The sequence below is a fragment of the Bos indicus x Bos taurus genome, chromosome X, assembly GCF_003369695.1.
Source record: "Bos indicus x Bos taurus breed Angus x Brahman F1 hybrid chromosome X, Bos_hybrid_MaternalHap_v2.0, whole genome shotgun sequence".
Classification (NCBI taxonomy): domain Eukaryota; kingdom Metazoa; phylum Chordata; class Mammalia; order Artiodactyla; family Bovidae; genus Bos; species Bos indicus x Bos taurus.
Genome location: NC_040105.1, coordinates 29,848,983 through 29,993,161, shown reverse-complemented (window position 1 = coordinate 29,993,161; position 144,179 = coordinate 29,848,983). Strand labels below are relative to the sequence as shown.

The following is a 144,179-nucleotide window of genomic DNA, read 5'->3' as shown; positions in this document are numbered from 1 at the left end:
TCTACCCGGTTGTTTGTTCTGATTGGCTGACTCCTGGCCTGTCCTTTGCTCTGATTGGCTGACCCCTGGCCTTTTTCCTCCATGGTTGGCTGACTCCTTGCCTTTATTTTGTCCTGATTGGCTGATTTTAGCCTTGCATTTTTCTGATTGGCTGATTTCTAGCATGTACTTTGCTCTGATTGGCAAACTCCTATATGTTAATTTCCCCTGATTGGCTGACTCCTGAATTGTATTTGCTCTGATTAGCTAACTCCTAGCATGTATGTTGCTCTGATTGGCATATTCCAAGTCTGTACTTTGCACTGATTGGCTGACTTGAAACTGGTATTCTGCTCTGATTTTCTGACTCCATCCTTTGCTTTGGTCTATTTGCTGACTCCTAGACTGTACCTCGGAGAAGGCAATGACACCCCACTCCAGTACTCTTGCCTGGAAAATCCCATGGATGGAGGAGCCTGGTAGGCTGCAGTCCATGGGGTCGCTAAGATTCGGATTCGACTGAGCGTCTTCACTTTCACTTTTCACTTTCATTCATTGGAGAAGGAAATGGCAACCCACTCCAGTGTTCTTGCCTGGAGAATCCCAGGCACGGGGGAGCCTGGTGGGCTGCTCTCTATGGGGTCGCACAGAGTCAGACACGACTAAAGTGACTAAGCAGCAGTGGCAGACTGTACCTACCGTGATTGGTTTCCTTGAGCTGGTACTTTTCGTTGGTTGGCTGACTCCTATACCCTCTACTTACTCTTATTTGCTGACTCCTGGCCTGTAGTTTGCTCTGATTGGCTGTCTCCTAGCATGTATATTACTCTCACTGGCAGACTCCATGTCTCTATCTTCCACTGATTGGCTGACTTGAAGCCGGTATTCTGCTTTGAGTCTCTGACTCTAGCCTGTGCATTTTTCTGATTCGCTGGCTTCTAGACTGTACCTTTACTGTGACTGGCTGATTTGAACTTTTACTTTACCCTGATTGGCTGACTCCTATCCCCTACTTGCTCTGATTGACTGACTCCTGGCCTGTAATTGATCTGATTGGCTGACTGATAGCCCATAGTTTGCTCTGACTGGCTGACTCCTAGCACCTCATTGCACTGTTTGCCTGCTTCTTAGCCTGTTCTTTGCTCTGATTGGTTGACTCCTAACCTGTGCTTTAGTTACCAAAATATATGTGGCTTCCTGCTGCTTGCTTCTCAAAAGCCAAAAAACAAGCAAGGTTAGTGGGTAGGAAAGATTGCTCAATTTCAGATGCTGGCAGCCATGGTGGCAAGATGAATGTCTGGCCTAAGGCCAACTCCCCACCACTGGCAACTATTGTGGTAAGAGCTTTCATGGACAGCAGTAGGCTACGAGCAGAAACAGCATATTCAGCTCTGACATTCATCTTCTGATTGCTCATCGGTGATCTGATCAGAGTCATATTGGTTGTTTTAGGTACCCTTAATCTTAAGTTCTAAGGTCCGTTTGTTCCCATGTATTTGAGGTAAGTTCTTGCAATTGTGGCAGCATATGTCATTGGGTACAGCCTGGTCATCATGAAGCTAACTTTTTCACCCTAGTTTTTGATATCTGTACTCGTCACAGGATGTACCTCAGAATATTATCTGTAGGACTAAAGGTCCTTGACTATGCTTAATGAGTACATTATTATTATTTGGTTTCCTTTACTGTTTTCCTTTGTTTTCACATTTTCTGATGTTTCTGATTAAACTTATTCTTTGACTAAAGTTTTCCACACACAAAAGGCTGACTGAGGACATGGTGGGTGCTGGAAGGCAAGGATCATAGGGTTCTGCTCTGTTTCAAACCTCCCTTTTCTTGATTACTCTGCAATCATGAATAGGGACAGGTACAGAAGGAAAAAAGGAATATTACTTTGTCATAGTACCTGGACAAGCATTTGAAAATTAATAGACATTTCAATGAGAATAATAATCAAAATGGATCTTTGTTTTTTCCTTAATGGTTAAAGCAGATGTACAGTGTATGTTTAATAGACCACAAACAGGCTGTGCTTGTTAGCCTAAAATTCAAGATAAATCATGTGTAGGCCAGCATTATTTCCCCATACCTCAGTATGTGAAAATTTCTTCCATCATTTGCCTCTTTTAATTGTAACTCCTTTCAAAGAAAACATTAATCATCAATTATTTATCTGACGTTGGCAGAGTGGTTCTTTTCCCTGCTCTGGGTCCATCCGTTTCTCTGGGTGCTTGGCTTTGTTTTTGTTTATATATTTGCCTAGTTGTTCATGTTGGGGGAAAACTAATCAGATTATCATGAACAGGCTCAGAGATATGTTCACAGGGAAATGCTTTCTAGGCCATACATTTTATCATTTGTATCCAATTGTCATACAGATATTGTACATGTGCTTTAAGTCATAAACTTAAAGCCAGCAGTGCTACATATCACAAGTAGTTATACTCTGTGACCACGTTATTGGACAATATTTCCATCCTGAACACTGGGGTCAAAATATGATTAGAAACAAGACAATTACTTTCCTTTAGAAGTCTGTTACCAAATTCAGATCAATATTCCACTAGAACTTTGCTCTCTTCATAGATAGAAGGAAAAAAAAATTAGATTGAGAATCAGTTTACTATCAATAAAATTCATTGACCTAATTAAATTTAGTGTAATCTTAATCCTGCCAAGGTACAAAATTCGTTTTTCAAAGTTCCTTTTTCAGAAACCTTTTTTTTTTTTTATCATCTCCTAAATCCCCACAAATTTGTCCTGCATTTCCCTATACAGAAACAAAGACCTGTAGGACAGAAGTGTTATCATCATTCTTTCTCAACAAAAATATTTCCATTCTTTATACCTTCTCTTCGCTGACAACACATATCCTACTTGCTTTACACACTGCAATGGTTTCCTTATCACTTTTCACATCACAAGTTTTAACCCTGGAAAGCATAACAAATCCAAGATACAAGTGACTAAAATGTTATAGCAACATTTTCGGATTGGCAAATAAAAATATATTCCATAAACTTTAAAAACATTTATTTTATCACACCATAATTTTTCTTTAATAATACAACATGCATGTTTAAAAACCCAAACATCTTTAGTTTCCTTCTTATTCTTACAAGAAGACAAAAGTAGATATATTTAGATTTGTTTTATTTATAAGTGCTTATATTTTTTAAGGCCAATTCAATAGAACTCCTTTAAAAGTTAACCTCAACAATATTATCCAAAGTCAAAAGCCCATATTGAGACACGCAGACCTCCAGACAAATGGATATCTCATGGTTTCATTGTTTTACATTTCATCAATTAGACATTGCAGTTAAATGTATCCATTTATGAATAACAGAATAGTCAATTTTACACATGCAATTTTAAGCCTTCTCTTTTTCCCCTTGACTTGAAGTTTTACTTATTAATACAAAGATGAAGGCTCAGGCAAAGTAGACATGTTTGTAATTCAAGGACATGATGAGAGTCAACTTCCAACTTTCTTCTACACATATTTTTGTTTTAGCGTGGTCTGAAAAAATTGTTTTATCAAGCTGCTGCTACTGCTAAGTCACTTCAGTCGTGTCTGACTCTGTGCGACCCCATAGATGGCAGCCCACCAGGCTCCCCCGTGCCTGGGATTCTCCAGGCAAGAACACTGGAGGGGGTTGCCATTATCAAGCTAGCCTTCTCTAACTGCACATACAAAGAGAAACGGTTTTTAGAATTGCAAGAGTTTCATCTTAACCAATTTTCTTAGGAATCTAAAGAATACTTTGCTATATTTTGTCCAAAAAAAAGTTTCTTTTTTGTTAGTCATGATTCCATGGCTAAAATTTTTCTTAATGAATTGAACCTGAATTTCCCATTTTGCATAAGGCAACAAAATGCCACTGACACAAATGGAATACACACACACGCACCAAACAACAGGTCAGTCACAAACCCTCTCCGAGGGAGACTGGTACAGATTCCCAGACAAACACCTCCCCAACATGAAGCATTCCCAGTGGTAGCCAACGTCAGAACCAATTGGCAAAATGTCCAAATGACACTCACCAACGTGAGTGTCATGGTGGTCACCAACGGTCCTCAATGGTAGACAGATGTCAGAACCAATTATCAATGCACCAATAGCACTGTTCACAAACAATCAACATCAGACACACATTAGAACCAACTTGCAAAATGCTGAAATAGCACCTCAAGCCCCAAACAGTTCTCAACATCAGAACCAATTGGCACGAATGTCTAAACAGCACTGCTGCTGCTGCTGCTGCTGCTGCTAAGCTGCTTCAGTCGTGTCCGACTCTGTGTGACCCCAGAGACGGCAGCCCACCAGGCTCCCCCGTCCTCACAAATGAGAAGATCGCCCATGTGCACACTGGTGGACTAACCAAGATTTGGAGCTCGTCAGCTCATCTCAAGTCTAAGTTTCCATTCCACCAAGGAAAAGAATAAGTTGGCAGCCAGCGCCAAGCAAGGGAGAAACAGAGAGGATTCTCAAAACAGATGGTTTTGGCAGCTGTTAGGAACGTCCCTGAAATCCCCTACTCTGGGCTAGCTAGCCACAAGCAGCAGGCTCATACGTTGTCATGGCCACAGGTCTCCCCTGGAAAACCCAGGAGAACCAGGTGCCATGAAAGCTCAAGAGCCAGCAGTAGGCAGCCCCAAGATGGGCACCAAAATCTGTTACCAAAAGGTGTGTGGGGTCCGGCTGCTCTCCTCTCAAAAGCCAGTAAACTGGCCAGGTTGTTGTAAAGAAAAGTTTACTTTATTTCAGAGGTCTGCAACTGAGTGGTAGGAGGGCGGATGTCTGTCCAAAGATGGACCACCCCCACCACCCCCACCACTGGCAACCACTGAAGCAAGAACTTTTTTAGATAGAAGGAGGGGACTATATGCAGAAAAGGCACAGTCAACGTTGAATCATCTTGGTTGTCTTAAGTGCAGTTAATCTTCAGTTCCAGGGTCCATTTGTTCCCATTTCTTTGAAGCCAGTTCTCAGAATAGTGGCGGCTTATGTCATGAGAACAGTCTGGTCATCATGAAGTTAACTTCTTCACCCTAGTGTGTTAGTATCTATATGACAGCTTACAGGATGTGGCTCAGAATATTGTCTATAGCCCTCGAGAAAGATTTAAAGGTCCTTGACTATGCTTAATCAATACATTATTGTTATCTGGTCTCCTTTGACTGCTTTCCTTGGTTTTCACATGTTCTCATTTTTCTGATTAAGCTTATTCTTTGTCTAAAGTTTTCCACAGACCAAGGGCAGGCAGAGGACATGGTGTGTGGAGGTAAGGACCTCAGAGTTCCTCTCCATATCACTTTGCTCTGATTGACTGACTCTGATTGCCTGTACTATGTCCTGATGGTCTGACTCCTAGCCTATAAATTTCTCTAGTTGGCAGACCTCTAGTCTGTACATTGCTCTTATTGGCTGTCTCATAGCCTGTACCTAACGCGGATTGGCTAATTCTAGTCTGTACTTTGCCCTGATTGGCTGACTGCTAGCCTGCACATAGCTCTTTTTGACTGATGCCTAGCCTGTACTTTGCTCTCATTGGTTAACTGCTAGCCTGTATTTTGCTCTGATTGGCTGACTTCATACTTGTACTTTGCTCTAATTGGCTGACTGCTAGCCTGTGCATTGCTCTCACTGGCTGACTCTTTGCTTGTAATTTCCCCCGACTGAAAGTGAAAATATTAGTCACTCAGTCCTGTCCGACTCTTTGCCACCCCAGGGACTGTAGCCTGCCAGGCTCCTCCAACCATGGGATTATCCAGGCAAGAATACTGGAGTGGGTTTCCATTTCCATCTCCAGGGGACCTTCCTGACCCAGGAATCAAACCCAGGTCTCCCGCATTGCAGGCAGATGCTTTACCATCTGAGCCACCAGGAGGGATTAATTACAGAATCCCTGTCACAGATTTACTGTGGAAATTAAATGAGATCATATAGTTAGAACATTTAATGGTTGCTAGCACTAGAAAGAAATGGCACCCCACTCCAGTGTTCTTGCCTGGAGAATCCCAGAGATGGAGGAGCCTGGTAGGCTGCAATCCATGGGGTTGCTAGGAGTCAGACACGACTGAGCGACTTCACTTTCACTTTCCACTTTCATGCATTGGAGAAGGAAATGGCAACCGACTCCAGTGTTCTTGCCTGGAGAATCCCAGAGACAGGGGAGCCTGGTGGGCTGCCATCTCTGAGGTCGCACAGAGTCGGACATGACTGAAGTGACTTGGCAGCAGCAGCAGCAGCAGATGACCGATTGGCTGAACTCTATCCTATTCTTTGCTCTGATTGGCTGAGTCCGAGTCTTCACTTTGCACTGAGCCGCTGAGTCCTAGCCTGTACATTTCTCTGATTGGCTGAACTCTAGCATACATTTTCCCCTGATTGGCTGACTCCTATCTTGTATTTTTCTCTGATTGGCTAACTCCCATCAGGTAGTTTGATTGTCTGACTACTGGCCTGTACATTGCTCTGATTGGCTGACTTCTAACCAATACCTTGTTCTGATTGGCTAAACTCTAGGCTATACTTTGCTCTGACTGGCTGACTCCTAACCTGCTCTTTTCTCTTATTGGCTGAGTCCAAGCCTGTACTTTGCCCTAATTGGCTGAGTCATAGCCTGTACATTTATTTCTCTGATTGGCTACACTCTAACTTGTACTTTGCTGTGATTGGCTGACTCCTAGCCTGCTCCTTGCTCTGATTGGCTGAGTTCAAGCCTTTGCTTTGCCCTTAGTGGCTGAGTCCTATTCTGTATTTTTCTCTGATTGGCTAACTCCCATCAGGTAGTTTGCTCTGATTGGCTGTCTCCTAGCCACTTCCTTATACTGAATGGCTGAACTCTAGCCTATACATTTCTCTGATTGGCTGACTCCTAACTTGTCCTTAGCTCTGATTGGCTGAGTTCAAACCTGTACTTTGCCATGACTGGCTGAGTCCTAACCTGAACATTTCTCTAATTGGCTGAACTCTAGCCAGTCTTTTGTTCTGACTGCTGCTGCTGCTAAGTCTCTTCAGTTGTGTCCGACTCTGTTTGACCCTAGAGACGGCAGCCCACCAGGCTCTGTTATCCCTGGGATTCTCCAGGCAAGAATATGAGTGGGTTGCCATTTCCTTCTCCAGTGCATCAAAGTGAAAAGTGAAAGTGAAGTCGCTCAGACCTGTCCGACTCTTAGCGACCCCATGGACTGCAGCCTACCAGGCTCCATCCCTGGGATTTTCCAGGCAAGAGTACTGGAGTGGGGTGCCATTGCCTTCTCCGTTTGCTCTGACAGGCTCGGACTCAGCCAATTAGAGTAAAAAACAGGTTAGGAGTCAGCCATCAGAGCAAACTGCCAGTCAGAGCCAGTCAGTTTGCTCTGACTGGCTGACTCCTAACCTGTTCTTTACTCTTATTGGCTGAGTCCGAGCCTGTACTTTGCCCTGATTGGCTGAGTCCTAGCCTGTACATTTCTGATTGGCTAAACTCAAGCCTGTACTTTGTTCTGATTGGCTGACTCCTAGCCACTACATTGTTCTGAATGGCTGACGTCTAGCCAACACTTTGCATTGATTGGCTGAATCCTAACCGGTCCTTGGCTCTGATTGGCCTAGCCGGAGCCTGTACTTTGCCATGACTGGCTGAGTCCTAACCTGAACTCTAGCCTGTCTTTTGCCCTGACTGGCTGACTCCTAAACTGTTCTTTACTCTTATTGGCTGAGTCCGAGCCTGTACTTTGCCCTGATTGGCTGAGTACTAGCCTGTACATTTCTCTGATTGGCTAAACTCTAGCCTGTGCTTTGCTTTGATTGGGTAACTCCTAACCTGTGCTTGGGTCTGATTGGCCTAGCCGGAGTCTATACTTTGCCATGATTGGCTGAGTCTTAACCTGACTATTTCTCTGATTGGCTGAACTCTAGCCTGTCTTTTTCCCTGATTGGCTGGCTACTGGCATGTACATTGCTCTGATTGGCTAGCTCCTAGCCAGTACCTTGTTCTGATTGGCCGACTGTAGGCTCTAGTTTGCCCTTATTCAGATCAGATCAGTCACTCAGTCGTGTCCGACTCTCTGCGACCCCATGAATCGCAGCACGCCAGGCCTCCCTGTCCATCACCAACTCCCGGAATTCACTGAGACTCTGACTCCTAACTTGTATATTGCTCTGATTGGCTGATCCTTAGCCTGTGTATTGCTCTGATTTTCTGACTCCTATCCTGTACTTTGCGCTGAGTGGCTAAGTCCTATCTGGTAGTTTTCTCTGATTGGCTGAGTCCTGGCCTTGCCTTGCACTGATTGGCTGACTTGAAATTGCTCTCTGCTCTGAATGTCTGACTTCAGCCTCTACAGTGGTTAGAGTTACTGACTCCTAGTCCAAACCTGGAGAAGGCAATGGCACCCCACGCCAGTACTCTTGCCTGGAAAATCCCATGGATGAGGAGCCTGGTAGGCTGCAGTCCATGGGGTCGCTGAGGGTCGGACACGACTGAGTGACTTCACTTTCACTTTTCACTTTCATGCATTGGAGAAGGAAATGGCAACCCACTCCAGGGTTCTTGCCTGGAGAATTCTAGGGACAGGGGAGCCTAGTGGGCTGCCGTCTATGGGATCGCACAGAGTCGGACACGACTGAAGCGACTTAGCAGCAGCAGCAGCAGTCCAAACCTTGCTCTGATTGGCTGTCTCGAGCCTGTACTTTGCCCAGATTGGCTGACTCATAGCTCCTACTTTGCTCGATTGGCTAACTCCTTGCCTGTACATTGCTCTGGTTGGCTGGCTCCTAACCTGCACTTTGCAGTGATTGGCTGATTCAAAGCTTGCATGCTATCCTGATTGGTTAAGTCAGGCTTCATATTGGTCTGGTTTGCTGGCTTATAACCAGTACTTTTCTTTGACTGGCTGACTCCTACCTGGTTCTTTGTTCTCATTGGCTGACCTCCGGCCTGTCCCTTGGTCTGACTGGCTGACTCCTGGCCTTTTTCTTCCATGATTGGCTTACTTCTTGCCTTTATTTTGTCCTGATTGGCTAATTTTAGCCTGTGCATTTCTCTGATTGGCTGATTTCTAGCATGTACTTTGCTCTGATTGGCTAACTCTTATCTGTTAATTTTTTCTGACTGGCTGACTCCTGAATTGTATTTGCTCTGATTGGCTAACTCCTAGCATGTACATTGCTTTGATTGGCATACTCCAAGTCTGTACTTTGCACTGATTGGCTGACTTGAAACTGGTATTCTGCTCTGATTTTCTGACTCCATCCTTTGCTTTGGTCTATTTGCTGACTCCTAGACTGTACCTCGGAGAAGGCAATGATACCTCACTCCAGTACTCTTGTCTGGAAAATCCCCTGGATGGAGGAGCCTGGTAGGCTGCAGTCCATGGGGTCGCTAAGATTCGGATAAGAGTGAGTGTCTTCACTTTCACTTTTCACTTTCATTCATTGGAGAAGGAAATGGCAACCCACTCCAGTGTTCTTGCCTGGAGAATTCTAGGGACAGGGGAGCCTAGTGGGCTGCCGTCTATGGGATCGCACAGAGTCGGACACGACTGGAGCGACTTAGCAGCAGCAGCAGCAGCTGCCTGTATGCTGTTCTGATTGGCTGACTCCTAGACTGTACCTTACTCTGATTGGCTCATTCTAGCCTTTACTTTGTCTTGATTGGCTGACTCCTAGCCCAGTTTTCTCTGATTGGCTGACTCAAAGCTTGTTGGGGGGCTGAACTGATTAAGTCTAGCCTTTATATTGGTAGGATTTGCTGTTCCTGTACTTTACTGTGATGGTCTAACTCCTTTCCAGTAGTTTGCTCTGATTGGCTGGCTCCTGGCCTGTATTTTTCCCTGACTGACTGATTCCTAACACCTACTTTGCTCTGACTGGCTGGCTCTTGGCCTATACGTTGCTGTGATTGGCTGACTCCAGGCCTATACTTTGTTCTGATTGGCTAACTCCTAGCCTGTACATTGCTCTGATTGGCTAACTCCTTGCCTGCACTCTGCTCTGATTTTCTGACTCTAGCTTGTGCATTGGTCTGATTTGCTCACTCCTAGACTGTACCTTGGGAGAAGGCAAAGGCACCCCACTCCAGTACTCCTGCCTGGAAATTGCAGTCGATGGACGAGCCTGGTAGGCTGCAGTCCATGTGGTCGCTAAGAGTCAGACACGACAGAGTGACTTCACTTTCTCTTTTCACCTTCATGCACTGGAGAAAGAAATGGCAACCCACTCCAGTGTTCTTGCCTGGAGAATCCCAGGGATGGGGGAGCCTGGTGGGCTGCTGTCTATGTGGTCGCACAGAGTCGGACACAACTGAAGCAACTTAGCAGCAGCAGCAGACTGTACCTTAGGCAGTGGCACCCCACTCCAGTACTCTTGCCTGGAAAATCCCACAGACAGAGGAGCCTGATAGGCTGCAGTCCATGGGGTCGCTAAGAGTCGGGCACGACTGAGCGACTTCACTTTCTCTTTTCACCTTCATGCATTGGAGAAGGAAATGGCAACCCACTCCAGTGTTCTTGCCTGGAGAATCCCAGGGGCGGGGGAGCCTGGTGGGCTGCCATCTCTGGGGTTGCACAGAGTTGGACACAACTGAAGCGACTTAGCAGCAGCAGCGACAACAGACTGTACCTTACTGTAATTGGCTGATTCAAGCCTATACTATGCCCTGATTGGCTGACTCCAGCCCCCTACTTTCCCCTCATTGGCTGACTCCTAGATTGTTCTCTGCTTTCACTACTGATTCCTAGCATCTTCTTTGCTGTGATCGGCTGCTTCTTAGTCTGTACCTTGCTCTGGTTGGCTGACTCCTAGCCTGTGTTTTAGTTACCGAAATGTAAAAATCTCAACATTCAGAAAACTAAGATCATGGCATCTGGTCCCATCATTTCATGGCAGATAGATGGGGAAACAGTGGAAACAGTGAATGACTTTATTTTGGGGGGCTCCAAAATCACTGCAGATGGTGATTGCAGCCATCAAATTAAAAGACACTCATTGGAAGGAAAGTTATGACCAAACTAGATCAGATCAGATCAGTCGCTCAGTCATGTCCGACTCTTTGTGACCCCATGAATCGCAGCACACCAGGCCTCCCTGTCCATCACCAACTCCCAGAGTCCACTGAGACTCACATCCATCGAGTCAGTGATGCCAGTCCAGCCATCTCATCCTCTGTCGTCCCCTTCTCCTCCTGCCCCCAATCCCTCCCAGCATCAGGGTCTTTTCCAATGAGTCAACTCTTCACATGAGGTGGCCAAAGTACTGGAATTTCAGCTGTAGTATCATTCCTTCCAAAGAAATCCCAGGGCTAATCTCTTTCAGAATGGACTGGTTGGATCTCCTTGCAATCCAAGAGACTCTCAAGAGTCTTCTCCAACACCACAGTTCAAAAGCATCAATTCTTCGGCACTCAGCCTTCTTCACCATCCAACTCTCACATCCATACATGACCACAGGAAAAACCATAGCCTTGACTAGACGGACCTTTGTTGGCAAAGTACTGTCTCTGCTTTTCAATATGCTATCTAGGTTGGTCATAACTTTCCTTCCGAGGAGTAAGCGTCTTTTAATTTCATGGCTGCAGTCACCATCTGTAGTGATTTTGGAGCTCCCCAAAATAAAGTCTGACACTGTTTCCACTGTTTCCCCATCTATTTCCCATGAAGTGATGGGACTGGATGCCATGATCTTCGTTTTCTGAATGTTGAGCTTTAAGCCAACTTTTTCACTCTCCACTTTCACCTTCATCAAGAGGCTTTTTAGTTCCTCTTCACTTTCTGCCATAAGGGTAGTGTCATCTGCATATCTGAGGTTAGTGATATTTCTCCCAGCAATCTTGATTCCAGCTTGTGCTTCTTCCAGTCCAGCGTTTCTCATGATGTACTCTGCATATAAGTTAAATAAACAGGGTGACAATATACAGCCTTGACGGACTCTTTTTCCTATTTGGAACCAGTCTGTTGTTCCATGTCCATTTCTAACTGTTGCTTCCTGACCTGCATACAAATTTCTCAAGAGGCAGATCAGGTGGTCTGGTATTCCCATCTCTTGAAGAATTTTCCACAATTTATTGTGATCCACACAGTCAAAGGCTTTGGCATAGTCAATAAAGCAGAAATAGATGTTTTTCTGGAACTCTCTTGCTTTTTCCATGATCCAGCAGATGTTGGCAATTTGATCTCTGGTTCCTCTGCCTTTTCTAAAACCAGCTTGAACATCAGGAAGTTCACGGTTCACATATTGCTGAAGCCTGGCTTGGAGAATTTTGAGCATTTCTTTACTAGCGTGTGAGATGAGTGCAAGTGTGCGGTAGTTTGAGCATTCTTTGGCATTGCCTTTCTTTGGGATTGGAATGAAAACTGACCTTTTCCAGTCCTGTGGCCACTGCTGAGTTTTCCAAATTTGCTGGCATATTGAGTACAGCACTTTCACAGCATCATCTTTCAGGATTTGGAATAGATCAACTGGAATTCCATCACCTCCACTAGCTTTGTTCATAGTGATGCTTTCTAAGGCCCACTTGACTTCACATTCCAGGATGTCCTGCTCTAGGTGAGTGATCACACCATCATGATTATCTGGGTCGTGAAGATCTTTTTTGTATAGTTCTTCTGTGTATTCTTGCCATCTCTTCTTAATATCTTCTGCTTCTGTTAGGTCCATCCCATTTCTGTCCTTTATTGAGCCCATCTTTGCATGAAATGTTCCTTTGATATCTCTGATTTTCTTTAAGAGATCTCTAGTCTTTCCCATTGTGTTGTTTTCCTCTGTTTCTTTGCATTGATCGCTGAAGAAGGCTTTCTTATCTCTTCTTGCTATTCTTTGGAACTCTGCATTCAGATGTTTATATCTTTCCTTTTCTCCTTTGCTTTTTGCTTCTCTTCTTTTCAAAGCTATTTGTAAGGCCTCCCCAGACAGCCATTTTGCTTTTTTGCATTTCTTTTCCATGGGGATGGTCTTGATCCCTGTCTCCTGAACAATGTCACGAACCTCATTCCATAGTTCATCAGGCACTCTATCTATCAGATCTAGGCCCTTAAATCTATTTCTCACTTCCACTGTATAATCATAAGGGATTTACAAACTAGATAGCATATTAAAAAGCAGAGATATTACTTTGCCAACCAAGGTCCATGTAGTCAAGGCTATGATTTTTCCAGTGGTCATGTATGGATGTGAGAGTTGGACTGTGAAGAAAGCTGAGCGCTGAAGAATTGATGCTTTTGAACTGTGGTGCTGGAAAATACTCTTTAGAGTCCCTTGGACTGCAAGGAAATCCAACCAGTCCATTCTAAAGGAGATCAGTCCTGGTTGTTCATTGGAAGGACTGATGCTAAAGCTGAAACTCCAATACTTTGGTCATGTCATGCGAAGAGTTGACTCATTGGAAAAGACCCTGATGCTGGGAGGGATTGGGGGCAGGAGGAGAAGGGGACGACAGAGGATGAGATGGCTGGATGGCATCACTGACTTGATGGACATGAGTTTGAGTTAACTCTGGGAGTTGGTGATGGACAGGGAGGCCTGGTGTGCTGCGATTCATGGGGTTGCAAAGAGTCAGACACGACTGAGCGACTGAACTGAACTGAATTGAACTGGTGTAGGTTCCAACTGCTTGCTTCTCAAAAGCCAACAAACAGGCCAGAATGGTGGAAATGAAATATTACTTAATTTAGATGCTGGCAACTGGAGTGGCATGAGGAATGTCAGGCCCAAGGTCAACTCCCCACCACTGGCAACCTTTGAGGTAAGAAAGAGCTTTTATAGACAGAAGGAGGGGGCTATATGCAGAAATAGCATAGTCAGCTCTGATAATCATCTTAGAATGGTCATCAGTGGTTTGAGTCATCTTGGTTGTTTTAGGTACCCTTAATCTTCAGTTCCAGGGTCCATTTGTTCCCATTTCTTTGAGGCCAGTTCTCAGAATTGTGGCACCTTATGTCATGGGTATAGTATGGTCATCATGAAGTTAACTTCTTCACCCTAGTGTTTGGTATCTATATGACAGCTCAGAGTATTATCTCAAGTGTCTCAGAGTATTATCTCAAGGCTTTGAGAAAGATTTAAAGGTCACTGTCTATGCTTGATTGGTATATTATTCTTATTTGATCTTTTTTGAATGTTTTCCTTGTTTTCCACATGTTCTCATTCTTCTGATTAAACTTATTCTTTGACTAAAGTTTTCTACACACAAAAGTCTGGCTGAGGACATGTTGCAGGGTGCCGGAGGGCAAGGATCATAGGGTTCTGCTCTGTTTCAACCCTCCCTTTTCTTGGATATTTATCAGTCTTGTATAGGGACAGGTACAGAAGAAGAAAGGGAATATTACTTAGTCATAGTACCTGGACAAACACTTGAAAATTATTAGACATGACAATGAGGATAACAATCAAAATGCATCTTTGTATTATTTTCTGAATGTATTTTTTCTTAATGGTTAAAGCATATGTACAATATATGCTTAATAGGCCATAAACAGGCTGTATTGGTTAGCCTAAAGTTCAAGATAAATCACATGCAGGCCAGAATTATTTCCCCATACCTCAGTAGGTGAGAATTTCTTCCAGCATTTTTCGCTTTTAATTATAACTCCTTTCACAGAATGTGTCAATAATCAACATATTTTTCTCACATTGGCAGAGTGGAAATCTTTTCCCTGTTCTGGATCCATCCATGTCTCTCAGTTCTAGTCCTCACTTTGATCTGATTGGCTGACTCCCAGCCTGTGATTTTCCCTGATTGTCAGAGACCTAACGTACTTTGCTGTGATTGGCTGACTCCTAGTCTCTACCTTGCTCTATTTGGCTTAGGACTAGCTGGTACTTTACTCTGATTGTCTGTCTCCTAGCTGTACCTTACTCTGAATTGGCTCTCTCCTAGTCTTTGCTTGATTTGCTGACTTCTAGCTGGTATTCCTTAAATCCTAAGCATAGGAGAGATAAGAAGGCCTTCTTAAGTGAACAATGCCCCCTCCCCCCCAAAAAAAAAGAAGAAGAAAACCATACAATGGAAAAGGCTATAGATTTCTGCCAGGAAAGTGGAGATACAAATGGAACATTTCATGCAAAGGTGGGCACAATAAAGGACAGAAATGACAAGACTTAACAGAAGCAAAGAGAAAAAGAAGAGATGGCAAGAGTACACAGAACTATGCAAAAGGGTCTTCATGAACAAGATAACCACGATGGTATAGTCACTCACCTAGACCCAGACATCCTGGATTGAGAAGTCAAGTGGGCCCTAAGAATCGTTATTATGAAGAAAACTACTGGAGGTGATGGAATTCCAGCTGTACTGTTTCACATCCTAAAAGATGATGCTGTTAAAGTGCTACATTCAATGTACCCGCAAATTTGGAAAACTCACCAGTGGCCACAGGACTGGAAAAGGTCAGGTTTTATTCCAACCCCAAAGAAAGGCAATGCCAAAGAATGCTGAAACTACTGTATAATTGCACTCATTTCATGTTCTTCAAGGTAATGCCCAAAATCCTTTGAGCTACCTTTGACATTACATGAACTGAGAACTTCCAGATGTACAAGCTGGGTTTAGAAAAACCAGAGGAACCAGAGATCAAACTGCCAATGTTCACTGGATCATGAGAATTGCATGAGAATTGCATGAGAATTGCAAAACACATCTGCTTTACTGAGTAAACTAAAGCCTCTGATACTACACTTGATCTTAGCCAAAAGGCCGAGAAGCGATTCCAATCCCAAAGAAAGGCAATGCCAAAGAATGCTCAAACTACCGCACACTTGCACTCATCTCACACGCTAGTAAAGGAATGCTCAAAATTCTCCAAGCCAGGCTTCAGCAATATGTGAACCGTGAACTTCCAGTTGTTCAAGCTGGTTTTAGAAAAGGCAGAGGAACCAGAGATCAAATTGCCAATATCTGCTGGATCATCAAAAAAGCAAGAGTTCCTGAAAAACATCTATTTCTGCTGTATTGACTATACCAAAGCCTTTGACTGTGTGGACCACAATAAACTGTGGAAAATTCTTCAAGAGATGGGAATACCAGACCACCTGACCTGCTTCTTGAGAAATTTGTATGCAGGTCAGGAAGCAACAGTTAGAACTGGACATGGAACAACAGACTGGTTCCAAATAGGAAAAGGAGTGCATCAAGGTTGCATATTGTCACCCTGCTCATTTAATTTATATACAGAGTACATCATGAGAAACGCCGGGCTGGAAGAAGTACAAGCTGGAATCAAGATTGCCGGGAGAAATATCAATAACCTCAGATATGCAGATAACACCACCCTTATGGCAGAAAGTGAAGAGGAACTAAAAAGCCTCTTGATGAAGGTGAAAGAGGAGAGTGAAAAAGTTGGCTTAAAGCTCAACATTCAGAAAATGAAGATCATGGCATCTGGTCCCATCACTTCATGGGAAATAGATGGGGAAACAGTGGAAACAGTGTCAGACTTTATTGTTTTGAGCTCCAAAATCACTGCAGATGGTGATTGCAGCCATGAAATTAAAAGACGCTTACTCCTCGGAAGGAAAGTTATGACCAACCTAGACAGCATATTAAAAAGCAGAGACATTACTTTGCCAACAAAGGTCCGTCTAGTCAAGGCTATGGTTTTTCCTGTGGTCATGTATGGATGTGAGAGTTGGACTGTGAAGAAAGCTGAGCACCAAAGAATTGATGCTTTTGAACGGTGGTGTTGGAGAAGACTCTTGAGAGTCCCCTGGACTGCAAGGAGATCCAACCAGTCCATTCTAAAGGAGATCAGTCCTGGGTGTTCATTGGAAGGACTGATGTTGAAGCTGAAGCTCCAATACTTTGGCCACCTGATGTGAAGAGCTGACTCATTTGAAAAGACCCTGATACTGGGAAAGATTGAGGGCAAGAGGAGAAGGGGATGACAGGGGATGAGATGGTTGGATGGTATCACTGACTCGATAGACACGGGTTTGGGTGGACTCTGGGAGTTGGTGATGGACAGGGAGGCCTGGCGTGCAGCGGTTCATGGGGTCATAAAGAGTCAGACACGGACACGACTGAGTGACTGAACTGAAGTGAACTGAACAGGGTTGGTCAATTTAGGCCGGCCACCACAGTCAGACAATGTACCCAAATTAATGGAAATCCACTGTAAAGCATGTCAAAGAGTACCTCAAAATAAAGTCCTAGCTATGCTACCATAAGCCAAATAAAAATAAATAATAAAATAAAATATAAAATGTATAAAATATGCTATGCTATACTAAGTCGCTTCAGTCGTGTCCAACTCTGTGCGACCCCATAGACGGCAGCCCACCAGGCTCCACCATCCCTGGGATCCTCCAGGCAAGAATACTGAAGTGGGTTGCCATTTCCTTCTCCAACACATGAAAGTGAAAAGTGAAAAGTGAAAGTTAAGTCGCTCAGTCGTTGTCCGACTCCTAGCGACCCCATGGACTGCAGCCTACCAGGTTCCTCCGTCCATGGGATTTGCTAGGCAAGAGTACTGGAGTGGGTTGCCATTGCCTTCTCTGATATAAAATATAAATAAAATAAAAATAAGTTGTAAAACTAACCTTAACATTTCTGATTACACAACAGCCAAACTGGGGTTAGATATCCCACTCCGTTTAGCCCTAAACCCAAATGATTCTAACAACAGCATTATTTACCAGCGTACTACTGGCGGTAGCCTAAAACTCAAAGGACTTGGCAGTGTTTCATACCCTTCCAGAGGAGCCTGTTCTATCATTGATAAAGCCCGATAAACCTCACCAACCCTTGTTAATACAGTCTATATACTGCACACCATAAAAGAAATAATAGTAAGTGTAATAATCAGGCATAAAAACATTAGGTCAATGTGTAACCTATGGGATGGGAAGAAATGTGTTATATTTTCTACCTCAAGAACATACAATATTTTCTAAGAAAGCTTTTATGAAATAAAAAGCCAAAGGAGGATTTAGTAGTAAATTAAGAACAGAGCGCTTAATTCAATCAGGCCTGAAAGCACGCACACACTGCCCTTCACCCTCCACAAACGTCAAAAACTTCTTTTAACTTATTAACAAGTATCAAACATATCAGCAGAGATTAAGTCACAAGGTAAGCATACTGGAAAGTGGGCTTGGATGAATCAAAAAGTGTGGCTTAAACAAATGCACTTACTTTATACCCAAGAGACTGCATGCTATGTGAACACTGGGAACTAAAACTAGCCCAGACTTCCCACCAAACTCAACTATTAAAAGGAAATTAAATAAAACACTTATTCAATATCTTAAGTATAGGAGACAGAAATTTTAATTTGGCAGTTTAGAGAAAGGATGTTAAAGGAATGACACCAAAAAGCAATAAAAGTAGCAAAAACCAAAGTTTACCCCCTTTGACCTTTTGTACCGAATATGATGATTTAACTAGAAAACTTGAACAAAGAGAACTTCAGTTAAACCCCCTAAAACCAGAAGAGCAATTTATGAACAGTTTATAAAGACAAACTCACCTAATGGACAAAACAGTGAGAAGATCCGAGAGTAGAGGCGACAAGCCTAAAAGCCTGGTGCTGGCTGCGGTAACATGATGTTGCTTCCCCAGCAGTCAAGATCAGAGGGGAGAGTAACTGAACGTCCTCCTTCCACTGACTCTTTCCTCCTGGATCCTCCACCATACCTCTAAAGCACGGATTCCCTAGCAAGCTCTCCAGGCCCTGCAGTATTACTTTCGGTTGGCTTTGGGCTTCTAAAGAGGAAAGCTTGAATTTTTTTTGGTCTCCATTCTCTTGTATTTGACCCAAAGGGTTTCTGGGATCACTGTACGTTTGCTTATGTCAGCTTTCCATTATAAAAAAAATAGCCCAACAGACACAGCTATAGTATTGGTCAGTTATTAGCATGTAATTGATGAAACAAAATCTGTTGCATACAATCAACAGTGATTGTGCTCACAGGGCTGTGAGTCAGCTGGGGAGTCTGTTGATCTAAGAGCATCTGAGTCAGCTCCACGTCTCTTATTGTCCTGGATCCACAGGGTTAGCTAATCAGGATTTTTCAGTAATGACATCTTTTAAATCTACTGGCCACACTGAGTTCCCAGGTTGGTTGGTTTGCTTGTAGGTTTTTTCATTTGCCTCTTTCCCCTTCCTTCTGCCCCTAACCCGACTCCCCTGTGTTTAAAATGTGGCTTTATAAAAGTTTTAAGACACAGTAGCTTGTTTCTCTGACTTTTAAATTCCAATTTTTAAAAAGATTTTTTAAAAGATGCCTTTTCTTTTATCTACTACATTTATGAAATTTACAGAGACATTTTAGTTTATTATTTCTACACCTGTCAATTCCCAGAACAGGTGGGTAAGAAATCTGTTTATTACACTAAGATATCAAGGGCTCTTTTTATTACAACTATATCAAGACATTCTTTTCTTTTCTGGTATTATTATTCACAGAGGAATGATCACCTTCTGTCCTTAACTTGAAATGAAAGTTCTAGCTAGACATTTAATCAAACATCCAGCACTTTCAAAGGCTTCTCAGGCTATTTTGCCAGTTATCTGAGAAGGAATGATGATGAAAAGAAGCTCTGAAACCTCCCCAGAGAATCAGTGATGAAAAAATAAATTACTCCTAGAATGGATAAATCTTCTGTGGTTGATGGGATGGGAGTTTGCTAATTTAGGGTCACCTACTTAGGAATGACTTTGTATGGTTTACAGATTAATCATAAATATTAATGGCAGAGGTTACTGAAGTAGAAAATAAAGGCTTACAAATACATATATCTGCAAATATTCATCATGGAAACTTTATTGAATGAAAATGAACCACATTTCCAGCCTGGATGGGAGGGGAATTTGGGGGAGAAACAATACATGTATATGTATGGCTGAGTCCTTTTGCTGTCTACCTCACACTGTTACAACATTGTTAATTGACTATACTCCAATACAAAATAAAAAGTTTAAAAGAAAAGAAAATGAGCCACATATCTAGGAAGCAAGCCTACATTAAAGACTAGAATATGGAATCAAAGTTCACCCAGTATAACTTCAGGGCATGTGGCTCAATTGCACATGACCTTCTACTCTCCCACCACCATTTCTTGCTAACACTTCTGAATATGTATGTCACCCAGCTTTGGGCCCCAGAAATGCATGTGGAAGGACAACAGTTAATTGTGATCTGAAGAGACTCAGTCATGCTAAGAAGTCTGGTAGTGTGGTTCAGAGCATTGGCTCTGGAGTCTGACATACTCAGACCTGTGTCTTGCTCTTAGACTTTGGGCAAATCACTCAACACCCCTGAGCCCCTTCTAGGGATTCAGAGAGCTTGTCTCTTCTGGGGAAGATTCTAGTCCTAGGATCAGCCTCCTTGAGCACCACTCCATCAGCTCCTCCCCACTCCTGCCCACCCACGAGGCCTCTGAAATTCCCTCCTGGGATTTTTGTAGGGAAAAGAACCTGAGCCTTCCCTCTGGTAGAGACTTGGGGCTCTGGGCCCTTTATTTCCTAACTCACTGCCTTTAGAAGCATTTATCTTTGTCCCTCACACCCCACCCAGTCAAGCATAAAGGCCTCCAAGCATTAAAAGGAAAAAAACAGCAGAAAAACACTCAATAAATTATCTAGTCAGAGTTAAATAGAATTAAATAATTTTAAGGATATTGATGAGAATTCAACATGATAATGTATGACAAAGCATATAAAGCACTTAATGTGGATATACAATAACATCTCAATTAATATTATTATTATTATTGTCTACTGATCACCTTATAAGAGCAACGTTTTATAAACCAGAGGATCAACACTTGATATTGAACCTCTTGGGCAGTTTGCCTTCCCAGGTGGCTCAGTGGTAAAGAACCTGCCTGCCAATGCAGGAGATGCAGGAGACATGGGTTCGATCCTTAGGTGGGGAAGATCCCCTGGAGTAGGAAATGGCAACCCACTGCAGTATTCTTTTTTTTTTTTTTTAATTTTATTTTATTTTTAAACTTTACATAATTGTATTAGTTTTGCCAAATATCAAAATGAATCCATCACAGGTATACATGTGCTCCCCATCCTGAACCCTCCTCCCTCCTCCCTCCCCATACCATCCCTCTGGGTCGTCCCAGTGCACTAGCCCCAAGCATCCAGTATCGTGCATTGAACCTGGACTGGCATCTCGTTTCATACATGATATTTTACATGTTTCAATGCCATTCTCCCAAATCTTCCCACCCTCTCCCTCTCCCACAGAGTCCATAAGACTGTTCCATACATCAGTGTCTCTTTTGCTGTCTCGTACACAGGGTTATTGTTATCATCTTTCTAAATTCCATATATATGCATTAGTATACTGTATTGGTGTTTTTCCTTCTGGCTTACTTCACTCTGTATAATAGGCTCCAGTTTCATCCACCTCATTAGAACTGATTTAAATGAATTCTTTTTAATGGCTGAGTAATACTCTATTGTGTATATGTACTACTGCTTTCTTATCCATTCATCTGCTGATGGACATCTAGGTTGCTTCCATGTCCTGGCTATTATAAACAGTGCTGCAATGAATACTGGGGTACACGTGTCTCTTTCAGTTCTGGTTTCCTTGGTGTGTATGCCCAGCAGTGGGATTGCTGGATCATAAGGCAGTTCTATTTCCAGTTTTTTAAGGAATCTCCACACTGTTATTCATAGTGGCTGTACTAGTTTGCATTCCCACCAACAGTGTAAGAGGGTTCCCTTTTCTCCACACCCTCTCCAACATTTATTATTTGTAGACTTTTGGATCGACACTGCAGTATTCTTGCCTGGGAAATCCCATGGACAGAAGAGCCTGGCACGCTACAGCCCATGGACTTGCAAGAGTCTGACACAACTGAGCGACTGAGTGCTCAAAGCACACACAAGACAGACTTAAATTCAAATTCTGGCTCCTTCTTTTTAAGGACATGCAAGGGCTTCCCTGGTGGCTCAGACAGTAAAGAATCCGCCTGCAATGCAGGAGACCTGGGTGCGATCCCTGGCTTGGGAAGATCCCCTGGAGTAGGAAATGGCAACACACTCCAGTATCCTTGCCTGGAAAATCCCATGGACAGAGAAGCCTGGCGGGCTGTCGTCCATAGACTCACAAAAGAGTCAGACACAACTGAGCACACACACACACACACACACACACACATCTTATCATGACTATTTTCCCTATCTACTAAAAGATAATAATAGTTAACATTTATTGAGCAGTTACTCTCTGACACCCCTGTTCTAAGCAATTTGTTTAACCCTCACAACTCTTAAGAGGTGAGGATTGTTATTATTTTCTAGATGAGGCAACAATGCAAACAAGTTTTACAACTAGACGAACAGCACACAACAGATTATTGTATGTCAAACCCAGGCGGAGAGCCCAAAAGCTTAACCATGTCATCCTTGTTCCCCTTAGTTTTCCTCTGATGTTTTAGAAATGAATTTTATTTTCCCTCAAGATTCTTGCAAGTTGAGATTTACTTTCTATTTGTTATCTATACAAGCTGCAATTCTTATAAAACCTCTTAAAAAGTCAAACAATGTAAATGTATATACAGTAAAAGGGAAGGGACTTCCCTGTGGTCCAGTGGGTAAGGCCTCACACTCCTCATGCAGGGGGCCTGGGTTCAACCCTTGGTCAGGGAACTTGATCCCATGTGCCACAGCTAAAGATTCCCACATGCTGCAACAAAGATCAAAGATCTTGCATGCTGCAATTAATACCTGGTGCAGCCAAATAAAATAAATAAAAATAAATATTAAAAAAAAAAGGGAAAGTCTCCTACCCCACACTAGGAAAAGTATGGTCCTCTTTACACACTAGGAAAGCACCATAAATTGTTCAGTGTAGACCTTTCTTAAAAATCTCAATAGCATTCTCTACTGACATCACAATGGCCATAGTAGGAGAAAACCAGTGTCACGAGTTTATAATAGCATGATAATAATATGCAGGAACTATGTCCAGAATTGCTTTCTGACTTCTGATCATTTCTGTTAAACTTTCTTCACTTTACCTCAACCTTTAAGGAGAATTTAGAAGAAGAAAAGTGACTCTGGAGGTAACTCCTAGGAGACAAAATGGCAACTGAGCCCTCCTTCAGACAAGACTCTGGGAAACTGAACACTCCAGTGACCAATCACCATATACATGATGAAAAATTATTACCCAAGCCACCAGAAGGCCCATTATTCATAAAGCAGCATTCAAAAATGGCCATTCCCAAACCACCAGAACAGTCTTTTGCAGCTAAAGGTAAATTCTTAGAATGTGATTCATTCCTTTATTCTACACATATATATTCAGCATCTACCACATTCTACACACTCCTATGTAATATGACTTAAGAAACAGACTTAATCAGAAAATTAGAAAAAACTCTTCATGGAGCATACATTCTAGAGAATGGTAAGAGAAACAAACAAGCAAAGTCATTTAATGAAATATATGATGTGTCAGAAGGTAATAAATATTATGGAGGAAAAATATCAGAGTTAAAAGTGTTGGATAAGGCCCAAGATTTTATTCATGTTGCTTATTTCTCATTTAAGATATTTTCTTCTATGGTCTTAGCTGTGTTTTAAATTTTTTGGCTTTCTTATTGTGAGGTAGAATTGACATACAGAAAAGCACATAAAAATATAAATAGGCAATTATATAAAATATATTATTATAAGGTGAACACCATGTACCCACAACTCCACTCATGAGATAGAATGGCCTACTATACACTGAATATTTGTGTCCCCCCAGAATTCATATCGTTGAAGCCTCATTCCCAATGTGATGGTGTTGGGAGTTGGGCCTTTGGACATGATTATGTCATGAGGGTGAAGCCCTCATGAATGGGATCAGTGCCCTTACAAGAGAGACCCCAAAGAGCTCCCTTGTCCCTTCTACCTTGTGAGGACAGAGTGTAAAGATGGTTGTCTATGAACCAGGAAGCAGGCCCTCTTGCGACAACAAATCTGCTGGTGCTTTGCTCTTGGATTTCCCAGTCTCCAGAACTGTGAAAAATAAATGTTTGTTGTTTAAGCCAATGGTCTATGATATTTTTGTTATCACAACCCAAATGGACTAAGACATGGCCCAATCACAACACCCTCCACAGACTTTCAGAATAGCCACTATTCTGATTTCCACGTTAGTCACTCCCTTGCATTTTAATAGTTTAACTATTATATATACCTTCCTGGGCTTCCCAGGTGGCACTAGTGGTAAAGAACATGCCTGTCAATGCAGAAGACATAAGAGACTTGGGTTCGATCCCTTAGTTGGAAAGATCCCCTGGAGGAGGGCATGGCAACCCACTCCAGTGTTCTTGCCTGGAGAATCCCCATGGACAGAGGAGCCTGTCAGGCTATAGTCCATGGGGTCACAAAGAGTTGGACATGACTGAAGTGACTTAACACACACACACACATATACTTCTCTAAAAAAAGACAGTATAGCTTTTGGGATTTCCTCTGTGATGAGGTGCTTCTTCCATTCCTCTAACCATTTTTCTAAATTGGGTTGTCTCCTTTTTTCTTATTGATTTACAGAAGTTTCTTTCAATTCTGGACACAAGTGCTTGGTTATATACATACATACATACATATATATATATATATATATATATATATATATATATAATGCAAATATTTGTCCCTTCTCTGACTGGTGTTCTCACTTCTTACAATGTCTGTGACAGGCATGGAAGAGGCTCTGACCACCTGCAAGGAGGGAGGTTAGCTGATAGCCTCCTGCTGTTGGGTCCTCTGGGGTCCTTCCCAGTGTCTGAACTGCACTTAGGCTTTTTGGGGTGGCCACTGGCCCATGACTGAGCACGTGGTGGCACTCAGGTCTGGCCATTTCTTTCTCTTTTAAAATTAAAACAAAAATTATTTTATTTATTTACTTTTGGCTGTGCTGGGTCTTTGCTGCTGCGAGGGCTCCTCTCTAGTTGCAGCAAATGGGGGCTACTCTCTAGTTATGCTTCTCAGACTTCTCATTGTCGTGGCCTCTCTTGTTGTGGAGCATGGACTCTAGGGCCCATGGGCTCCAGTAGTTGTGGCTCAAGGACTCTAAAGCTCAGGCTCAATAGCTGTGGCATATGGGCTTAGTTGTTCCATGGCATGTGGGATCTTCCTGGACCAGGGATCAAACCTGTGCATCCTGCATTGGCAGGCAGATTCTTTACCACTGAGCCACCAGAGAAGCCTCTCAGCAGGTTAATTTTCATCATGTCTTGTCTTCCAGTGGTTTCATGAGCTCCAGGCTGGTAGGTGCCTTAGGAAAATTATTTCTGGTGGCTTCCAATGGCCTCGGGTGAGATGCTTTGTGGTTTGATTAGGCCAGACACCTTGCAGGCATTTCCTGTCCAGATTTCATCAACTAAGTTCAGGGCTTGAGGGACCCAGCTCATTGAAGCTAGGAGTTCTGGGGGTACAAATTTGTATGAGACAGGCATGTGCCAACTTCTCAGGGGCTCTTTTCCTTCTCTCTTCTACTCTAGCTGTGCTCAGAGCCAAGGCAGCCTTCTCTCTAGTCTCCTGGGATAGGGAATAAGGGAATGGATCCTGGAGGTTCAGTCTTCTTGGGTCCCTTCATAATGCTATAGAATCACAGAGATTCCCTTTTATTGTGACTGTGTCCTGGTCCTGGACATCTGGATCCCAAGATGAATAAAGCTTATTCATCTTCAGTGCTCTGAGAATCTATATCATGGACTACAGGCTACCATCCCCACGTTAAACATTAACCTGGGAGTTCATATATATATATAAACTTTATAAAAGTTTATAAAGTGTATAAAACTTTATATATATGTTTACATATATATATTTAAATAAATATATATATATGTCAATAAATATATATATATATGTCTTCCATAGTTTTAAGATATTATTTCAATATTTCCAATAAGAAGGTTGATCCAAATCACCTAGTGTGATAAATATGGCCACGAATTATTTGCAGCTCTTTCTGTCAAGAGATAGGAAATATTTTCCCTTCCTCTGACTTCAGGCTGGGCATATGATCTGCTTTGACCAACAGAAAGCAGCAGAAGTGACACTGTAGGATTTCCCAAGCTGAAGCCTCAAGGGGCCCTACAACTTGCAGTTCTGCTCAGTTGGAACCCAGCCACCATGAGCACAGTGAGCAACCTAGGTGCTCTGGTTGACAGCCTTAGCTAACTGTCAGATGTGTGAGTGGGGTCACCCGGGGCCAGCCAGCTCCCAGCCAACTTGTCATCTGACTGGAGGCCCATAAATGATCCAAGCAAGATCAACAAAACTGCCCTCAATGAGCCCAGGCCAAATGGATGGTCCACAGAACTTCGATCAATACAATTGTTGTTTTAAACCACAAAGCTTTGAGGCAGTCTCCTATGCAGCAATAGATAACTGACACACCCAGCTCACCAGTTATTAAAAACTGCAACTACCCTAAACTGAAATATTGATGCTAAAAACATCAGTAACTTAGAAACATAGTAACATAATTAATATTTTGAGAAGATATTTATGCAAAATTTGGTAATAAGCTAAGGATATTCTACTTTAGGAAGCACATTATTTGTGGCAGAATTGGATTTTTAATCTTTTTCCTTTTGATTCCAGAAAATCTTTAAGCATACATGATTAGAATGGCCAAGTCCATTTGGATATACTAAAGCCAATTGATCAATAAAATATAATAAGAAAAACTCTACCTTACTTTCTCTAATCCCTTCCCCAAGTGGCCTAAAAGTAGCTCCACAAAAAGCAACTTTAAAAATAAAAACCACTGGACCTAGAGTTTATCATACTAAGCGAAGTAAGTCAGAAAGGGAGAGACAAATACCATAGATATCTCTTGTATGTGGAATCTAAAACACAACACAAATGAACATATCTATGAAAGAGAAACAGACACACGGACACAGAAAACAGACGTGTGGTTGCCAAGATTGGGTGGGGGAGGGAAGGACTGGGAGTCTGGGATTAACAGATGCAAACTAGTATGTATAGGACAGATAAACAACGATGTTGTACTGTATGGCCAGAGAACTGTACTCAATATCCTGGGATAAATCATAATGGAAAATATATGAAAAAGTATATATACATATAACTGAATCACTTTGCTGTACAGCAGAAATTAACACACTGTAAATCAACTATACTTCAATAAAATAAACAAAACTCATTCTTTAACCTAGAAACCTGAGTGTAGAGAAAGGAATAGTCTAACTCTAAGGCCATTCACTTTGTTTCAGGTTAACATCCTAGTCACGTGTTTTGGATAAAATCCTTCTTAACATCTTTCCACAGCAAAGGGCAAAATATTTTGGGGAGCAAAGAATCTTTCACTATGTCTTCCTACTTCAGTATTTTTTTTTCATCTATGCATCTACAACTAAATTTCTTACTTATACTACTTCTCTTTGGTAAAAATTAATTTGGATGATTAAGTTCTAAAGTTGTTTATGATTCTTTTTAGATTAGTGCATTCAAGGAAACTTTTGAAAAATGTTTTATTTTACAGAAAAAGAATTCCATTTAAAATACAATTTATTCAAAAGATCCCTAAGGAATAAATTGTTAAAACAGTTGGCTCAACAACTATTTTATGATTGAAGGAATTTAATCCTATTTGTAGCTTATTAACAACAATATGAGTCTATTTTGATTTTTTTCAAAGTATACCCTTTATCTCATGTAATTGTATGTGGAAAGTGTTTACAAATTATTCTATAAATTATTCATCAATTTCCAGATGAGTTGTATTTTATTAGATTTGGATGCTAAAGTGCTATAGTGGATATATAATCAAAGTGCTGATGGACTACAGTAATAAAAAACATTTTCTTAGAAATTTTATAAAACTCAATATGTACAGGAGAAGGCAATGGCAACCCACTCCAGTACTCTTGCCTGGAAAATCCCATGGGCAGAGGAGCCTGGTAGGCTGCAGTCCATGGGGTCGCTAAGAGTAGAAAACCACTGACTGACTTCACCTTCACTTTTCACTTTCATGCATTGGAGAAGGAAACAGCAACCCACTCCAGTGTTCTTGCCTGGAGAATCCCAGGGACCGGGGAGCCTGGTGGGCTGCCGTCTATGGGGTTGAAAGGTTGTTGTATCACGCAAATACACCGGGATTCTTGGCCCCCGGAGGAGAAGAATTCAATCCGGGGCCAGAGACGAGGCTTGATCGCTCAGAGCTTTTGTGTAATAAAGTTTTATTAAAGTATAAAGGAGACAGAGAAAGCTTCTGACATAGGCATCAGAAGGGGGCAGAAAGAGTACCCGCTTGCTAGTGTTAACAATGAGGTTATATAATCCAAAGAATGTCTGGAGGTTTTAAAGACCTTATCAGACCTACTCCCATAATTTACATTTTAAGATAACACTGTCCTCAGGCAAGATACATCCTTGTAAAGACCAGGTCTACTTCCATAATTAACATTTTAAGATAACAGAAGGTTGAATCCAAAGACTGTCCTTAGGCAGGATACATTATTGTTATATAATCCTAAGGAATGTGGAGAAAGAAAAAAAGTTTGTCCTTCCTCCGTGAGAATTCCAGACCCCTCTCTCCTTGGGGACCCCTAGACTCCTTATCAACCTGCCTAGGAAATGACTCTCTCATTCTCCCCTTTTCTTTTAGGAGAATTATGTTGCCTAGGGAAAAGGGGCGTCGTTCTCGTTCCATAACTGCTTCCGAGCTGACAAGGGGCATTGTCCCTAAATTGGTGAGGCAACATATTCTCCTAATCCTCATATTGAGGATACCTGATCCAGGGGCCCCAAATAGTAGTTGGAGGAAGCTACAGCAGTAGCAGGAGTTTGAGCAACCATTTGTAACTTAAAAGCTTTCATGCGGCTAGAAACAAATCCAGTTATACAATTACAGATGCAGGGAGCAAACAGTTAAAACAAAACAATCAGAATCAAAATTAAAAGTCACACTATGTCCATAGTTAAAGTGCAAAGTGTTGCACCGGTCCATTTTAGGGTTGGTAAGTGTCATCAGATGAAGAGGAGGCATCGCATGTGATTGTTGTCGAAGGTATTCATGGACTTGGAGAAAGTCTTTTCCTTAAATTGGGGATGTCCACCACGGGAAGCCTTCCACTGATGAAGAGGAGAGCTCTCTGCAGACCCAGCAGTTAGACCGATTGTGGAATGCAGCATAGGAGTGAGCCCAGGAAAGGAATACATTGTCTTGAGGATCCAACGGCAGACTCAGGATATTTGGAGTCAGCAGAAGTAGACTCACATAGATTATCAGGCCCATCCGCTGCCCTTTGCTTAACTCTAGAGCTCGGGTCAGGGCCACAAGCTCCGCTAACTGAGCACTGGTTCCCTGGGGGAGAGATTTTGCTTCCAAAACCTGTTCAGCAGTCACCACGGCGTAACCTGCTTTACGCTTTCCATCCTGAACAAAAGAACTGCCATCTGTAAATATTTCCATGTCAGGATTGGCTAATGAGGTATCCTTTAGATCCTCCCAAGCTGCATAGTTTAAAGTTAGGAATTGAGAACAATCGTGATCAGGTGTTTCATTTTCCTTCTCAGGAAGGAAAGTGCCAGGATTTAAATTTCCACAAACTTCAAGCTTAGCTTCTGGTCCTTCTAACAACAATGACTGATACTTAAGAAGCCTACTGTCTGTCATCCAAATATTAACCTTAGAATTTAAGATTCCACTCACATCATGAGAAGTCAGTACAGTAAGGTTTCGTCCATTAATTATTTTTAAAGCTTCAGGTGCTAATAAAGCCGCTGCCCCAATTACTCTTAGGCAGTGGGGCCACCCACGTGAAACTACATCTAATTCTCTGCTTAGATAAGCAATAGGTTGCTGGTGAGGTCCTCGGGGTTGTGTCAAAACTCTCAATGCCACACCTTTTCTTTCAGTGACAAACAAATTAAATTCTGACCCTGTGGGCAAGCTCAGAGCTGGAGCTTGCAGGAGAGCAGTCTGAAGAACCTTAAAAGCCTTTTGAGTTTCTGGAGACCAAACCAGTTTGTCGGTTTGGGCCTGCTGAGTTTCAGCTATAAGTTTATATAAAGGCCGGGCAAGTTCCCCGTAACCCAGAATCCAAATGCGACAGTAACCTGTGATTCCCAAAAATCCTCTCAATTGTCTTAAAGTCATAGGTAGGGGGTGATTTAGTATAGGTTTAATTCTCTCAGGGCCTATGGCCCTAGTCCCTTCTGATATGATTAGGCCCAGATATCTAACCGATTGTTGACAAAGTTGAGCCTTTTCTCTTGATGCCTTGTAACCACAGCCTGCCAGAAAGTTTAAGAAATCTTCTGAGGCTCGTGAACAAGCTTCCTCTGTCTCAGCACAGAGCAAAATATCATCTACATATTGTAACACCACTGCTTCAGAGCTATTAAAGTTTTGTAGATCCCGTGACAAACTTTGTCCGAATAAGTGAGGACTGTCATGAAATCTCTGGGGCAAAACTGTCCAGGTTAACTAAGAAGCTGGCTGCATAGGGTCTTCAAAGGCAAATAGAAATTGACTTTCTTCCGCCAAAGGCACTGAATAGAAGGCATCCTTTAAATCAATTACTGAGAAATATTTGGCCCGTTCAGGAATTTCAGACAATAGAGTATAAGGATTAGGCACTACGGGGTGTAAAGGAACTACAGCCTCATTTATTATTTGTAAATCTTGAACTAGTCTCCATTTACCATTCGATTTCTTCATACCCGAAATAGGAGTGTTGCAAGGACTGTTACAGGGAATTAGTAGTCCCTGCTCCTTTAAATTTTCGATGATGGGTTTTAACCCTTCCTTAACTAGGTTTCAGTGGATACTGCTTCTTATGTGGAAATACGTGTGGGTCTTTGAGCTTAACAACTACAGGAATAGCATTTTGTGCTCGACCCACAGAATTTCCATCAGCCCATACTCTAGGATTTACATTTTGTTCAACTAAAGGGAGAGAAAGGAAGGGCTCCATATTCATGAAAACAGAGGCATGGACCTTGCTCAGTATATCCCTTCCCAAAAGTAGTGAGGGAGATTCTAGCACAATCAGAAACTCGTGTGAAAACAGTACAGAATCCCAGTTGCAAGATAAAGAATAACTGAAATAATACCTTTTGGCTCGTCCAGACAGTCCCATTACAGAAGTGGATGGGGAAGAAAGTGGGCCAGGGGCTTCAGTAAGCACAGAATAAGTTGCCCCAGTATCTAAAAGGAAATCGACGGATTGGCCCCCTACAATTATTAATACCCGGGGTTCCTCAGGTGTAATTAGGATGGGAGCTTGTGTGGGGATCCCCAGGCACCTTCAGTCCTGATTGTCTTGAGAGTCGGACCCCGGAGACCTACGCCTCTGGGGACAGTCTCTCTTTCAGTGTGGTCCTTTGCAGACCGGACATAGAGCCGGGGGCAGCTTAGATGCCTGAGGGCAATCCCGTTTGAGATGCCCTTCCTTTCCACAGTAATAGCAAGTTTATCCCTTTTCACCTGGGCCCCTCTGGACATTTTTCTCAGGCTGTTTAAGAACGTTTTTCATAGCCATGGCAAAGGCTTCCACCTTTTCCTTTGTCTTTTTTTGCCTTTCTTTCTTTTCCTCATATTCCCTACCATAATAGACTGTCTGATCCAGTTGTAACAGAGTATCTAAAGACTGATTTGGTCCATACGCCTGTTTTAATAGCTTACGGCGGATATCTGGAGCCGACTGAGTGAGAAATCTATCCTTTAAGATCACTTTTCTCTCTTCACTTTCGGGATCAATGTCAGTGAATCTGCGAAGGCCTTCTCTCAGTCTATCTAGGAATTTACCGGGAGCTTCCTTCTCCTGTTCTGTGTCTGCCAATTTGCCATAGTTTAAAGGCTTAGAACGCCTGCCTAAGTCCTTCAAGAAAACGTCTAACAAAATGACTCTGATCCCATCTTCCTTTAGCTGTGTTGTAGTCTCAGTCTGGTTCTATAGTTGGGACAGCCTGATTCCCAGTGGGGAGGGCCGCTATCTCGTTCTCCCTCTTCCCTACTGATTCATTACCAAGCCATTCATCTCCATAAACAACCGCTTTTCCCAAAACTCGAATCTTTGACTCGGGAGTCAGCGTTTGTCCCAAGATATATATCACATCCTTCCAAGTGAGGTCATAAAGCAGAGTAACACCTTTAAAGGCTCTAATATATTTTTCTGGGTCCTCTAAATAGTCTCCCAGATCCTCCTTGATTCTTTGTATTTCTTAATAAGAGAAAGGCTTATTAACTCTCACAGACTGATTATTTCTCCCGGTGGGTGTTTCATAAAGAGGCAACAGCTTGTGTGGCTGTTCCTCAGTCTCTCTGGCTGCTCTGTGCATGTGATCCCAGGGGTAGATTGGAGAAACCTGTTTTTCCTCTTCTCTTTGTCTCCTGTCCTCCATCTCATCTCTTACTTCGATGGTCTGAGTTTCTACTGAAATCAGAGTAGTCTGAGGTCGTACTGAGACAGGAGTTGTTTGGACCTCCACGTGGGCAGTTTGAATCCCAGTTTGGAGTCCCAGGTATGGGGGCAAAGTAAGAGGACAGGAGGGAGCTGAAGGTTTCACGCCCAAATCTATACCCTTAGGACATAAGTCTGGCATATTTCGCAGAGAGAAAAAGGGCAACACATATGCTATTCTACCCATTTCCCTTGTTCCTTACAGAACCGGTCTAATTGTAGAACAGTATTATACTTAAGAGACCCTCCAACTGGCCACCGTTCGCCGTCCTCCAATGGATACCGTGGCCATACAGTATCACATAGGAAGACCAGGTGTGTCTTCTTTAAGCCCTGGGGATCAAATCTATCCCAGTTTTTCAGGATACAGTTCAAAGGAGTGAGGCTGGAATTGTTAGCTCCCATCTGTAAGAGAGAAAAAAAGCGACCAGCGTCATTTTTTCTACCGGAGGCGTCCCTCCCTGCTCTAGATGGGGGTGTAGACAGACGTTACACCAAAAGCTTTTCCTTCCTGGTCGGACTTAGTCTGTCCCTTACCGACGCAGGCGCCGTACTCGTCCCTCCCAGTTCTACCACCGAGATGGGGTGGGGATGTACCAGGGGTAGACTTGATAGCATCCCTACTTGACGTCCAGCTCTTCACCTTTAACCTTGCTTGCCTCTGATGTCACCTGGGGTGAATCAGAGTAACCTTCCAGAATGCCTCCCAAGCTAAGACCGCTGCTATAAGCCCTATGAGATCACCATGGAACCGCAGAGCAGGGCTCCTTACTTGCTTCATGCAGGGCATGCCATTCATTCACACAAGCACACGGTAGAGTTAGTAAAGCACAGCAGAAAACGTGTTCGCTAAGAGAACAAAGAACTAAAGCTCCAAGCATCCTTACTTTGTCCTGAAGGATCCCAGACGAGCCCCCAAGATGAAAGGTTGTTGTATCACGCGAATACACCGGGATTCTTGGCCCCCGGAGGAGAAGAATTCAATCCGGGGCCAGAGACGAGGCTTGATCACTCAGAGCTTTTGTGTAATAAAGTTTTATTAAAGTATAAAGGAGACAGAGAAAGCTTCTGACATAGGCATCAGAAGGGGGCAGAAAGAGTACCCGCTTGCTAGTGTTAACAATGAGGTTATATAATCCAAAGAATGTCTGGAGGTTGTAAAGACCTCATCAGACCTACTCCCATAATTTACATTTTAAGATAACACTGTCCTCAGGCAAGATACATCCTTGTAAAGACCAGGTCTACTCCCATAATTAACATTTTAAGATAACAGAAGGTTGAATCCAAAGACTGTCCTTAGGCAGGATACATTATTGTTATATAATCCTAAGGAATGTGGAGAAAGAAAAAAAGTTTGTCCTTTCTTCCTCCTTGAGAATTCCAGACCCCTCTCTCCTTGGGGACCCCTAGACTCCTTATCAACCTGCCTAGGAAATGATTCTCAGGGTAGCACAGAGTCGGACACGACTGAAGCGACTTTGCAGCAGCAGTAGCAGCAATATGTACAAAGCTAATGAAAATGATAATGGAGATTTTTCTCCATTTAAAAATTACAATTTTTTAATGAAAATCTTAAAGTTTATATTCCACTTACAGTGTTTACCAAATACTGGCTATATTCCCCATGTTGTACAATACATCCTTGTAGACTCTTACATCCAACATTTTGTACCTCCCACTCCCTCACCCCTATATGGCCCTCATCTCCCTCCCCGAGGATAACCACTAGTTTGTTCCCTATATCCGTAAGTCTGCTTCTTTTTGTTATAATCATTAGTTTGTTGTATATTTTTTATTTTTTAATTGAAGGATAATTGCTTTACAGAATTTTGTTGTTTTCTACCATACATCAACATGAATCAGCCATAGGTATACATGTCTCCTTCCTCTTGAACCTCCCTCTCATCTCCCTCCCCATCCTATACCTCTGGGTTGATGCAGAGCCCCTGTTTGAGTTCCCTGAGTCATACAGCAAATTCCCATTGACTATCTATTTTACATATGGTAATGGAAGTTTCCATGTTACTCTCTCCATATAGTTCACCCATCTCCTCCCCTCTCCCCATGTCCATAAGTCTGTTCTCTATGTCTGTTCTTCCATTGCTTCCCTGAAAAAAATTCATCAGTACCAGCTTTCTAGATTCCATATATATGCATTAGTATACAATATTTATCATTCTCTTTCTGACTTACTTAACTCTGTGTAATAGGCTCTAGGTTCATCCACCTCATTAGAACTGACTCAAATGCATTGCTTTTTATGGCTGAGTAATATTCCATTGTGTAGATGTACCACAACTTCTTTATCCATTCATCTGTCAATGGACATCTAGGTTGCTTCCATGTTCTAGCAATTGTAAATAGTGCTTCAATGAACAATGGGATACATGTGTCTCTTTCAATTTTGGTTTCCTCAGGACATATGCCTAGGAGTGGGATTGTGAGGTCATATGGCAGTTTTATTCCTAGTTTTTTAAGGAATCTTAAAAAATCTTCCATAGTGGCTGTATCAATTTACATTCCCACCAACAGTGCAAGAGTGTTCCCTTTTCTCCACACCCTCTCCGGCATTTATTGTTTGTACACTTTTTGATGAGGGCCATTCTGACTGGTGTAAGTTGATATCTCATTGTAGTTTTGATTTGCATTTCTCTAATAATGAGCAATGTTGAGCATCTGTTCATGTGTTTGTTAGCCATCTGTATGTCTTCTTTGGAGAAATGTCTGTTTAGGTCTTTTTCCACTTTTTGATTGGGTTGTTTCTTTTTCTGGCATTGAGTTGTATGAGCTGCTTGTATATTTTGAAAATTAATCCTTTGTCAGTTGTTTCATTTGCTATTATTTTCTCCCATTCTGAGGGTTGTCTTTTCACCTTGCTTATAGTTTTCTTTGCTGTGCAAAAGCTTTTAAGTTTAATCAGGTCCCATTTGTTTACTTTTATTTCCTTTACTCCAGGAGGTGGGACATAGAGGATCTTGCTTTGATTTATGTCACAGAGTGTTCTGCGTATGTTATCCTCTAAGAATTTTATAGTTCCTGGTCTTACATTTAGGTCTTTAATCCATTTTGAGTTTATCTTTGTATATGGTGTTAGGAAGTGTTCTAATTTCATTCTTTTACATGTAGCTGTCCAGTCGTCTCAGCACCATTTATTGAAGAGGCTATCTTTGCCGCATTGTATATTCTTGCCTCCTTTGTCAAATATAAGGTACCCATAGGTGTGTGGGTTTATTTCTGGTCTTTCAATCTTGTTCCATTGGTCTATATTTCTGTTTTTGTGCCAGTACCATAGTGTCTTGATGACTGTTTCTTTGAAGTATAATGTGAAGTCAGGAAGGTTGATTCCTCCAGCTCCATTCTTCTTTCTCAAGACTGCTTTAGATATTTGGGGTCTTTTGTGTTTCCATATGAATTGTGAAATTTTTTGTTCTAGTTCTGTGAAAAATGTCATTAGTAATTTGATAGGTATCACATTGAATCTGTAGATTGCATTTGGTAGTATAGTCATGTTCACAATATTGATTCTTCCTATCCAGGAACATGGAATATCTCTCCATCTGTTTATGTTGTCTTTGATTTCTTTCATCAGTGTCTTATAATTTTCTGTATACAGTTCTTTTGTCTCCTTAGGTAGGTTTATTCCTAGATATTTTATTCTTTTTGTTGCAATGGTGAATGGGATTGATTCCTTGATTTCTGATTTTTAATTGTTAGTATATAGGAATGCAAGTGATTTCTGTGTCTTGATTTTGTATCCTGTGACTTTGCTAAATTCACTGATAACTTCTAGTAATTTTCTGATAGTATCTTTAGGGTTTTCTATATATATTATTATGTCACCTGCAAACAGTGAGAGCTTTACTTATTTTCTGATCTGGATTACTTTTATTTCTTTTTCTTCCTTGATTGCCATAGGTAGGACTTCCAAAACTATGTTGAATAATAGTGGTGAGAATGGACACCCTTGTCTTGTCCCTGATCTTACAGCGAATGCTTGCAGCTTTTTCACCATTGACAATAATGTTTGCTGTAGGCTTATCATATATGACCTTTACTATGTTGAGGTAGGTTCCTTCTGTGCCCATTTTTGAGGAGTTTTAATCATAAATGGGTGCTGAGTTTTGTCAAAGGCTTTTTCTGCATCTATTGAGATGATCATATGGTTTTGATCTTTCAGTTTGTTAACATGGTGTATCACATTGATTGATTTGCCTATATTGAAGAATCCTTGCATCTCTACAATAAACCCAACTTCTCATGGTGTATGAGCTTTTTGACGTGTTAATGAATTTTGTTTGCTAAAATTTTTTTCTGGATTTTTGCATCTATGTTCATCAGTGATATTGGCCTGTAGTTTTTTTGTGTTGTCTTTGTATGGTTTTGGTATCAGGGTATTGGTGGCCTCATAGAGTTTGGAAGTGTTCCTTTTTCTGCAATTTTTTGAAAGAGTTTTAGAAGGATAGGCATTAGCTCTTCTCTAAATGTTTGACAGAATTCATCTGTGAAGCCATTTGGTCCTGGGCTTTTGTTTTTTGGGAGATTTTTGATCACAGTTTCGATTTCAGTGCCTGTAATTGGGTTGTTCATAATTTCTATTTCTTCCAGGTTCAGGCTTGGAAGATTGAACGTTTCTAAGAATCTGTCCATTTCTTTCAGGGTATCCATTCTATTGCCATATAGTTGCTCATAATAGTCTCTTATAATCCTTCATATTTCTGCATTGTCTGTTGTCAGTTCAGTTCAGTTCAGTTCAGTCACTCAGTCGTGTCTGACTCTTTGCGACCCCATGAATTGCAGCACACCAGGCCTCCCTGTCCATCACCAACTCCCGGAGTTTACCCAGACGCACATCCATCGAGTCAGTGATGTCATCCAGCCATCTCATCCTCTGTCGTCCCCTTCTCCTCCTGCCCCCAATCCCTCCCAGCATCAGAGTCGTTTCCAATGAGTCAACACTTCCCATGAGGTGGCCAAAGTACTGGAGTTTCAGCTTTAGCATCATTCCTTCCAAAGAGATCCCAGGGCTGATCTCCTTCAGAATGGACTGGTTGGATCTCCTTGCAGTCCAAGGGACTCTCAAGAGTCTTCTCCAACACCACAGTTCAAAAGCATCAATTCTTCGGCGCTCAGCCTTCTTCACAGTCCAACTCTCACATCCATACATGACCACAGGAAAAACCATAGCCTTGACTAGACGAACCTTTGTTGGCAAAGTAATGTCTCTGCTTTTGAATATGCTATCTAGGTTGGTCATAACTTTCCTTCCAAGGAGTAAGCGTCTTTTAATTTCATGGCTGCAGTCACCATCTGCAGTGATTTTGGAGCCCAAAAAAAATAAAGTCTGACACTGTTTCCACTGTTTCCCCATCTATTTCCCATGAAGTGATGGGACCGGGTGCCATGATCTTCGTTTTCTGAATGTTGAGCTTTAAGCTAACTTTTTCACTCTCCACTTTCACTTTCATCAAGAGGTTTTTTAGTTCCTCTTCACTTTCTGCCATAAGGGTGGTGTCATCTGCATATCTGAGGTTAGTGATATTTCCCCCAGCAATCTTGATTCCAGCTTGTGTTTCTTCCAGTCCAGCGTTTCTCATGATGTACTCTGCGTATAAGTTAAATAAACAAGGTGACAATATACAGCCTTGACGTATTCCATTTCCTATTTGGAACCACTCTGTTGTTCCATGTCCAGTTCTAACTATTGCTTCCTGACCTCCATACAAATTTCTCAAGAGGCAGATCAGGTGGTATGGTATGCCCATCTCTTTCAGAATTTTCCCCAGCTTATTGTGATCCACACAGTCAAAGGCTTTGGCATAGTCAATAAAGCAGAAATAGATGTTTTCTGGAACTCTCTTGCTTTTTCATGATCCAGCGGATGTTGGCAATTTGATCTCTTGTTCCTCTGCCTTTTCTAAAACCAGCTTGAACATCAGGAAGTTCACAGTTCACATATTGCTGAAGCCTGGCTTGGAGAATTTTGAGCATTACTTTACTAGCGTGTGAGATGAGTGCAATTGTGCGGTAGTTTGAGCACTCTTTGGCATTGCCTTTCTTGGGGATTGGAATGAAAACTGACCTTTTCCAGTCCTGTGGCCACTGCTGTTTTCCACATTTGCTGGCATATTGAGTGCAGCACTTTCACAGCATCATCTTTCAGGATTTGAAATAGCTCAACTGGAATTCCATCACCTCCACTAGCTTTGTTCATAGTGATGCTTTCTAAGGCCCATTTGACTTCACATTCCAGGATGTCTGGCTCTAGGTCAGTGATCACACCATCGTGATTATCTGGGTCATGAAGATCTTTTTTGTACAGTTCTTCTATGTATTCTTGCCACCTCTTCTTAATATCTTCTGATTCTGTTAGGTCCATACCATTTCTGTCCTTTATCGAGCCCATCTTTGCATGAAATGTTCCCTTGGTATCTCTAATTTTCTTTGAGAGATCTCTAGTCTTTCCCATTCTGTTGTTTTCCTCTATTTCTTTGCATTGTCTGTTGTAACCTCTCCTTTTTCATTTCTGATTTTGTTGATTTTATTCTTCTTTTTTCTTAATAAGTCTGGCTAAAAGTTTATCAAGTTTATTTCCTCAAGGTTTGTTGTATATTTTAGTTCCACATATAAGAGATCTCATACAGTACTTGTCTTTCTCAATCTGACTTGTTTCACTTAGCATATTGTTTTTGTCTTAGTTACTAAGGTGTGTCTGACTCTTTTGCGACCCCATGGACCCCATCAGGCTTCGCTGTTAATGGGATTTCCAAGGCAAGAATACTGGAATGGGTTGCCATTTCCTTCTCCAGGATAATGGAGTTTTAAGATACTTGCTTGGTATTGAGACAATAATGTTGTGATCAATACCAGGTACAATTAACACAATTTTGTCTTGATTTGGTCATATTTGTGGATTGCTATAAACAGATTCTTTATAATGTTCTAGAACCACATAAGTGAGGCAGAAACAATAAAATAAAGAATGTAAATAATTTGGTTGGTATTAGGGAAAAGAATCAGTGCACAATTTTTTCCTTGGAATTGGTTGATTCTACTATGTCATCCCAAGAGTCAACTATGAACAGAGAGGTATTTTAAAAAGCTTCTTTACATAAAATAGGCCAACTATGAAGACAGTACAATGCAAAGCAGAGTATCATTACTTCTCTTAGATAAAAATTAATTTGGATGACTCAATTCCAAAGTTGTTTATGATTTTTTCTATGATTCTATTTTTATGACTAAGTTTAGGAGAGTAATAATGTGTACTTAGCAGAGATATTTCCGCTTTAAATTGTTAAATTATAGATGATGAAGAAAATTATCTATAAATCTGAGTTTTTTCATGAGCTGAAAAGCCTAAGAAATACCAAAACAGTAGGAAAGTATAAGTGGAGTAATGGCTTCACTGAAGCCTTTGTTTTTTTATGATCCTAGCATGAAGGCCGCAGAAGGCAATGGCACCCCACTCCAGCACTCTTGCCTGGAAAATCCCATGGACTGAGGAGCCTGGTGGGCTGCAGTCCATGGGGTCGCTAAGAGTCCGACAGGACTGAGCGACTTCACTTTCACTTTCCTACATTGAAGGAAATGGCAACCCACTCCAGTGTTCTTGCCTGGAGAATCCCAGGCACGGGGGAGCCTGGTGGGCTGCCGTCTATGGGGTCGCACAGAGTCGGACACGACTGAAGCGACTTAGCAGCAGCAGCAGCAGCAGCAGCAGCAGCAGCAGCATGAAGGTGGAGAAGGCGATGGCACCCACTCCAGTACTCTTGACTGGAAAATCCCATGAACGGAGGAGCCTGGTAGGCTGCAGTCGATGGGGTCGCTGAGGGTCAGACACGACTGAGCGACTTCCTTTTCACTTTCATGCATTGCAGAAGGAAATGGCAACCCACTCCAGTGTTCTTGCCTGGAGAATCCCAGGGACGGGGGAGCCTGGTGGGCGGCCGTCTACGGGGTCGCACAGAGTCGGACATGAAAGAAGTGACTTAGCAGCAGCAGCAGCAGCAGTATGAAGGCATCCTGGACATCATTGTAGCGATCGCACATGATCACTATAATGCTATCATGTAATTATGATTACCCCAAACAAGTATACCAGCCACTTCTGCAGCGCACAATGATGGAAAGGAAGGCTACCTAAGAAACAGAAATGCCTTGAGTGTTGAAAACAGCGCCACCTAGCGGTTGAATTTGTTTCTAACAAGCCAGCTTCTTTCTATTCCACATGACCTTTAGCAAGCCGACAAAAAATTTTAGACTTCAAGTCATGGACTTTGAAAACATAGGGGAATCTTGTATGGTACACACTGTGATTGTATATCTGAGACAATTCAGTAGAAATGGCTTAGCATCCTTCCATGTTATAATTACTTAACATTGCCATTACAGCTTCCAAAGTACAACTCAACTAAAGAAAAAAAACCACATTACATTTGAAATCCTGTCTACTATGATCAGATGAAAGAAATCCATGTTAACACTTGTGCCTTCACCAGTTCTTCCAGTCGTGGGCCACAAATCCTTAAAAAATCTATTAGATAAAGCGACTAAATATCAGTCTTACCTCCCAGTGAGTAAAGAGAAGTGAAATACCCAGCCACAATGGGGAAAAAGAAATCCAGCACAAGTGAACAGCTCCCAGCAACCCATCCTCTCTGCTCCTCTGGCACCCTTCCCTCAGTGCAACACCTCCTTGGTTCTTACTGTGTATGACTTACTTCTCCAGACAGACTGCAGGGTCCTTGAAGACAGGTCAAGCCCTTTTCTCTTGGGTGCCCTTGTGCTGCTGGCGCTGGGCTGAGCACCCAGCGATGGCTTATTGGTTGACTAATGTCATGGGGGGATGGGCTGGAGGGGCGGGCGATTGATTCCAGCTGAGGAACCTGAGGAATGAGGCAGGTGCAGGCTTGAAGGGAATGGGTGCCAAGAATGGAATGGTGGTGTCAGGAAGCTCAGTAGCTCTAAAGGAGTCTGTCCCCACCCCCCAAGGCTCTGACCTAGGAACTTGGGTTAAAAAAAAAAGTTCACAGAAGTAATCCCAGAGTGAATAAATAAATTACCACAACTCCCGAGATGAAATATGACAGCCATTAAAAGTTCTTTGAATATTGTGGGGATAATTGTTCAGTTTCCGAGCCTGACTTTCCCTCCATAGAAGGTATTAGATTGTCACTGCACCATTTTATTTTGCCCATGTCTTTGTGGTCTTTTAAACACGTTTGAAAGGAAGCCAATTTCATCCAATTTTATAATTCAGTGCTTTCTTTCAACTGTAATGAACTAGAACCTGAAATAGAATAAAACAGGTCTTGTGCCCAATTTGAAATCCAGTATAATGGCAGTGCTCTTTCTCCCTTGATAATAAACCTATATCTAGAATGGAGACTTTCTGGCCCAGAAATTTTCTAGCCTTAATATATAATTCTGAATGTGGTGGGCTGACAGTAGTACAATTCAAATTTGTTGGAAGGTTCTATACTGGAAATAAGACAAATAAGTATTTTTTCTGAGTCATGGAATTCACAACAAATGGATGGTTAAGGATATAATTTCTAATATACATTATTTATTCTAATACTGATGCTTTATATGAGGTGCTTGAAATAATTGTGCCAGAAGATCAGTAAGATTTCAGCCCTTTTAATTGGGAAAAGTGTCAGGATAAACAAGATTACACTAATGGACTTTAATACATATAATTAGGATGATGATACATTGTCTTTTTTTTCACCTTATCTTTTTACTATGAAATAGTTCAAGCATACAGAAAAGTAGAGGATATAGTAAAAAAAAATCCATACTCCCATCACTCAGTCAAATCTTAAGATTTTGCTATGTTTGCTTTAAGTCTTTTAATTTTTTAAGAAACACAACTTCTCAGGTTCCAGTAAGTCTCTTGCCTAATTCCATGCTCTGCCTTTCAGAGGTAACCACCATCCAAAACTTGGTTATCTATCATCCCTCTCCAAGTTTCATACTTCTAGTTCAACTGTATGTGTTCACATACATGATACGTTGTGTTGTTTTGCAGGTTAAAATTTTTATACAACATTTATGAACATCCAAGATCTGTGAAAATACCACCTTAAAGTTTAGGGAAAAAATTAAAATAACCACAAGTATTATTTACGAGTCTGGATGATTTTCTACCCTTCTTTCTAACCTCTTATTTTCCAATTTTTCTAAGAACAGTATTATTCATTTCCAACAAACAATTTGATCAAAAATTAAACGGACAAGAATGCTCATTTTACAAAGAGGTCCCTTGGCTGTTGAGAAACCAGTGATGTAGAGAATGAACTTGCAAATATTCACTGTCATTTGAATTAGATTTACTTATTTGAAGAGGTAGGTGGCAAACAGACATTGTTTTCTCCTATACACACTGTAGTAAAGAAAGAGACGTGGTGGTAAATTAATAAAAGGCTGAAGGTTTAAAATGAGCTTGAGGAGAAAGATGAGATTAAACCTTCAAGAAAAATAAGACACAGCACAGTTTCTAAACTACAAGTTACTGGTAATTATTGTCATATGTTTTACTTAATATGTTCAGAAGACTGCCTCCTCATTTACCAAGTCTTTGGGGAAAACGAGTTAGTTGTATCCTTTTGATCAGTAATATTCTATTGGACAAACCATGAAAATCCCTGGGAAGCTGAATGGGAGCCCAGATCTTCTATTTCTTCATAATCTTTTATGTATTAGTGACTAAAGGATTTTTCTTATTTCCAATATTAGATACTTGAAAAAGAGTTAGTGAAAGTGAAATAAAAAGGAGATATATTTATTAACCTCCATATTTTTGAGGAACAAATAAAATTTATTTCCTTCAGAGGGTTCATTTCAGGGACTATAAGCTCACATGCTGTCAGGGACTAGTCAAATATATCTATTTTACATAAATGCAAATTACACTTTCATTGAGGTATAATTCATATACCATAAATACACTCCTTTAAAGTGTATGCTTCAGTTTTTAGTATATTCACAAGGTTGTGCAATCATCAACCCAAAAGAAATCCTGTCCATTAGCAGTCATGTCCCTTTTCCCCTCCCCACACCAACTCCCGCCCCAGACTCTGGCAGCCACTAATCCACCTTCTGTCCCTGTGGATTTGTCTATTCTGGACATTTCACGCAATCTGAATCATACACTATGTGGCTTTTTGTATGACTTTTTTCACTCTGTGCAGTTTTCAAGATTCATTTATGTTGTAGTATGTGTGTGGTACCTTATCATTTTTACATGTGAATAATATTCCCTTGTATGGATATCTCACCTTTCATTTACCATTCATCAATTGATAAGACAGTTGTTTTCTCTTGCGCTATTATGAATAATGCTGTCATGAACATTTGTGTACAGTGGCCTCTGAATTTAAGCTCAAAAATTTAGATTTGCAGGGGCTTCCCTAGTGGTACAGTGGTTAAGACTCTGAGCTTCTGCTGCAAGGGGCAAGATTTCAATCCCTGCTTAGGGACCTAACATTCTGCACCGCAATGTGGCATGGCCAAAAATTAATTAAAATTAATTGAGCAACTAGTTTTTAAAAACTTTGTAAAAAAACTTTTTATTTCATATTAGGGTATAGCCAATTAACATGAGCAACTTGTTTTTAACCTATCTTCTGCTTCTCAGAATATTTATCTTTATAGTCCCCAAATTTAAGTTATTAGGTCATTTTCACTAAATCTGATGACAAGGAAATCTTTAGAAACACTGGTGAGAGTTCTTTGTCTGTGATACTTAACACATCTTATCCTTTAACGTAAGACCAGAGCTAAGATATGTACCTATAAAGTATAGATCAAGTAGCAATCAAGTTGGTTTTGAAACTCACTCAGTTTTCCAGTAATGCCTATTATGTGACCTGATGAATTGTAGGTTGCAAGAACAGATCAAGTAAACTTCCTTATTTAAAAAGTACAGTTAAAACAAGCTATTACAAAGTTCTAGTTAAAAACTAATTCTTGGAACACTTTTACACTGTTGGTGGGAATGTAAAATGGTGCAGCCACTATGGAAAACCGTATGAACGATTCCTCAAAAAATTAAAAATAGAACTACCATATGATCTAGCAATTCTACTTTTGAGTATATATCCCAAAGAATCGAAATCAGGATATCTACACTCCCAGGTTCACTGCAGCATTATTCACAACAGCCAAGATATAGATACAACCCAAATGTCCATTGACAGATGAATGGATAAAGAAAATGTAGTATATACATACAATGGAATCTTGATCAGCCTTAAAAAGAAGGAAATTCTACTGTTTGCAACATCAATGTACCAAATTTGATACACTGGTACAAATTTAGATTATGCTAAGTGAAATAAACTGGACACAAAAAGAAGTATTGTGTAATCTTACTTTATGTGTGGAATCTTAAAAAGTCAAACAGAAATAGGAGATTGGTGGTTAGCAGGGGGTGGGGTGAGAGGGGAAATGGGGAATTGTTCAATGGGTATGAAGTTAGTTACACAAGATGATTAAGTCCTAGAGATTGCTGTACAACTTTTAGTGCCATAGTTAACAATACGCTATTGTGCATTTAAAAATCTAAGAGGGTAGATTTCATGTTAAGCATTCTTAAACATACAAACACAGAAAGCAAAAGGGACACCAGGAAATTTTTGGAAGTGACTGGTATGTTTATAACCTTGATTTTGGTGATGGGATAATGGGTGTATGCATGAAGTCCAAGCTCATCAAAGTATATACTTTAAATATGTACAGTTTTCTATATATCAATTATACCTTATTAAAGCTATAAAAATAGTAATTTTTGCACTTCTATTTATGATTAGACACTATGAGGTAAAAACTACCTACTTGACTACCATTGCTGTTATAGTGTCTGTGCTATGACATCTTTTGTTTCATGGTTCCTCCTAAATTGCAATCATTCTTCATTCCCACAGGATACAAAATACCTATAAGCCAAAGAACTGAGACTTAGGCATTTTAAAAGAAACACACTAAAAAAAATTCTAAGATATTATTACAGGAGCAAAAATGCATTATTTATGTTACTGATTACCTGGAGAACAGAAGATTGAGGTGTTGGTGATTGAGTTCAGAGAATAATGGCATACTTGACTCCACCAACTCACCCAGGTAGAGAGGAACTGAAGCATAGAGTGGAACCAGTAAGTCATGGTTAGCCATGACTGCAAGACCCTATTGAGAACAGATGCTGACCTCACCGGGGCATTTTCTGGATGCTGAGATGGGGCAATGTAGTCTTTTTTGACAGAACAAGTAAGGTGCTCATCATCCCAGAAACTGCTTCTTCAGCTGTTGGTTAATTCTTCAGTGTGTGCCTTATCAAGGGCTAACAGCTGAGCTGTTTCCTGAACGTTTCCTGAACCATCTTTCTCAATTAACTTTGATCTAAGTTCTAGTCTGTAAATGAGAAATGCAAGTAAGAATGAGGGTCAATTTATTTTAAGTAAATTTATCATTAAATATCAACGTGTATCATTTCAAACATTTATAAATATCACAATTTATAGAAAATTAATTAATCTTAAAATTATCGGAACAATGATTTTCACAGTTATTTACATTAACTCAAACTACCTTTGTAGAAACAAACGATGTTTAAAAGTGTCCTTGCCACAAAGTAATAATTTCATAGTACCTTTCTGTAACATTTATGTCACTAAAGTGGCAGCTGCACCAATAAAACCCAGCAGATTCAATAATTTACAAACAGCATAATCAGAACTGAAAATGCAAACTACCATTCATTCCAAACAAAACAAAACCTTTTATATTAATATATATAAATATATAAATATTTTTCCATTTTCATCACTGAAGAAAATAATTAGGAGGCAGTATTTTATTGTTTGTAGTAAAAAAAATTAATCTTAAGATTATTTTAAAATTGACATTGAGAAGCTAGGTTAGGTAAATTGTTATAATGCCTCACAATAAATTTTTTGAGAATTTCTTGGTTGTGGGTGCAGCGAGAAGGAAATTCTTGGGTTTACTGGAAGCTTTTTCTATCAATTAAACCATTTTTCTGTTGTATTAATAATATGTCCATAAGCATATTATCATCTCAAATAGAAATTTTAATTACTTATCAGCAATTTATAACACACTTAGATGGAAAGAGATTCTTGGCTTTTTTTTTCTACTTAAGTTTGTAAACTTTTTTTGATATCCCCTCAAAAGGATCCTAAATAGATCTAAATATATGTCAAAGGAAAAGCAAACTTTATATGGACTCAGTGCTTGTATTTGAAAACAATATTTGCTATACTATTCCACAGGTTTTTTTTTAGCATATAAAAGTATGGTATAAGAAATTATAGTCACAATAAAGTACATTTTCTTTTATTCACATAGAACATATACTTAAATTTTAAATGTTGGCTCTTCAAGAAAGCTTCTCCTGGTAAATAATATGTATAACCATTGCCCAAAAATGTATACAGCTGTTTTCCCCAAAATATTTATACACATAGTGGTCCACTTAAGACCAGCCCCATTAGAATCCACTGAATACAATGTGTTCTTAATTTATAAATGGGCTACCCTCAGTATATAAAATATAAATGCATGTATGTTACACATACAAAGTAAGAAATATAAAAAGGAGAGATGAAAAGAGAAGGAAGTGTTCTTCCCTATAAGATCCTGACAGAAATTCAGTGTAATTAGTGAGAACATGTATTCTTAATTTATAAATGGGCTACCCTCATTATACAAAATATAGAGGCATGTATGTTATACACAATGTAAAAATATAAAAAAGAGAGATGAACGAGAAAAGAAAGTGTTCTTCCCTATAAGATCCAGATAGCAGCAATTCAGTATAATTAGTGAGACCATGTAAAATACATGAAGAATTTTCAGTTTTGGCAAATACTTTTTAGAAAAATGCCTAAGGAATGAGGGTACTAAATTTCTATTTTAAGAATTTAGTAGAGGCTTCCATTTAAACATTTAGTGAAGATGTTGTGGTCTCCCTAATAAGCAGAAAAGAGGACTTTGGGTAGGGGAGTCTGTTAAAAAGAAGCAAACAAAAAATCACAGATTTTTAGCCGGTTAGTAATAGCCCCTTAATGAAGTGTGTGTAGTGCAGGAATCAAATCCTGGCCCATAAGAGTCTGAATATATGTGATAAAAAATTCCAATGGACAGGATATGAATTCTTTCTAGATCTTACAGGAAATGAGGCAGGAAATGATTGCAAAGGAGGGGGTCAGCCCCAAAGGCGGCTGGTCCAATCTTAACTAGTGCTGTTAAAAAAAACACCCAATGTTTCTATAGCATTCTTTCTGCTGCATTTTCTTTATTTCAAGCCACAGGTCTACTTGGAGGATCATGCAGCAAGTGGCTTATAAATAAAATCAGTTTATGAATAGTGTCGTCACATTAAGAGACTGAATCACTGGATTCTCTCCATAGGTAAAGAGCTCGCATCTTTGGAATCCATGAGTTGGTAGTATTTACGGCATACCTAAAATTGGACAAAAATCATATATGTCAATAATAATATACATGCAATTTAGGAGTTAAAGCAATGAAGATGATTCAATCATTATTGAGCTAGAAATTCCATATGGTTCCTAAATATTGCTTCACAGGTAAAATGCAACAAATATAACTGGGCCAATTTCAAAATTAGCAAATGAACACTACTGCTAACTGTTTACCAAGAAAAGTCATTCCAATTTTTCTCAAATCTCAGTATATGTTACCAAGAGAGATCCTAAAGATGGCAATCATATGTATTTTGGAAGTCTAGGAATTTGGACATTTACTGTATCCTTCAGCTTAGAGATATGTTATATATCCTATTTTTTTAAAGACCAAGCTTTTTCATTCTGTACTGGTATCAAAGGGAAACAGAAGGGAAAAAAATATCAATGAAAATATTCAGCTGCAATGCTATTTTCTTTTCTCTTCCAGACCACCATAATGCAGCCAAAAACAAAACAAAACAAAAACCTCAGGATAAAGAAAAAAATAGAACTTTTTCTAAAACAGAATTAAAAAAAAATTAAATTACAGTTCTTCTGGGAAATACTCAGACACTTCCACCAAACATTCCTGAGAAGCAGAAGAAAATAAGCATCTGCTAATTCTGTACAGATTTATGTATACAGAAGCCTTTTGTAGTATGTAAAGCACTAATACCAACATAAGGAATGGTTATTACGGAAGAAAAATATTTGAACAAATTTATTATAAACATGAAGAATACAGAAAATGGTAAATCTAATTTTAAATTTTCATGCACATAACTGAAATTTTATCATGATTTAAAAGATAATTTAATGTTCTGCTAATGTAGATAATTTTTATTCCCTTTCTAATATAAATAACTTTTCATTCTATATTTATATATAGTGCTTTAGTGATGATGCCAATCTGATTAATGCTTGTCAGACTTCTAAAAACAGATGTTCTCCCATATATATAAAAATTTTTTACATTTTAAACCCAGGTCATCTTGTAATTAATTAAGAGAAATAATCCAACTCCCTAATTAAGATTTTTTTAAATGTTTCACTTTCTTAGCAACATGAAATACGTCATTTCCATTTAGGCCAATAATTTGAAGAAAAACTGAACTATCATCAGGAACAACTTCCAAAAATGATTATTATATTTAAATTAATGCTGGTTACGCAGTGAGTTTTATAATGTACTGAGCAATTTTACTATTATAAGAATATTCAGAATATGCAAAAATAATAATTCAGTTTGAATTTCACCAATTTATTTCAGCAATAATTTAAAAAAAATTTCAGTTCACCAATGTATTCTCTTAACTAAAATAAAAGTGACAATAAATTTCCCCAGGTTTAGAGTTTTACAGAAACTCTGCTAACATACTCTGGCCAAAAGTCTTACCAGGATTGAAATATTAAGACTTCTGTAGCAGATTTTCATAAGTATGAAAAACAACTTAAGTACATTTGAAAGACAGTTCAATTGATTTCAAATACTATACATTTCATCTACCACTCTGAACATCCTTTCATTTAAGCATGAACAGTAGTACTTGTGCTTACTGCTGCACGTGCCAGCAGAATGTAGCCCCTCAAAGAAAATCATCTACTAAAAATCAAAGAGAATAAAAGCAGAGTCACAGTCCTTAATTCTGAATTAAATGGTCTATTAACTAGACCTTCAACAGATTTTCCAGGTTCCTAAGAACAGGAAGAAGGAAAAATACTGAAAACTTTCTGTTCATTTATACACAAATACATTAATGCTAACTCATATAATTGTCTAATTTAAAGAGGAACTGACCTGAGAGGTACCTTGCTCCGATTAACATTACCACGCTACTCACTATAAAAAAGCCCAAGGGCAGACTACAGAAGATACTAGGGTCACCTGTTGTCATCCGAGTAGGAGGGAATTCCAGTCAAGCAAACCAAAAGAGAGACACATAATTACAATATTTGTGTTAAGAATCACATGATAGCAAAAAAAAGTTATAAAAATAGTATATTCATAAAAGCTAGCAAAGAGTTATTACTTTAAATCAAAACCAGAATCAAAATTGAGGGCTTATGACAGTTAACAAACAATACAGATAGCATGCCACAAACAGCAAGAACATAGAGCATATAGACCAACATAAACCTTCCACTGGCAAAGCCAAAGAAAGCTGAAGGAGAACTTTCTTTTTGGGAGGCTGCTGATTTTAGCTTTCTTGGTTCTTTCCCAAAAGATACTAAGTGAGCAATACCATTCCCCATCCAGATTAAAATTATAGATCCTTTGGCTATCAGAGAAGAGTTATATTAGTCCAATTCATTAGTTTGAAAATGAATTTCAAACCCTGTTGGTTTCATTTTCTTTTTTACACACAGTTGGTATAACAAAATGAACCTGAAAAGTAATGTTACTATATAATTTAAAAACTAAACTGTATTATCTATATTTAAAATATTGTCTGAGAACACAATTGTTTTGATATTTTCTAACCTGATTAAAAACATTTCCTTTAAAGAATAGCTAGATAGATACAGACATAGGCTTTTCTTGAATTTAAACATTATGTATCTTGAACATTTAACACTTTTTGAAAAAAAAATGTTATTTTGGTGGGTTTGGAGTACAAAGTCATGAAGTCATTATTTATCATAAGCTCTCTCCAAAAAATATTAAATCTCCAATCATTTCTACATTTTAAACATATTAAATGTATGTTAAAAATTCTTTACACTCCATTCAAATATAGTTACAAACAAGAAAATAAATATGAATGCTTCAAAATTGGCAATATGCTTTGGAAATTAAGCTAACATAATATTCTTCCCATAAATTAAAACTATTTAAGGAGGGTAAGAGGCCAGGTAGCAATTTGAATAGCCTTATGAGATCATCAAAATAGGATTCTATCTGTACTATTATTACATAGCTTACATTGGTTGAGGAACAATCAGCATTTCACTAATTGAATATTGTTATCTGGATTATTATACAGTTTTAGAGACTCTCAAAATGTTGTACATGAATGCTTTTCATAAATCTACTACAAATCGTTTTCACAGTTTGCCTTAAATACACTGCAGCCTAACTGAAACAAACACCAAGTTTGAAAAATCGAAAGCTCTCAAAAAATCAAATTATTTTATCATCAATTCTGAAGGCAGAAACAAAAAAAATCGTGTAATTTTCTTTCATTCACTTTTTCTTGGCATTTTACGTTCCCTGACAATAAGGTAAAGCAAACAGAAAATGATCAATTGGCTTTGTGGAAACTTGGCAATTAAAATTATATCCTCAACTGCAAGTAAGGAAGAAGTACGTGTGGCATTGACATGGAGGCGGATATGGCGAGGGAGGGGAACAGGTTGAATTGTGCCATTTTATTTATTTATTTGGCCATATAATATTTTTTTGGCCATAAAATAAATAAAATACATTTTATTTATTTATTTTTGGGGAGCATGCGGGATCTTGTTCACTGACCAGAGATGAACCTGTGCCCCATGCATTGGAAGTTTGGAGTCTCAACCACGGACTGCCAGGGAAGTTTCTATGCCATTAAAAAAAATACAACTAGTCAAAGAAATCACAGAACTCATTTTCATCAGCTTTTAATTGATGGCAACCAGAAAATAAATCAGAGTGCACGGCTATTGCATCCTTCAAAGCAACTAGCACTGTGCTACAAAAAATACCTATGATTGAGAAGTTTAACTATAAAAGGTCTCAAAACTGCAAACAGTCTTAGCAAGAAAGGCTTTGTCACCATCTTAGAAAGAAAGGTGGGTCTCAGAACAAAAGATTTAAAGACAATGGATATTAAGCCTAAAGCTTATTTAGGAGAATAAACAAAAGCTTCAAGTAGAAACAGGATGATCCCAGAAGCTTCTCTGAAAAGCTGCTGCTGCTGCTAAGTCGCTTCAGTCATGTCCGACTCTGTGCAACCCCATAGATGGCAGCCCACCAGGCTCCGCCGTCCCTGGGATTCTCCAGGCAAGAACACTGGAGTGGGTTGCCATTTCCTTCTCCAATGCATGAAAGTGAAAAGTGAAAGTGAAGTCGCTCAGTCATGTCCGACTCTTAGCGACCCCATGGACTGCAGCCCACCAGGCTCTTCCATCCATGGGATTTTCCAGGTGAGAGTACTGGAGTGGGGTGCCATTGCCTTCTCCGTCTGAAAAGCTAGATACATTAAAAGTGGTTCTTGGGACTTCCCTGGTGATCCAGTGGCTAAGACTCTGGGCTCCTAATGACGGGAGCCTGGGTTTGACCCCTAGACAGGGAACTAGATCCCACATGCTGCAACTAAGCACCGGTGCAGCCAATAAATAAATAATTTTTTAAAAAAGTGGTTCTATACTCACTTTGGGGTTGGAAGGCAGGCTATATTTCATTTATAAACTCTTCTCTCTTAAACTATATGCTTCAAAATATTATTGGCCATTGTTTCATTCATTAAATTCCAAATCTTGTATTTAGCAAAGGATTATCAAGCCATATTAAAGGTATGTTAAAGGCTGTTTCAATATTAAAGGCAGCTCAGAGCTGTTTACAACTAAATATTTTATTTATGGTAGATACCTTTCCCACCTAAGTGATTAAAAACAAAAATCCTCTAATTTCTGCCAAGAGCATTTCCCAATTATGACATTTCTAATTTACTATGTTTGGTACTTTTCTTCCTCTGATTTCAATGAATTCTTACAACATACACTCACTAAGGACTTGGGGGCAGTCTAGGAAGTAGTGAAATGTATTCTGAAATCAATATAGCTTTTGGTCGGTTCAAGTCATGAAGACAGCCCCCCAAAAAGGCAAAGTCAGTCACGAAGAGGAAAAAAAAAAAAAACAGTTTAGTTGATTTTTTTTTCATTAGGAAGAAACTAGAAATACTTTTACTTTTAGAAAATTAAGTTATCAATCAAAGGAATAAACTAATCAACCAGGAATAAACTAATAAGGAAAGGTATGGCAGGACAGGAGTTAAGCACATACATCGATCTGATAATTTACATTTTATGTTTAGAACTTTAAAGTGTTTTCAAAATGTTAGAAACTATGAGCATATCATAATGCTATTCTTCAGAGCAGCCTTGCTAAGTATAAACAGATACTTAAGCTATTTAACATACTAGGACAAAGTGGCAATAACAATAAAAACATTTTTACCACTTTCTGAAGACTGAGTTGTAACCCAACCCATTGATTTCATCACAGCTTTCTTCCATGTAGAATAACGAATTTCACTTTCTAGAAATAGAAGGTAGGAAAACCATACATAAGAAAGGCAGTTTACTCAATGTTATGTGGCAGACTGGATGGGAGGGGAGTCTGGGGGAGAATGGATACATGTATATGTATGGAATAATCTGCCAGGAGACCCCAGTTCCATTCCTGGACTGGGAAGATCCACTGAAGAAGGGATAGGCTACCCACTCCAGTATTCTTGGACTTCCCTGGTGGCTCAGACAGTAAAGAATCCGCCTGCAATGTGGGAGACCTGGGTTCGATCCCTGGGTTGGGAAGATCCCCTGGAGAAGGGAACAGCTACCCACTCCAGTATTCTGGCTTGGAGAATTCCACGGACTGTACAGTCCATGTGGTCGCAAAGAGTTGGACATGACTGAGTGACTTTCACTTTCATATGCATGGCTGTCACTTTGCTGTACACCTAAAACTATCAATAACAACTGTTAGTTACTATACTCCAATACAAAATAAAAAGTTTTTTAAAAAAGAAAGTTTACTAAGATGTTCTAAGTACTATACTTATATTCACTCATCATTCTTGATAAATTGTTTCACTTATTAAACTGACGCTTGTTACACTGTATTTAACTGACATGGAGCTTTACCAGGACTCAGATCCCAGTATGGTTGCCAAAGACTGCCAGTGACTGCAGAGAGAAGCTTGTGTGGAAGTTGGAGGGAAATTCAGCCTGGTCTGCAAAATGAAAGGAGATGCGGAGACAGGCTATCTGCTAAGACCAGGTCATTCACAAGCAGGTGGTGATGAATTAGAAAGGAGAATCCTATTTGATCTGCTTTCTCTTTGGGGGAGGGCAGAGGACCTTGGAAAGTAAATTGCTCAGTTATGTCCAACTCTTTGTCACCCTATGCACTGTAGCCTGCCAGGCTCCTCTGTCCATGGAATTCTCCAGGCAAGAATACTGGAGTGGGTAGCTGTTCCCTTCTCCAGGGGATCTTCCCAACCCAGGGATCAAACCCAGGTGTCCCACATTGCAGGCAGATTCTTTACCATCTGAACCACCACAAAATCCACTATGATGCCATTTTTTAAAAATATAAATTTATTTATTTTAATTGGAGGCTAATTACTTTACAGTATTGTATTGGTTTTGCCATACATCAACATAACCCTGTATGAGACAGCAAAAGAGACAGAGATGTATAGAACAGTCTTTTGGACTCTATGATACCATTTTATACACAGCTTTTTAAAAAGGTTTAAAACCAAATTGAATATATAAAACCTGACTTCTGTACACAAACTTAATTACAGGTATTGGGGCTTCCCAGGTGGCGCAGTGGTAAAGAATCTGCCTGCCAATGCAGGAGATGCAAAAGACATGGATTTGATCCCTGGGTCTGGAAGATCCCCTGGAGGAGGAACTGACAACCCACTCCAGTATTCTTGCCTGGAATAGTTCATGGACAGAGGAGCCTGGCGGGACAGTCTATTGGTCTGGCTTGTGGCTTAGTTTTGTTTGTTACAACAGTGAGTCAAATATTTAATGCTCATTGATTTAAATTGTTGCTGCTTTTGTCAGGCTAGCCCTGCTGTGCTTAAAAGTTACCAGAATGGTCCTTAGCCAAGTTAATCCTGTCCTAAAACTGGTCATTGGCACTAAAGAGGACCCAATGCAGACATGATGGGTCAGTGGTCTATATATCTCCCTTGTCACTGTCAGAAAAGGTTACACTAACAGGCTATTAATAAAACTGATAATGTGGCAGTGTTATCCTCGTACATGAAGAGACTATAAACAGTAGAAGTGAATGGTAAAAAAGTGATTATAGAAATTTGTGGTTTTTTTTTTAAATAGGGAACTATTTCTCTTATTTACATTCATTCAGATATGAAGCCAAATATGTTTAGCAGCTGAATATGAAATTACCTTCACATTTGCAATCTTATTTCATTTCTTGATTTGTGACTAAACCACCAAACTCTCTCTCCCTTTTCACAGTACACCAATCTTCAGTCTTTACGAGTACCCTCACTGAAAAAGATAACTGTAGAGCACAGGGAACTATACTCAATATTATGTAATAACCTATAAGGGAAAAGAATCTGAAAAACATAGTATATATAACTGAATCACTTTGCTGTACTGCTGGAACTAACACAACATTGTGTTAGAAATCAACTCTACCTCAATAAAAAAATAAATAAAAGTACCCTCAGCGTTGATCTGAGGTTCAAATCGCTCCATTGTGACAGCCGACAAGTCCTCAGGCTCCAGACTCCAGACGCCAACCCCTTCTGCAGCCCCTGCAGCCATGGCGGCTCCCAGAGCAGTTGTTTCAGGCATGGATGGTTTCACTGAGGGGAGCGAACAACATCACTATCTTAGCAATTACATATGCCTGAAAAATCAGTTCTTCAAAAAAAACTTGACTATTGGGGTTTGAAGGAATGAGGGTTTACTGACCTACTGGAATATACAGAATGTCTGCTTGTAACTGCATAAGGATTTTGTTGTTGGTCATTCCACCATCTACCTGCAAATGGCTGAGTGGAATTCCACAGTCACGGTTCATGGCGTCCAAAATCTGAAAAAAAAAAAAAAAAAAAAAAAAAACAATGCAATGAACATCATCAAAGTACCACACAGTAATATCTCAGAAAATAGTCATCTTCTACTTAAAAACACGCAAAAGCTCCCCAAAGCCTACAGAAGGAAAAAAGAGATTTCTTCTAGGTCTTCCTTGGTCTGGTTACCACCAACCTTTTCTCTTACCACTCCTCTGCACTCACCTCTATATCCAGGCAAGCCAGACAACTCTATTTTGCACCCTGATTTCCTGCCGTGGTGTCTATGTTTGTGCTGCTATTCAAATCCTTTGCCTAATATGTGTCACTCAGCATCCCCTCAACTGTAAAATGCCCAGTGCCCAGCAGCTAACAGGAACTTAGAGAGTAATGACAGCTGGGAAAAGAAAACAAACTTGCATTTATTACATTACTGTTTAGGCAGGCTTAATTAAAAAATTTTTTTTTCTTTTGGCCTTACTGTGCAGCCCATGGGATCTTAGTTCCCTGACCTGGGATGGAACCCGTGCCCACTGCAGTGGAAACATGAAGTCTTAATCACTGGACTGCTAGGGAAGTCCCCAGGCTTAATTTCTGATTATGCTGGGAAGATTGAGGGCAAGAACAGAAGGGGGCAGCAGAGGATGAGATGGTTAGATGGCATCACTGACTCAATGGACATGAGTTTGAGCAAACTCTGGAGATGGTGAAGGACAGGGAAGCCTGGCATGCTGCAGTCCATGGGGTCACAAAGAGTCAGACACGACTTACTGACTGAACAACAAGAACAAGCTTATTAAATTTTCATAAATTTCTGGCATATATATATATATAAAATTTGTATAGGAATAATAAACATGGATTAAATACAGGAAAAAGGCCCATATTGATTACCTCTCGAGTTTGGAAACAAACAGCTTCTAATGCAGCAAAAGCAATATGGCATTTATTGGTGAACTGAGTGAGCCCACAGATGATCCTAAAAATACACACAAAGATTTTTAAGATTAGAGCAGAATAAATGAGTCATTAATCGGGAATGTTCTAAATATGGAAAGGTTGAATTTGGTACATAGAAGTGTATGGGGGGAAAAAGACATTAAAAAGCCAAAACTGGACACAAACATTAAGTAGCTGGCAAAATCCTTATAGTCTACAATGTTGCATCCACATATGAAAAAGTTCATGATCTATCTGAATAGATGACAATAATATAAAACCAAATCAATATTCATCTAGATGATAGCCTTTTGATACATAACTTACAGGTGCCTTGAAGATAAAAGATAATAATACTGACATAAATAGGAATATAGCCAGGGCTTATTGTGAGATGACATAACTTTGTGGAATTTTTTCTAGTATTTATTTATTGATTTGGCTGAACCAGGTCTTAGTTGTGGCAGGTGGGATCTAGAACCCAGGTGCCCTGAATTGGGAGGGAGGGCAGAGTTCCAGCCACTGAACCACCAGGGAAGTCCCTGGAGTTCTTCTTTATATCATGCCATGGGGCATGCAGTGCAGTAATTTAGTTCCTCAACCAGGCATCGAATCCATGCCTCCTGCAGTGGAAGCGTGGAGTCCTAACCACTGGACAGCCAGGGAAGTCCCAACTTCTTGGAGTTTAAAGGTTCTAAAATTATACTTCCCAAGGATAAAAGGTTTCGTCCATACTTCAAAATCATTTGAAAATAGAAAACTATCAACCAATAAGTTTTTAGCTAATATAGTAAATAAATCAAGACAGACAAAAGCATACCTTATTTTCAATTCTTACCCTCTTGCACTGGGCTCCCAATAAGGTGCATACAGCCCCGAAAATGCTGGGACGAAATAGCAGCCATAAGAAGTACCTACTTCTTTAGCAAGTTTTTCTAACGTTAAAAACAAACAACAACAACAACAACAAAAAAAAAAAAAACACACAAAAAATCATTCCAATATATACTACTTCTTTTCATCAACAAGCACACATGTTTAAAATATTAGGACAGGACTTTTGGTTTCCTAATATGCAGTACAGCAAAATGTTGCTAATTGTAGCAGAATATGAGGAGCAACAAAAGCAAATTTCTCCTTTACAAAATATAACCCAGTCCAAGAATGAAAGGAACTGGATTCGTTTTGTTAAGGTATTGTAGCTCATTTCCACTATTTTTTAAAAAATATTTAATTTATTTTCGGATGTGCTGGGTCTTCGTTGCTGTGCACAGGCTTTCTCTAGTTGTAATGCCTGGGAGCTGCTCTCTAGACATGGGGCACAGGTTTCTCATTGCAGTGGCTTCTTTTGTTGTGGAGCACAAACTCCAGGGCACGTGGCCTCAGTAGGAGTGGGGTAGGGGCTTAGATGCCTCACGGCATGTGGGATCTTAGTTCCTGGACCAAGGATTGATCCTGTGTCCCCTGCATTGGCAGGCGGATTCTTAACTACTGGACCATCAAGGAAGTCCCAGTTTCCACTATTTTTAAGGTTGCTGACTAGCAGATGAAGAAGTGGCCTTCACTGCATTCCTAATCAGAAATGTGTCCCTGATTATCTCACCTTCAGGTGAAATGAAACAAGCAGGAGAGTGGGTAGGGAGTTCAAAATAATTACCTATCATTTGAAAATAGCCATAGTAATATTTAAATTACAGGTTCTGGAGTTTTAATTCTCACTCTAATAAGAGTTAAAGCTCTTTCTTATCAGATAAATTTAACTGCAGATTCTGGCAATCTTCGGTGTTCAATTTTACACTTGGGTAATTTTTATGCCTTACCGTGACTGTTTATGAATAAGCACCACTAATTATGTCAATTTGTTGTTTTATAAATCTTCACAAAGAGTCTTTTATATATAAATCAAACTCATAATAGGAATCCATATAGTTTAATGTCAAATACAGGGCAAAGCATTAACAGACTGCAAGGGTAAAATATTAACAATTTTCATTATTTAGATTCCAGCCCTTTGTTAGAAGATACTCACCAATTTCCTCGGAGCTTTTTATAATTCCAAGATTGTCTCTAAGCCAGCGAATAACAGCACCAGCTATAGCTACTGAACCCTATGGAAAATAAGGAATCCGAGAGAGAATATATTAAATATGTTATCAGTACATAAAGTTCTTATTGAGCATATTGTCTGTGTATGATTCTACCAGATGGATACAATTCAAAAATTTTAACTTTGGGACTTCTACAAATGTCATAAACCAGGTCTTTTAATATAAACATGGTTTTATCTAAGTTATTATAGAAATTTTTCATGAGGCAGAGAAGAGAGCCCTCCAGTAGACCTTGGACCTGTTCCCATAGATGGACATCACTGTGCTGAGCAATCTGTTTCTTGAACAATTGTTCTGTTGCTAAATGACAATGGTATATTATCACCCAGAATACATTCCCATCGTAGCCACAAAGTTATTGGGAAATGTTACCCTGAAAGTTTTTTAAGCCCATTTCCCAAATTAAACAGTATATTAAATCTAGCAACCACACACAAAAAAGTCAACAAAGAAGGCTAACTGCAAAGTAATTATTCTTAGATAACTAATGAGGACCTAACTGTATAGCACAGGGAACTCTACCAAATGCTCTGTGGTAACCTAAACGAGAAGGACATTTTTAAAAGAGCGGATATATGTATAACTGATTCACTTTGCTATACAGCAGAAACTAACACAGCTGCTGCTGCTGCTGCTAAGTCACTTTAGTCATGTCCAATTCTGTGAGACCCCATAGATGGCAGCCCACCAGGCTCCCCCGTCCCTGGGATTCTCCAGGCAAGAATACTGGAGTGGGTTGCCATTTCCTTCTCCAATGCATGAAAGTGAAAAGTGAAAGTGAAGTCGCTCAGTTGTGTCTGACCCTCAGCGACCCCACGGACTGCAGCCTACCAGGCTCCTCTGCCCATGGGATTTTCCAGGCAAGAGTACTGGAGTGGGGTGCCATTGCCTTCTCCGAACACAGCATTGTAAAGCGATTATACCCCAATAAAAATTCATTAAAAAAATAATTATTCTTTACAACAAAATCACCAAGGGATGGAGTGGAGGGGGAATGTATGGCTGTGGCAATAAGGAAGAAAACATACAATTTGGAGTCAGATGAACTGGGTTTAAGGCTGAATTCTATTTCTTAATAGATTCATAATTTTAGGTAAATTAGTTGGGCTTTCCAAGACTCCATTTATTCGCCTATATAATGGTAATGACTATAATAATAGTTACCTAAAGAAATTACAAGGAGGCTTAATATAGGAAGTATACAGGAATATACAGGAAAGTTATTACTGAATGTAAATACTAGTTTCATTAGTTCTTTAAGTGTTAAAAAAACATATCAGCCAAATTCCATTGACTGATGTATGGATAAATGTAGTATACCTACACACTGGAAAATTATTTGACCATGAAAAAACATGAAATTCTGCTACAACATGGGTGAATGTTGAAAACATCATGCTAAATGAAAGATCATATATTGTATAACTCAATTTATATGAAATGTCCACAATACACAAATCCATAGGCACAAAGTTGACTAGTGCTTGCCTAGGGTTGAGGTGATGGAGTTAGTCTTTGGGGAAATAAAAATGTTCTCAATTTAGACTGTTGTGATGACTGCAAAACTCTGTGAACATACTAAAAACCACTGAATCATACACTTTTAGAAGAGTGAATTGTGTGATACGGGAAGGACATCTCCATAAAGCTGTTTATTAAAAAAAAAAAGATTCTGGGGCCAAAAGAAGTATTAGCACAAACCATTAGGAGTTCCAAAAAAGGTTTCTTGGTTCTGATGTTTCATTCATACACATTTGTTCATCTTCTGTGTTTTGTTTTTCATATAGATTACTAATGTAAATTACTTCCATAGCATCACTCCAAACCAAAACATCAGGTAATACAGTAAGTGTAGGAAACAGAACTTTTTTATACGTTGCTTGCCTGTCTATCCCCAGTAAATTGAATTGCAAATGGTTATCCCTTCTTGCCATCAGTTTTCAGGATGTAAACAAACTAGACGCTGAACATGTTGCTATTAATACATTCTACCATTCATAGCTGCTATGAGAACAAGTCACTATATTCTACTGAAAAGCTGGCAAAACACCAGTTGCTCTTTTTATACAGTGAATTTTCAGCTATAAAAATCATTTGAGGAACTGATTTGACATCTCTGTGAAGATAGAACCAGATTTTAAAAGTGGGACAATAACAATTTAGCAAACATCTGACAAGGGACCCTAACCCAATGCCTCTCCTCAAAGAATACACTTCCTAACTTTGATATATTATATACTTAGGTAGAGAGTAGGACCGTTAAGGAGAACTAAGTACATTTTTTGCTTCTGGAGACAATTCAACTCTGAAACATCCTTTGGAAGCAAACAATTCAGAGATACTAGTGCCAAAGACTAGAAAACACGTAAGATTCTCTAGACCAGTGCTGTTAACAGAAATATAATGTGAGTTGCAGATATAATTTAACTTTTTTAGTTACCATAGTTAAAAAGGTTAGATTAATTATATTTTAACTCAATATATTAAAAATATTATCATTGCAACATGTAACAATATAAACATTGAGATATGTTTATATATATATATATATATATATATATATATATATATATCTCACTAAGTCTTGGAAATCAGGTATATATTTTCTACTTACAGCACATTTCAATTTGGACTAGCCACATTCAAAGCGTTCAATAGTCAGGTGTGGCTAGTGGCTACCATACTGGACAGCACAGTTCTAGATCTACATGGAAAAACAGATGTTCTTTCTCCTTATACACTCAAAAAGAAACTGGTCCTACATGGCATCTAACCAAGAAATGTGTATGTTTCCAATGGTTTTAGGTGAGTAAACAACGAATTTTAAAAAGCCATTAAGCTGGAAGTCTAGTGGAGTGGTCTTATGGCTATGAGCTAGTGGAACTTCATATTTTGGGAAATCAAATGTTGGTGTACCTCCTTTCCACTGATGAGGGCAATATGTTACACGCTCAGATAATTTTTTTTTCAGAGGAAGCAATGTGGTTATAAAAAAAGGAAAATCAAGATTTTCATTAAAGGTAACTGATTGAGAACATTATTGAAGACATTATTTAAAGCCACTGTCAAGCTTCCAGAAGAAAATTATTTTAACTTTGGTCATCAGGAGTATAAAGTAGTGTTCTATTGTTGAGCAGAGAAGTAGGTTTAATATGAAAAACACTTATCTGAAATAAGTATATAATTTTGGTATCATGATATAATACTTGGTATAGCTCTTTACAAATTAATAAAAATAAGAGAAACCTCCAAATTCACAAAAGATGTAGTCTTCTGAATCCAAAGGCAGGAGATAAATTGGAAAGTGGTATAATGCTTTGAAGATGGGCAGGGAAAAGAGTACAGGAATGGAAACCTAAAATGATAGAAGGTGACTGTCTACTTGTGATCAAATAAGTTACTGTCAATTATATCATAAATATAAAGATTCAATACTTCAGCTCATCAACTAAAAATATGAATCAACTCTTATTCTAAGTCACGATCCACTGGGAAAGCTACACAGAAGCCTAACTGAGGTGTAAAACATAATAGAAATGAGAGGGCTTTCCCAGTGGCTCAGCGGTAAAGAATCCACCTGAAATGCCAGAGACGTGGGTTCAATCCCTGGGTTGGGAAGATCCCCTAGAGAAGTAAATGGCAACTCACTCCAGTATTCTTGCCTGGGAAATCCAATGGACAGAGGAGCCTAGCGGGCTAAGGTTCATAGGGTTGCCAAGAGTCCGATACGACTGAGTGACTGAGCGTGCACAAAGAAAAACATAATAGAAATGGGTAAAAAGAAGTTCAATGATAAATGGACAAGAGAAATAAATTACTCAAAACTAGACAAACAGCCTGGAAAGTGAAAAGCTAAGGAAAAGGCTATGTGAAGATTGATTAAAAATAACCAGGTAGCTCCGATATAATGTCATGGCAGGCAAACATACGTTCCCTCGAAAGTTCCTTGAGATGAATGTTACTGCCATGAACAGTATTATAAAGTAGATTATTTCAGGATGTAGGATGTGTCTCACAATGCAGTTATGGTTAAAATCAGTACATGTGGAGAAAAATTATGTAAACTTTAGGTTATCCTTAAAGTGCTCAAAATCAACCATTAGGCACAGGAAATAGTTGTGTGTATACTACAGTAATACACAACACTATATAATTAATACTGTACTTAATTTATATATGATTACAAATGCAAAAATCTAACTACAGCATTTGTAATTGCAAAGAGAAGACAACAGGAGCAGAGAGGTGAATTGGGGAAGCATTTTTGAAATGTAATCTGTATCATTAATACTTTGGTAACAAGTTAGAGAATTAAAATTAAAAGCACTCATTTGTCAGAAATTATACACCTGTGGCAGATTCATGTTGATGTATGGCAAAACCAATACAATACTGTAATTAGCCTCCAATTAAAATAAATAAATTTATATATATATATATATATATATATATATATATATATAAAGAAAGTATACTTTCTAAGAAAGTACATTAGAAAAGTCCATAAACAATGTTTACAGGCTCCCATGATCCTCAACTCCTGCTATTCATGCTCTTCCATGATGCTTTCCCTTTAAGTAAGGTGGGATCTATGACTTGCTTTTAACCAACAGGACCTGTCAAACATGACAGGATGTATGTGGCAATATGTATGTGATTACGTTGCATAACATTATCACACATGTTTTCTGGACTCTCTCCCCGCCTTGCTGGTATTAAGTCCTCACATAGGAAGGAACTGCAGGTGGCCTCTAGGAGCTGAGGGCAGCCTCTTGCTGACTGCTAGTAAGAAACTGAAACCTCCAGTCCTACAACCACAAGGAACTAAATTTGGTCAATAACCTGAGTGAACCTAGAAACAGATGGAGTCTTAGATGAGACTGCAACCTCAATCTACACCTTGTGCAATCTCAGTCTAAATCTTGACTGCAGCCCAGTAAGACCCTGAGTAGAGGATCCAGCTAAGCTTTGCACGGAATCCTGACCCATGAAAACTGTAAGGTAATAAATGGGTATGGTTTTAAGCCACTTGCATCAGTGGTAGTATTGTTATGCAGCAACAGTTAACTAATAAATAAGGCTTATACCTAAAATGAATATCTGGCTCAAGAGAGATGAAAAACTCCAAAAAAGAAAAATTTAACACTAAAATCACAAATCACATCAAAGAGATGAGAAAAAGGACATTTAAAGAAAACAATGGGTGGGGGGGTGTTAGCCCCTATGGAAGATGGTATGGAGATTCCTTTAAAAACTAGGAATAAAACCATCATATGACCCAGCAATCCCACTCCTAGGCATACGTCCTGAGGAAACTAAAACTGAAAAAGACACATGTATCCCATTGTTCATTGCAGCACTATTTACAATAGCTAGAACATGAAAGCAACTTAGATATCCACTGACATATGAATGGATAAAGAAGTTATGGTACATATACACAATGGAATATTACTCAGCCATAAAAAGGAACACATTTGAGTCAGTTCTAATGAGGTGGATGAACCTAGAGCCTATTATACAGAATGAAGTAAGTCAGAAAGAGAAAGATAAATATCATATACTAACACACACACACACACACACACACACACACACACACACACACACACATATATATATATATATATATATATGGAATCTAGAAAGATGGTCTTGAAGCATTTATTTGCAAGGCAGTAATGGAGAAACAGACATAGAGAACAGACTTACGGACATGGGGAGAGGGGAAGAGAGGGTGAGATGTATGGAAAGAGTAACATGGAAACTTATATTACCATACGTAAAATAGACAGTCAATGGGAATTTGCTGTATGTCTCACGGAACTCAAACAGGGGCTCTGTATCAAACTAGAGGGGTGGGAAGGGGAAGGAGATGGGAGGGTGGTTCAAAAGGGAGGGGACATATGTACACCTATGGCTGATTCATGTTGAGGTTTGACAGAAAACAACAAAATTCTGTAAAGCAATTATCCTTCAAATAAAGAATAAATAAATTAAAAAAAAAACAATGGGGTTCTTATAAGAAATCCTCTTTGGAGCTCATGTTTAAATAGGCAAAAATGGCATAATATAGGATTTGGTATATAAACAATACCTATTGAGTGTCTACTATATGCCAGATTCTGGAATAGAGTGGTGAACAAGACAGGCAAGTCTTCTGACCGCAGGGAACTTATATCCTAGTGACAGAATACAGAACATGGAAGTATCAAACCCATAGTATGCTCAAGTTCATAATCAGATCAAAGCTCCCCAAAAGCATTTTGTTTTGGGAAATAACATTTAGAAAAAGATGAACGAAGAAGAGAGAAGCACAGCTTGGGGAAGATGGCACACAGATGGCAGAGGGAAGGCAGAACTACTCACTCTATTTTGGTAATTCTTGCTCTATTTTGTTTCAGTATCTTCCACCACTAATAAAAATTTCCAACTAGCAACAGTGGGACAAATTTAAGCAGTTTAACATGAGTTTAAAGTCTCAAAACAACTGAAGGATCATGTGTCCCACTTCCTTTTTACTAACAATGAAATAGGGACCCAGAGATGTTAACATTCTTAGTGATAAAATCCCTATCAACAGAGATAGTTGAGTTTACACTTTAAAAAAAATCACCTGTGTCCCTAACAGAGGATAACAGGCAAAATATAAAAAGAGAAAAACAAAACAACACATGCTACCTCAAGAAGAGAATAGCATCAATGTGGACAGAAATAGAAATGCACAGTCAAGTAGGGTTTGAGGCCACAGGCATGATGGATTCTGATTCATTGTTCTGTATGTGTCAGGCAGCAGGAGGGGCTGGAACTGACTCCTGCAGAGGAAAAGAATTCAGAGTGCTTCATGTAAGACCAGGAAGAGTGTCAGTGTTTGAAGCCAGGGGCTCGGTGGCGCTCTCCTGCTTGTGTAGGGGTGCTGGAAAACAAGCAGTTGTCTACCTGCTGACTAAGGCTATTGGCTTAATGGAAAACGAGACCAGAAGGGAAAATTTCAAAATACATGAAGAAATCCAGTATTGAAACATCAGACATAGTGTTCAGAAAACAGAACACCTACATGCAAAAGAATCAACCCAGACTACTTTCTCACACCATATATGAAAATAAACTCCAAACAGATTTAAAATTTAAATGCAAGATCTGAAAGTATAAAACTTCTAGAAGAAAACATAGGCTGTATGCTCTTTGACCTCAGCAATATTCTTTTTGTACTGTCTCCTCAGGCAAGGGAAACAAAGGCAAAAATAAACTAAAAAGCTTTTGCACAATGAAGGAAGCTATCAACAAAATGAAAAGGCAGCCCACTGAATTGGAGCGAATATTTGCAAATGGGGTTAGTATACAAAATATACAAAGAACTCATATAACTCAATGTCAAAAACTATCTGATTAAAACATTGACAGAGGACCTAAATAGACATTTTTCCAAAGAAGACATATAGATAGTAAATAGCCCCATGAAAAGGTGCTCAACATCACTAATCATCAGGGAAATGCAAATCAAAATCATAATGCAATCTCCCCACACCTGTCATAATGGCTATTATCAATAAGACAAGTAATAACAAGTGTTGGGGAGGATATGGGGAAAAGGGCACCCTTGAGCCCTGGTGTCCACCTCTGAGTAATTTTTCAAGGGGAAAAAAACACTAGTTAGAAAAGATATATGCACCAGCATGCTCATTGCAGCATTATTTACAATAGCCAAGATATGAAAGCAACCTGAATATCTCTTGATAGATGAATAAAATGGATACTTTTATAATATATATAATGGAATATTACTCATCCATAAAAAGGGGTGACATCTTGTGATTTGCGAAAATATGGGTGGACCTAGAGGGTACTTGCTAAGTGAAATAAGCCAGAGAAAGAAAATATAGCATGGTATCACTTGTATGTGGAATCCAAAAAATAAAACAAATGAACAAACAAATTAGAAAATAGACTCACAGAAACAGAGAACAAAATGTTGGTTGCCAGAGCGGAAGAGGGTAGGAGGATGAGTGAAAGAGATGAGGGAGATTAAGAGGTACAAGCTTCCAGTCATAAAATAAACAAGGCATGGGACTTCCCTGGTGGCCCAGTGGTTAAGACTCCATGCTTCTAGTGCAGGGGGTATAGGTTCGATCAGAAGCTAAGATCCCACAAGTGGCGTGGCCAATAAATAAATTAATTAAAAAATAAACAAGTCACAGGGATATGATATACAGCACTGGGAATATAGTCAATATATTATAATAATTTTGCACGGTGACAGATGCTAATTAGACTTATTGTGGTGATCATTTTGTAATGTATAAAAATACTGAGTCACTATGTTGTACACTTAAAAGTAAGTTAAGTGTAATTTAATTACACTTCTATTAAAATTTGATTAAATTAAAATATACAGACTTTTTAGTAAATTAGATAGTACTGCACATCATACGCTAGCTTAGAAGCATCACTTCTAGTAAAAATGTATGGAAGGGGAAGAAATGACATCAGTCAACAAAACTTAACAGTTGGAACAGAATTCATTCCAATCTGACAAATAAGTCTTTAAAATAAGTATGTGCTAAATGTATTCAAAGGAGTGAATTAGGAGACTTCCCTGGTAGTCCAGGTTAGGACTCTGAGCTTCCACTGCAGGGGTACAGGTTCAATTCCTGGTCGGGAAACTAAGATCCTGCATGCCGTGTAGCATGGCCAAAAAAGAAAAAAACAAACAAAAGCCAAAGAGGTAAATTAAGGTATGATTTCCATGAAAATAAAATGAATTACAAACCAAAAGAAAAAGAGAAATAAAACAGAATCAGGTGAAAACTAACCAGTTAAATATTCTAGAAATGAAAGTACTGAGTGAGATTATAAAAGGTAGTAGTTGAGATAAACCATAGAACAGACAAGAGAAAACAGGTAAATTATTGCTCTTATACACTGCTGGTGGTATTTACATATGGTAATGAAAAAGAATGAAACAATAGTGGTGAATCTCACAAATAGAATGTTGAGTGAAAGAGACCAAAGTTTGCATACTGTATTACTCAGGCTCACTCTTTTGTATTATTAACATATAAACTATTAAAAACATGCAAAACTAACTCTGGTGTTCAGGGTTGCACATTTAAGTGTTAGAACTATAAAGAAAATAAGAAAGTGGTTATGATAAAACTCAAGGCAGCAGTTACCTGAGGGGAAAGGAAAGAGGCTGTGATTGGGAGTCGCACATAGTGGGTTCTTGGCAGTTCTGTTTTTTGACCTGGGTGAGGTTACATGGGTCTTCATCTTTAATATTTCTTTTTTCTGGCTGTGCAGCATGTGAAAACTTAGTTTCCTGACCAAGGATCGAACCTGGGCCCCTTGCAGTTAAAGTGTGGAGTCTTAATCACTCAACTGCCAGGGAAGTCCCACATGGGTCTTCTTTAATAATAACGTGCTAAGCTGTATATTGATGGTTTATGCATTTTTTCCTACGTTTTACATTTCACAATTAAAATGTTTTTGTTTTATTTGTTTTAAAGAGAAAACTTTGAAATGTAGATACTGAGAAACTCACCAGGGATACAGCACAGAGAAACAAAGAGTTTAAAAATATATAAAATGGCAGTTAAGAGACATGGAGGGTGGGTTGGAAAGTTCCAATATCCAGACAATAGCAATTCCATATGAGGATGGAGGCAGTGGTAGAGAAGCAATATTTGAAGAGATAATTGCTGAGAATGTTTCAGAACTGAAGACTTGTATCCAAGTACCTAACAGAATAAGTAAAAATAAATCTAAACTAAGGCATATCATAGTAAAACTATGGAATGTCAATGATAAGGATATAAAGTTTAAAAACTTTATATCAGGGCAGCCAAGGTCTGATTGGCAGCAAAACATGGCCGGAAGGGATGTAGCTACAAAAACTGAGATTTTTACATCCACTCCAGAGAGAGGGCACAATAAAGAGAAACCTATAAAGAATAGGCTTACTACCCCAGATTCTATGAACTTTGAAAGGTTGTCCCTCAGCAAGAAAAACCTGGGGGTGGTGAATGGGGACATAAAAGGTCTGGGACCAAAGAAATGATACTGGACACAGAAATTGATAAATATGTCAATTAATATGATTTTTGATTGACTGAAAATAGTATGAATTACTGTATGTTTAAGAAAAGGGGAAAATGAAAATTGTGAATTCCATGACTGCTGGTGGAGGTGGTAGGTATAAAGCATTCAAGGTTCTCATCATGGTTGGATGGTTATTAAAAATATTAAACAATTATAAACACTCTTGGAAAAATATATAATTATTATTTTGAAAGTACTACTAAAAAAACCCCCAAACAATTAGAAATGCCTTATGTTGCTTCCTAGTCAGCAGAGGCATAATGAAAGAAGACTAAAAACTAAGAGGGGTAGGCATAGTTTCTGTTTTCAAAGAGGGCACTTTTAAAAATTTTTATTTATTTATTTATTTTGGCCTCACCAGGTGGCTTGTGGGATCTTTGTTCCCTGACGGGAGATTGAAACTCTGCCCCTGGCAGTAAAAGCATGGAGTCCCAACCACTGGACCACCAGGAAATTCCCTAGAGAGAGTACTTCTGAAAGTAAAGAAAGTTACTTTTTGACACCTCAGATTGCAAAGCCTAACCAAAATCTGTCAAATTACAGAAATGAGTATTAAATACCTGCTTTATAAGCACTTTCCCCCAAAATGAAGCAGGGCGATTAGGTGGAATTTGCATGAATTCACTGAGAAAAAGTTATACCAATCTAGCTTGATTCTCTGCATTCTTTTTTGATTTTTAAAAAAATTTTACAAGATTTTTGTGAAAAGAATTAGAAAATATGGAAAAGAAATTCTATCTGTCGTTAACAAACTAGTGTGTGTGTGTGTGTGTGTGTGATGGCCGAGTTTCTAGGTTAGCAGAAGGGTGTGACATATGGGGGATGCAGTGAAAAGAACACTGGACTGGGGAGACTGAAACCCTGAATATTCAGATGTATAAGGAAGGAGACGGTCCAGTGGGGCAGCCTAGGCATCTAGACTCTGATGTCCAATAATGTGAATTTGCATCAAACTACCTTGGCCAAATGACTCCAGTTTCACTTGCCTTCTTCATGCATGAAACAAGGGGATAGCAGGGTATAGCGAAGCCTGTTGTCATCTAATCCACTGCTTCCCTCAGCTTTAAAATTCTATGAAACTAAAAAAAATTACATGAATCAAAAGAAAATCATATGGTAATATATATGCTGGTGCTCTGTGACAACACGGAGGGATACAGTGGGGAGGGAGGTGGGTTCAGGATGGAATAGACACATGTATACCTATGGCCAATTCATACTGATGTATGGCAAAACCCATCACAGTACTGTAAAGTCATTATCCTCCAATTAAAAGAAATAAAAAAAAAATCATAAAGCTAATGTGTTAAGTCTCCAGATAAGACAAAACTGGAAGAGTAAGGGTGAAGAATGAAAAAGCATTCAGACTTGTGTCAGAATTGGCTGAAATCACTATCATGAAATTTAATAGGAAGAAACAAAGACCTCAATTTAGATGAACAAAAGATCATCTGTGCAAATATTAATACAAAATGGCATAGACGTGGCTTGATAATTCACTCAAAAAGAGCTAGATATTTTAATATATGCTCTTGGAGCCAATGATATGATGGGATGATTAGATTAAATTAACGAACTCTCAGACTAGAGTAGCAGAAACAGTATTTATGGCCATGAAGGCACAAATCCCATGGTGGGCATATTTCATTTTATTATTTTTTAAACATTTATGTATTTGGCTGCACAGGGTCTTAGCTGCAGCATGTGGGATCTAGTTCCCTGACCAGAGTTAAACCTGGGCCCCCAGCATTGGAGCATGGAGTCTTAACCACTGGACAACCAGGGAAGTCCCAGGAATACCTCATTTTACTGTGCTTCCCAGATACTAGGTTTGTTTGTTTTTTTTCCCCCACAAATTGAAGGTTTGTGGCAACCCTACACAGAGCAAGTCTACTGGTACCATTTTTCTAACATTTGCTCACTTTGTATCTCTATGTCACATTTTGGTAATTCTAACAATATTTCAAATTTTATTATATTTGTTAAGGTGATCTGTGATTAGTGATTTTTGGTGTTACTACTGTAATTGTTCTGGGGTGCCACAAATTGTTCCTATATAAGACGGTGAACTTGACGATAAATGTGTATGTATGTTCTAACAGCTCCACCGACTGGCCATTCCCCATTTCTCTACTTCTCCTCAGACCTCCCTATTCCTCGAGATGGAACAATATTGAAATTAGGTGAATTAATAACCCTACAGTGACCTCTAAATGATGCTCAAGTGAAACGAGGAGTCCCATGTCTCACTTTAAACCAAAAACTCAATAGAAATAATTAAACAAGTGAGGAAATAATATCTAAAGCTGAGATAGGCTGAAAGCTAGGCCTCTGGCACCAAATGGTTAGCCAAGTTGTGAATGCAAAGGAAAACTTGAAGTAAATTAAAAGTGCTATTCCAGTGAACACACGAATGATAAAGAAGTGAAACAACTTTACTGCTGATATGGAGCAAGTCTGAGTGATCTGGATAGGAGATCAAATGAACCACAACATTCCCTTAAGCCAGAGCAAGGCCCTAACTCTCTTTAATTCTATGAAGGCTGGAAGAGAAGAAGCTTCAGAAAAAAATGTTTGGAGCTAGCAGAGGTTGGTTCACGTAGTTTAAGGAAAGAAATTGTCTCTGTAACATAAAAATGTGAGGTGAAGCAGCAAGTGGTGATGTAGAAGCCACAGCAAGTTATCCAGAAGATCTAGCTAAGGCCATTAATGAAGGTGGCTACTAAACAACACATTTTCAATGTAGATGAAATAGCCTTATATTGGAAGGAAAGACATCTGAGACTTTCACAGCTGGAGAGAAGAAGTCAATGTCTAACTTCAAAGCTTCAGAGGATAGGCTCTCTCTCTTGTTAGGGGCTAATGCAGCTGGTGACCTTAAGTTGAAGCCAATGTTCATTTACCACTCTGAAAATCCTAGGGTCCTTAAGAATTACAGTAAATCTACGCTGCTTGTGCTCTATAAATGAAACAAGAAAGCTTAGATGACAGCACATCTGTTCACAACATGAAGTGCTGAATATTTTAAACCCACTGTGGAAACATGATGCTCAGAAGAGGATTCCCTTCAAAATATGAAGGGAACTGACAATGTATCTGGTCACACAAGAGCTCTGATGGAGACCTACATTGAGATTCATGTTGTTTTCCTGCCTACTAATGCAACATATGGGCTTCCCTGATGGCTCACGGATAAAGAATCTGCCTGCCAATGCAAGAGATATGTGTTTGATCCCTGTGTTGGGAAGATCCCTTGGAGAAGGCAATGACAACCCACTCCAGTATTCTTGCCTGGAGAATCACATGGACGGAGGAGTCTGGTGGGATACAGTCCATGGTGTCAAGAAGAGTTGGACATGACTAAGTGACTAAACAACAACAACAACACAGTATACATTCTGCAGCCCATGAATCAAGGAGTAATTTTGAATTTCAACTCTCACTGTTTTAAGAAAGACAACTTGTATGGCTACAGTTGCCATAGACAGTGATTTCTCTGATGAATCTATCCTGGGCAAACTATAATGAAAACCTACTAGAAAGGATTCATCATTCTAGATGCCATAAGAACATTTGTAACTCATATGAAGAGGTCAAAATTACATTAACCAGAGTTTAGAAGAAGTTCACTCCATCCCTCATGGATGACTTTGAGAAGTTCAACACTGTTTCTAGGAAGTAACTAAAATTAACGAGAACTAGAATTGGAAATGGAGCTTTTTTGTGACTGAATTGTTGCAAAGTCATGATAAAGCTATAGCGACTGAGAAGTTGCTTTTCATTCTTACAGATAACACATTCATTTTGATATATGGCAAAACCAATACAATATTGTCAAGTTAAATAAAATAAAATTTAAAAAAAAGATAAAAAATAAATAAAAAGGCATATTTATGAAAAAAATAAAAAAAAACACTGATTTTCCTTAGCTTTGAATGTCTGTCATATTATCTATACTGATTGAAATGTACTTACTTCTAATGCATAATATACGGGTTTATCTCTGCCGAGTTTGTAAGCCACTGTGGTCAGAAGGCCATGTTCAGAAAATACACACTGTAGGAAAGAGAAAAAGAGTTTACAGCCAGGAAAACAAAAAGACAGCATAAGAAGATTTTTAAAGCAAAAATGATCTAGTTATAATTCAATAAACATGACAATTTAGAAAATATATCTTAAAAATAAAAATTACCAGTATTAAGAACAATACACTTGGGAGACTTGGATAGAGATATATATACTACTATATACAAAACAGATAACTAATAAGGATAACCAATAGCACAGGAAACTCTACTCAACACTCTGCAATGACCTACATGGGAAAAGATCTTAAAAAAGTGGACATTCTTTGCTGTACACCTGAAACTACCACAACATTATAAATCAACTGTTAACTTCAATAAAAATTATTTAAAAAAAAACAATACACTCAAATAGTACAAAAAGTTTATCCCTTGTTGGAATTAAGAATCTGACAAGCTCCTAGTGAGTTATTCTACTAACACAATTAAAAACACACATATAAAAGTTAAAGAACCTAAAATGGTTCTTACAAGAATGCTTCAAATGTAGTGATACTCATCATTTTTATTGAGCTCTAAATTAAACCCTGATAAAAAATTTTTAAAAAGCTGCTGACTCAAAAGTTACTTAATAGCAAATTATGTTCAAGTATTATTTATATGAAGTTAAAGAAGACTTCCATTAATCTTTTAATTTGAAAAACACCAACCTTACGGCCTGTATTACATAGTAAGAAGCAGCCTGTTCCATACCTGCAGTTAGGGGAAGAATGAACAGTGGGACAATTTTATTAAAAGTAAATGCTGAAACGTTAATAATACAACATTGACATTTAACATAGAACAATAAAAGAAATTAAATTTTTAGAAAAGTTTCAAAAGTTAACAAATATCAATACACTCTTGGAATAATGTTTTAAAGAACAGACTAGGGACTTCCCTGGTGGCCCAGTGGTAAAGAATTCTCCTGCCAATGCAGAGAACACTGGTTTGATCCCTGGTCTGGGAAGACCCCACATGCCACAGGGCAACTAAGCCCATGTGCTACAGCTACTGAGCCCACACGCCTCAAAGCCCGTGCTCTGCAACAAGATAAGCCAACCCAATGAGAAGCCCAAGCACCACTAGGAAGTAGCCCCCACTTGCCACAACTAGAGAAAGCCTGCACAGCAACCAAGACCCAGCATGGCCAAAAATAAACAAAATATTTTAAAAATATGTGCTTTCTTAAAGAAAAAAGTCTAGAATAAAATGTACTTAGTGGAATCCTAATGGAAAAACTCAACATTCAAAACACTAAGATCATGGCATCCAGTCCCATCACTTCATAGCAAATAGATGGGGGGAAAATGGAAACAGTGACAGACTTTATTTTCTTGGGATCCAAAATCACTGCAGATGGTGACTGCAGCCATGAAATTACAAGAGGCTTGCTCCTTGGAAGAAAAGCTATGACAAATCTAGACAGCATATTGAAAAGCAGAGATATTACTTTGCCTACAAAGGTCCATATGGTCAAAGCTGTGGTTTTTCCAGTAGTCATGTATGGATGTGAGAGTTGGAGCATAAAGAAGGCTGAGCGCCAAAGAATTGATGCTTTCAAACTGTGGTGCTGGAGAAGACTCTTGAGAGTCCCTTGGATAGCAAGGAGATCAAACCAGTTAATCCTAAAGGAAATCAACTCTGAATATTCATTGGAAGGACCAATGCTAAAGCTGAGGCTCCAATACTTTGGCCATCTGATGCAAAGAGCCGACTCATTGGAAAAGACCCTGATGCTGGGAAAGATTGAGGGCAGGAGAAGGGAGCGGCGGAGGATGAGATGGTTTCATGGCATCACTGACTCAATGACATGAGTTTGAGCAAGCTCCAGGAGTTGGTGATGGAAAGGGAAGCCTGGCGTGCTGCAGTCCATGGGGTCGCAAAGCATTGGACACGACTGAGTGACTGAACAACAATGAAAAAATGCAAGTATAGTATTTGGAGCTTAGTCGTAACCCAAGTTCATGTTTATATTAATAAAATAGCACTGAGTTACAATAAATCCTAAATTCTCTCACAGTTACATCTCTACTAATCCACGTGGAGGGAAACATCATGGCTAATAGCCATTCAGCAATGGGGCAGGCCAGCCTAGCTCCATTATTAGGCAGTCGTAAACCTCTGGCATGGAGACGGTGTAGGTCCAGTGTGGGGGAAAAGTGTAGCTGGACTTTGGCACAGGAGTAGCTAGGAGGGAAAAGCTATTGCTGGTCTATCTTCTCCCTTCCCTACATAGGATAGGGTGTTCTAACAGTGCTCAGAGAGTCAGAGCCAGCACGTAGCACAGCTGCCAGGGAAGAACTGAATTTACTTTGTGGCGGCCTTATCAGGAAAAGCTTTGGACTCTGTAACAAATCTGGCACTTGGACATGCACGAGTGGTTCTGAATTGTGCTGAGCAGATAAGTGGTTCAAGCTGATATCAGCAAGGGTCCCATGGCAACACTTTTCAAATAAGTTGGCTGTCATCCCTGGCTTACCACAGCTGTCCTAACCTGCCTGGGATTCCCTCCCCACAGGCCCTGCTGCTGTGCTCTGTGACATTCATTAGCCCAGGTGGGAGGGCTCAGCCCAGGGGTACGCAGACAGATCCCAGCAGATGCTGCTATTAATATTAGTCAGTGCTAAGCCAACAGACCCCACTGGCTGTGTTTGTCTTATGGAGCAAACAGAACGGGGGCAATTTTTTCTGAAAAACATTTTTCCAGGAACCACTGATGTGAAGAAGAATTCGCCCAATACCATCCATCTCTTTTGCTTGATTCAAGCATGATTGTGGGCTGCTTGATGACCAGCCAGCACATTCAGGGAGCATGGCATCCATCAGTATCTACCTCAGTTTTCAAAGACACCAGTAGGCGAGAGTACTGGAGTGCGTTGCCATTGCCTTCCCCGCAAGTAACACTAGGTTCAGGTAATAATACATTTATGAAGTCAAAACACATAAATCTCTATACCTTTTTACTTCTGTAATGCTGAAAAAGCTACATATTTTAAGTCAATCTCCGTGAACAAATATTCATAAAAGTGGAAGTTAATTATCTGTTCCACACTTTATAAAGGAGAAATCTGTACTGATTTAGTCCCCATATAAACACTATGTATACTAAACAGTAGTGTACAAGTCCTAAATTACGAAATTGACACAGAGGCTCAAGGTACTTCATAGAAGTAAATTCTTAAGTTCATGTACACTTAATAAGTAATTAATGAGCATTATCAACACATGAAGAGACTTCTTTGCTACATTTAGGCCACAACATTTTTTTTTTTTTTTTTTTTGTGGCCAAACAATATGTGGGATCTTAGTTCCCCAACCAAGGATAGAACCCATGCCCCTTGCAGGAGAAACTTGGAGTCTTAACCACTGGACCACCAGGGAAGTCCCTAGGCTACTGCTTTCAAAGCCATATATAGGCAATTATTTTCCTCTTAAATGTTATTTTTTTATTCCCAGTCATCAAAAATATATGGGATTTTCAGCATTTATATGGTCTACCAATCCATTCTCAAGATTCTGCTGTATTCAGACAGTGGGAGTGGTGGGGTAGGGGTGTGTGAGTGGTCCTAGTTGAATCTGTGGAAGAGACAGGAGGCCTCTGCTCCTACACTTAGAGCCTCTGGGAGAGAGGAGGCACTTAAAACACAAGCTTTTAAATTAAAAACACAAACGAACAAAATTCCCCAAAGTTGGAAAGATCCTATTAATCTAACAAACTGTCTACTTCACTCCCCCTTCCTGGATGGTTGCCTTTTTGCATAGCACATTCTGTCTTGCTGTCTCTATCTTCTACTTACCTGCATCTCTTCTGACCATTTGTAACTTAGCTTCTATTTTGAGCATTCTATTAAAGCTTCATTCTTGGAGGTCACCACTGAAGACCTGATTTCTATGTCCTTTTCGTTCTATTTTGCACTGCTTACCAGGCCCCTCTCTTAAAGAGAGACCCTGGATCTCCACATTAATGACTCACTACATTTTATTTGTCTGAATTCTCCATCCAGTCATCTCTTCCTTCTTCTAAATATCTCCTCTACCTATATACTTTTTCTTGGTAATTTCATCAATTCTTATTGCTTCAAAAATCACCTCTAAATATGGGAAATTCAAAATCTATACTTTTATACTACATTCATTCCCCATGACCATGTATGTATAATGTATAGCCTACCAGTATCACCAACGTATCCCAAACACAAAGTCTTCTACTTTAACCCATTCCATACTTTGGCTACGTCTAACCACTGGGACCAGCTGACTAGACTCCATACCTGCTTCCTGTCTCGTGTTCCTCTGCAGTGCCATGGACATCCACCCATACCTCCATCTCAGTCCTCCTCATCCTTCATAGTCCTTGTTGCTGTTACTGAGATGCTGTAGTAGCCTCCATGTCCTCTCTGCCTCTAGTTTTTCCTCACTTTATTTTTTTTTTAAATTTTAGTTATTTATTTTTGGCTATGCTGGGTCTTCATTGCTGAGCGGGCTTTATCTAGTTGCAGCAAGTGGGGGCTCCTCTCTAGTTACAGTGCTAGGGCTTCTCATTGTGGTGGCTTCTCTGGTTGTAGAGCACGGGCTCTAGGTGCGGGAGCTTCAGTTGTTGCAGTATGTGGGCTCAGTAGTTGTGGCTCCTCGGCTCTAGAGCACAAGCTCAGTAGTTGTGGCACAGGGGCTTAGTTGCTATGTGGCATGTGGGATCTTCTGGGATCAAGGATCGAACCGTGACTCCTGCATTGGGAGGCAGATTCTTTACCACGGAACCACCAGGGAAGCCCTCTCCTCACTTTAACCCAGGACTGCCATATCATTAATGAACAGCTCCAGTCATCTCTGAATAGCAGCCCCCAAACCTTCAGGAAGTATCTCTTACTCTGGAATTTAGGGTGTCACACCACCTTAGCCTTATTTCCCCACGATCACTTTCCTACCCAACTGTTCTCTACATTCTCTAAATAAATTTTCCATTTCTTTCTCTAAATAAGTTTTCCATTTCCTTATTTGCATCTTGGTTCAGTGTTCCACGTGTTCACCAATACTGCTCAGTCTTCAAAATGTCTCACCACTAACAATCTTTGTGATTTTTCTTCCCTCCCTTTGAAACCCAACAGCAGTACTTCCAAGTTTCTTATGGCACATAAGTTCTGATTTATACTATGATGAATTGTATATCTGTGATCTTTTCCTTCAGGAAGAGAAACATGAGCCAAAGATCTTACAATTCTTCACCTCTTTCAACCTGCAGGGGCTGCTGAGGTACTCCGCCTGCCCTCCCTAACTTAAATCCCGCATTTCTGGAATTGGCTGATAATGCTTAAGAGGGAGGGGAGCATAAACAGAAACAAAATCAGGCAACTTTACTGGGCACCTCCCATGTGCTCTACAGTGTCAGGTACTTGCCAAAGAGAAATAGCATCTGCTTTACTAGCATTAGGGTGCCAGGCAGAGGAGGAAAGAAGAGGGTAGTGGGGATAGCCTACTTTTCTATCTATCATTTCTCTGACTCCTGACTTAGCTACCTGGAATCCAGAATTCAAAGAATATGTTTCTAGACCCACAGGATACCATGCATGACCTGTGAAGAATTTTCCTATCTCTCTTCTCAGAAAAACTGTCACCCAAATGTCACACTTTTGCATGAGGACTTCTGACCCTACTAGAGTATAAGAATACTACATCTAAAATACAGAGACATTCCATTACTGACAAAAAGGAGAATGTAAGCAGTGAAGTTAACATTAGTGAGAGAATTAGAAAACGCTCAACAGGACTTCCCTGGCGGTCTGGAGGTTAAGACCCCACACTGTCACTGCAGAGGGTGTGGGTTTGACCCCTGGTCCGGGAACTAAGGTCCCACATACTGTGGGGTGTGGCCAAAAAAAGAATCCTCGAGATAAAAACCATCAAAGGTAGACAGCCTGCTGCCAGGGCTGTGGAAATCTTTTCCACACAGGGGACAGTAAAGTATAAAGGTCAAGTGCCCTAAATCGAATCAGCTGGATTCGGATGCAAAGACTGCTTTCCTCACTTGTTAGCTTAACTTCTCTGAGTATCTGTTTTTCTCATCCTAAAGTGGGAGTCATCTTATCATTCTTAAATATGGGGCTTGTTACAGACTACATGTGTGACTATTAAGAAGATAAGATGAGAAGAAAAATGCACCAAATCTCTACTTCTGTCATTCCTTCTGCTTTGTGTTGAGGCAGAAACTTCAAATAACGGGGAAAAAGCATAGTGCCAGAGAAATAACTTTGAAAAATCCCACAAAAATATGACTTTGAAATTAGTGAGAAAGTCTTGTGCAGGAACAATATGTTGAAAATTAGAGTTTCTTCCCTCTGCTCAGCCTCCCTCCAACAACCTCTGCAAAGGGCAAGAATACTTTATTTTTTATTATTTAAAAATTTTTTTAAAATTATATTCATTTTGGCTGCCTGTATGGCATGTGGGGTTGTCACGTTCCCTGACTAGGGATCGAACCCATGCCTCCTACATTGGACATGTAGAGTCTTAACCACTGGACCACCAGGGAAGTCCGTCCCAAGGCAAAAATACTTTAAACCAGCATTTAGTTTCTGTATGGGAAAGGTTTTGAATTTTATAAATTAAGGTTTTCACAAGCTTCATCAGTGTGTTTACATATGCCGTGGTTTGATTTATGTGAAGGAGATGAAGAAAAACAAATGGCAAAAAGTGTAAACATATATAACGGTACTGGCACTCTTGAACTATTAATTTTTGGTCTGGAGAAACTTCAAAAGCTTTTCCTCATTCCAAACACCAAAGGAAAAAACAAACAAACGAGACCCCCTTGGTTTGCAGGTCTGTTTCTTAAAACTCACGTGTTTTTGGCTTGTCCATCTTGGAAGCACATTTGTCCTACCAACGCAGCAGACTGGTCTCCCAAACACTGAAAGGATATATGACAATAAAGAATACTAAGACAATATTATCCATTTTCTTTTTAGGAGAGCCATAAGATTTGTTTTTTCTTCTTCATTTAAGAAGGAGCGAATTGTCTTATATTCTTTGTATTGCCTCCATTTGGCCATTGCCCTATGTGTTAATGCTCCGAACAGGGATAGGAAGGGAGAGTTAGAATTAATTTACTCAACAAAATTCTTAATAGCCCACACTGCATCCCAGCAAAACAAGAATTAGCCAATTCTTCTGCTCTTACTTATTTTCCATAGTTAAAGAAGGAACAGATTGATTAAGGCAAGCCAGAACATGAAAGGGGGTGGGGTAGGGAGGTGGTAGGGAGATGTTTGGTGATGAAACTTACCCCAGATATTGGCACACCTTCCAAGGCCCCAGCTTTCTAATGAAATTTTAAAAAAGGATTATGAATAATCACAAATTTGGCTCTACTAACATAACTGTAATAGAAATGAACACAAATAGCAACATGCCAGAGCATGTGGGCAGACAAGACAAAGCAAGTGTTTCAACTACATGAGTGGTTCAGAGAGAGAGATACTAGAAATATTCCTTGAAGAGACATGGACATGAAACACTGGACAGGGAGCCAGGAGATGCAGGATCTACTCCTGGTTAGTTAAGTTAGTCACTGAGCAGGCTGCTGAAACTTCTCTATACCTCAATTTATTCATCTACAAAATGGGCCTGAGCTTATATGAATGCCACAGACCATTAGTTCTTTGCTATTATTGCTGTTACTATGAACAGACTAACACATCCTTCATAATGAACACAGAGCTATCAAACCAGCACAGAACATGTTTATTTTGGAAGGCTGAATTTTACTAACTGTTCTTCCTACCCAAACTGCTCTTGATAAATAAGAAACAAGAGAGAGGTTCAGGTATGGGGCATTATTTGTTCATAGTCAACATCATTCTTCAAGTTTTCATAAGCAAGAATTAATTTGTGTCATGAATAGTGGTTTTGATTTTGAGCCAGTATGGCTAGCACTTTAAGGAAAAAATGAGATTTAAGTGGCTGACTGTGAACTTTACCAAATTTAATTTTGAAAAAAATACTTACACTAATACAAACCAACATGTAGTGATATCAAGGAATTAGGGGAAAGGAATATGATCTCCAAAGTACCTGTGATGTATTGGATTGGCTTAAAAGTTCATTCAGGTTTTTCCATATCATCTTACAGAAAAACCTGAACAAACATTATGATGAACCTGATATTAGGAAGAGTACCAAACAAAAGCTTTCACCTGACCTTTCAGCCTGCCATTTCTCTGGGAGCTTTGGGTTCCCCCTCTATGATAGTGAGGGGAAGAAGAGAAGCCACCTCACACAGCTATGGTTAGGAAGTAAGAGCATGCATGTGGAAACCATTCACAAATTAGAAAATACCCACTAGATAGTGGGGTGATATTTTATTTCTTTTATGCTTTTGGGTTAGTCCAAGACCTTTTATTTACTGTATATATTCTTGGACAATCTGAACCTGGCTTATAAGTGAAAGTGAATCAGGAAACCTAGAGACTGGATATGTAAGGTATTCAGATACTGGAAGAAGTCTTTGCTTACACTATTCAAGTTATTATCAAACTACCAGCAGAATCTACTATGTGCGGTCAGGCACGGAAAGCGCTCTTTTTTCTTTACAGGGAGGGGGTCCCTGGAGGATTCCTGGGAATATTCTCTGGTGAAGCATGCAGAAAAAGTGACAGTGCATTTCCAACTAACTGGTCTGAAAGGTTGGGCAAGATGTCATTTAAGAGACACAGAGAACATATAAAAACTATACCTCATTTCCCTATTATGCTACAGCCCAAAAGCACATCACAACCATACTTTGTAATAGGGTCCATCAGAATTTCTCATTTCAGAAAACTATCTTAGTCTTTTATTTTGAAACATCACTCCTAGTTTTATGGAGGACTTAAAAAGAAACAAATAAGATTATGTTTTAATAACAACTAAAGCTTCATTAGAGCTTATAATAATTTGGAGGGTCATGGAAGAGTCTGGATTAATTTGCTGAGTAAATGGATTTCTGCTTATCTAAAACTAAATGGAAATGCACTGTATCTTTTCCAAATGAACGGGTAGCATCATTGGTGGGCAACCTACTCACCGGGCTATGAGAGATTTTCTATAGTCAGCAAGGGGGAGAGAGGGGGACAGAAGGATAATATTTTAAATGCAAGAGAAAACTAGGCCAGTTAAATGTTTTTTCAACCATCCTCTGAAACTGTTTCTCAAGAACAGTTTTTTTTCCTCTGACCCAAGTCAGTTTATAGGTAGCTATGAAATTATCGAAGCACTTTTAAACTGTAGATAAGCAATGATTATGCTTCCCTTAAAAAATTCCATGTTGCCTTAAAAAGGCTTTATTATAAATGAAACACTTAAGACTTCTTGCTTAAGCTTTAACCAGAACACTCGGGTATTGTAGTGTATTAAGTCTGTAAGTAGACTAATATTTTTTATGAAATGTCCAAACATTAATTTTTGGTAATTAATCATAGACTTTTCTTAATTTTTACCATACGTTCTAGATTTTTGAGCTTAAACACCAGTTTAAATCATCCTAGAGGTTTTCATTCCTGGTGTGTAATCAGAAATACTCAGCGATGCTATGTGTAATTTGTGCTTAGACTACTTCTTCTGTGGGTTTCAATGAAAGCAACAGTAAAAATGCCCAAGATGAAAACCAGTTTAATTAACAATCACAAATCAGAACAGACTCTTTGCTTTCAGCTTCTCTGCTAAAGTTTTGTTCAGGCTGACAAAGAATCTGAGACATGGTCTGGCCATTAAAGGAGATTCAACAGGAAAAAGAATGCCACTAAAATGTGAAGAGACATTCCTATAAATTAAAAGCAGGCAATGCAACTACTAAACAGTTATTTGGATTAAAAGAAGAAACTGGCTCAAATCTTCCCTTATCACCTACCGCAATTAGATTATCTCATCAATACTTTAAAATACTCAAAGAAAAGCCAATAAAGTTCATAGTATATAAAGTTTTATATGTAGTTTTATATAAAGTATACATAAAACAAATTGGCAAGAAGGACTCAAGAATTTGAAGTTATAAAACTATTTAGACAATATTAAGTTCTTATTTTACATACTGCCAACATTCATAAAAAATTCATGGGTCTCAAAATATAAAACATAACACAACTGACTTTTGAATTCTGTATAGGAAGGTTTTTATTAAGATAAAAATTAAATTAAAAAAATTTCTTTTTCTTTTTACCATTAGGCCATAGATCTCTGAAGAACTCCGGACATTTGGAAGAATTTTCATTGGAATTTCAAAAAATCTAAAAAAAAAAAACAGTAAAATAAGATTGGGTATATAATACTATTTTAAGTAAACATCTAGAAACATTTATATGAATTTAAAGGCATGCAAACAAAAATTTAAAATGGGCATATTTGAGAGTTGAGTTAAATGGGAAGAAATAAATAAGCCAGCAGTAGGCTTAGATATTTAACACTCCTTACATAAAGAAATCAATACAAAAGCAAAAGTACACAAAAAACAAAGTACTTTTATAAAGGAACCTAATTTTCCTTGAAGAATAATTGAGACAATTACTTAATTTGGCCTGTTTATTATATATGCAGTAATAGTCTCTTACAGGGAGCCCAGTCTTGTGCTCTGATGACCCAGAGGGTGGGATGTGGTAGGGGAGGGAGGATCAAGAGGGAAGGTGTATATATACATATTCGCATTGTTGTATGGCAGAAACCAACACAACATTGTAAAGCGATTATCCTCCAATTAGAAAAAAAAAAGTATACAACATAGACTTGTATATTGTAGTTAAATATCAACAAAGTTTGGTGCTCCACTGACAACCTGAAAATAATTAAGATTTAGGTTATCAACAGGCAACAAATTAGAAAACTATTCTGAGGGCAAAACACAACTCACTCGCAGAGCTCTTTATCCCATTCCAAAGAATGGATGTTGAAAAGCATTGTCCTGCTTGCATTTGTTACATCTGTACAATGGACCCCTCCACTGGCTCCTCCTGTCAAGCTCTGGACAGAAGAAAATGACATGTTAAATCTGTACTTATTTGCAATTTAATTTCTACTTTGTCAAGAGCCAGAATCTGTTGCAGAGCCCATACAGCAAGAGAATGAAACATTTCAATTACTTCATCTTCTAGTGTTCTTTGGTATCCAACAGAAATACAATGTAACAGAACCACATTGACCCACACATGTAATTGGATATTTTCTAGTTGCTACAATTAAAAAGCATAAAGAAGCAGGTGAAATGAATAATACTGTAAGTTTTATTTATTATATTATATTAATATATTCAAAATATCCTTTCAACGTATGAAATTATTACTAAGACATTTTATCTTCTTTTTTGTATTAACTCTTTGAAATGCAGTGTATATTTTACACTCATGCACACCTCAATTCAGACCTGCTGCATTTCAAGTGCTCCATGGCCATATATGGTCAAGTGGACATCATAGTAGACAGCAGTTCTAGTTGATGGTTAACGAAAACAAAAAAATCAGTTTTGCTTTCATCCTCTTATCTTTGGAAGATGCAGAGTCTTATTAAATTTGATGTGCTTACCTCTTGGGATGTTATGGACCTGTGTTGCTCCTGTTCTTGTTGTATGTGTGCATGTGTGTGTGTGTGTGTGTGTGCGTGTGTGCCAGTTTTGAAGTAACAATTCTCACCGGGCTGCACTGCACTGATCCAAGCACCTATCCTGAAAGCAGAGCTTTAAACTCTCTAATGTTAATACCCTTGGACCTGAACTACAAGGACTGCTGCTTTCTTTTATGTAGAAGCAGTGAGAAGTAAGAAAGGAACACAAGTGCAGCAATGGCATCATGTGGGAACAGGGGAGGAAGGGGACAGCTCAGTGTGCTCCCTCGAGTGTCCTGCAGCTCACAGTTCAACATACTGCCTTACTCTGGCTCCAGGCAATGGTGAGAACTATTGTCCGAGTTATTTCAACTGTGACTAAAACATATGAAAGCTGCTGGCCATGAACACAAAGCAGAGCGTGCCCTGGCCAAGACAGGGAGGGCTGGGGAAGGCGCCACTTCCTGATAGAGGGTTTTGTCTGATCTGTTCTGTGGATCTGGCAAGTGACAAGAGGGGCAATGTTCCTTTAACGTTTCCCTGAATGTTGAAAAAAATAATAATCCCACGCTTACAGAAGTGTTTGCAAATGAAATTATATGTCTGGGATTTGTTTTAAAATTATCCATGGGGAGAAGGAGTGAGTATAGTGGGAACAAGTTTGGCCATAGCCAATGACTGTAGCTGACTCATTATTCTAGAGGTTCATGGCACTATTCCCTCCATGTTTTGGGTGTATTTGAAAATACCCTTGAAAATAACTGAGAATAAGAAAGGCAGGGAGATAAGGAGAGGGAGGGAAGAGAAGATATGTATGTATCTGGGAAATGTTTGTTTCTACTCATTCATGTTCAGTTTAGGGAAGATTATATAACAGAAATTTCCACTATGATTTTTCATATCGTGGCCTAATTGAGTAATAGACAGCTATGTTATGTTGAAAGCAAATGCTAAAAAGTAGTCCCAGGTGTATTACCATGTTAAATAGTAGAAAATAGAAGAGATAATTTCTTCTAAGAAATGGCTAGTGGAAAAGAAGTACAGTTAACCCTTGTACAACACAGGTTCAAACTGTGCTGGCGTGCTTATATGTAGATTTTTAAAATAAAAACTATAGTATTATACAATCTGTAAATACAGACTGCTAACTATCTCTGGTGGGTCCTAGAGCCAGTCCTCTGCATGTACCAAAGGAGTGAATAATAGGCAAGGGATACAGGCAACTGAAATTTACTACTTGATAATTACCTAAATTAGTTATGCTAAAGGTAACAGACATGAGATATGGTTTTGGCAATCATCCTTCATTTTTACTGAAACAAGGCAAGAAAAAAATCAAAAGGAAGTAGCCAAAAATGCCTCTCAAATGACAGCTGAAATTTTCTGCTATTTCTTGAGTGGTTTTTCTTAATGATGTTGCCAACTAAAAAGTTTGAAACTCTCCATAGAAAAAAGATAAGCAATTTAAAAATGTTTTCCATACATACATGATTTTTAAACATACCCAAATAAGCCATGAATCAATGGTCCCAAAAAGAGCTCTATCTTCTTCAACGGCCTTTTGAACTTTTCTCACATTGTCAAGGAGCCAACGAAGCTTCACCGCACTGAAATAAGTGCTAAGTGGAAGGCCTGTCTTGGACTAAATACAGTTATGACATTCAGCCAGCAAATGAAACTCATAACAGCTTAAAATAAAACACCAAATCAAAAAGGTCAACAAATTACAAAATATGCAATGACCCTAAAGGCAATCTCAAAGTATTATGGATAAAAAGCACTTTTCCTATCTCGTGGCACAGGAAAGCATGTTCATGAACAAAAATCAGAGGGATATGTTTGCAGTTCAAAGAGCATCCATGTAGCCAGATAAAGAGAAAATTAAATGACACATGCCCTGAAACCTAGATAGCTCAGCCACAGATGTTAACATTTGTGATAAGTTAGTATTACACACAGAACCTAGTCCAAAACCCTGCCTTTTATTTTATATTCAGTGAAATTAATATTTAAAACTATTAAAAATCAGAGAGTGCAAGTTTATCAGTTCATAAACTAATGACCACAATCAGAAGATTGTTTTAAGATAGATAAGACTTAACAAAAACAATATATTTGTGTGCTAAAAATATAATAAATACATAGTCAAACACACATACATATTCAAATAACATAAAATTGGTGGACAATAGAGCTCAAAGACACGCCAGATGAAAGCAACCCAAAGTTATTCTATTTAAGAAAGTAGTTGCCAGTTGAAATACAGTGTTGTACACATGAAACTTATATGATTTTACAAACCAGTGTTACTTCAATTAATTTAAATAGTGTGTGTGTGTGTATATATAAAGATTGAGTTTGCATAAATTCCACAAATACATTCAACAAAGGGAAGGTTAACTGAATAAAGGATAGAGGGTAAAAATGAAACACAGGTTTCCTTGAGAATGGATCCAGTACAATTCATTTTAGTTAGCATATTAAACACTATATTTAGAAGGGCTGGTGAAAGTGATTAAAAAAATACATCAAAATAATGCAACTATCTTTTCCTTCTCAATCCCCATTCTCATTTAGCACCTCATCTAACTGCAGGAAGTGATCCTTTTTCCTTCTCACCTCCCATGGATATGCGTAGTAAAAAATCTCTATTTAACACTGTAATGCAACCTTGTAAGTTAAGAATCTTAGCTCACAGTTTACTGTGAAAAGATCCATGCTCAAAAATTATAATAGAAATGACATATGGGCTTTAGAAATAATAGAAATAACATATGCTTCTTTCATTTGAGGGACCAAGGGTCATCCCACAAACCAAAGAGAAAGGTAGCATATTAAAAAGCAGAGACATTACTTTGCCAACATATGTCTGTCTAGTCAAAGCTATGGTTTTTGCAGTAGTCATGTGTGGATGTGAAAGTTGGACTATAAGGAAAGCTGAGCACTGAAGAATTGATGCTTTTGAACTGTGGTGTTGGAGAAGACTCTTGAGAGTCCCTTGGACTGCAAGGAGATCCAACCAGTTCATCTTAAAGGAGATCAGTCCTGGGTGTTCATTGGTAGGACTGATGTTGAAGCTGAAACTCCAACCCTTTGGTCACCTGATGCAAAGAGCTGACACATTTGAAAAGACCCTGATGCTGGGAAAGATTGAGGGCAGGAGGAGAAGGGGACGACAGAGGATGAGATGGTTGGATGGCATCACCGACTCAATGGATATGAGAGTTGGTGATGGACAGGGAGGCCTGGCGTGTTGTGGTTCATGGGGTCGCAAAGAGTCGGACACAACTGAGCGACTGAACTGAACTGAACTGTGGCTCAGCTGGTAAAAAATCCGCCTGCAAGGCAGGAGACCTGGGTTCAATCCCTGGGTTGGGAAGATCCCAACCCAGAATGCAAAGGCTACCCACTCCAGTATTCTGGCCTGGAGAACTCCACAGACTGTATTAGTCCATGGGGTCGCAAAGAGTCAGACATGACTGAGTGACTTTCACTTTCACACTTTCACTTTCAGAATCAACAACCACAAGAAACTACCATTTAAGAGTCCCACTGACAAATATAAAGGGAATAAACCAAAAGCCTCAAACAAACAAACAAACCAAAATCAAACAAACAAAAAACTCTGGAATTTCCTTTTGGATACTAGGAGAACTTGACCTTGCTAACAAAAGTACCTCACCTGTTTTAAAATTTTTCTCCCCGTTTGTCTGAAGAGAGATCTATATAAGGACCGAAAACTAGGCAATTTTTTGGCATCTTCATATGAAGAAAATTGGAAGAGGAATTCACGGAAACGCTGGAGTGTATTCTACTTTCTCTCCCTGAGTCCAGATGCCTAAAACCTCAAAAGCACCCAGAACTTTCTTTGATGGATGGTGAAAAAGCAAGAGAGAAGGATCTGGAAAGCATGGTGGAATTATAGAAGCACTCCTTAGGGAGTATGGTTTAAGCCTCTGAGACACTTTATCATCCCCTCCAGCCTATTTATCTTGGAACATTATTTCTCCAATTCACCACAGAGCAAGGAAGACAGGTAATTATCTGTAGAGAAATATTCTATAAATTGTATTTAAATAACAATTGTGCAATAAGACAGAAAGCCTGGTGAAATCTCCAAGCTTTTTTTCTGTTAAACAAGAATTTTAATAGCATATTTTTGAAGAGATCTCTTACCTTGACAAAGTTATTATTTCCTGGGATTCTTTTACTAAGACTCTCAACAGTAGACTGGGTTCTTAGGTCAAGCCACACTATAGATCAAAACACAATAATAAATATGAAAAACTTGATTTTAAAAAAATCAGACCTTAATGAAATCACTGTCAAGGATAGGAGACCGATTAGTTTCTATAAGCAATTAAAATGCTGTAGCTTACCAAAGACAGAAATTAGAAAATTAGAAATGAATGGGCATATTGTTAGAAGAGAGGATAAATTTATGAGGGAGAACTTAAAGCTTTTATGCAAAATTATAGACCAAGTTAGGAGAATAATACATACCTTAGGGTGCTATTTTGTATCCTTTTTATAGAAAAAGATGAAAAACTGTTTTGGATATGGACTTTCTATGCATACACGAGTGCAGAAAAAAATCTAAATGCAAGGCAGGCTAGTTGCCAGGGCAAAATGCACAGCTCAGGATCACTGTACTAGGTATAAAAGGCTGTACCTTGGAAAAACTGGGTAGCAATTTGTGACAAAGTAGAGAACCTGACACTATTATAGAGGGAAAAAATTAGATTCATTTGCTTATGTACAGAATGCTTATATTAAACTCTTTCAAAGTAGACTAGAATCCGGAATCATTACACGAATCATTTAAAGGTCACCATTCTTTCTCCTTGCTAGAATATAAAGTAAACTCTCCACTTTAACAGATCAACCTTGTTTTTACTGAGTAACTATCACTCGCTTTCTGATCTCCCTAAGTAGGAAGTTGTGTTCTGATTTACAACAGAAGGCTTGAGAAAGAGAACGCATTAAAGGGTATACAAAGTAATTGTGAAAGATAAACAATAGTATCAGCTGAGCTTTATTTGTCAGATTTCAGTTCTGAACCAAACTTCTGTAACTTTGAATATGTGAGTGCTCACTCGATATTTTTAGGCACTGACTATGCTCAGATGCCTCCTGAAAACAGTCTATTTAAAGGGCACCAGGAAGATCATGCATGCTTGTCTGCTGCCCATGTGAGTGCTGGCTGTTATTGTCTAGTTTGGCTCACCCTTAACTATACTATGCCTTTCTCTTCATTTAAAAACCAGTTACTTCCTGTTGTGGATTTTAATCAATTCTTTTTAATTACTTAAAGCATTATTTCCCTTGAGGGCAGTCTGTGCTTGATTTTGATGGTGGCTACTTTGCAGGAGAACTGAATCAGGGACTTCAGGATACTATACTGCTGTGGTCCCCAATCTTCTTGGCACCAAGGACTGGTTTTGTGGAAGACAATTTGTTCCAGGACCAGGGAGGAGGAGAGGGGTGATGATTCAAGTGCAGTAGGGTTCGAGCTCCTACGAGAATCTAATGCTGTTGTTGATCTGACAGAGGCAGTCATGTGAGGGATGGAGAGCAGCTGTAAATACAGGTGAAGCTTTGCTTGCTTGCTTGCCCTCCATTCACCTCCTGTTATGTGGCCCAGTTCCTAACTGGTCACGGACCAGTACTGATCCACGGCCTGGGGGTTGGGGACCCCTGCTATACTGGTTTCCAAAGTAAAAAACAAGGCTCTTCATCACCAAGGAAACAGGAGGCAAAGAGGAAGCCCATGGAAATACACAGCCAAGCAGTGACCCCTGCTCTTTGCTGCCAGGCATCCATTCTTCTTGCTGCCGGGAGCCGTAGCTCTGATTCTCTTTAGGAAACCACCCCTCCTTCAACCTCAGCCTGAGATTCCACCCTACCCTCGGCTCTAGGATCTTGTCCCCAATGATTGGTTCGGGTGTAGTCAGATTAGCCTGCCTGAGATTTTTGTGCTTAGTCCGCAAGAGTCCCTGTTCTCAGCTCAGCTTGGGAGTGTGCAGCTGGGACCTGCTGCGCCCTGGAAGAGAGCTGAATCAGCCACAACTGGAGTCAACCTCAAAGAGACAGACTGGTGGGGGACCCAGGTGATACTGTCTGACCCAGGAATCAAACAGCCCCTGAACAAAACTACTCACAGAATTCCTGTTGTTTTTTTTTTTTTTTTCCCTTTATAACTTCATTTTAGTCGGGGCTGACTTTTCTATGACTTGCCCTGGGACGGATACAAGCCATTAGCAGAAGCCTCATGGAATCTCCAAGGTCTCCTGTGTCCAGGGAAAATGACAGTCTATCCACTTTGTCCACAGAGGCAGTGGTGTGTGACTGTGACCCAAGTGGACCTTCCTCATAGGCAAGCAACCCTAGCAGGTGTTAATGGCTGGACCAGAGTAGTTGGGCAAAGTAGAGGCATTCTAGAGAAAAGTTTTAAATCTGTGACAGGTAGAATTCACGAACACATCTCAGTCCTCCATGTTTCAAACTACAATGGGCTAGGGGTTTAAAATCAATGTAACTTTGATTACCTATGCAAAAAAAATGAAATAAGATGGGTTAGGATGGAAAATGTCAACATTCACTGAACTCAGCAGGATAAATATTGACTTATGAAACTTTGTTTTAGTTATGCTGGTTTGCTGAATCATGAGGTAAAATTTATTTTTTATCAAGGGACACTGCTCTAGGCTTTAGGCTTTTTTTGCTTACTGATTCAAAGCCTTCCAGATCAGCATTTTTCTATATTTTAATGGACATAAAAATTACTAGGGAGTTTAAAGATAAATCCCACTGCCAGAAATTCTAGGACAATAGGTCTGGGGAGGGGGCCCAGAAATTACACCTTTTAAATAAACATCCTCTCTTTAAGAAACACTGCGAGACTCAACAGCAGTGGTTCTGATCCAGAAAGCTCACCTGAACCACCTGGAAAACTTTGAAATCACACATCCTGGTCCCTACATCAGCGGATTCTTATTTTATTTTTTTCCTTTTGTGGCCATGCTGCATGGCATGTGGGATCTCAGTTCCCCAACCAGGGAAATGAACCCGCGCCCCCTGCAGTAGAAGTGTGGAGTCTTAACCACCAGGGAAGTCCCTGCATTGTAGGAATCTGGTTGCGAGTCCAGGCAAGGAGAGCCTGAGTCCTCCTACCTGTGTTATTCCGTGTTCTGCTCAAGCTTGAGTACCCCTTTTTTAGGGCATGTTCTTTAGGACACTGAATTTGTTCCAATTGTTAATTTCAAAACAAAACTAGACACACACTGATGATCAAGTGGCTCTGTGACTCTATTGCTCTTGGACAAGGACTACTTAAGTTAACGGGGCACCATCCTCCTCCCTTAAAAGCTTCGAAGTACCCACAGTACTGGTATCTGGTACCAGTATCTGGTATCCACAGAATGAACCAAAGAGAGTCAAAACACTGGAGGTGAAATCTACATTTTTGACTTTGCCGCCAACAAGCTATGTGACTCAAGCAAGTCTCATTTCCCTTTAGGACTTGGGTTTCCAGAATATAAAATAAGGCAGTTTAGACTAGCTGGTCTCAGAAGTCCCTCTCCTTCCATTATCCCATGATCACAGAAGGCTGGCAGAATTTTTGTTTTTATAACTCGAGTATAAAGTGATTAGAATACATGGAATGAATTAGTAAAACTGCCAAAGAGGAAAATGTCAGTGGTTGGTACACTACCAAGCAATACACAAATGCTTGAAATTAATTGAATTAAGAACAAAGGAAAATTAGAAAACTCATTAAAGGAGCTAAGATGGCAGAATTACATGAGCAGAATAAGAGACCAAAAGCCAAAGAGAAGATCCCGAGCAGGAGGACTAAGCCCCATGTGGAGGTAATCTCTGAGAACAATCAGAAGAGGTGCTAGATCCAGAACCAACAGCAGCAGTCAATTTTCCCCAACACGTCGGAGTTGGAAGCTGGGGTGCGAGCAAGAGCCAGAGCACCAATACCTGAGGAAGCGCCAGCAGCTGGAACTGAAGAGCCAGAGGGAACAACGGCAGCTGGATCTGAAGGACCAGGAGAAACTGGAGCAGCTGGAGCATTAGGAGAAATAATGGCAATTCATGCTAGAGATGGCCAGGTTCAAGGTTTGCGTTCTCTTCCTGACCATTTAGGACATGTTGGCTCACATGGGCAAGTTCATCAATGAACAGTCTTCTACCCATTTGAGTGTATAAAAAGGTAAGGAAGAGACGTGGAGCAGAAGGGGAACAGAGGCTGTCCAGTCAGTCTCTGGTTCAATAGCATTTCCGGCTGGACAAAGATCAGGTCAATTCCTGCCTCTTGTTCAGATGACTCTTCCCTACCTGGCCACACAGTCTGCGTCCCAGTTAGGAAAGTGGCTCAGTTGGTTATTGACTGCTGACCCAACTGCAGAACTGAAATGCTGTGTGATGCAGTGAGTGAGTGCATCACTAGGGGATGTATGAGTGGAATGTTAAGGGAACTGCTAGTCTCTGCAGAAGTGGGCAGGGCATCCATAGGAAAACAAGTGGCTTTGGGAAGGCAGTGCCCCAGGAAAGCACTTCCCTGGAAGGGTGGCAGGAGGTAAAGTCCACAGAAAGCAATAGCATGTCTAGAGGGAACAGGGAACTGCTCAGTCCCAAAGTGATTCAGAAAAACATCAGAAGGAAAACAGAGTCCAGAACACCATACAGCCTGTTTCTAGAAAACACGTCCCTTACTTAGACTAAATAAACTGGATTTAAATGGTTCTCACCATCAAATGAATAGGTTCCAAAAACCCAACTTGGGTGACCTGGAATTTGTCTTTGTATTAAATGAAGTCATATCCAATATATGTCTCATAGATTTAGTTTGTTCTGAAAAACAAAGTTTTAAGAGTAAAGAAAAATGCAGTTGCCTCAAAGCCCATGGGTCAAGGTTAATTGAGTGATGTAGTAAAGAGTATAGGGTAAGAAACCTGTTTTAGAATATTTAGAAATTTGAATCAGTTTTGGGAACAACAGAAGGGAAATGTACCAAAGTAGGGCGGGGGGACCACACTAGAGATCATCTAAATTATTTTCAGTTGACTAGAAGCAAAGGCAAATAATACAGCTCCTAGGGATGGTTTGCTATGAGGTGCTACTAGCCTGACAGTGAGATAAGGTAAGGCCACAGGTTATGGAAGAACTAAGCAAGGACTGCTGACAGTTACACTCAATGTTATTGGGTTGCTTTCCCCACAATGGACATTAAATCTAGGAAACTAGATTTAACTGCTATGTGTTATGGTAATTAGCTAAAAGTTAAGCTATTCTAATTAAGCTGGGCATGAGGTCATTTGTAAAGGGGAAGAGACTGTCCCTCAGCTGATGACATTTTCTGAAATCAGGTGGGGACCAAAAGAAAAATGGCGAGTTGGGGGAGGGGCGGTGAATGAAAACATGTATGTCAAAATTTGGGGGCTAAAACCTATTTCAGCTTTTAGGTGTATAAATGTCAAGATGCCAATGGCTGACGTGGGTGCATGTGAGCCCTGGTAGGCTCTGCGTTTCCCCTAAGAAAGAACACCTGCTGTTTAAACCAGCCATTTCATCTGGTGTTCCTGGACTGAAAAGGTCATCAGCCAATTCAGAATAGTGGCCACATTCTGAACACTTACTGAAGCCTGATAGTCTGCTAGGCATTGTTTTAAGTGTCCCATGTGTATTAATTCATTGATCCTCAAGCCTATGAGGGCTGCTTTTAATTTCTCCAGCTTAATCACTCAGGAAACAGGCACAGAATGGCAGTAAGTGGAAAAGGCAGAATTTGAACCCAGAGTCTGAGTCCAGAATTAAATCTCTGTGATATAGATGTAACCAAGAAGAAGTCATAGCCTTAAATAGAATATGAAAAAACATAGGTCCAAGTTGAACTCTAATTTAGATTCTTTTTGTTTAAACTGGCAGAATTGAGGAATCCAAGCACCACAAAATATGGCAGTATTTCTTTACCCAGGATTGAAGGAGATGTAAGGCATTCAAAGCACTATGTAACAACAGATATGACAAAACGAAAAATAAGTGGATTGTGACAGAGTGGAATACTCCATATTTTAACAAAAAATAACAACCTGCTCCCTTCCCAAGAAAAACAATACAATACAAAACCACACCTTTGTTGTTTAAGACCAAGCCTGCTTAGGAGTTTTAGGAGGTTTGCCAGCTATGGTTTTCTTTCATGTTGATACTCTGAAACATATCCCAGTTCCCAAAAAGATAAAAGAATGGAGCTTATCAAGTTTCCTTCAGATTTCAACAGATGACTAGCCAGATTTAATCATTGGCCTGGGGTGAACTAATATGCAAAAATTTTTTAAAAAGGCAAAGGGAATGACCAATGTCTAAAACTGTCACTCTCTGCATAAAGAGTCATGTGTCACAGGAAACTTTAAATCCAGTACCTTAGAAAAAATGTTTGTAATACCATTTAAAGAAGGAATAATGGCTGAGAGACACATGATTTTTATTGGTGGTTTTCTGTAATATACTACAGGGCTCACATCAGTGACTCTGGCCTCCCTGGATATTAGTCCTTACCATGAATAATATTTTGACATTAAATCATGAATTGTGTTCGACAGAAAGCTACCACGATGAGGGTCCTATTGTACTTGGCTTGCCGTGCGCACCAAGCAACTTCAGCAGTGAGTGACGAAACTTAGCTGAGAAGTGGGGAAAGAGCCAGGCCATCTGAGTCAAGCCAGAATGTTTCCCCAGCAGCATCAGTGAAATATGTATATGAATTTGCAAAAATATCAGTTGCTTCAAGCCTTCCCCCACTCAACATCTGAACTACCTGTGGAGCTTTGTGCTTCTTTATCGGTTTAGTCTGTGGTACATTTGTCAATATAAACCTCCTTTTCAATACTATTAAGAAGACAGCAAAGCCTGTAGACCACTAAAAAAAAAAAAGGTGGTTCTGGAAGGAAAAGGCTTAGAAAAATGGTGGGGAGAGGAGTGGAGGGAATTCTTTGGAAAATATTGATGAAGATAATGCTGAGAGGGAGAGAGGAAAGTCAGAGGGATGAGGAAAACGAAAGACAGGCGAGAGAAGGCAGAGGCCTGCTTCAGATCCAGGGCCACAAAGCTGCTGCAATCCACCTGTGAGACCATCACGGTAAACGGCTGCATCATGCCACAGGGACTAGGAAGGAGGGATGTGTTTTTATCTCCACCTTGGGTACCATACCAATGTTCACCTCGCCAATCACAGAACTAACATAGAAACGCTAAGACAATATGAAGCTTCTGAAACAGACCATCTGTGCCTCAATAGATACCTTTGCATGTTTTTTTATCTCATAAGCATACCGTTAGAAAAGATGTCAAATGACAAACACACCCTAATGACAAGGAAGAACAAATAGCCTGTCTTGGTCTTCAGTGTCTTCCCCAAGCCTGTTTCATGTCCACTAATAGGACCCCAAATTTCTCCTCTCTGTTATTGTACAGGGGCTGAGTGAGTAGATTACCTATCCAGGACCTCATAAAAATGGTGACATAGTAAAAAGCAATTAAAAAAAGAAGACTGTCCCTCTCTTGTGCTTGCCTATAACAAATACTGTTCATCGGTTATATAATTTACTAAGTAAACAGAGAGAAAAATGAAGAAGCACAGGATAGGCATCGAGTTAGAAAAGGTTTACAAGAGGAAGGGACAAGGAAGGAAGAAAATATATAGATAGAGAAAGAGGGAAAAAGTTGAAAACCCACAGGCCATGATATAAATGAAGACAAAGAAGCTCAAAGACAAAAATATGTAAAAAGCTGATTCTGTTTTCATCAATTCCCTTTCATGTTGTTTCAAGATAAAGCTTCTAAAGATTTCATATTGTGTAGATATTCTCAACTGAAAACTTGCATGGACATATGCCACCTTAGTATTTCCTGGGTAGAAGAAAATTGGAGGCAGAATTTATCCTTGTCATGACTTAGTGGCATCTCCTCCCAGCTAATTACTCTCTGTCCTCCTTTTCTATTCTCTTTCCTTGTCTAGCCGCCAAATTTCTACCCCTAGCCTTCTGTGTCACCAAGGCAAGCATAGTAACTGCCTGGTTTGTCACTATCTGCCTAGGGGTCATCACAGTACCTGTCTACAGAAAGGCACTTAAACTTTAGTTGCATAAATTAATGTAACCTTCATTCTTATGGTGAATTCATCTATAATAAACTGAGACTATATTAACAACTTTTTTTTTTTTTTTTGGATGCACCACAAGGCACGCAGGGTCTTAGTTCCCTGACCAGGGATCAAACCTGCACCCCTTGCACTGGAAGCATGGAGTCTTACCCACTGGACCACCAGGGAAGTTCCTGTTATCAACTTTTAAGTCTACCTTTTGAACGATCTCTTTATAACAGAGCCACAAATTCTAATTGTCCAGAAATGAGCTTTAATTCCAAGTCCCATATTCAACTTGTCCAAGAAAGTCATTTTTCTCTCATGTTGGCACTCTTTAAATATTACTTAATTTCCTTCTGTTTCCTCAGGCTAAAAATCTTATAGCCGTGTTTTATTTTTGCTTCATGTTTATGCCCTATTCAATTTCCAAACATACCAGTTGTATCTTTCCTCTGAAAGGTCTGGCCAATTTGTCTCTCCAATCTTACTGTTCTAATCCCATCAGCTCATTAGCAGTTTCAATTAACTCCTTTGCTAGATTTTACTGAAGAGAGTAATCTTGTCCTTTTTAATATAATTACTTACATGGTAGGATTTAAATGCTTCCTATTTGTCCTTCCTGGTTCTATTCCTTTTTCTTTCCTTTCCTGCATTCTTTTTAAAAGTCATTCCATTTTCCCCCTTTATTATACATTATTTACTCTTTTACTGCTTAGCCTAGAGACTACAACATGCATCCTTGACAGTACTAGAACCACAAGACACTTTAACCTCATCTACTAAATATTCCTTTCATGTACTATTGTTGCCATGTAGTATTTAAAATTTTAATATATTTTGAATATCACAATACATTATTATTTTATACAGTCAAAATTCAGCTAGAATGACCTACATATTTTCTCTTTCTTGGCCTCTGTATTCCTCCTTGCATTGCTGAATTTCCACCTGAGAACATTTTTTTCCTTTTACCAGAAAAAAACTATTTAGTTTTTCTTTCAGTAGGGGTTTGCTTGTAATGATTTTTCTAAGTTTTGGTTTGTCATTGCCTTTATATTTTACCTTCATTTCTTAAGGATATTTTCACTAAATACAGAATTCTAGGTGAATATTATTTTCTTTTAGCACTTCAAAGATTTCATTCCGCTGTACTCTGTTTCCATTGAGAAATCAGCTAGAAGTTTTAGTGTTGCTCTCATCAAAGTCACATCCTCTGGCTACTTTAAAATTCTTTTTATCTTTAGGTCTCAGCCTGTGTTTGTGTATGGCTTTCTGTGTATATATCTTGCCTGGGGATTCACAGTGCTTCTTGAATTGGTGGCATATTTTTCAACAGTTTTGAAAAACTTTCCTCTCTCACTTTCCTTTTCTTCTGGGTCCCCAATTAAAAATATGTTGAATCTTCTTATCTTACTCTATATTTCTCTTACTTTTCTACATTTTCTAAACATTTGTGTGTCTGTGCCTCAGCTGCGTCTAATATAATGTAAAACTCATCAATGGAGTTTAATACCATTATAAAATTTCTATCCTTAAATTTCTAATTGTTTGCTAAGATTATCGATCTTCCCCATGAATTTCTTGAACATGCAGATCATGGTTAAAGTCTGATTAACTCTAGTATTAGGATTTCCTACGGGTCTGTTTGCAATGTCAGTTGTTTCTCTTGGTTTTCAGTCATTCTTGTTTTGAATACCTGATATTTTTTAAATAGAAAACTAGAAATTGTAGAAGAAAAAGGAATGAATAAACAAGCACATCACAGAAAGTCTTCCTGGCAAAATATTTACTGAAATCCTTCACTATAACTTCAACTAACCTAGTTGCATTATTTTAAAATGACACCTCAAAGTCCAAAGCTGCATTTCTACAATTCAAAGTTTACAGTTTAACAAGAACTTTCTGGTTTCTGTGAGTAGGCCCTTCCTTTCATAAGGGGGAAAACAAAAAGTAAAACCCTAACTAGTATAAAAAGTTGGCTAACATTCATCTGTGAAAGAATACTCTCTTAGTCACTAAAACTGTAATATTCTCCTTATATTCAAAATGAGCTGCTCATGAGAATGAGAAGAAAATAAAGATTCAAAAGAGGTACTTTGTCTAATAGGACCTTTGGCTGCAATTCTTTCACCTTTTCTTTGCATCTTTAGTTTTTTATCACCAGTACAGAAGACATACTAAATGCTTTCTTATAACACTGTAACATTAAACACCTTGATTTTTTATAAAGATTCTTTCCAAAGGATTCACGCTACTCTTACAAAACACTTTTTAAGCACATTTTCTGCTTGAATGTCACTTTTTCCAATCTATACTAAGGTAACTGCAAAGTAAAAATTGCTCACTCCATAAATCATTCCATCTCTGACAACTTCTATCTCCACTCCCCAACCCACAATCTGTTACTTTATTGACCAAAAAATGGTGCTTTTCTATTTGTGACAGAATGATGCCTTTTAGTGATTGTATATTTAGAACAAAATCTTCCTTTTAGTAAGTGAGAGTGTCATTCAGTGCTCAATTGTCATATGCTGCTAAGAGTGAGACTAAAATATACATGGTTATTTCCACTGAATAAAGCGTGATATCTAATGGTGGTATGTTTGAGATTCAGCCTTTCCACCCTGTGGACACAGCCACGTTTATAGCAAAAGGAGCTAAAATGATGAGATTTTTGTTTTCATAAGCTCAGTAGAGTCGATTCAAGTGCCTATATGGGAAGAACAAGTACACAAGTACTTTATGGAGAGGCAGACATGGGACTGGGAACATGTGTAATCTTGAGTTTTGAGGGGAGGAGGAGGTAAAATCTCTTTTAGGTGTCAGAAACAGCAGGGATCACGAAAAGTTCTAGCCATACTGATTCATTTGTCTAATACAAATTATCAGGAAGGGGAGAGCAAAAGAAAGAGTTAATTCCACATGGGAATAACTATCTGAAACTGGTAAATATATAACAACCCATTTCTTAGAAGACTCTTTGAGATTATAGGAAACATGACTACATGCTTTTTGAGCCAGATGTTTTAGCATGACCACATCTGCAAGCAGAAAAAGGCCTTGCATTTGACATCCATGCACAACAGCTTACCCACAGCGTTGTAGAGAGGTTCTCCAGTTAACTTGTCCCAGACTACAGTGGTTTCCCTCTGGTTACTGACACCAATAGCTTTCGAGAGAAAATTAAACAGAAAAGAATTAAAAAAAAAAAAAAAAAAAAAAAACAAGCAAAAATCTGAGGATAGTTCTCTTTTTTTTATATAGGCACAAGTAAACATAACAATGTGGGGAAAAGGGAAAAAAAAAAAACATTTGGAACATTCGTAGTGGTATTGAGTTGATTTTCTTCAAATGGCCCCAGGAAAAACAAACCTCCAAGTCAAGCTTCTTTTTCTTTCCTACAGACTCCTTCCCTCTTTACTATCAGCACACCATGACATAGACCCAGATCAATAGTGAAAAGAAAGACTCCCAGGTTGGCTTATAAAAAAGGAATGCAATAACTTCCCCAGTTTACAACACCCTATTTATTATGCTGAGGCGACCAACAATAACCTCATTCATTTATTTACTTACTGCTACAAGAAATTTCCATCTGTGTGTGTGCACACACACATATGCATTAAAAAAAAAAAAAAAAAACAGCCACCGATAGAATCCTTCATGCTGGGTAAACTCATATTATGGTTAGTTAGAAATTCAATTTTTTCATGTATTTTAATAATAGTTTACAAGACATAGAGTTTGAATCAGGTATAAGTACAATATGTGATGGCAATTACCTCATACTAACCTATATACAACTCAAGGGCTATAGTTACAGTAAGTTACTCTAAGTAAAATACCATTCCATACCATTTTATTCAGTTTAGCTTGATTCAGCTAAATTGGAGGTTTTCAGACTTGGCTGTACATTAGAATCAACTGCAGAGCTTTTATAGAATTCCAGTGCCCAGGGCCTGGAGCAAACATTTTCATTTAACTACCTGGGGTAGCATCAGAGCATTGGTATATTTTTCTTAATACTCCCCACATGCATAGAGTTGCATATGCTGGGCTAAAGGGCTCTTTCAGAATTTAACCTTAAAGGCAATATAATCAACCCATCTTATGCTCAAATCTCTGGAATTGCCTGTTACGAGACCATTCAGACACCTTCTAGTGAAAAGATACTACCTTTCACAAGGCAAACCAATCTATGCCACACAGCTTTTCTATTTGAAAAAAATCCTTTTCCTCGTCGCTTCTGCCTGTCGATCTTTGCCACACTCTTTGGAGATACAAGAATAAGGTGACTCCTTCCACAGGTCAGCCTTTCACACTTGAAGCAGTTATTCTGTCCCTCCAGGCTTCTCTTCCCTTGCCGAGGCTGAACAATCCAATTTCGATCCACTGCCCCCACCTCCATACGGCATGGTTTAAAGTCCCGTCACCACCTCCCCTAGGAACATGCAACTATCTGTCCAAATTACTCACACTGTACCCCAGAATAGACACACTAGCAATGTTCTGACCAACAGAGATCTGAAGGGGACCAGCAGCTCCCTCGTTTTAAATCATCTTCATCCAATGCAGAGTTACTCATTGTAACACCTTGCCTAGATGTCCAAAGATGAATGAGATTCCATTACCAGGAAACTTAGAGGCACAGGGTGAAAGGAATAGATTTGGGGGTGATTTTTTTTTTACAAAAGGAAGACAAAAATGTTTGCAGGAATATAGGAAGAGAAAGAAGAATATGGGGGTAGGGGAGGAAGGGGTCTGGAAATGAATGGGACACCATCCTGATTCTTACAGTAACAGAGGGGATGAGATTAACACCCAGGGAGGAGCTTCACTAGGGCAGAAGCTTATTTGCTGACCTCATGGTGGAGGGAAGGGGGCAAGAGATACGGACATGTTTCTCCATGAAGTGGCATACAAGGCGATCTGCTAAAACAGGGATTGTGCAATTGGGCACTGTTCAATAGAGCGCAGGCTCCAAAGCCAGACTGCCTCTGCTTTCTAGCAGTGTAACCCTGGGTCTCAGTTTTATCTTCTGTAAAATGGACATCACCAATAACTCCCACCTTGAAAGTGCCAAGTGTTAGTCAGTCTGTCTGACTCTTGCAACCCCATGGACTGTAGCCCGCCAGGCTCTTCTGTCCATGAAACTTCTCAGGCAAGAATACTTGGAGTGGGTTGCCATTCTCTTCTCCAGGGGATCTTCCTGACCCAAGGATCGAACCCAGGTCTCCTGCATTGCAGGTAGATTCTTTACCATCTGAGTCACCAGGTAAGCCTTACCAGGTTTCAAAAAGAGAAACTGGAATTGATGCCTATTAAAACAGTGCCACAGCGGGTTCATGTTGATATATGGCAGAAACCAGCACAATATTGTAAAGCAATTACCCTCCAATTAAAAATAAATTAAAAAAAACAGTGCCTGGCACACAGTAACTACTCCATACACGTTACTTAAGGCTGCCGTTCAGTGTCATCATTGCTATGCAGACAGTGGAGTGTCAGTCAAAAGGAATAGGACTGAACGAAGTGGGACACTCAAAGGTTAAGGAATTCCCTAGCAGCACTGTGGGCACAGCAGAGGCTAGAGACCTCAGCAGGACCTTGGCAATGGTTGTTAAGGTGACCTTCACCATGAGGACTCATCAGGAATTCATGCTCTACTAAACTCTCCTATTCTTCCCCACTGCATTAATTAGTGGTTAACTAGTTGTCTGCTTCCTGAGTTGCAATCTTGGAGTTTCTATTCTAAGCCCTTCAGGCTACCCTTCTTTATTGGCTCATTTGCTGGTGGCTCAGACAGTAAAGCATCTGCCTACAATGTGGGAGACTGGGGTTCAATCCCTGGGTCAGGAAGATCCCCTGGAGAAGGAAATGGCAACCCAGTCCAGTACTCTTGCCTAGAAAATCCCATGGATGGAGGATCCTGGTAGGCTACAGTTCATTGGGTCGCAAAGAGTCAGACACGACTGAGCGATTTTACTTTTTACTTTCTTTCACCTGGTATTTAGAACATTATCTAGAGCTATTGCCATCTGAGTCATCAGTCACAAGGTTCCACTCTGACCACTCCTTCTTTCCCCTCTCTCTCAATTTGGTTCCTTCGTGCCAAGCAAAAGTGCTTTTCTTGCAGACAAAGTCCAGTGAAACAGCTTTCTCAGGACTTTCTTCCAGACACAAACACGTCTGGCACTGCTTTCTCTGATACAGGTCTCTGAACTTCTGAACTGCTTTCACAAGCTGATTACTTGCCATTTTTACCCTAAAATGCTCTAGGTTTTTCTATGCCCCTCAAAGAAAACTTTTCTGACTGCACAGGTACTTATCTTAATAGTTTCCAATTTTAATTCCCTCTTTTTCAGAATACATGTTTAGGTTTCACAATTTGCCACCCTAGTCAAGCTACAATAAGAGCATATGACATACAAGTCTTTTAGCTACAGATATTATAATCATTGGCACATATAAAACCCAATGTATAAAAAAACAAAAACAAACAAACAAAACAAATAAAATACCCAATGTATTACTCTTGTATCTGGCAGATACTTTTTTAGGATTTTGTTTTCCTCAACACTGAGTGTCACTATAAAATTAACTAGTTAAGTGATACATTTAAAATCTGGTTAAATTTTGCTTAAGATTGCCTATGAAAAGTTATAACTGCAGTTAAGAAAATATAATGAGGAAAAAGCCTTTGGAAGTAGTCCAGAATGTTATAATTGTTGTCTTTGTAGAATTATAGATGACATGCATCCTTATTTAAAAATAAGTTATAATTTATAATTGGAACACATTTCTGAAAAAAAAAAAAATGAAAACCATACATAGTAAAAGAAAGTGGCTCCACAGTAAAGAGTACACCTGCCAATGCAGGAGACGCTGGATCAGGACTATCCCCTGGAGGAGGAAATGGCAACCCACTCCAGTACTCTTGATTGGAGAATCCCATGGACAGAGGAGCCTGGTGGGCTATGTCCATGGGGTCGCATAGCGTCAGACACAACTGAGCGCACACATACAAAATAATACAGTCCCTAGAGAAAGGCTCTGGGACTACTGGAAGTTCCATGTGGGAAGCAGTATAAAGCTTTTTAAGAAAGTAGCATCTGGAAGATGTGTGCTTATGGCAAGTTGTAACAATTGCAAATGATATCTGGCCACTGCTGAGAAGTGCTTTGGGACAAAGAATACCTTTTCTGAGAGGCCAAGTCTGAGAGGTGAAGGAAATGTCTGTGGATGTGTTGAGTAGGGTGAGGCAGTGGGCGTGGGGGTTTCCTTGTTTTGCAAGGGTGTGAGAACAATCTAATCACTTAGGATTTGATGCTCTCAACTTTGTAACAGTGTATTTTGTGTTCTGTTTGTACCTCCTGACAGAGGATGAAAGAGATTATCTGGTTTTGTCACTCTGTATACTTTTTATTTAAATTTTTTATTGGGGTATAGCCAATTAACAATGTTGAGATAGTTTCAGGTAAACAGCAAAGGGATTTAGCCATACATATACCTGTATGCATTCTTCCCCAAACTCCCCTCCCCTCCAGGCTGTCACAGAACACTGAGCAGAGTTCCCTGTGCTATACAGTAGGTCCTTGTTAGTTATGTCTTTTAAATACACCAGTGTGTATATGCCCATCCCACACTCCCTAACTATCCCTTCCACCTATCCTTCTCTTTGGCAACCATGAGTTCGTTTTCTAAGTCTGTGATTCTCTGTTTTGTAAGGAACTCTACTTGTACCATTTCTTTTTAGATTCCATATATAAGGGATGTCATACAATATTCTCTTTCTCTGTCTTACTTCATTCACTATGACAATCTCTATGTCCACCCATGTTGCTGCAAATGGCATTATTTCAGTCTTGATAATGGCTAGTCAGTCTGTATACTTTGTATTTCCTTCAGTCCAGTGACAGGCAAACAGAGCTGCCCAGCTCTCTAAGCCAAGAAGGAAAGCAGCAACCTATTTACTTGTCTTGGGCTCCTGTGAGCTGTTAAACTGGAAAGTGAACTCTGATTTTAGAGACCTTGTTTGTAGGGACCTGAAATCAACACACTTCAGCTGATGAGGACAACTAAAACCAATGAAACTGGAGTTTGTAAAAGAAATACAACCAATTTCTTTGGAAGGAATGATGCTAAAGCTGAAGCTCCAGTACTTTGGCCACCTCATGCGAAGAGTTGACTCATTGGAAAAGACTCTGATGCTGAGAGGGATTGGGGGCAAGAGGAGAAGGGGACGACAGAGGATGAGATGGCTGGATGGCATCACTGACTCGATGGACATGAGTCTCAGTGAACTTCGGGAGTTGGTGATGGACAGGGAGGCCTGGCGTGCTGCGATTCATGGGGTCGCAAAGAGTCAGACACGACTGAGCGAGTGATCTGATCTGATCTGATGATGAACTCAGTGATTACCACCAGGTAAGTGATCAATGAGTCACTCTTTAGTGGGGAAAAAAAAATCATTTATTTGCCACACTGGAACTCAAAACTCAAGCCATTTTGAGGTTAACATTGTGTGGCTCAGGAAAGAGAGGACTGGACCAGGAGACAGGGTGGCTGAGCATGCATGTTATCCACCACTAAAGAGCTCCACGACCTGTGATGGCTTCCTGTCCCCTCATCCACAACTAGGTTTAGGTGATGGAAAATCCTTTACATCATGAGGCTTCTGTGACCTAGAGCTCTAGCCAAAGCTTGGCCCTTGACAGTGCCCATTCAAGAAATTATCTGGGAAAAAAGTTTTTTAAGCACAATCGGCCTGATATGGATGAGCTTGTGGAATGTTCTCTTCCTCGGCCATAGGCTGAGAGTTGTTGAGAAGGAAGTGCTGGGTCACTTTGGTTAGGGTATAATTTTCACACTGGCCAGACACGGAGGAGCAGAGAGCAGGGAGCTATGTGTTCAGTGCTCTTGCAGACAGTGCAAGTGGAAGACGAGTCACTTGGACTGCAGTCATGTGTCATCTTCAGGAATACCACAAAAACAAGAGAAAAAAGAACCACCTGAGTAGGTCCAGAAGGCTAACACATCGCAGCCTACCTCACCTGTAAGGGAGGTAGAATGAGGTCAAAATCATGGCCAGTGGCTCTGGAGTCTACATCCTGAACATGGCGTTCAGCCACCTAGATGATTAATGTCACTGGTAATGGATATTTTGACAACAGAGTGTGCTGGTGAATGCCTCATATGTTTACACTGTTTAGACTGTGAAAGCTGTGAGGACAATTCAAGAAAACTGAGCAACAATCACTTCCACATGCAACTCATCTAAAACTTGGTGAATGCAACTCTAAAAGAAATGTGAAGTTTTTCCCTTAGATGTAGGAATAAAATGAGGGTAGGATATTAAAAAACTGTTAACCTATATCAAACTGCCCGTGGGTATTTCTTGTAAAAATCTGCAGTAACAGAAATATCACTGTTACAGTATCCCATGAATTTGTCATGGGATTGACATGTTTCTCCCATTTGACAGCTGTACAACCCTATTTGTGCTCCACTGTGTCCCAAGGGCACTTAGCACATTGTAGGCATTCTGAGTTTGCTGAATGACTAGTTTTGATTGTGCTTAGTCTTTTTTTTTATTTAGGGAAATAAGGGAAACTCTGGAGGAAAAAAAAATCAATGTTTCAACTTGGGAGTGTGAGTCAATTTCAGAGCCAAGATGACATGAATTAAGGAACCACCACCAACAACTAATTATTCACTCTTTCTAGAGACAAATTAGCCAAGGAAGAAACAGAATAGCCCTTGAATGATGAGCTAGAAACATTTAAACTCTAAGGAGATGACAATAACCACATTATGCTTTCACCCTTTACATTAGTAGCACATCAATTTTAGATGTCTGGGTTATTTTTCCCTCTCTGTATGAATGAAGCAAAGTCAAACATAGGCAGATATTCTATTAAAACTACTAGGAATGAACAGGTGTCTATAATAATCTCACACTCTCAATTATTTTAGGGCAATTTCATACATGAAGTGCTTTGATTTCAAATCTCTGTCCACTCCAAGCTGTTCCTTCTTTCTCTCCTCAGTAAAGAGCATCTCTATAACCATCCAAGAGCTCCAGGAAAAAAAAAAAATCAAGTCTCATCTGTGACCCATCTCTCCCTCTCATCCCAGTACTCTCTCTGCTCCCCTGACATCCAATTCATCAGCAAGTTCTGGCCCTTTCTCCTCACCTTCACTACAACCACTGTTGATCAAGTCATCATCCTCTCTCTCTCAGGATTCCCAGGATGGTCTCCACACTGGTCTCTTTGCGTCCACACTTACACCTTTCCTATCCACTCTCCACACAGCGGTCAGGGAGTTGTTTCTAAACTGCAAGTCAGACCCTGTTATCCTCTATCAGCTCACTTAAAGCCTTCTCATGGCTCCTTGTGACACTAAGAACAACATCCAAACTCCTAACTTACCAACAATGCCCTATGCACTTTCCAGATTTCAATTCCAACTGAAAGCCTTTATCAGGTTGTAAGAAACAACCCTTCTTTTACGTTGTTTTTGACATGCTGGCCTTCTTTCTGATCTAGGAATTGGCCAAGCTTATACCCACTCAGGGCCTTTGCACATGCTACTTTCTTTTCCTCAAACACTCTTCCCCCAGATATTTGTATGGCTGGCCCCTTTTGACCTCCGAGACATCAGAAAAAGTGTCACATCCTCAAAGAGGCCTTCTCTGGCCTTCTAATCTAAAGGAAGCCTTTCTCCGTATACTCTACCATATCACTGGGTTTTATTTTCTGCATGGAACTTATCCATATCTGAAATTAGCTAATATTTCTCTGCTGTTCTTGGTGGTCTCAAATGCACCAAAAGCAAAGAGAAAAGGGACCTAATCTTCCTGTTTATTGTTGCATCCTCAGTTCTTGAAGAAATGCTTGCCATTGCACAGGCACTCGAGTATGTGCTGAATGAACAAATGAATTTAACTGAGATAATCACAGAGAGAGTAAAACATTAAAAATACCTTTTATGTTGGAAATATCAATATTGAGCTGCCCGAGTTTCTCACACGTTTTCTCTATACACTCATAGACAGACTGCAGAATTTCCTTAGGGTCCTGCTCCACCCACCTTCAAACAAAAGAAAGTATTTTGGTTAGTCCACAAACAAGCAAGACAGATATAATTTATTTCTCTAGAGTTGTTCACTTATGAGGGTGTGGCTGCATAAACTGAAGAAAATCAGATAAACAAAGCATATCCAATATTCTAAAGAAATGACTTAAAGAAGGGCCAATTTCCCTTACATTTTTATTATTCTTCATACAGTAATTAACCATTTCAAAGGAGGTAATACTAGGCCACAAACAGCAGATATTCTACCTGTTTTAAAATCATTTTTTTTCAAATCTAGTAAGAAATAAGTTCCCCAATTCTTTATATCTTGTAGGTCTGATGAAATCTGATAGTATTCACATTTCACTAGTCATTAGTCATTTTTAAACAGACTAAATACAGATATTATTCTTTTGACACACTGACTGATTTCCTTGCTTTTATATTTGTTATTTATTTATGAAGCACAACAAATTCTAAAGTCAAATAAGTATATTAATCACTTTTGTCATGATTTTTCCTAAAATGTGTTGTTAGAAAGTAGGGAAAAATTTTTTAATTCCTTCCAAGAACTATGTCATGTAGACAAGTGATTGGTCTAAGTTTTCAGACCAAATCCCAGTGCAATTGTACATAAGGTACAAGGACCTCAGAAGGATGAATGGCTCACAATAAATGACAAGGGTGAATATCTGGGAGAAACAAATGGCATACCTTATCTATGGAAAAGTAGAAATGACACAAGTTAAAAGACTCCTATGCTACAATCTGGAAGTAGCAAGGGAATGCCAAATGCCTTTCTTCTCAGCCTTCCTCCAGGTCTGCCCAGCTTTCGCCCAGGCCTGCCCAGCTTTCCCAAGCTATGAATTCTGTCTCTAAATTTTCTCTTTCCAAAAACCCGATCTCCTTCCACATATTTCTAATTTCTATCCTTCCAAGACTAACTATCCTCTCTCTTAAACTGCAATGGGATCAAGTCTATGGATAGTCATTCCAATGCTAGTAACATGTCAATAACTTTTATTATTAAACAAAGGAATTCCCTGAAACAGAGGAGAACATTTTTAATGGAAAATCTGGTAAGGCACTGCTTTTCCTCTTTCTTAAATTGAAGTAAACTTTACAATATAATGAACAAATCTAAAGCGCACACATTTGTTGAGTTTCAACAAATGCATATACCAATCTAACCCACATCCAGATGTAGAATATTTCCATTGCACCAGAAAAGTTCTTTCATGCGTTCAAGTCAATCACACACTCACAGGCAACCACTTTCGGGATTCCTATCATCCTAATCAGTTCAGCATTCTTAAATTTTAGATAGCCATATAGGATGTAGTCTCCTATGCCCAGCTTTTTTTCATTTTCCATGATATCAGAGATTCAACCACGTTGTTGCATGTATGAGGCCACTGTTTTAAACCTAACGAACAGTATTTCATTGTTATTGTTTACCGATGAATAGTATATTCATTGTTTACTGATGGCAAACATTTGAGGGGTTTCCAGTTTTATTATGAACAGAGCTACTATAAGCATTCATGTAGATAAGTCTTTCTATAGGCATATGCTTTCACTTCTCTTGGATGAATTCCTAAGAGTAGAATGCAGCAGATATATGATTCATTTGATAAGAAACTGCCACATAGTTTTTCAAAGTGGTTGTGTCATAAATATCAATTTTTGAACACTGTACAGTACATGTATATGTACTATATAGTGCATATATATTAGTAATACCACAATTACTACATATGAACATTATTTCCCAAAAGGATGATTTAGTAGCTGATGTTAAGATATATGCATTAAAAAAAAAATCTTTTCTTTATTTAAGGAAAAAACCCTCACAAGCAAATCAGGAGAGAAGCAGCTTGACAATAATGAAGATATAAAACTAAATGACTTCAAAGTCAATGTGGACTTTCTGATATCTAATACACCTTTGCTTTATTACTTTACTACTCCTTTTCTGTCCCTGAATTTCTAAGCCATCAGTCAGCTACATTTTTTGCTGACCTACCAAGTTAGTGCTTCTTTATATATATATATATATATATATTTACTTATTTATTTATTCTTTTTGCTAAGCCAAGCCTGAGTTATGGCACATGGGCTCAGCTGCTCCTTGGCAAGTCAGATCTTAGTTCCCTGACAACAGAAACCAAGTTCACTGCACCGCAAGGCCAATTCTTAACCATTGGACCATCTGGGAAGTCCCAAGTTACTGCTTCTTTTCTTGACTAATACCTATTCCTTGTCTTCTCAGGAGGGTGTTTGGTCAAGTTTACTTTACAGAGACATAGGGCAGGTGGGTTGAGATGGACTAATAAATATGAGGTATCTTTACATATTAAATTAGGAAACATACCCTTCTCTTGGAAACTCTTGTTTTATTTCCACTTGATGATGACTAAGTAGTTCGGCTGTTTTTGAATTGAAAACCTGAAAAATATATTGCAAGAGTAGAGTAAAAAATGCAGGTAGACAGCAAAGATGTTCAAAAGTTATTCAGCAACTGAAGTTCTTATTCACTGATAGAAGAATCATTTCAGAGGAAATGCCTGCCAATGCTCTCTTCAGATAGAATCATGCAAGTTATAAGGTAGCTTCAGAAATAACTTCTTTTTAGATAAATGAAAATCTGTTAAAGATAAAGCTGAAGAGGCAATTCTTCATTCTTTAAAAAAATGGTTCCAGATGTAGGAACTTTAATACATCAACCAGTGAATAGTATGGATTTCTTTTAGAGATTAGGAAAACCAAAAATAAAAGAGCTGGACCAGTGCTGATAGTGATAGTGTCAGGTTCCATTCTGCATCCATCTTGCATGTAGAAACAGGAATCATAGATGCCCAGGCAGGAAAGCATCCTGTGTAAATTCCTTTGAAGGAAAGTGTGACAGTGCATCTCACTCTTAGGAGAGCCAAGGAGAGTCGTTATCAGGAAGGAGAGAAGAGGACCGACGGTGGCATCAAGCTGAGTGCTCTCTGTGACATGAATTGGTGGCCCTGGATTATAAAACATTAAAACCTGTGGAGGAAAGCTACCAAAGAATAAGTGCAGTACTAGCCTCTGCAATTTTAACACCATTAAAATAACGCTTCCTAAAAACCTAACAACTTCTTTTCCAAATATTATTTTTCACCTGGGTATATCTATATTTAAGTATCACATGACTTAGCCTTTCAGAGTTAAGAGTTCATTTTTTAATTAAAATTAACTTCCCCAATCACTCTAATTGCAGCAGTAAAGTCACCTCCAATTAAGAAAGTGTTTCCAGGCCTAGGTTTCCTGTGGGAGAAAATTCCTCGCTGAAGACAGACTCAGAAAGACAAAGTAATAAGGGGAAACACATGGTGAGTCTTGTCGCTGCTCACCTCCCTACTCACCACACACATCATCTTTTGGGGAGGAAGTGATAAACTAATGAAAGCAAGAAGGAAAATTCTCAAGTCCTCTGAGGAGATAAAATATCTCACAAGTCAAAGGTTAACCTGACACATCATAAATAAAAGGCAGTTGGCAGAAACCGGTGTAATATACCAGTAATTTACAACTTTAGCATTAGTGTAAGTTTCTAGGATGTCCACTCCATTTGTCCCATTTTATTTTCTAAAGTTTCTCTAGGGCCTGGAATAGTGCCTGGCCTAGGGTCGGTAATTAATAAATATTTGTTGAATATCTAAAACACTGTGGTCTATCAGGTACTTATTAGGAGATACATTATTAAATCAAATGGGAAATGGTTAAATGGCAGAAACTTTAATAGGAAGCCATAGTTGTATGTTTCCTCATATTACTCCCATTCCCAAAGTCTGCTGCTGCTGCTGCTAAGTCGCTTCAGTCATCTCCGACTCTGTGAGACCCCACAGACGGCAGCCCACCAGGCTCCCCTGTCCCTGGGATTCTCCAGGCAAGAACACTGGAGTGGGTTGCCATTTCCTTCTCCAATGCAGGAAAGTGAAAAGTGAAAGTGAAGTCACGCAGTCGTGTCCAACTCTTCATGACCCCATGGACTTCAGCCTACCAGGCTCCTCCATCCATGGGATTTTCTAGGCAAGAGCACTGGAGTGGGGTGCCACTGCCTTCTCCATCCCAAAGTCTACAAGTCCCCACAGGACCCTGGAACAAGAAACAAGAGGGGTGGGATGGGAAGGGGGAGGGAGGCTTAAGAGGGAGGGGATACACATATAATTATGGCTGATTCAAGTTGTTGTACAGCAGCAATCAACACAATATTGCAAAACAATTATCCTCCAAGGAAAATTTTTTTTAAAATAAGGTGTGCGTTTTTGGTAGATGGATTCATAAGACTTCGACAGTGGACCTAGGGAGCTATGAATGGAGGCTTCCTCCGCCATCACCCCCTAGTTTTAAGTAGGCTAATGTCAGGACCCTTATGCACACACACAAAAACGGATTTAAAGGTTGTTGAAATAGGCACAGAAACGGGAAGTAATTTGGCAAATCCTATCTGGCATATTAGAGCGTGATGTCTGATCACAGAACATGTGGATGTAAGAGGATGAAGTCTGGACCTCTCTACTTCTTTAGAGCTCTGACTCTGAGGAGAAAATGGACATCACCTTTAGGTGTTTAGGATCTGACCCCATGCACCACTTCCCAGTGCATGGGGCAAGTTTTAGATTTACTATTTTAGAATCTGCAACTTGCTTCGTGGATCATCATCCAACAAAAATATAATGCAAGTCACAAATGCAAGCCACATATAATTCATAACATAATTTTATAATTTAAAATTTTCTCACAAAAAAAACAGTAAAAAAAAAGCTAGTAAAATAATCTTAACATTTTTAAACCAATATATCTAAAATCATTTCAACAGGTGATCAATACAAAATTGATTAGCTTGTCTACTTTTTTAGTACTAAGTCTTTGAAATCTGGTATAGACTTTATACTTCTGGTCCAACTCAATTCAGACTAACCACATTCAAAGTGATCAATGGCCACCGAAGACCAGTGGCTGCCATATTGGACAGTGACGTTGTGGAGTAGTGCTTTTCTCATATACCTAGTTCATGTGAGGAATTGTAATGAAGCCTCCTGATTATCCATTTGTCTGCAGGTGGACAAGTATCCAAAGTAAGCTAAGGATGTTTCCATAAGACTCTATGGCTGATGGGTGAAAGTAAAGTCGCTCAGTCGTGTCCGACTCTTTGCGACCCCATGGACAGTAGCCTGCACCAGGCTCCTCCATCCATGGGATTTTGTAGGCAAGAGTACTGGAGTGGGTTGCCATTTCCTTCTCCAAGGAATCTTCCCAACCCAGGGATCGAACCCAGGTCTCCTGCATTGTAGACAGATGCTTTACCATCTGAGCCACCAGGGAAGTAGGTAACTCCAATGACAACACATTACCCAGGAGCAAAAATGCTAGTCTGTTCTTTTCAGGTAGATCTCAAAAGATAGCAATGGCTATACAATTTGCTGTATAAAATGAATAGCATGGTCATTCGTGTAAAAACTGTTAGATGGCAAGGTAGAAACACCCCTGAGTTACAGATGCTCCTCATCTTTTTCATCCTTTTCAAGTTTGAAACTCAATTTAAAGATCAGTCCAAACTGCAGATGCACAATGGCACAGAACAGAAACTCCCTTTTAAAAATTCATTTTAAGAAAATTCATTTAAAGGAATACACAAGAGTTTATGGGATCTGGAAGAGATCTGGGCCAGTGTTCAGCATCCTCCCCGCATCTCTAGGACCCTTCAGAAGCCGGGAGGGAGGGAGGGACAGAGAGTTTTAGCTCAGTCTCTGGACCACACCCTACCTTAGATTTCATATTTTACTGACTTCAGCTTAAAGATTTAAACTCTTCTGGAAGTGCACTTAACCATGGACTTCCAAGGCAGAAAGTGAAATGACAATACAAGCTGAAACCCATGGACCTAACGGAAATGCTCTCTTACTTACCAAGTAAGCTCCAAGAGATGGGATGGAACTGACAAAACAGGGCTAAGCTCTAGGTTTTCTAAATACCAGAGCTTTTCCAGTACAAAATCATACCGGGACTAATTGTGATGTTTTTATCCATTAAGTGGCAGCAAATATGAAGAGGTTTTCTAACATAGGGCTGCCTATGCTATCAAGAGGAGGAAGGACATCTAACCCAGACTTGGGGGGAGTCAGAGAGGGGCTCTCAGAAGATGTAATTTGCAGACGAAGACTGGGAACAGTGGGGAAGGTAGGCTGAGGCAGGCAGAGCAGCTGAGGATGTAGGTGTCTGCAGTGATCCATGTAAGATGCCTAGAGGTGTCTTGGCAGCCGTGGGTACTGAATGAAGCGTGTTGCTGAGATATTCAGTTTAGGAGGTATAAGTATTTAGATGCATTAGGGGCTTGGATAGGGAGGAATGACAAAAAAGGAGGAATACTCAAGGATGACAGGTTACAGGTTCCAAGTTAAGAGTAGGCAGTGTTTTGCTATATTCAAATGGATAACCAACAAGGACCTACTTACAGCACAGGGCACTGTGCTCAATGTTATGTGGCAGCCTGGATGAGAGGGTAGTTTGGGCGAGAATGGATACATGTATATGTATGGCTGAGTCCCTTTGCTGTTCACCTGAAACTACCACAACATTGTTAATTGGCTATACCTCAATATAAAATAAAAAGTTAAAAAAAAAAGAGTAGGCAATGTTACAAAACAAAAGTATGGGAAGGAGCAGTAATTACAGTATGGAAAGGGGTAAAGAGATTGCCAGTTTCATTCTAAACAACCTCTGTTTGAGTGAAGACACCAGCAGTCAGTTGCTAATGTTTGAGGACATAGCTGAAAGAAAGAGATCCATTAAGGGGAGAAACTTGGAACTAGTAGATAAATAAGTTCTGGAGAGCTGATGCACAGCAGAGTGATTAGAGTCAGTGGTAATGTACCAGAAACTTCAAAGTTGCTAAGAGACTCGATCTTAATGGTTTCCACCAAAAAAAATGAGTGAGAATGATGTGATAAGGCAGTGCTACGGAGATAATGCTACGGTGGTAATCATATGGCAATATACAAATATATCAAACAACACAGTGTACATCTTAAACTTAAACGACCTTCTGTGTCAACCATATGTCTATTAAAAAAGAGAGAGAGAGAGAGAGTTTTAGAACTGCATGTGAGCCAGAAAGGCAGTTGAGAGCCTCACGCTTGATGTCATATGAAGGAAGAGCTAGGGCTGGGGCTCAAGCTCAGCCCTGTCCATATCAGTTTTTTGGTTGTGTTTTTTCATCTTTTTTTGACCATGCAGCACAGCATGTGGGATCTTCCTTGACCAAGAACAGAGACTGAACAGGTGCCCCCTGCAGTGGGAGCATGGAGTCTTAACCACTGGCGTGCGTGCTAAGTCGCTTCAGTTGTGTCAGACTCTTTGCGACCCCATGGACTGTAGCCCCTCCAGGCTCCTCTGTCTATGGGGATTCTCCAGGCAAGAACACTGAAGTGGGTTGCCATACCCTCCTCTAGGGGATCTTCCCGACCTGTGTCTCTTATGTCTCCTGCATTGGCAGGCAGGTTCTTTACCACTAGTGCCACCTGGGAAGACCTTAACCCCTGGACCACCATGGAAGTCCCATGTCAGCTGTCTGACTTTAACTTTTCTAAGTTGCTGATTTTTCCATCTGCAAAGGACTAAGTAATGTATGAAAAGTATTTCATACAAGGTGAGCACATAACATGTATCCCAAAGATGTTACAATTACTGTTGTTATCAGCGCTACTATTTTGATTACTGTTCCTATTATTACTACTACCACCAGTGCAGCAGATAGGTGATAAGAGTTCAGATTAAAAAATAAAATCGTGCATAGAACCTGGACTGGCAACGATGCATGATTTTTTTTTTTAAATCTGAACTCTTATCACCTATCTGCCAGAGGGATGGTACGGGGAGGGAGGAGGGAAGAGGGTTCAGGATAGGGAACACGCGTATACCTGCAGCAGCGGATTCATGTTGATATATGGCAAAACCAATACAACACTGTAAGTTAAAAAATAAAATAAATTTAAAAAAAATCACCAGTTCTGTATTCACCTCTAAGCGCAAATCATGTCTCAGTTCCGGAGTTTGTTTTTGGTGGGGGAGGGCAATGAAAACCTGAAGAAACAAGTTCAGGTAGGAAAAGAAAAGTTCAGCATAGTGCTGGCACATAGTAGAAACCCAAAAGATGTTACCACTACTGCTGTTGCTACGACTACTACTGCTGCCACTTACTACTACTATTTCTATTATAAGCAGGAGAGTTAGAAGTCATTAGTCTATATTCACCACTGTGCCTACATTATGATCAATTTCCAGATTTGGAAGAGGGGGACACTTAAAAACCTAAAACAAGGAAAATTACTTCTATAAGAACTGTTTAAAAAGAACTTTCTGAAACAATGCCCACCTTTTCTGTCTCAGCCAAAGGGGCGTAGTGGAGACACGAAATACAGTCCTTACTAAGTACCTGTCTTTCAGGCTTGCCTCACCCACTCTGTGACTAACTCAAGCATCCCATCCCCACGTGATTTCCCCTCTAGCCTACTCATGCCACACTCTACTGGGTAAGTAAGACATTTTTCAGGAATGCAAACTCCCTCTCTAAAACACCATGATATTATGTAAATCCATAGCATCTAAAATAAAAATACTAGCTACGAACATGTTACATTGCAAACTTGACCACAAATGGCATCATGGCATCTTCCCAAAGCCAGAGAAGTAAAGAAAACATAGCAAATGGCATATTTTTCTTTAAAAAGTGAGGTTATATTCAATAGCATATATTTATACATACCTCTAATATAACTATAGTTGTTAAATCCAACTTTTCCCAAGACCCCACAAGTTTTCCCTTTCTAGTCTTTCAGTCCAAGAGTTCTAGACAACACATCAAGCTCTGGAGGCCTCTCTCTGCTGATGTCTATTCAAGTAACAAGCACCTCTGTTGCTGCTGTTGTTTAGTCGCTAAGTTGTGTCCAACACTTTGCGAACCTATGGACTCTATGTAGCCCACCAGGCTCCTCTGTACATGGGATTCTCTAGGCAAGAAACCTCGAGTGGGTTGCCATTTCCTCCTCCAGGGATCTCCCATGATCAAACCCATGTCTCTTGTGTCTCCTGCATTGGCAGGCAGATTCTTTACCACTGAGCCACCAGGGAAGTCCAAGGAGCACCTACCAGATGCCAAACGTTGTGTTAAGCTTTGGAGAGGGGGAAAAAAAGATACCACTCTGCCCCTCATGGAAGTCCAAACTGAAGGCTCTAAACATTTATGTTTATGAGACAAGAGGACAAGAGAGGGTGGCAGCCCTCTGATGAGATGTTCTTACCATTTCTGTAATGTGATGGGCAAGAAAGAAAACCAACTTAGTGGGGGTTGGAAAACACAGTTACATTTATTATAAGAGGGGTCTCATTCCACTGTGGGCCAAATTCATTTTACCAAATTCACTGTTCATTAGTTCCTGTCCCCTAATGGGTGCTTAATATTTATGCGTTGAATACATAAACGAAAGAAAAGCGGAAACCCATCCCTTAACCTTGAGATCTCTAAGTATGATGAGACAACCGGGGCCAAGGCAATGTTTTCTGCCAAAATAAGCATAGAGCTACAATTCAAGTCATTCTTCACAGATGCTGGCTATTGGAACAAAATGGTTACGCAACCATTATCCACGGTGACTACACCTAAGCCCTGCCCTGGCCCCACTTAATCTGAGTCACAAGATGATCAAAACCAGCAGTACTTATTCAAAGGCAACCTTTAAAAAAAAAACAGATTGTGAAACCAGTGTGTAAGTCTGTTTTACTTGGTGAAGATTCATCTGTGACCATAATCAGAATTGGTAAGTGCCCAGCCTCCTATCTTCTCTCCACAGAAGGTCTTCCACATCCATGGTTCCGTTTCTACAGATTTGAGCAACTGCAGATCCAAAGTGTTTTCTAAAAAAAATTCCAGAAAGTTCCAAAAAGCAAAACATGAAGTTACCCTGTGCCTGTCACCTATGTGCATGGCATCTACACTGTATTTACAACTCCTTACACAGTATTTACATTGTGTTAGGTATAAGTCATCTAGAGAGGATTTAAAGCATAAGGGAGGATGTGCCTAGATTATATGCAAGTGATATGCTATTTCATTATATAAGGGATGTGAGCATCCTATGATTTTAGTATCCACGGGAGACCTGGAACCAATCCCCTGGATATGGAGAAACAACTGTACTCAGAAAACTGGGGAACCTACTGAAGGCAGGAGGAGTTAGGACGGTAGGCTTCTGACTGGGAGAGACCTGGATTTGAATCCCAGTTCCACCAGTCACTCTGCAACCTTGGGCACATTCCCCAACATGTTCTAATAACCTGTGTAAAGGAGCTCAATAATACTACTTACATCACAGTTGTTATGAGGATTAAATGAGATAATGCTGGGAAAGTCCTCAATAAGTACCTGACACACCACAGGTACAACACAATCCAAGCCTTTGTTTTTTTAATGTATTTTTAATTGGAGGATAATTACTTTACAATGTTGTGTTGGTTTTTGCCATACATCAACACCAATCAGCCATCAATATACACACATCCCCTCCATCTTGAGCTACCCTCCCACCTCCTACCCCATCCTACCCTTTTGGGTGGAGTCTTTTTTTAACAGTCAATCTAATGGGGAAACAACAAAGCTACCAAATTAAAGAAGGAAGTTGACTGTTTAAGCAGAAGCTTTTGACTTATAAAGAAATGGCCCCTCCTTTAAACCTGTTACACTAATTCTCTTTCCAAGAAGTTCCTACTCTGCAATCTGGGTAAACCCTTGCCAAGCCTAGCTCACTTTCCTATCAGACAAGTTGGAAATTTTCTTTTGGTGCAAAACATATGCCTAGGGTCCCCAGGTTAAGCCTTTGACTACTAGAGGAAGAAGTGAACACATTCTAAATTTGCAGCTCTACTACTAAAAGAGAATTAATTAAGTAATCAGACAGAGAGGTTTAAGATTTTTTGACAAGATAAAAAGGAGAATCTGAATTCAAATTCAGTTGACCTATAAAAATCTTTTCAAGAAATATGTGTAAAGCACTCCCTGTAGAGAAGACAGGTGTTCATTTCTCATGTTGACCAAGATATTTTAAGGAATACAAAGATGAATAAGTCTCCAAAAGGAGGTTCCTGCTTTAAGTTCAGCAGATACATAATAACACAAAGTAAAGCTGATAAGACCTATTAACAGAGACATAAAAAGAATGCTCTAGGAAGGGGGAGAAATTCTGAGAAAGGGTTTGAGCAAAGACTTCCACCAAGAGATGGTAACTGAGCCTCTATTTGGAGGAAGAACAGAATTTCAAGGAGCAGATATGGGAAAATGGGGAGGAGGCATTTCCCTTGGATGAGAGAACGTGAATAAACAAATCTTGTGTCCTTTATAGGGGAAAAAATGTAACTGGCATAGAAGGGACAGGGAAGCTCAGTGAGGTGATTGGTCCTGTGAACACTGAATGAGACATGCAAATGCAGTGAATAATGGCCAGGAAATTATTTTAATACTTTTCACTTTATAAGCTTCCTTATGACAGTTCTTATTTGTTGTATTCTTTCCTGAGAAGATAAGCAATTATTTCTGAGTCATAATTACGATGTGGAACAATATGACTGGTACAACCCCTGGGGATCACTTTGTGACTGAAGCACTTGTTCAACAAATCTATTATCTGAATTTTGCAGACAGTGGTTTAGCAACTTCTTTCCTTATAACCAAGGGAGGGAAAAAAAAAAAAAAAAAAACCTTTCTAAACCATTGCCAGATTTTTCTCTACTTCACCCAGAATCTCTTCACACAAGTAGTCTTCTATCTACCTCTGAAGCTTACTTGAAGAGTTGTTTCTCAAGGAGCAGGAAACTTTACTGATCAACTTTTAAACATCACTCTGTAAGCAGGATTGGAGCCTTCTGAATGTGCACCTTAGCTTACTCATTGAGATCAAGCCACAGTAAACAGCAGCCGACTTCTTAAAGGCTCCTGCTATTCATGTCAAACACTGAACAACCGACTGTGATAATATAAAGTTGATTCATTCCTTCCCCACCAATGCAGAAAGACACTCCTCGGGCAACAGAATCTGAGGGGCCAGGAATAACCTGCAGTAGATAAAGAAAACTGCTGGGCTACATGCATGACAACAGTGTTAGTCTCTAAGTTGTGTCCGACTCTGTGACCCCATGGACTGTAGCGCCTACCAGCCTCCTCCATCCATGGGATTCTCCAGGCAAGAATACATTCCCTTCTCCAGGGGATCTTCCCAACCCAGGGATTGCACCTGGGTCTCCCACATTGCAGGCAGATTCTTTACCATCTGAGCCTCCAGGGAAGCCCCATGTACAGCAACACTGACAAGTCAAAAGGAAGACCAGCACGGTCAGGCTGGCAACTCAAAGGGCAGCCTACAGAGTTAGGAAATATTTTACCCACTTTCAGAGAGGGCAAAGGCTGTATAAACTTGGGAACAACTGCCATGTTTGGTTTGGCCCCTACAGTCCATTAGCAACTAGTTGCCAACATTTAAGGACAGGAAGATTTCACTGAAAACGCTTGACTACCAATTTTTCTTAAAGAATCTGAAGCTTGTGCAGCGCGAGTGTTCCCGCCTGGCAGCTAGAGGCTGTCCCTTTAGCCTGAGTCCGCTGTCCAGCCTTCCTCCTCCCTCTACCTGTCTGTCCCCTGCAGGCATTTGTGTGGGCAATTCTTGAATGTGGCTTCAAAACTCAACCCACAGTTAGTCAACACACATGTCTTAATGGTCTTTCTTAATTTGGGAAGATGGTAGTGATGACTGTATACTTTATTAATCAAATCTAGTTAGGTGAACTTTTTTACTTATGATTCAGGGTTACTTTATAAATATTTATATGAAAATAAGACAAAGTAAAACCTGCCCTGTCTGATCAAAAGATAAACAATGTAAGAAACAGGAGAATTAGGTCTTGGCAGCTCAAACCAGCGTAAGTCATTAAATAAGAACCAAGCTAAAACTGGACTGAAAGCTTCCGACTTTAGACAAGAGAGATGAGTATCAAAATGAAGGTACAGATGCAGGTTTTAGTCAAGTGGTCAACTAAATAGAGTTCTGAAAAATATATATATGTAAGGTATATACAATGTATACATACATATACATACTAAAGAAGACATCAAAACATGAATTGAGACAAAGAAGTGAAGAGGGAGCTAAGCAATCATTAAATATTTACATCAACTTGCCAGGTTAGTCAAATGTCCATTGTAAGAATGAGCTCTTAACCAACAACAGTTTATTTCAATTACTTTTAAATGATCTTACTGAACTCAGTACTAGATTACTTTAAGAGCAAGTTTCCTAATGGCCCCAAACAAATCAATCAGCAGAGAGTCACTTAAATAGCACTCCATTATGGCAAAACTCTGCTGTCACACATGGCAAATAAAAAGAGAAACAATTTCCCTGTCACTTTATGCTGTGAAGTGCCGAGAGGACAGTCATCTTTGTAACAGGCAAAGTATCGGAACTGAAATTTACGAAGCTTCGAAATGAAATCAAGATTCCGGTAAAAGCAGTGTAGTGTGACTTTTCCCTAACGTGTTCTGCCACTCGCCAGCCCCCTGAGCATTCTACCTTCTGCAATGTCTGTGGGAGACGATGACAAGGCATCATCACGCAAATACTATATTTGTTTGACTGCTCCACAGACGCTGTGTTAGGCTCCCACAGCCGTGACACAGCTTCCCCCCATCCAAGGACGTCCTGAGCCGGGCAGGCCAAATGCTTCTGGGGAAGACTGCAGCAGCGGTCAGTGTGGCCACCTGTCCCCGGCTGCAGGCGGGCCGCTCTGCACGGATGCTCGATGAGTCCTAGCTCCCTTCGGGGGAGGAATCCCCCCATCAGTAGGCGGCCGCGCTCCACCACCGAGGCCAGGGCTACTCAGCTCAGCCTCGGGGGTCGCGAGAGGCCGCGTTCCCCCAGGCCCGGGCGGGGCGGCTCCAGCGTGGCAAGTCCCACTACGGAACCCTTGGCCTCCTCCTCTTGCCCCGTAGCCGGGGCCCCGGGCCGTGGGAAGAACGGGATGGGGACGCGACACCCAGCCCCGGCGTTCCAAGGCTCCCGCCCCGGTTCAGCACCTTCTCAAGTGGCACCCACCCCGGGCTCACCAGAAAGCGCGTCGAGCTGGTGCCCTGGTCCACTGCTCCCACCAAGGGCCCCAAAACTGCTTTCTTCGCGGATGCCATGAAACCAGCTTTGGGTTGGCGGGCGGTCTTGACCCGTTTCCCTGGTGACGGCGACGGGCGGGGAAGGGGCGTGCGGCTAGCCTGGAGGGCCTGCAGGCTGGCGGCAGTAGATGGCTCGGACCGCGCTCCGAGCGGCCCCTTTACCGGCGCGGAGCCTTCTCGCCCCGCCCCTCCGGCCCAGGCCCCGCCCCCACCCGCGTTCCCTACGACTTCGGGGGCGGGGTGAAGGGGGGGGCGCTGTCTGCCAGGCCGGCCAATGACCGAAAGCGGAAAGAGAAGGAACGTTCAGACAGTCTGAGGGAGCGTGACGTCATGGGGCGGGGCCTGGGCGCGGCGGAGGCGGTGTCCCGCGCGGCAGGTCACGTGGGCCCGGCGAGCCGGCAGCCAAGCCCGCCTGCGGCAGGGCCGCAGGGGGAAGCTGGTGCTGCCCATTGCAGGGAGCATTACTGGCCCGCAGAAAGGGCACAAGCCCACCTACGCCCTGGGGCTTCAGCTCGCGGATGGGTTCCAAAATGCGGAACTGCTTGCTCCTCTGGTGGGCTGTGCAGAGCACGGCGTGAGTCACTCTTTGGACCGACCCCGCCGGGCCTTCCCGCGCTTCCGATGCCCCGCCCACTTACCCGTTCCTCGTCCCACTTAAGAATAATCTCCTTCACTGGGGCTGACCCTAGGTAGTGTCACCTTCAGGAGCAGCGCGAATCCTTCGCCTCTGGAGGTTTTTTAGGGATGAGGAACTCAGAAGTTCTTTCGGTTTAGCGTTCAAGGAAAGCGCTCACAAATCAACCTCCTCAGGTCATCAATTGACTATCCAGAAAGTCCCGGGGCTCCTCCCTGTCCTGATGTGCCCTTGCTCCTCGCTTGACCTCCCTCTGGTGTCCTCTCCCTTACCCGCCATTTCCTCTCCTTCCGTTAAATGCTGTGGACAGCAAAAAGGAGAGAAAAGGGGCTTGCTCATTTGACCTTGAATTTACTTTGCCGGGTTCTTTGGGATCCTGTTTTTCAGGAATTTTCAAACTCTGGACCGAGACCTACTATGAGAAATAGCTAACAAAACAACCCCAGGCATATGTTCAAGTGTGTGTGTGTGCGCACGCGCGTGCATTTATATTCATATAGTTACATGTTATATATATTTTATATATCATTACATATGTTCTAAATGTTTCCAAAACAATATTTATCTTTAATCCTATGCATTCTGTATTTTTGTTATTCTATTGCATATCATCTTGTTAAAATGCTGGTTGAAAAATCACTAAATTGATTTTGTAAACCAGCGTGCTCTATCAATTTCAAAAGCATTGTACTATTTCCACTCTCACACTTTTTTCCACCCCATTTCCTCAGTGTTCCTCTCAGTGTTCTGGAACATCATTTTTATTTTTTCCCCTTTTGCCTTACTCTCCACCACATCACTTATTCATCTCTTGTGTTTACAGTTTTCTCACTCTTGCTCTGGAAGCAAATTTTCCTATACTCTGTTTAGAAATCAAATTCTAGTGTTCCAGATGAGGCCTACTTCTGGAGATGCTGGACTTGGTAAGTACTGATAAACTGACTTGCTTTAGGAATGCAGATGAAGCAGTATTTCTGAATTTCCTGGAAGAGGAAAAGACACAGACAGGCATACCAGCAAATGTAAAGGAATTAAGACAACTTGTCCCAGATGGAAAACCCTGAAAAATGTTAATTGACTGATACAGATAAAGATTTCCTAGACTCTAACAGGCAGTAAAAAGAAAGTCACCAAACCTACCACATTGATCCATTAAACAAAAATCCCTGAGTATGTCTGAACTTTCACACAACTTTTGACTCTCAGATTCTAACAGGACGGCAAATCATTTGTTCAGCAGTATCGTGTGATCAGAATTCAGACATTTCAGAAAAAGTAGGGCTAGATGTACTAGAGATTCTGAAACTTATTGATCTTGTGGTTCCCATGATAGTCTGTGTGTTCCACATTGTCATTCCTTTACCAAAACAGAACTTATGTCTTTGAGGAAAAGTGACTTATGCATGTCTTATCCTGGATGGAATCTAAACTTTGAAGCCTTCTTATCTTTAACATAGGCATTCAGAACATCTGCCCAGTGTTCCAGAAACTCAAGATACTTATGGAACACTTACTGTAATGTAACTCACAATTCCTTAAAGACAAATATTCCCATTCTTATGTTGGTTCAGTTGTAATTCTTGAACCACCTTGTGGCTTTTGCCTGTATAAACCCTTTACTCTTTCTCTTCTCCAGAAGAGAACCTGAATCTGTGTCTCTGGAAATGCAATTCCTAAGATTCCAACTAAGCTCTTTGTTTTGCAGGCCTTGATATTGATGATTGATACCAAGGGTATCAATGGGTCTTAAATGGGAGAATCCAGCTCAGCCTTATCTCAACTCCACACCTTAAATATTTACTCTGACTCTCAGAAACTTATTTACTCTCATCCTTTTGGAATCATCCCTGTTTGCATACTGTTTCTTATCCCTTACCCCAGCTACAGTCTGGAAACTTAAATCTATTATGAAAGTGAAAGTGAAGTCGCTCAGTTGTGTCTGACTCTTTGTGACCCCATGGATTGTAGCCTACCAGGCTCCTCTCTCCATGGGATTCTCCAGGCAAGAATACTGGAGTGGGTTGCCATTTCCTTCTCCAGGATCTTCCTGACACAGGGATCGAACCTGGATCTCCCACATTGCAGGCAGACGCTTTAACCTCTGAGCCACCAGGGAATATATTTATATATAGATTTTTAATATAGATTTATATATAAATATAAAAATCAACCAATATATATTCTGATTCCATTTTTCATCCTATGAGAAAAAGTTGGAAATAACTGGTGATGCAAAATTAATTAAGGGACTTCCCAGGCAGTTCAGCAGTTAAGATTCTATGCGCCTAATGCAGGGGGTGCAGGTTCAATCCCTGGTCGGGGAACTAAGATCCCACATGCCATGCAGCGTGCCCTCCCCCAAAAAAGAAATTAATCAAAAGTCGATTTAAGAAAGAAATGGAAAATTTTTCTGAGCCAACCTGAGGATTATAGCCAAGGAGACCATCTTTTAGAAAGCTCTAAGGACTGTCAGAAGACAGAGCACAGTTATGTTTTTGAGACTAAAGGTGATATGTCAAATGACATATTGACATGTTTACACAATCCAGTTCTGCATGTAGAAAGCTAGTAGTGGGTCATCCTGACTGTTTACAAAGTTAGGGAGGAATGGTATCTCCTAAGGAGGTCTGTGATGCAGATGCACAATACACACTAAAGGGGACAGAGGAAACCCAAACAGGCAGAGAATAATATCATGTTTAAATTTTTCTTGTCTTGCCATAAAATGCCATAAAATGAATTTAATCTCATCATAACAGTGGTCCACGTGAGGCCCAGAGTGCATAAGTGACTTGTCTGAGACCTTCAGTGGTAGAACCAAGACCAGAATTTCTACCTCCTGACACAAGCAGAGTGCCCTTTGATGGCAACCTGAGGAAAATTAGGAAGAGAAATGGATAAAAAGGAAGAAGATAGGATGCTGGTCCACCTTGATCTCCCCAACACCCACTGAGATTTGTAAGCAAAGCGATAGAAGAAACACTGGATTGGAAAACTAAGGACCTTGGTTTGAAGTTGACCCTGGCATTTAACACTTAATCTTCCTGAACTTGAGTATCTTATTGCCTCCCATGGCTTTCTTTTGCTTATCTGTAAAACAGGGAAAATATCTCTGACATGGGTAGGTTAATGTGAGACTTAAGTAACACAGTATCTGTGAAAACACTCTATAAGTAGCACAGTTCATCATGAAAAGCAAGATGGAAGCTTAGTAGCAGTTGTGTTTCTATCAAAGAAATCCAGAGGTAAAGACCAAGGTCCCTCATGCAAATGATTTAAGTAGCTTGAATCATCGAAAGCTCGTTGTGAAATATCTCTGACTGGTACAGCAAGGAATCAGTGTTAACTCCACCCTTCCCCCCAAGAGTTTCCGGGTGTTTCATTTATATTTCTCCTCTAGTTTTTCTTGTTCTTATTAATTTACAAAGAATTTATATAAGCAGAAAGGCCACATTTCCTTAGAGAACTTTTTTCTTTTTGTCCAGTAACACTTCTTGGTCTTTTCATATTTGCCCGACTTATTTTTCTAGTCTATTTTTTTGTTTGTTTCTCACTGCCTCTTTGATCAGGTCTTTATTCAAAATCAGTTGTCCAAAATGATTTTGGACATTCTAGACAAACAGTCTAGTCTGTTTGGAAAGTTAGCTTTTCCTTAATCTCTCCTGGTTTTATTCTAATGATTACTTGGATATGGATAGACAGAGATACAAAAAAATAAGTATAACCTGGAAAGTTAGTGCTGGAAAGGATTATAATTAATAGGAGCAGTCCTTCTATATTTTATGGGACCGGAACGATTTAGGCAGATACACGAAGTGCTGTGCCCAAGGTAGCAGAGGAAGTTAAAGATAGATTCAAAATTTAAATATACTTGATAATAACAGCCAGATTGAGGGCCTTCCCCTCTTGCTATGTGAACTGAACAATCTCCTCGCAGGCATGTTAACAATCTAAGTATAACATCACTTTGCCGACAAAGGTCCATATAGTCAAAGCCGTGTTTTTTTCCAGTAGTCATGTATGGATGGGAGAGTTGGACCATAAAGAAGGCTGAACATTGAAGAATTGATGCTTTCGAACTGTGATGCTGGAGAAGACTCCTGAAAGTTCCTTGGATAGCAAGGAGATCAAACCAGTCATCTTAAAGGAAATCAACCCTGAATATTCATTAGAAGGACTGATGTTGAAGTTCCAATACTTTGGCTACCTGATTTGAAGAGTTGACTCATTGGAAAAGACCCCGATGCTGGGAAAGATTGAGGGCAGGAGGAGAAGGGGGTGACAGACAGTGGATGGTTGGATGGCATCATCGACTCAATGCATGTGAGTCTGAGCAAACTCCAGGAGATAGTGAAGGACAGGGAAGCCTGGCATACTGCAGTCCATAGGGTCACAAAAAGCCGGACAAAACTGAGTGACTGAACAACAACAAACCCCTAGCATTATATATCATTTAATGCAATGTTACAGTTATAATAGATATGGTGATCATTCTCAAACTTTACCTACATTAGAACCACCTAGCAGCGGTCCCCAGCCTTTCTGGCACCAGGGACTGGTTTCACGAATGGTAATTTTTCCACAGACGGGGATGGGGTTTGGTTTCAGGATGATTCAAGCCCATTACATTTATTGTGCACTTTCTTTCTTTTATTATTACATCAGCTCCACCTCAGATCATCAGGCATTAGATCCCAGAGGTTGGGGATCCCTGATATAGAGGACTTGTTAAAACCTGGGCCCATAACCCCAGAATTCCTGGTTTAGTAGATGAGGTCTGAAAATCTGCATTTCTTTTTTTTTTTTTTTTAATTTTATTTTATTTTTAAACTTTACAATATTGTATTAGTTTTGCCAAATATCGAAATGAATCCGCCACAGGTATACCCACGTTCCCCATCCTGAACCCTCCTCCCTCCCCTCCCCTCCCTCTGGGTCGTCCCAGTGCACCAGCCCCAAGCATCCAGTACCGTGCATCGAACCTGGACTGGTGACTCGTTTCATACATGATATTATACATGTTTCAATGCTATTCTCCCAAATCTCCCCACCCTCTCCCTCTCCCACAGAGTCCATAACACTGATCTATACATCAGTGTCTCTTTTGCTGTCTCGTACACAGGGTTACATTTACACAATGGAGTATTACTCAGCCATTAAAAAGAATACATTTGAATCAGTTCTAATGAGGTGGATAAAACTGGAACCTATTATACAGAGTGAAATAAGCCAGAAAGAAAAACACCACTACAGTATACTAACACATATATATGGAATTTAGAAAGATGGTAACAATAACCCTGTGTACGAGACAGCAAATGAAAATCTGCATTTCTAACAAGTTCCCAGGTGACGCTCCTATGGTACAAGGACCACACTTTGAGAGCCACTGTGCCATGCATATGCTAGAATATCTATTTTTCTGGGATTTGGCAAAACTGTGAGATATGAGAAATTTGTCTTCTGACTTGTATAGAACTCCTTTGTCCCAAATCTTAGTTCTCTGTTAACAATCAAATAATCCACTTAGAATACTGGTAGTAAAGGTCAGAGGCAGAGATTCTCAAACATTAGTCTGTGTCAGAATCACCTAGGGCACTTATTAAGGATGCAGATTCCTGACCCCTCAAAGGATTTTCTCCTGATCATTATTATATCCCTAGGGTGTGGGTGTTCTATAAGTGACTGTTGAATGAATGAGTGAATCTATCAATATGATAGACTGTTATATAAGTGGCTCCTAATGAATTGTGCCTTTTGATAATAATGTCCTTGTGTTGTACCTTCCCACATTTTGGCGGAGGAGGAGGGTGGCTATTTTAAAGTTTTGTTATAGACTTTGCTGCTGGATACAAATAAAGGCCTACAACTGTCATAGGTGTGATGGGCAGTATGTACAAAGTCTAAGCTGTAAAAAAGCATATCAAAATATAGACTTGTGTTTTGGAATACATTGTGTCAGAGGCTGCCCATATTAATGTTTTTGGTATAAAATGGTAACATTTCCCTTGATAAGCAGACAAAACCTAACCACTACTTTATAGACATTTCCATCTCCTGTAACTATTCTACTCTCACTTACCCAAATTAGTCACAACTCACTTCTGTCCCTTCATAGGTACACAGGACACTGGGCTTGGGCCATGTGACTTTCATGATTAATGGGATGTTAGAAAATATGATGCAGGCAGAGACTTGAATAAGTCTTTGTACAAGAAACATATGCCCTCTTGAAACTGAGCCACCATGCTGTTAAGAAAACCAAACTAACCTGCTAGCCAATGAGAAGCCATGTGAAGGTAAACTATGGCATTTTTTGTTGACCAACACCAGCTTCCAGATACATGAATGAAACCATCTTGGATATATCAGCCGCAGCAGAGGTCCCAGCTGATTGCAGCTGCTAAATGAGGGACCAAGCTGAATGAGTGACCTTAGCCAATATCACCCAGAGCAAGAAAACCAGCTATGTCTAACTCATTCATAGAGAGTTATGAGAGATAATAAATGGTTGCTGTTTTTAGGCACTTGATTTTAGAGCACCAGAGAAATGATATGATGAGTACATTTTGATGTCATCTCTATTCCTCACAGAATTTAATTCTTGGTCATATTTGGTTACAACAGAGATACTGGCTCTTTTGGAAAAGTCAAAGTATGAGCATCCAGAAGCTTTCTCGTCTTCTAAAACCTTTGAACTAATGTAAGTTGAGAAGCTTTCAATTGAAAACCTGTTCCTGATAAGGTTCTGGGCAAGGGTGATACCTGGAATGCCTTTGAAGCCTTGGTTCGATCTGTTAAATGCAAGTGGTGCTTAAGGTGGGACCATGACACTTTGCTTGCTTTGATTTCCTTCTCCTAGCATCTGTTTGGCTCTCTAGGCTCACATTCTCTTATATCCCTCATGCTTTCTCTTTCGTGTGCTTGTTTGCCTTTCCCTCTGCATATGCTCACCTGCAGGCCTCCAGTGGCTAACAGAAGACAAAGATGTATGCTCCTTTTTATTTTCTGCTTTTGGTTACTATATATAAAGATGGAATTTTCCATGTGGAAAATGCTTAAAGAGATAGGAATACCTGACCACCTGACCTGCCTCCTGAGAAACCTGTATGCAGGTCAGGAAGCAACAGTTAGAACTGGACATGGAACAACAGACTGGCTCCAAATAGGAAAAGGATTATGTCAAGGCTGTATATTGTCACCCTGCTTATTCAACTTATATGCATAGTACATCATGGGAAATGCTGGGCTGGAAGAAGCACAAGCTGGAATCAAGATTGCTGGGAGATGGTATGGGGAGGGAGGAGGGAGGAGGGTTCAGGATGGGGAACACATGTATACCTGTGGCAGATTCATTTTGATATATGGCAAAACCAATACAATATTGTAAAGTTAAATAAAAAAATTAAAATATTATTAAATTAAAAAAAAAAAAAAGATTGCCGGGAGAAATCTCAATAACCTCAGATATGCAGATGACACCACCCTTATGGCAGAAAGTGAAGAAGAACTAAAGAGCCTCTTGATGAAAGTGAAAGAGGAGAGTAAAAAAGTTGGCTTAAAACTCAACATTCAGAAAACTAAGATCATGGCATCCAATCCCATCACTTCATGGCAAATAGATGGGGAAACAATGGAAACAGTGACAGACTTTATTTTTGGGGAGCTCCAGAATTACTGCAGATGGTGACTGCAGCCATTAAATTAAAAGACGATTGCTCCTTGAGAGGAAAGCTATGACCAACCTAGACAGCATATTAAAAAGAAGAGACCTTACTTTTCCAACAAAGGTCCATCTAGTCAAAGCTATGGTTTTTCCAGTGGTCATGTATGGATGTGAGAGTTGGATCATAAAGAAGGCTGAACACTGAAGAATTGATGCTTTTGAACTGTGGTGTTGGAGAAGACTCTTGAGAGTCCCCTGGACTGCAAGGAGATCAAACCAGTCAATCCTCAAGGAAATCAGTCCTGAATATTCATTGGAACGACTGATGCTGAAGCTGAAACTCCAATACTTTGGCCACCTGATGCAAAGAACTGACTCATTGGAGAAGACCTGATGCCGGGAAAGGCTGAAGGCAGGAGGAGAAGGGGATGACAGAGGATGAGATGGTTGGACAGCATCACTGACTCGATGGACATGAGTTTGAGCAAGCTCCAGGAGTTGGTGATGGACAGGGAAGCCTGGCGTGCTGCAGTTCATGGGGTCACAAAGTGTCAGACATGACTGAGTGATGGAACTAAACTGATATAAAGATGGAAAAAATATGAATAATGACAAAAATTAGCTCAGTGGCATATATCCACTATTGATACTATGTATAAAATAGATAACTAATGAGGACCTACTGTATAGCACAGGGAATGCTACTCAGTGCTCTGTAGTGAACTAAATGGGAAGGAAATCCAAAAAAGAGTGGTTATATGTATATGTATGGCTGATTCACTTTGTTCTACAGTAGATACTAACATAACATTGTAAAACAGCAGCACCCCAATAAAAATTAATTTTCAAAAAGGGAAGTCAGTGTAATCACAATTATGTTCAATATTGTGTTCAATTATGATTAGAAATTATCCATTACATTTATGATCATGGGGCAATGGCTTTTCAAGTGCTCCATTCACACATTCCTATCAAACAAAGAAAAGAAAATTGCTTTAGTGCCTTTCTGAAAAGTCCCATAGTAGGCATGGGACTACATGTTTGGATGAAGGAATTCACCAGTCTCAGTGAGATTACAATCATTCATTTGCTGATTCTTTGACAAAAATGTGTGCTCTTAAAAAGAAAAGGTAATTTTACAGTTTGTTTGTCTAAGCTCCCTATTTAAACTTGACTAGGGGAAAAAACGGAGGAAAACCTCATTTATCACTCAGTAAGGGCATGTAAGAAAGGAGGAACAATGATGTTAATTGAAGTATATTCATTGTTAGTTTAATGGGAAACTCTATTTTTGAAATATTCCACTGAAGTCATCTGCGTCTTTCAGGAAATTTATATGAAGAGAGACATATGTATGTATTTAAATTTTTTTTGGCCTCACCCCTTGGCATGTGGAATCCTTGTTCCCTGACCAGGGATTCCCATACCCCCTGCATTATAAGCAAGGAGTCTTAACTACTGGACCACCATGGAAGTCCCTGGATTTCTTTTTTTAATTAAAAGATTGGAAATATCTTTTCAGATTATCTAGCTCAACTGAACTTATTAGAGTAGGAGAAAATAAAGGCAAGAATCTAAGTTGCTTGTCCAAAGTCACTCAAACATATGAGGTTGGTTACCAAGTACTGAGATGCACATGTGTGTCTTATGTGTGTGTGCTCAGTCATGTCCAACTCTTTGTGACCCCATGGACTAAAGCCCATCAGGCTCCTCTGTCCATGGGATTCTCCAGGCGAGAATACTGGAGTAGGTTGCTATTCCCTTCTCCAATGAATTTATTACTATTCATGAAAAAAGAACTCAGAGTATAAGCCAACCTACAAGGAAACAATAGTACTATTTTCCCAAAATACTGCAAACATATAAACATTATGTATATAAATGAGTAATCACTGAAAAAAAATTGTGGCCTCTTTTCAGAGTCCTTCTACCATACTTTTTGTTCTCCATTCTCCCAAGGCCCCATTTCTCACCACTACACAAAACCAAAGTCTTCATCTCTATCACCAATCTCTCTATGTTATAGAATGAGTAATTAAAAACTGCACAGAAACACTGGATGCTGGTGAGGATGTGGGGCAGTGGGAACTCTCATTCACTGCTGGTGGGAATGCAAAATAGCATAGCCACTTTGGAAGACAGAATGGCAGTTTCTTACAAAACTAAACATACTCTTACCACTGGACTCAGCAATTGTACTCCTTAGTATTTACCCAGAAGAGCTGAAAACTTGTATCTACACAAAAACCTGCAGCAGATGTTTATAGCAGTTTTATTCATAACTGCCAAAACTTGGAAGCCATCAAGATGTCCTTCGGTAGGTGAATGGATAAGTGAACTATGGTACACGCAGACAAGAGAATATTATTCAGTGCTAAAAAAGAAATGAGCTATCAAGCCATGAAGAGACATGGAAGGATCATAAATGGACATTGCTAAGTGGGAGCAAGCAATATGATTTCAAGTATAGGACAATCTGGAAAAGGCAAAACTATGGAGACAGTAAAAAGATCAGTGCTGGCCAGGGGCGGGTGGGGTGGGGATGTGTGGGGATGAATAGGTAGAGTACAGAAGATTTTTAGGTTGGTGTAACTACTCTGTATTGATACTATAATGGTAGATACATGTCATTATCAGTCAGTTTAGTTCAGTCGCTCAGTCATGTCCGACTCTTTGTGACCCCACGAATCTTAGCACGCCAGGCCTCCCTGTCCATCACCAACTCCCGGAGTTCACTCAGACTCATGTCCATTGAGTCAGTGATGCAATCCAACCATCTCATCCTCTGTCGTCCCCTTCTCCTCCTGCCCCCAATCCCTCCCAGAATCAGAGTCTTTTCCAATGAGTCAACTCTTCACATGAGGTGGCTAAAGTACTGGAGTTTCAGCTTCAGCATCATTGCCTCCAAAGAAATCCCAGGGCTTATCTCCTTCAGAATGGACTGGTTGGATCTCCTTGCAGTCCAAAGGACTCTCAAGAGTCTTCTCCAATACCACAGTTCAAAAGCATCAATTCTTCAGCACTCAGCTTTCTTCACAGTCCAACTCTCACATCCATACATGACCACTACCCACAGAATGTAAACATTAAGAGCAAACCCTACTATAAACTATGGACTGTGGGTGATAATGATGGGCCAATGTAGGTTCATCAGTTGTAACAAATGTAGCACTCTGGTAGTGGATGTTGATAATGGGGGAGGCTGTGGGTATGGGACAGTGGCCATATAGGAATTCTCTATCCTTCCTGTTCAATTTTGTTGTTAATTCAAAACTGCTCTAAAAAAATCTCTTTTAAAGAAACTAGAAATACTTCTAATAGATATGGATGGTTCTGTCCCTACTTATCCTCCTCAGCTGACTGTACATTACTGGGCATTTATTACTTTGTTTGAAAAATCACTTTTTCCCTCCCATTGCCATTTTGATTCTCTGGTCTTGACCTCCTTTATTACTTTATTTATTGCTGCACCACATAGCTTGTGGGATCTTAGTTACCCAACCAAGGATTGAACCCATGCCCCTGCAGTGGAAGCTCGGAGTCCTAACCACTGGACTGTCAGGGAATTCCTTCAATCTCCTTTACTTTTGACCACATTGCTTGCACTGGTGTATTTTCTTGCTTATGATAAAATGAATTTTTTAGAATTCCTTTTAGTTGTATTTTAATGCTGTTGTTCAGTCGCTAAATTGTGTCTGAGTCTTTTGCAACCCCATGGGCTGTAGCCTGCCAGGCTCCTCTGTCCATGGGATTTCCCAGGCAAGAATACTGGAGTGGGTTGCTATTTCCTTTTCCATGTATTTTAATAAGCTTATGAATTTAATACTTTTTTTTTTTAAAGCTAAGACTATTTTAAATATTTTGTGAAAACTGGCATAAGATGGAATCACTAAAGTCTGGAGGACAGAGGGTTTTTTCCCTTCTTTTAAGAACAGTTGGTCCCTAAATCCTTGCTGTTCAGGAGAATTTCAAGAATATTTTGTACTTCCATTTTCAAATATACCTCAACCTCCCCTCTCCCCTTTATGCCCTTTCCCCCGGTTGCTGGTTCATGACACTAAAGTCCACAAATGGAAATTCTTTCTTTGTAGTTTATGTCTGGCTGCCTGGAAATGATGGTGATGTCACAATCTTTGGTTAGGCAATCTAGCAAGAGGAACCTGGTTAAAGGGAAGATAACTTCTATCTGTAAATTAGTATTTGTACAATGAGAAAACCATCAGTTTCTCAGTTCAGGACTTCGTCTTCTTTTGGACGAGGAGATAGAACATCTCTGCCCATTAAAGAGAATCTTCTTTGATGTAATGCCAATGTCCAGATCCTTTGAAATGTCTGCCTATTCTGCAGGTGACGGAGTCCAAATTGCTTCTTCCTTTAGACATTGCCAGTCAACAAAATCTCACAGATAGGGACACCCAGACTGGCATATGTGTTCAGAAATAGAGAACAGAGTGACCACTTCGAACTCATGATTCACAGCTACGTGGTTACAAAGTTTAAAGGAACAAGCCCCATTTCAAGTGAGGGTCTGGTGCCTTCTTCAGTACCCTCAGTGAAGTGTTTTGCAGTAGAATAGCTTTTCCTCCTATAATTGTGTTTATTATGTGGGAGCCTTCTCTGCTAACAAATATAAGAGAGCTTGTGACATGGCCTGCATTCAGGAAAGACTATTTTCAATCTTTTGATTTTCCCCATTTAATTCTACTGATACTCTTTTCTTCTAAAGAAGAAAAGGCAGATCATAGATTCCAATCAGAGTGAAAATACTCAGATACTTGTATATTTTATAACTATTTTTCTTTCTTTTTTGAAAAAATGGAGGTATAACTGGCAACATATTAGTTTCAAGTGTACAACACAATGATTCGACACCTGCAGACACTGTAACATGATCACCACAGTAAGTCTAGTCACCATCCATCACCATAAAAAGTTACTAAAATAATGCTTTTCTTGTGATGAGAACTTTCAAGATCCAGGCTCCTGGCAACCTTCAAACACGCAGAACAGTGCCACTGACTGTTGTCACCATGCTGCTCACCATCCCCATGACCTATGCTTTTTACAACTGGCAGTCTGTACCTGAGACCCCCTTTACACATTTCACCCACCCCCAAACCTTCCTCACTCCTGGCAACCACCATGCTGTTCTCCACATCCATGAGTTTTGTTTTGTTTCTGTTCTGTTTTACAGATATCACAAGTGAGTGACATCATGTGGTATTTGTCTTTCTCTGTCTTACTTATTTCACTTAGGATAATGCCCTCAAGATCCATTCAGGTTATCACACATGGCAAGATTTCTTTTTCTTTTTTTGGCCATGCCTTGTGGGATCTTAGTTCCCTGACCAGGGAAGAAACTTGTGCCCCCTGCAATAGAAGCATGGAACTTAACCACTGGATCTCCAGGGAAGTCTCTACATTTTTTTTTTTCATAGCTACTTAGATGAGTGTTTCTGTGGCTCTAGAGTCACACAAGTCTCTGAGTTAAAGTCTTGTTATGCAGGACAAGTTGTAGCAAATTGGAGGTTTTCTTAGACTCACCCCTTTAAAAATTCCATTTTCCTGGCCTTTGGCCCTTGCTCACAGGCCCTTCTTTAGCAGTAGTCCCTTCTCCTTCCCTGCCCACTGTAGCCTGTTGTGTGTGCTGCAATAATGGCTTCCAATGTGTTCACTCCTCCCTGTCTCCAAGCCCTTGCTTAGTCTCCATCACCCTAGATCTACACTTGACCAGGTGACTTGCTTTGGCTAAGGGAGCAATAGGCACTGTGACGAATGGACACTTAAAACAAGCTTCTTCATTTGGGCCAGGGCTCCTTTGCTCTGGTGGTCAAGTGGTTAAGACTCCATGCTTCCAATGAAGGGGGCACAGGTTCAATCCCTGGTCAGAGAACTATGATTTCACATGTCATGTGGTGCAGCCAAAAAGAAAAAAAAAAAAAAAAGGGAAAAGAAAAACCGGCCTAACAATCACCAGGGATGTGAATGAGGCTATCCCAGAATGTCCAGCCACAGCCCAGCCAGCCTAGACCACAAGAGCCATCACAAATGTCCCAGTCATCACAAATAATCCACAGAACTGTGAGCTAACTAAAATATTTTGTTATTCTTAGCCCCTAAATTTCAAGATAGTTTGTTTTGCAACAAAAGCTATGTGACACACAGTCTCAATCAGTTTGATTTTCTATCATGTGAGGGAATACCGATCACATAACTTGTTATTCGCCTTTCCTCTTTTTCCATTTTGGACAATATCTTAGTCCGGTTCTTTAGTTCCAAGGAACAAAATCCACTTAAGTTAGCTAAAAATAAAACTCTGTGTGTATATATGTGTGAGTGTGTGCACAGGTGCACACGTGAATATGCTAAGTGGGAGATTAAGTGATGGTTTTAATGACAAAACAGACAACTTCTTATACACAAGACCTGCAGCTCAATCAGGCCTTATGTTTGCTGGTGACGAGAAGCCTCTGAGAACTGAGTCTACTCTAATTTTCATTTTTTTGGCCTCTATGTGACTCTTCTCTGAAACTCTTTGAGCATCTGCTCTGTTTTCCTACTTAAAGATCAGCTTTCTCTGTTTATTCATCAAGTGGTACAGGGCTCCAAATGACACCTCAGTCTCCACGTATAGAAGACTCCATTGCTTTTTTTTTTTTTAAGATTTCTTTTGATGTGGACCATTTTAAAAGTGTTTATTGAATTTGTTACAATATTGCTTCTGTTTTATGTTTTGGATTTTTGGCCACTAGGCATGTGGGATCTTAGTTCCCCATCCAGGGATCAAACCTGCACACCCCTGCACTGAAAGGCAAAGTCTTAATCACTGGACCACCAGGGAAGTCCCTCTATTGCTTACTCATTGCAATCTTCTACAAACTCTCAAAAATTTAATTGACCCTGAACTTCTCTGGTGGTCCAGTGGTTAAGAATCCACCTGCCAGTGCAGGGGACACAGGTTCGATCCCTGGTCTGGGAAGATCCCACATGCTGAGGATCAACTAAACCCATGTGCCACAACTACTGAGCCTGCCTTTTAGAGCTTGGGAACCACAACTACTGAGCCCACATGCCTTAGAGCCCATGCTCCACAGCAAGCCAAGCCACCACAATGAGAAGCCAGTGGACCACAACTGGAGAACAGGCCCTGCTTGTCACAACTAGAGAAATCCTATGAGTAGCAACAAAGAGCCAGCACAACTAAAAAATTATTTTTTAATTGACTCAATTCATTTGCCTTCTGCTTATGAGTCAGCTTCCCGTTAACCAAGTGATCACCCTGATCTAGTCACAGTGGTGACATGGGACAGATAGGTTGGGCAAGAACTCTTGTGCATCTACTGGTTGACTTGAGTTCTGCTGATCTAGGCTGGGCTGGGCTACGTGCCCCTGCTGTGGTAGCCTGGGTGGCCCTTTTTTGCACTGCTGGTTGTGTATTGTGTGTGCAAAGTTGTTTCAGTCACGTCCAAGTTTTTGCAACCCTACGGACTGTAGCCTGTGGGTTTCTCTGTCCATACAATTCTCCAGGCAAGAATACTGGAGTGGGTTACCATGCCCTTCTTCAGGGGAATCTTCCCAACCCAGGGATCAAACCTGCGTCTCTTGTGTCTCCAGCATTTGCAGGCAGGTTCTATACCACTAGCGCCACCTGGAAAGCCTGGTTGTATATTAGATAGGCTCTACTCCACATATACTCTTTCCTTCTTTGCTTCAGTGAGATAGCTTGTTCTGAGGCATGTTTATCTCCTGGAGAGGGCAAAAGTGCAGAACAAATGGAAATGTGCAAGGCTTATTAAGGCTAGGCTCAAAACTGTCACACTGGTACTTCCATCCAGATATCATTTATCAAAGCAAGTTACATGACCAAGCCCAAGGTCAAGGGGCAGGGAAATCCACTCCATTCATGATGAGACCATGACAAGTGTCTGTTTGCAGGGAGGGCTGAAGAACTGGAGTCAGCAATGCAATCGGATACAGCTTCCCCTTTCCACACCTTTGAGATGTTCATCATTGGACTAGCAGAGATGGCAGTGGTGGTGACTAATGGTGAAGAGCGGGAAGACACAGGTCCAGGGGTTAGAGGAACTAGTCTATCGGAATGGCTTCTAAAATTATTAGCAGTCAAAATGACACAGTTTAAAGGGACACGGTAGATATGGGCTTACTCTGGATAAATACTATTATTCCAGGAGATCCAATGTGGTACCATAGTTGCAATCTCAGAGAAGGCAATGGCACCCCACTCCAGTACTCTTGCCTGGAAAATCCCATGGGCAGAGGAGCCTGGTAGGCTGCAGTCCATGGGGTCATGAAGAGTCGGACACGACTGAGCGACTTCACTTTCACTTTTCACTTTCATGCATTGGAAAAGGAAATGGCAACCCACTCCAGTGTTCTTGCCTGGAGAATCCCAGGGACGGCGGAGCCTGGTGGGCTGCCGTCTATGGGGTCACACAGAGTCAGACATGACTGACGTGACTTAGCAGCTCTGCAGGCCACGGCATGACCCTACTGGAGAGGGCCAGCCAAGTTGTTCAGGGTGGAGCCCTTTTCCCTGGAATGAGAAAACTGCTGTGCACATCAGGAAAGCAACACAGATATATACAGTCATATAGCTGACTGATACAGAAGAGGTCAGAGGTGAAGTGGCAGCATGACAGCAAGCACTGGCCCAAGGCTAATAGCACAAGACTACTTTGGCCCTAGGCTTCCCAGGTGACTCAGTGGTAAAGAATCTGCCTGCCAATGCAGCAGATATGGGTTGGATCCCTGGTCCGGGAAGATTCCCTGAAGAAGGAAACAGCAACCCACTCCAGTATCCTTGCCTGTAAAATCCATGGACAGGAGAGCCTGGCTGGCTACAGACCATGGGGTTGCAAAGAGTTGCAAAGACACAATTGAGCTACTGAGCATGCACTTCAGACCCCAGAAGGTTTACTTTGGTCAGGCTTGGCTAGCGCCAGAGATGAAAAGTTATTGAAGTCCCGAGGGCCTGGCAAGGAAAAAAAAAATGGACTAATTCTGCTAGCTCACAATGTTTTTTCTGTCTTGTAAACCCTCTGCCTCCAGTGCCCAGCCTGCTATACGGCTTGTCTAAATGATTCATTTGGCAGGTATCATGTTCCACCTTATCTGTTTCTTACTTGTCATGTGTGGATCGTGTGGTAAATCACATGACTGTTTAAAATGATAAAAATCAGAGCAGGCCTATGTCCATGTAGTTGGTTCTGATTTTTTAAGGAACAGAAATTAGGGTAACAAAGTCAGAAGACCCAGGAGGTGTAAACAGGTGGTAGGAAGACGAGGCAATAAAAACCAGAAATCATTAGTCAGGGTTCACTCTGATAGGCCCAGAAGAGGCTCCCAATACAAGCGAGTTCCTAATGGCGGAAAGAGCCTGTGCCCTGACTATGTGTTAGGAGAAATGGGGGAGAAGCCTGTTTTGAGCCCTTAGGGGAAGAAATGGACATTGGCCAAGCAGTAGTGGGAACTCTTTAAAACTTCCTTATCTCTGAATTCAGAGTAAGCTCCTGTTCATTTCTGCAGTCTCATTCCCCACAACTTCCCCATCTGTACTCTACCCACTGCCAATGCTTTCTGTTTCTCAAAGATGTCCTGCTCTTTCCCTGTTCTGTGCCTTTGACTGGGCTGTTCTCACCATCTAGGATGCTGTCTTTCTAACTTTTGCTGATCAAGTTATTCTCACCCTGTGATATCTACTATCTCTAATTCTACTTCTTCCATGAAGTGGATTCCTCAAGCAAATGTGACTTGTTCTCACTTTAGCTCCCACAGGACACCTCACAGTCTGCCTTTTATTATTATTTTACTTGTACTTGTTTTATCCATCATTTCTCTCGCCTTCCTTCTGTATGCAGTTCAGTTCAGTCACTCAGTCGTGTCTGACTCTTTGTGACCCCATGAACTGCAGCACACCAAGCCTCCCTGTCCATCACCATCTCCCGGAGTTTACCCAAACTCATGTCAGTGATGCTGTCCAACCATCTCATCCTCTGTCATCCCCTTCTCCTCCTGCCTTCAATCTTTCCCAGCATCAGGGTCTTTTCAAATAAGTCAGCTCTTCGCATCAGGTGGCCAAAGTATTGGAGCTTCAGCTTCAACATCAGTCCTTCCAATGAACATTCAGGACTGATCTCCTTTAGGATGGACTGGTTGGATCTCCTTGCAGTCCAAGGGACTCTCAAGAGTCTTCTCCAACACCACAGTTCAAAAGCATCAATTCTTCAGCACTCAGCTTTCTTTATAGTCCAACTCTCACATCCATACATGACCACTGGAAAAACCATAGCCTTGACTAGATGGACCTTTGTTGGCAAAGTAATGTCTCTGCTTTTTAATATGCTGTCTAGGTTGGGTATAACTTTCCTTCCAAGGAGTAAGTGTCTTTTAATTTCATGGCTGCAATCACCATCTGCAGTGATTTTGGAGCCCCAAAAAATAAAGTCAGCCACTGTTTCCCTATCTATTTGCCATGAAGTGATGGGACCAGATGCCGTGATCTTAGTTTTCTGAATGTTGAGCTTTAAGCCAACTTTTTCACTCTCCTCTTTCACTTTCATCAAGAGGCTCTTTAGTTCTTCTTCACTTTCTGCCATAAGGGTGGTGTCATCTGCATATCTGAGGTTATTGATATTTCTCCCAGCAATCTTGATTCCAGCTTGTGTTTCATCCAGTCCAGCGTTTCCCATGATGTACTCTGCATAGAAGTTAAATAAGCAGGGTGACAATATACAGCCTTGATGTACTCCTTTTCCTATTTGGAACCAGTCTGTTGTTCCAAGTCCAGTTCTAACTGTTGCTCCCTGACCTGCATATCGGTTTCTCAAGAGGCAGGTCAGGTGGTCTGGTATTCCCATCTCTTTCAGAATTTTCCACGGTTTATTGTGATCCACACAGTCAAAGGCCCTCTGTATTAGTTATCAGTTATTGTTGTTGTTCAGTCACTAAGTCCTGTCCCCATGGACCACAGCATGCCAGGCTTCCTTGTTCTTCACTATCTCCCGGAGTTTGCTAAAACTTAATCCCACCGAGTCGGTGATGCCATCCAGCCCTCTCATTCTCTTCTGCCCCCTCCTCCTCCTCCCTTAAATCTTTCCCAGCATCAAGGTCTTTTCTAATGAGTCAGCTCTTTGCATCAGGTGGCCAAAGTACTGGAGCTTCAGCTTCAGCATCAGTCCTTCCAATGAATATTCGGGGTTGATTTCCTTTAACATTGACTGGTTTGATCTCCTTGCAGTCCAAGGGACTCTTAAGAGTCTTCTCAGCACCATCCTCTCTTATCAGGACCTATAAAGAGGCTTGTTCTCAAAGTCTCTGCCCTCAAAAGACTCTAGTTTGTCTAGAGGAAGATATAAACAGATGACCGGGGATTGAATATATGGTAAAGATTAAACAGAAGGGAGAGTAAGCACTATGCATCCTGTAAGAAGGGAATGCTAACCAGCCTTCAGGAGTCAGAATGCAGAGGGTAAAGGGCAGAAGTCATTCAAGCAGAGTTGGCAGCATATGCAGAAACCCTGGGATTATTCACAAATTTCTGTAAGAAGCAGTGCATTAAATATTTATATTTAGATCTTAGAAAATTAATAACCCAAATGTATCAATTATATAAAACTTTCTTATTTGTCACATCTTCTGGCAACCTTCAATAAGCCATCAGTCACTGAAATTTATAAATGAGGAAACCAGGCCCAGGGTTCAAATGATCAACCTGGAGTCAATCAAATTCAAAGCAGCAGTAAGGGTGACAACACAGATCTTCTGATGCCAGGGTCATGCTCTTTCCTCTACATTCTGCCTCTCAGATCCAGCTCCTCTTGAAAGGAGAGAACTGGGTAAAAGGTCAAGGAGAGGCTGGAGGATAAATGACATAACTTTCATGGCCTGACCTCAAGACTAACTCTGCTTAATAAAGTATAGAATATCCAATGCTGGTAGTGGGTAGACCAGAGTGCCTTTTAATCTCTTCCCATGGACTCTTCTGCTTTCAATGGTTGGCACTGCTTTTCACACAGGTAATAAGAAGGGTGGTGGTGGAGGATGACCTCTAACCTACTTAAAGAACTGATAAGCAAGCGGTGATGGTAGCCAACAAGAATGTCATAACATTCAAGTGTAAAGAATTACTTAGTAGTGGCACAAATCACCTGACTGAAATTCTAACGTCAGTACAAATGACATCTCAATGGTGAACTTTTTTTTTCTTAACAGGATACTACTATATTATAACTCAAAGTTTCCACTTAAAATATACATGTGCATATACATGTATATGTGTATATACATTCATAATATTTAAGTGGGGTAATATAGGTAAAATCTAAAAAGATTGCTGTACTTCCTCAAATTCTGGTCTCTACAGAGATCAGCACTGCCACCCTCTGTAAAAGGTGGAAACTGCAATTATCTAGTAATGATACTGTATCCTTAAATGTCAATTGCTTCCCTTATTAATAGCCCTGAATGATGGGATATCTGTGTTGGATAAAACCTTGGCGATCACACCTCATTTTCTACATTACAAATTAGATTCAGAGAAATTTGATGATTCTCCTGGGCAACATTTCTTTGGGGTTTTCATATATGTGATGCCATTTCATCACTGAAATCTTGAAAAGTAGAATGAATGGTATTCAATTTTACAGACGGGAAAAAAGAGCTCAGAGACTTTAAGCCTTGCTTATGAGCACAAGAGTAATAAATGACTATGCCAGCATTTTTGTGCTTTTCCCTGTACCAGGTAATTTCAATTCAATTGATCATGAATTTCAATTGATCTGAAGGAAATGACAGTTAAGGAATAACATTAATTAAAAATTGGGATTTTACTGTTTTCTGATGCAAGATAATAAGGAGGTGAAACGGTTCTATATTGGAATATGAGACATTTCTAGCAGCTACTGGCCAAGTAACCTTTGGACTAATTTCTTACATGTGTTCATCTCCTAAGTCACAAGTCTGGAATTTGACCTGTCTCTCAGGGTTAGTATGAAGCTCAAATGAGCTAATTGCTTGAAAAATGCTGTGTAAACTAGAAAATGTTAACTGATTATATGGTGATTCCCGACACACTACTTAACAGAACTTGATTATCTGTAAACTTTTTATGGAAAAACATTCTAACCAATTTTTTTATATAAAAAAAGACAACTGTAGGATTTGCTGTCAAAGTTTTAAATGATTGTCACAATTTTCTGGTGCTATCTTAAGTAGAGAAAACAGAACTATAAAGTAGAACAGATATAAAAAATAGACTAATAACATTTTAAGATAGCAATATATGGCAAGTCAAGTGACACAAAGTAATAAAAATGAATCATTAATAAGTGTGCTGAAGAAAATGGACAGGAATATGAAGAAAAATTAATTTATAGTGATATTTATATCATATCCTAAATATATTTCAAATTAGTTGGTTAAATATTAAACAGCCATCTATGAACAGAGCTAGAAGAAAATAGAATCATAAATCTTAAATTAATTGTGAAAGGGAGATAATTTCTTGATAATTAAACTCAGAAATATCTATGGTAAAATGCATAAAATAAGAAATGAAAAGTTTTCCCACAACAATGAATAATAAGATGAAAACAACTGAGTGAGAAAGATATTTGTACTTGATATGCAGGAGTAAGAATTTCTGACCCAAAATATGTATGTAAAAGAGATACTGGTTTATAAAGGCAATAGCTACTTTCCAATGCAAGCAGGGTCAGAGAATATGATGTACAGTTACATAAGAGGAAATACATGTAGTAATCAAATCTATTCACTTATTTATTTAATTTTTGGTTGTACTACATCTTTGTTGTGGCGAGTGGGCTTCGCTGCTCCGAGGTACGGGGGATCTTAGTTCCCTGACCAGGAATCAAACCAACATCCCCTGCATTGAAAAGTAGATTCTTACTCACCAGACCACCAGAGAAGTCCCTCAGACATTATTCAAAAGTTAAGCTCCCAGAAGAATTTAAAATTTTGTGAATTAGA

At 39.9% G+C, this 144,179-nt stretch overlaps 1 protein-coding gene and 1 pseudogene across 6 annotated transcripts; both read right to left on the bottom strand.

Annotated features, from left to right (window-relative positions):
- Window positions 1-15,525: 15,525 nt before the first annotated feature.
- On the bottom strand, window positions 15,526-15,674 carry LOC113888310 (annotated as a pseudogene).
- A 29,066-nt stretch (window positions 15,675-44,740) lies between these two features.
- GK (glycerol kinase) lies at window positions 44,741-122,057 on the bottom strand. 6 transcript variants are annotated; one of them, XM_027533801.1, is made up of 22 exons: window positions 121,813-122,057; window positions 110,008-110,081; window positions 107,542-107,648; window positions 99,646-99,723; window positions 92,393-92,476; window positions 88,580-88,656; window positions 85,908-86,045; window positions 83,718-83,827; window positions 83,034-83,100; window positions 81,903-81,920; window positions 80,124-80,159; window positions 79,681-79,748; window positions 73,513-73,555; window positions 72,753-72,833; window positions 58,601-58,679; window positions 57,410-57,506; window positions 56,527-56,611; window positions 55,532-55,652; window positions 55,279-55,422; window positions 53,025-53,105; window positions 49,665-49,751; window positions 44,741-47,862 (listed from the first exon to the last, which is right to left on the bottom strand). In XM_027533801.1, exons 1-22 carry the CDS (start codon window positions 121,888-121,890, stop codon window positions 47,852-47,854), a joined length of 1,764 nt encoding a protein of 587 aa, XP_027389602.1. In that variant the 5' UTR covers window positions 121,891-122,057; the 3' UTR covers window positions 44,741-47,851. The 6 variants fall into 6 exon arrangements, with proteins under 6 accessions (XP_027389602.1, XP_027389605.1, XP_027389603.1 ...); XM_027533804.1 differs by lacking the exon at window positions 49,665-49,751; XM_027533802.1 differs by lacking the exon at window positions 81,903-81,920.
- Between the last annotated feature and the right edge of the window lie 22,122 nt (window positions 122,058-144,179).

Coding starts and splice junctions, on each gene's coding strand:
- GK (XM_027533801.1), bottom strand. CDS start 121,890: ATGGCATCCGCGAAGAAAGCAGTTTTGGGGCCCTTGGTGGGAGCAGTG. Junction 86,046..88,579: donor GAAATAATAACTTTGTCAAG/GTAAGAGATCTC, acceptor AACTGTATTTAG/TCCAAGACAGGCCTTCCACT. Junction 79,749..80,123: donor AAGGTGTGCCAATATCTGGG/GTAAGTTTCATC, acceptor ATATCCTTTCAG/TGTTTGGGAGACCAGTCTGC.